This window comes from Dendrobates tinctorius, unplaced genomic scaffold (assembly GCF_039654945.1).
Source record: "Dendrobates tinctorius isolate UK_male_01 unplaced genomic scaffold, ASM3965494v1 ptg000060l, whole genome shotgun sequence".
NCBI classification, from domain to species: domain Eukaryota; kingdom Metazoa; phylum Chordata; class Amphibia; order Anura; family Dendrobatidae; genus Dendrobates; species Dendrobates tinctorius.
Window position 1 is genome coordinate 77,190,404 of NW_027361728.1, and position 144,179 is coordinate 77,334,582.

Here is a 144,179-nt window from a genome sequence, read left to right on the forward strand (position 1 = left end):
CCAATACTGATTCAAGCGGTTTTCCCATGAACAAAATATGTTTTCATCAATAGATCTTGGAATAATAATAACTTCCATAATTGGATGTGTTAAAAAATGTTCCTGTGCTGAGATAATCTTATAAATGTGCCCCTACTGTGTAATGGCTGTGTCTGTCCGTACAGGGATATGGCCTGATCATACCACAACTCCTGGGCAGGGGAGGAAGCAAAAGATTATACAGACATTGCAGTCAGGGGTCACAGTTGACTATTTCTGTGAGGTAAAACGTTTAAAAACAGACAGGGAAATGTTTTACCTCACGGAAAGAGTCAGCTGTGATCCCATGCTGTCCTGTATACTCTCTTTTGCTTCCCCCTGCCCAGGAACTGTGGTATGATCAGACCATGTTCCTGTATGGTCAGACACAGCCATTACACAGTAAGCAATTTTCAAGCAATGGTACAGGAAAAGATTTCATGTAGGACAATGCTCCATCGCATGCATCAAAGTATTCTACTTCTTGGCTAGCCAGTAAATGCTTCACATATAAAAGAATGATGACATGGCTACTCTTTCACCCAACCTAAACCCTATAGTGAACTTGTGGAAAATTTACAATGAAGGAAAACAGTGCACCTTTATGAACAGTGTCTGGGAGGCTGTGTTTGGACTAGCCCAAAATGTTGATGGTCAACAGATTAAGAAACTGACAGACTATGACCATTTCATCTTTAACTTGCTTAACTGTTCACAATAACAGTAATTTTGACCAGGGGTACCCAAACGTCTACATGCTGCTGTATTCAGGTTTCAGGATTGTTACCCTTTTGGATTCATGGAGAGCACTGCAGTTGGTCAATAATACAATACATCATTAAAAATACAAGTTGCCTTAGGCCGGGTTCATACTGCGTTAAAGCAGCCCTTTCAACGCATAGCGTCCGAGGCTCTGTCACTGAATGACGGCACATCGCTAGCGCATGCCGATTATGGCATGCGTTGGCGTTGCGCCCGATAATAGGGGTTAATGGCAGTGTTAACGGACTGCGTTACACCATGTTATGCCGCGGTGTAACGCAGTCCGTCTAATGGACTGCCATGACGCAGTATGAACCCAGCCTTATAATTGTACACACAGTGTATGCCTTGTACAGCAAAAAAAAAACACAACAAATTAATTAGGATAATTTTCTTATTTAATGAATGAGAAAAAGGGGATGATTTAAATCATGGAGAGGGTGAGGATTGGTGATGAAACAGGGGCCTCGCTAATGATCTTGGTATTTACAGTAATGGCCAAAAGTGTTGACACCTTTGAAATTGTTCCCGAAAATTATGTATTTCTCCCAGGAAATTAATGTTATTACACATGTTTTGTTATACACATGTTCATTTACTTTGTGTGTATTGGAAGAACCCAAAAAAACAGAGAAAAATGGCAAACTGGACATAATTTCACAAAAAATCCTAAAAATGTGCTGGACATAATTGTTGGCACCTTTCTGAAATTGTGGGTAAAAAACTTTGCTTCAAGCATGTGATGCTCATTCAAACTCACCTGTGGCAAGTAATAGGTGTGGGTTGTTTTTTTTTATTGCATCACTGAAGTGGTGCTTTAAATGTAATTCCAGTTAGCCCCTATCTCATACTCACCTGCTGCCACCTTCATCGATCTCCAGCGCCGCTGTCGTCAGTCTCCAGCGGAAAGTGACCTCCCGGAAGCTCCAGTGTTCATGTAGCCGCGCACAGGTCACTTTTCGATGAAAGTCAATGAGAGCCTCGTTCTGGCCCTCATAGACTGGCATTGAGAGCTTGTGACTCATCTTCTGACTCACGGCCAGTCAGAAACTGCGCTCACAAAATGGCACCACAGGACAGGAAAGGTGCCAATAAACGGTGAAGATGCCAGAGGGTGAGTATATGACTGGGGCAGGGGGCTTACATGTAAAGAGCCACTCCAGTGCTGAAAAAACAAAGCTGAATTCTTGTAGTTATGCCCAATTATAGTAGGTAGGAAGACTAATCTGAACCAGAGGTGTATAGAGATGATCTTCACATGAATATGGCTAATATACACTGGCTCAGGAGGAAGAAGGGAGGGATTACTGACATCAGAGCTGGGGAGACAGACAGGGAGGGAGACAGGACAAACTTCTAAAAAGGGCAAACCTGAATATACCGCAGCAAAACAACAACAAAACAATGACCATACAATATGATTCCCAAGTCGTGGGACATGACAGTAGACATCTCCTTCAGCAACATATCTCCCTTAAGAACAAAAGGATTGGATATTAAAACTCAATATGCCTTATCCTTTCTAATCCAATATCATTCATCAGGGAAGTGTCAGAAGACCACCATACAAGTGGGGTAATTGACACCTCTTGCCAAAATTGGCAGGCTTGGCTGACTTTTCTGTTGTGTATAGGAACCCTAAGTCTCTGGTTTCTATACCATCATTCCAGGCAGTATTTTATGACAGGTAATTTCTAATAATCTTGCATGTAATAATGAAATTATAAGAAACCAATTAGAGTTTAAACAAATTAAAATCATTTCTTTGCATTAGCATGATTGATATCATTTCATTATGAACCACCATTGTCATATGTGACCTCAAAGAATTGCAGATCAAGGCATGCTTCCCTGCCAAATAGGCAGTATGTGGTTGCTATATTTAGCTATATCAAGTTCTGGGCTTGACAAAAGCACAGCCGGGCGGTTTTGTACCAAATGGTACATTTTCCTTCATTGCATTTAGGTGGTTTAATGATGACTTTATTTAGTCTTTTTGGAAATTGACTTTTTATTTTCTTTTGCTTTTCCAAATATAGATTTTAGGCACCACCGATATTCCTTGTATGCAAAATGTACAGTACAGGCAGGAAAGGAAGGCTAAATATAACAAGTTGTTCCAAAATTAATGAATCTGCTTGTCAGGTTATTACTTGTAAGTTTTCAGCGTGTTGGGAAAATTATCTGTTGGATAATCATTTCTGATTATTGTAAGGGGCATATTTAGAAATATAAGTGTCCAAGATTACAGACCACAATATTTGCCAAGCCCTTTTTCACACAAGATTAGAGAGATTAGCAAATTGTCTTAAAAAGGATATAATAATAATAATCTTTATTTTTATATAGCGCTAACAAATTCCGCAGCGCTTTACAGTTTGCACACATTATCATCACTGTCCCCAATGGGGCTCACAATCTAGATTCCCTATCAGTATGTCTTTGGAATGTGGGAGGAAACCGGAGTACCCGGAGGAAACCCACACAAACACAGGGAGAACATACAAACTCCTTGCAGATGTTGTCCTTGGTGTGATTTGAACCCAGGACCCCAGCGCTGCAACGCACAGCGCTAACCTCTAAGCCACCGTGCCGCCCGTAATGTGACTTTGTAGTTATGTTCGACGCTAATTATTTACTAGAAAATACACACACTGCTCCTATGAATATGTATCAGTGATCATTACTAAGCTGTGGGTTTGCTGTCACTGGACAATACAAATGTGACACCCACCATACATATATAAACTCCACTTGCCACCGCCACAGGGTAAGTGGGAAAAGCTGGGCAAAGCACCAGAATTGGAGCATCTAATAGCTGCACCCTTTGTGGGTGGCTGAGGGCTGCTATTTTTAGGCTGGAGGGCTATATCCATGGTCCCTTACCAGCCCGAGAATACCTTCCCCCAACTGTTTGCTTTAGATTGGCTGGTTGTCAAAAACAAAAAATAATTTAAAAAAAAACGTTGTGGGGACTCCTCAATTCTTGATAACCAACCTTGCTAAAGCTGGCAGCTGAGGCTTGCAGCCAGCAGCTGTCAGTTTTGCCTGGCTGGTTACAATACAGGGGAAACCACTCTGTTTTTTTATTATTATTTATTCAGAGTGCAAGCATCTGCCAATGAATACTCCCATCAGCGGTGCCTGTTCTTGCTGTTGTTAGCGGCAGTAGCCGTAGGCTGATGGGAGTAGTAGTCCCAACAGCTGATGCCAGTGACCAGAGGTAAACTTTTTACCTCCAATCACAGAGGTGGGCTCAAGCTGTGATTTGACAGCGTGAGAAGTGCAGCTGTCTGACCGGCGGTAATGATTTTACCGTCGATCAAAGGCAGTTTGCCACGCTGTCAAGCATATGACAGCATGAGAAACACCCGGTGTTCAGGGTGCCGAATCACGAACAGTAACACGGACTTCCTGGTGAAGTCCATGTTCTAGGTCCGTTCCCAAACAGTAGGTGTTGATGTATATTTACGTCATGTCGTGACCCTGACTTTGATGTTGTGACCCTGACATTTTTCCCATCACATGATGGCCATGCCTTTGAAGGGGATCTGTCAGCAGGTTTTTGCTTTATAATCTGAAGGCAGCAGGAGATAAAGGCTGAGACACAGAGTTGAATGATGTGTCTTTTATTACCTTGCATTGTGTTGTTTACTCATTGTGAAGGTTTTATTACCTTGTGATTGTCATTGCCCAGACTACACTAGTCTGACCATGCCCCCTCCCCATATGAAAAGCAGCTCAGTGTTAATAGCCATTGAACATCTAGAGCCTGGTGTGGGAGGGGGCAGCTTTCTCAGCTCTGCTGCCTTCTAAATCTTAGAACTCTGTCAGAGCGGCTGCGCCCAGTAAACTAAGTGATACATCGTTGAAATCAGGTTCTCTTTCACTACATCATGTTGCTTTCAGATGAGATAGCAACAACTTGCTGACAGATTCTCTTTAACAGCCATGGGTGGAGCTTTTCTCTGCCCGCGGCTGTTAACTTAAATCCCGCTGTCAATCTCTGACAGAGGGATTTAACACATGCCATCAGGCACTCGTATCATTCCATGCTCTAATCAGTATGTCCGCGATGTGATCATGGTACGCTGCTGGGTTGTCATAACAGCCCAGGGTCTGCTGATGACCTCCATGCCTGACATTACGATCTTCCTGTAAATGCCGAACAGTGTACAGTGTTCATTGTAGATCATCGTTTCTGCTATACATAGCAGGGCTGATGCGCTGCTATGTATAGCATAAGCGATCGGACAATTGCAGCTTCAAGTCCTTTAAGGGGACAAGTAAATACAGTAAAAAGTAAAAAAAAAAAAAAAAATTTAAAAACACCCACAAAAGTTCAACTCACCCCCTTTTTGCCCTACTGAAAATAAAACAAACAAAATAAATACATATATTTGGTATTGCTAAATGCTCGATTTATCAAAATCGAAAATAAATTAATCTTGACGATAAGCAGCGTAATGAGAAATAAAATCGAAATGACAGAATTATGTGTTTTTGGCCTCCACAGCATTGTAATAAAATACATTAAGAGGCAAAAAACATTGTATCTACCCAAAATGGTATTGGTAAAAACATCAACTCAGAGTGCAAAAATAATCCCTCACAGCCTAGATCATGAAAAATAAAAACGCTACGAGTTTTGGTGACAAAAGCAAACATTTTTGTTCTTACAAACTTCCACAATTTTTTTCCTGTAGATTTACTGTTTCTACATAGATCTTAGAAGGACTCACTCAGCTAGTCAGTTTTTAATCATGTAATGTCATAGACCTAATGGAAAAGAGAAAAATTACATGTGTAGAAAGGCAAAATGAGCAATTGTAAGTACACAGTGCTGTGTAAAATGATGATTGCAATATATTAAGAAAATACTTTGGAGTGCTTCGGTAAATGCATGTATTTTTAGCCAAAAATTATTTTAGTATTTAGGTTTTATTAAAAGTTGACCTTGTCTATTATTTCTGGTTTCAGAATGAATTAACTGAGAATTTATCAGTGAGCTGTTTCTGACGGTCTGATGGGAGTGTTTCTAAGGCTGAATTCCCACAATGAACTTTTTGTGCATTTTTGATGCTGCAGAATTTCTGCACTTACTATTTAAATGAGCTACCATACTTACTTTACGGTTTTTTGATTTCACTGAACTTTATTGCCAGATGTAGGTGCAGATAATATGTGTTTGCACTAATTTCACCTGTGGATTCTCTGCATTTAATGCAAGTCTTTGGGGAAAATCTGCACAGAAAACTCGGTTCCCCCGCAAGAAAAATTGACATGCTGCGGATCTGAAAAACGCACCACAAGTCAGTTTACGCAACGAAAATAAGACGCACAGTGTGCAGCAGATTTCTATAAATCCCATCCACTTTTCTTGATCTGTAAGACACTGCGTTTTTGAAGCAAGGAGAACAAGCAGCATCTAAAAACGCAAGAAAAGCTCATCATGGGAGCGTAGCCTAAGTTTTTTTTTTAATCAGCTGATTTATGACCATATTGACAATACCAAACTTAAATATGAAGAGAAACAAAGAGCCTGTAGAAGGAAACTTGTGCAAAATTTTTTTTAATAAAACCAAATTGCAGAAATCATTTTTTCGTCCAAAATACATGCATTTGAGATTAAAAAAAATCCCTAGACGTGTAGACGTGGATAACCCCTTTAATTCATGCATCATTTCAGATAAAAAGACAAAATATAGTTGCATAAATAGAAAGAGGACGTTCTAAGGTGAATGGGCATCTTAAAGGGAACGTTTCGGCCACTTCACACTACCTGGCAGCATTCAGTTTCAGTCATGGGGCGGCATCCGCGAGGATTCAGCTTTGAGTATACAGAGTGGTAGGTGGCTGTAACTGTACACCTGGCCCAACTGAGACTGGCTCTGCATTGGGGCCGGCTGTCACTCAGGAGCGGTGGTGCAGTTACAGCCGTTACACTGTATTCTCGGTGACCGACACCAAATGCTGCTGGGGAGAATATACGGTAGTTCATTTTCTCCCTGCAACATTTGGCTACATGCAGGCACCGAGCAGGTTAGTAACGCTATTGACCTGTAGCTTAAGCCCATATTTGCAGGGTAATTGCGTTTTTGCTGGTGACAGGTCCCCTGTAGTGTTCTTAGGGAAGCTCATTTCACGATCTTTCACTATAAACAGGCCGCTGATCACTCAGCGAAAGAGAAAAACGGTGAAATCATTTTTGTGCTACAAAAGTTGATTGTTCTCGACAGCTCGCCATTCTATGTAACCCAAGACTCACACAGGTGAGAATAGAAGCATGCGAGCACTGAGCGATGAATTACACATCGCTCAGTGCACATAGTCTACCGCGGGCCTGTGTAAACAGGCTATTAAACGGCTGCCAATCAGTAAAAGTGTAACAATAGGCAGTCGTTTAGTTCCGCCAGTCGGTCCATTTTACTCAGACCCTAAGGCCTCTTTCACACTTCAGTTTTTTGTGTCAGTTACAATCCGCCAAAAAGGTGGAGATGCGGATCCGTTCTCAACTGATGTGAACGGATGCCACAGGATCTGTTTCTTGACGGATCCGCAAAATGAGGAAATTCAAAGGAACCGCTGGCCGGGAAGGAGAGAGAGAGAGAGAGAAGAAAGAGAGAGAAAGAGAGAGAAAGAGAGAGAAAAAGAGAGAGAAAGAGAGAGAAAAAGAGAGAGAAAGAGAGAGAAAGAGAGAGAAAGAGAGAGAAAGAGAGAATTTTTTTTTTGTCCGGCACCCAGACAGAATTTCGGGTTAAATCAGTGTCTGGAGGATCAGCCGGCCAAAAAAACGTTGCAAGCTCCGTTTGGAAATCTTTGAGGATGGTAATGGACAGCAACATTATGGCGGATCCTCACAAAAACGGATGCAACGGACGGCAATCCGTCACAATCTGCCAATAATGGAAGTCAATGGGGAAAAAACGAATCCGCAAAAAAAAATTGCGGATCCGTTTTTTTCAAAACCTGGCGGATTGTGACTGATTGTAAAAAACGGAAGTGTGAAAGAGGCCTAAGACTAGAAGAGAGATTTTTGAAAAATAATTTATGTAGACAACATCAGTCAGCTGCATCTAAGGCCAGGAAGTGGCGATGGTCTATTTGAAGGGGCATAAAGACAGGACAGGGAGAGGTTTGGATTTGTGTTTGTTACATTCTCTGTCCTCAAATCATTACAAATGTTGGAGGCAAATTCACCCATCATCTCAATATTTACTCATCTTAAAACTGCTCACTGTTCGTAAATGTTATGGTAACTTTCAGTCTACGAGGGGACAGGGCTGTTCCATATCAGCACTTCTTCCTAGACCTTCCTACTATAAAGTCCATACACAATGTAGGAAGAGAATTGTTATTTTTACTAACTGAGCGAAAGCTTTGTAACCATGATTTAATGGGTTGTCCCACATACAATGTACATTTTAATCAATGGATCTTGGAATAATAAGTTTCACTCTAGAATGTTATAAAATTATCTCCGCGCAGGAACATTTTTTATAAAACTGTGCCACTGTTGTGCACTGCTATTTAGTGTCCAGCCACGCAGAGCTGCTCCATTTCAAGGTCGGTGCATACCACAGCTCCTGACCAGGGGAGATAGCATAAGTCACTTATCAGAAGTGGGGGAACAGACAAAACAGCAGAGGCTCACAGCTGCTACTTCTTGAATAAACACATGTGCCCACCTGTTTTATCACAGGAGTATATCTGCTGCATCTCCAGCAGCTTTTCATAAATCAAGTGATGCCATTGACTTGATTTTTGAGCTCACTGGACTGCCGGCACATCAGAAACTCTTACTCCTGTGATAAAGCAGGACAGGGAAATGTGTTACCTAAGGAAGCAGCAACTGTGAACCTCTGCTGTTTCACCTCTATACTCCTTTATCATAAGTTACTTCATCCCCCACCCTGACCAGGGCTCTTTGTACAGATGATAAACTGGAGCAGCTCTGCATGGTTGGACACAGCCATTACACAGTACATAGGAAGGTCACATTTATAAGATTATCTCCGCACAGCAACATTTCTTTTTAGCACATCCAGTTGTGTAACTTATTAATTCAAGATTTATTAATTAAAATGTACTTTGCTCATTGAACTACTCCCTTAAAGATTTTACTTTAAATGATTTGTACACTGGAGCTAAACCATTATTACATACCCACACTGAGAACCAGCCATGGTCTATACCAGTACAAAAGAGAAAAGGTAAATAATGGTTGGAACATATTTTTTTTTTATGCAACTTATCTCCAGCCTGGTACATTGTAGTCATTGTACTGTGACTTTTGGAAGTTACTTTTACACATATGGCCATGTTGAATACAAAATCTGATTTATCCATAGTTTTTGCCCAGAGTTTCTCTTTAAGGCTGGGATCATACTACCGTGTGTGATGATGCGAGAGATTCGTGCGAGTCTCTCGCATCAACACCTAGCGCTACCGTCGGCACTCAGGACCGGAGCTGCGGCTGCATAGAAATACATGTATACATGATGCGAGAGACTCGTGCGAGTTTCTCGTATCACACACAGTAGTATGATCCCGGCCTAAGGGTAATGTTCTTGTGTGCCATATCTGCTGTGGATTTCGTTGCAGAAAGTTCTGCAGTTATTGCGTATAACAACCCCATTCAGGCCAGTAGTATATTTGTGCAATATAACAAAAACCCAGATTCCAGCAATGTATCAATTACTGACCGGCTTGCTTGGATTTTGATTAAATCCTTGTTTTATCTGAATGCAGAGTTCTGTGTAACCTGCCCATTGATTGCAAGCTTTCTGTGTATACTGTGCATAAACAGAAAGCTGTTAATCAGTAGTTAGGGCAGGGTTAGGGGGAGCTCATGAATATGGAGGACTACCTAGCAGCAGGTTTACTAGTCCTCGAGTGAAAATGACTTATCAGATTATTAAAACTACAGCAATCAGCTCAGTAAGTGATATATCGCTGGAATCAGAGCTTCTCTATCTACATTATGCTGCTGCTCTCAAATTAGGAAGCAAAAAGGTGGTGACATTCTTTTTCAAGGGATTATACAGCATTTTAGGCTCCATTGGTAGTTAAGGCATAGTGTCTACAGTCTCCTGTGTGCACCCTATTCTCATAGGACAAGTGCACAATACCAGGTAAGCTGCAGTCGGTCAGATGAGTAGAGACTCAATGCGTGATACGAAATGAGGGAGACAGATAACTTCTTTGAACAATCTACCTTATAAGATTAAATTATTTAATATTCTTGCAGTATTTTCATAGAATAAAAGGGGAACAAAACCAATAGTTGTACCGGGGTATCAGTGGTTGTATAGTCACATAATAGAGTCCTTTTGCTATGAAAAGCACCATAGTGCTAAAACATGTAGGGGTACAATACAACAGCAGATGCCACTGCATTAACAAGCTAGTTTATTTCGCAAGTGTGTGCAAGCACTCAGCAGCTCTTTTATTCATTTTCTAATCACAGCAAAAGTCTTTATTAAATTCTAAAATTATACTGCCACATACAAAACACACAGAGCAGGCTTGCTTTGTTTCTATATCCTGTTAAATCTTCTGATGGTTAGCAGCTTCACATAATGCATGTAAGGGAAACCGTGTGCCCCTCCTGTGGCTCTCTGGATCAGTCAACAGGAGCGCGAATATTGGGGGAGGATTTTTTCCCTTCCTTTTTGTAGCTTTTTTTGTAAATTTTAAGGGGATATCCATCATAAACACAGTTTTTTAACACCCCCAAGTGTAGTTTTATCCTCGGCTTTTGAGGAGTATTCTAGAATTTGACCGTAGCTTTTAGTAAATATAATTCCTTAAGAATTCCTATTTTGGCTTTATTGCTAACTAAAAAAGAGGAAATGAAAATATATAGGAAGGGTGGGTAGTTTGGCAAAAAAAAAAAAAGAACATGGGACCTGTAATTGCTTCTTTGAATGCGGTGGATATGTTGCGGGTCTTGTGTGAAAGTCACAACTAAAAGCACTGTCAAGTGCAAACCAACAAAATGATTAAAAACAAATTAGATTGCGGAGGAAAAACAAAAACACGAATTGTGAAGAAATCCGTTAAACATTGAATTGAAAGCATACTTTGTCTATTGTGTATTCCATTCAGATTTCGCCTGTAACATTGTATGGGATGAAATGTAACTAATACATGCCAATTTAATTCATAACAACCGTATATTGTATTTTGCTTCTTTAGTAAAATACCACCGCAAAAATATTCAGTAACAAGGCTTAACTTATGAAAAAAAAAAAATTACTCCTCGGGTATATTCACACGTGGCAAAAACACAAAATCCTAAAGCATTTGATGTGAATTCAGGGCAGGTTTTATTCTATGCACTGCAATGGGTGAAATCTTGAGGGAAGCACCTGGTCGTGGCTGATTAATGAGAGATGAGGTTCTTTCTGATTTCGGATTATGGTCCCAACAGTGCTCACTTTAACCCTTCAGTAGTTTAGAAATTCTTCTGTAACCAATGCCTTCAGAATGTTTTGCAACAACAATAAAGGGGGGCTTCACACATAGCGATATCGCTAAAGTGTCACCGATTTTGTGACGCAGCAGCGATATCGCTACATGTGACACTTACCTCCGACCGGCTCCCCCGCTGGCTATCGCTGATCGCGTGAGAACGTTCTGGGTCGTTTCTCGGCGGCGGCTTCCTGCTGGCGCCGACGAGCGACGCGGGCGGAGGACGTCATCATCGCCGCGTCTGACAGGTAACGACCGCTGCTGCGTCGCTGGTGAGATCTGCCTGTTTGGCAGCTCACTAGCGACCATTTAGTGATGCACCAGCGATCCTGATCGGGTCATATCGTTGTCGGGATCGCTGGTGCATCGCTAAATGTAAGGCTATGTGCACATGTTGCAGATTCTGCTGCGTTTCCGCAGTGTTTTTGGCCCTGCAGAAACGCAGCAGTTCCGCAGACATGGTACAGTACCATGTTAGCCTATGGCATTTCAAATCCGCTGTGCTCATGTAGGGAACGTGACCGGACGGACTGACTGGTCAGGTTTCAAAGGGGTTTGCACTTGTCGGGCAGGATGTCAGTTATGACAGAAGGGAAGAAAGCTAGGAAAGAGTAGGTGACGTGCAGATGTGCAGTACCTGGAATTGACATTAGAGGGCAGGGAGGAGTGTGAGCATAGGACTTGACATCAGCTTAGGGCTAAGAAACCGTTGGTCATGGGGGGCGGAGTCACAGGGAACCGGGAAAGCTATAAATTTGACAGGAGGTTTCCAGAAAGTTCCAGTCCCCAGGGGGAGCTCAAGTGACGAGGAGACTGTGACAGTTGGTGCACTGTGAGGAGAACCTAACCAGGGGACTGAGGAGAAAGGAAGTCAGGGGGGTGGTCCTGACACGAAGTACTGCAGTATAGACAAGGCTCCGGGCGAAGGATATCGTATAGGGAACGACGTTTGACCAGTAAAATTACTGTTGGTGTTCAGGCCTAAGGCAGCCACAGTGACGGAGCTGTCAGAGCGCGACCAAGTGCAAAGGGACGGTGCGTATATATACGTCCCAGGTGAAAAGTACGATACGTCGATGTGTTCTGTAACCGGAGAGCCTTGAAGAGTATTGTGGTGTGCTGTGAGGCCGTCGTGTGGACGGCAAGTGAATAAACTTGGACCTGTTGCACACGAAACTTGCCTCCATATTATGTCTGTACGTCACTGCGCGGTATACAGAGGAACCACCCTACACTCACGCTGCGGTTTACAAACCGCAGCATGTCAATTGTGCGGATTCCACAGCGGTTTCACACCTTTAACATAGTAGAGGTGTGAAACTGCAGGCTAATCCGCAGGAAAACCACAGGTCACTTTACCTGCGGTTTTACCTGCGGATCCGCGCGGAAAAACCCGCAGGCGAATCCGCAGCGTGTGCACATAACCTTACGGGGCCCTAAGATTGTGAAGGTCTTGAGACACCTCCCTGGTCTCAGCCATCATGCTGCTTGTGAGACATCTTATCATAGGCAGTTGAACCAGCTGATATTTTTCACTAAGTGGCAGAATTGATTAACAATTACTGATAGATTTCAGCTGGTGTCAGGACTTTCCATGGCTTTTTGCACCTCTTCATTTATTCGATTACTTCATTTCTCATTATTACACATTTTATGGACATGTATGGTTTCATTTCTGTTCCTTTGTTGACTGGATAGGATGTTAGAGACATCTAGTGAGAATTTCATGTCGATAGCACCCTTAGGCTATGTGCCCACATATGCAGAAAATTTCTGCATGAAAACCGGACTCCTTCCCAGACAATGCGTGTTTTTTTGCGCAAAAACACGCGTTTATGCGTTTTTTTCTGCACGTCCCCAGTCTCATAGAAAATAGCTAAAAACGCACACTTTTCCGCAAAATTAATGAGCATGCTGAGTTTACCGCAATGCGTTTTCACAGAAAAAAACGCATCAATATGCACAAAATGTGCAGAATGCATTAAAATGAATGGGATGCTTCTTTTCAGTGATTTTTAAGTGTTTTTGCCGGTAAAAACGCTTACGTGGGCACAGCCTCAGAAAGGTATTTACTTAGAGAAATTAGAGTTTGTCAAAACACAAGTAAACACAAAATGCAGTTTTTAAATGAAGGTCTATTATTAAGGGAAAAAGAAATCCAAACCTATAGGGCCCTGTGTGAAAAAGTTATTGCCGGCCCCCCCGATGTGGTTTATCACATCTTTGTGAAGCGGAGTTCAAATTCCCTAGCCACATGCAGGCCTGATTACTGCCACACCTGTTCTCAAAGTGACTGCCAAACTGACATAGACCAAAAGTTTGTCAAAAGATACACATCATGCTGCGATCCAAAGAAATTCTGGAACAAATGAGAAAAAGTAATTGGAGATCTACCAGTCTGGAAAAGATTATAAAGTCATTTAGCAAGCTTTGGGACTCCAGCAAACTACTGTACAAATGGCGAACACATGGAACAGTGGTAAACCTTCCCCAGGAGTGTCCGGGCCACCCAAAATTACCCCAAGAGCACAGCAACAACTCATCCAAGGGGTCACAAAAGACTTCACAACAACATCCAAAGAATTTCAGGCCTCACTTGCCTCAATTAAGGTCAGTGTTCATGAATCCACCATAAGAATGCAATGCAGGCCTTTTTGCCCAGTCTGAGTTCCAAGAAGAAAACTACTGCTGAGAAATAAGAATATGAAGACTAGTCTCAGTTTTGCCAGAAAACATCTTGATTATCCCCAAGACTTGTGAAAATACTGTGTGGACTGATGAGATAAAAGTTGAATTTTTTGAACACTATATGGCCCATTGCATTTGGGGTAGAAGTAACAGCATTTCAGAAAAGGAACCTCATACCAACAGTAATATATGGTTGTGGTAGTGTGATGGTCTAAGACTGTTTTGCTGCAGCAGGACCTGGAAGACTTGCTGCAGTTAAAAGAACCAAGAATTTTGCTGTCTACCAAAAAAATCCCAAAGGAGAATGTCCAACTATTCGGGACTTCAAAATGAAGCGCACTTGGATAATGCAGCAGGACAACGATCCAAAACACACCAGCAAGTAAACCTCTGAATGGCTTAAACAAAATTAAGACTTTGGAGTATTCTATTCTAAGTCCTGACCTTAATCCGATTGAGATGCTTTGGCAAGACCTTAGAAAGGCGGTTCATGCTGGGAAACCCTCCAATGTGGATGAATTACATAAATTTTTCAAAGATGAGTGGGCTCAAAATCCTCCAGAGTGTTGTAAAAGACTAATTGCCAGTTATCGCAAATGCATGATTTCAGTTGTTGCTGCCAAGAATTGCCCAGTTATTAGGTTTAGTGGACATTCACTTTTCACACAGGACCCTCTAGGTTTGGATTTCTTTTCCCTTAATAATGACCTTCATTAAAAAAAACTGCATTTTGTGTTTACTTGAGTTAGCTTTGTCTAATATTTACATTTGTTTGGTGATCTGAAACATGCAAAAGAATAAGATATCAGGATGAGGCAAATACTTTCAAACCACTGTATGTATGCATGCATACACAAATACATACACAAGTGCTGGCACCCTTCAAATTGTTCCAGAGAATGAAGTATTTCAAAATTATCGCAAAAACACATTTTGTTCTACGTTTATTTCCTCTGTGTATTGGAACACAAAAAAAAAAAAAAGTGAAGTGAAAAAGTGAATTGGACATCATATCACACAAAACCCCAAAAATGTGCCAGATCATTTGTTGGCACCCTCAAGGTAATTTTTGGCTGAACACCCTTTGGAAAACTGCAATTAATAGCCTTCTATAACCACCAAGTTTCTTACACCTCGCAACTGGAATTTTGGACCATTCTTCTTTTGCAAACTGCTTCAGGTCATTCATATTTGAATGGTACCTTTTCCCAACAGCAATTTTAAGATCTCTCCACGTGTTCAACGGGATTCAGATCCGGATTCATTGATGGCCACTTCACAACTCTCCAGCACTTTGTTTCCATCTATTTTAAGTTACATATTAATAAAACAGAAGTCTACCTGTGCGCAATCTAAGTGTCACATCATGGTCTGTCAGTATATACACACCTTTTCTGAAAGGCCACAGAGGCTGCAACACCATTAAGCAGGAGGCACCACTAACCAAACATAATGAATACCAAGGAGAGCTCCAAACAAATCAGGAACAAAGTTGTTGAGACGTTCCAAGTCAGGGTTGGGTTAAAAAAAAAAAAAAAAAATTATCCCAATCTCTGATGACCAACTGGAGGACTTTCAAATCCATTATCATCAAATGGAAAGAACATGGTACCACAACAAATCTGCCATGAGAGGGCAGCCCACCAAAACGCTCATCCCTGGCAAGGAGGGTAGCAGAGAGGCCAAAAGTTAACCCTGAAGGAGCTGCAGAAATCGCAAGCAGAGACTAAAGTATCTGTCCATACGACCACAATAATCTGTGAACTCCAAAGAGGTGGCCTTATGGAAGAGTGTAGAATAAAACAACAACACATGACCATAGTCCTATCACTAAAAATATTTTATTTAATAATACCATAAAAACAAGGTTTAATTGGTAAAAAGGCAAAGCATCAAGTATACATAATCATATAAATAGAAATTAAAGGGTCAACTAACCATATTATTGAAAAGAGGTTACATATGTATGTAGGGTCCCATACCACAGAAAATTATTGAAAAAATATATTATGTGACCGCTGGAAGCAGTGTACCAAAATCATGATATGCTCATGATACAATAGTGTTGCATAAAAATGTATATAATAGTGCCATAGAAATATGTGATTATAAACATGTGTTAACACAACAACATACCAATGAAATAAAGTGCAACATATGTGCAACCAAAAACACAATTTGTGTAATAAATGAACAATAAAGTGCAAAGTGCAATAATGTCCAGCAGGGGTTGCTACACAGAGATAAAATTATGATCTTGTGACCATGAACGTATACCTCTTAACAAGTGAAAGCATATAGGGGCGCAATTCGGAGATAAAAAACCACCACAAATAGTACTAGAACAATCAGAAATCGGAATGGTTGCTGCCAACAACCAGACTATACTGTTAAATAGTTATACCTGTGGATTTATAAATGCTCCTACACGCCAGAGGTAGCTGCCCTTCCCCAACGCGCGTTTCGGCCAATTGCCTTTGTCAGGCAATTGGCCGAAACGCGCGTTGGGGAAGGGCAGCTACCTCTGGCGTGTAGGAGCATTTATAAATCCACAGGTATAACTATTTAACAGTATAGTCTGGTTGTTGGCAGCAACCATTCCGATTTCTGATTGTTCTAGTACTATTTGTGGTGGTTTTTTATCTCCGAATTGCGCCCCTATATGCTTTCACTTGTTAAGAGGTATACGTTCATGGTCACAAGATCATAATTTTATCTCTGTGTAGCAACCCCTGCTGGACATTATTGCACTTTGCACTTTATTGTTCATTTATTACACAAATTGTGTTTTTGGTTGCACATATGTTGCACTTTATTTCATTGGTATGTTGTTGTGTTAACACATGTTTATAATCACATATTTCTATGGCACTATTATATACATTTTTATGCAACACTATTGTATCATGAGCATATCATGATTTTGGTACACTGCTTCCAGCGGTCACATAATATATTTTTTCAATAATTTTCTGTGGTATGGGACCCTACATACATATGTAACCTCTTTTCAATAATATGGTTAGTTGACCCTTTAATTTCTATTTATATGATTATGTATACTTGATGCTTTGCCTTTTTACCAATTAAACCTTGCTTTTATGGTATTATTAAATAAAATATTTTTATTGATAAGACTATGGTCATGTGTTGTTGTTTTATTCTAGATTTGGTTTATGACTGTCCTTTTGTTGCTACAATATAGTCTGGGGTGGTGTATGTACCAACTATACCAAAATTGATTGGTCTCCCACTATATCCCCTTTTATTTGCTTATGGAAGAGTGGACAGATAAAAGCCTTTACTTACATGCAAAAATTGTAAGGCTTGTTTTGAGTTTGCCAAAAGACATGTGGGAGACTCCACAAATGTATGGAGGAAGGTACTGTGGTCAGAAGAGACCAAAATTGAACTTTTTTGCCAGAAAAGTAAAACATTATGTCTGGTGCCAAACAAACACAGCTCATCACCCAAGATCATCATCCATGGATGGTGCAAAATATGGGGATATTCTTGAGCAAAACTTGTTTCAGTCTGAAAATTATTTGAGACTGGGATGGAGGTTCATTTTCCAACAAGACAATGACCTAAAGCAGACTGCTAAAGCAACATTCAAGTGGTTTAAGGGGTAAAGTGAAAAAGTTTTGGAGTGGCCAAAACCTTAGTCCAATTGAAAAGTGGTCAAACTTGAAGATTGCTGTTCACCAGAAGAAATCATTAGTGATGCGTGAGAATGCTCGGATACGGTGTTATCACAGCATGCGCGTGTGCTAATAGAGTATCTCTGGCGTGCTCAAATACTATCTTCGAGTTGCTACACAGCCGCAACACACACAGGGATTGCCTCACAAACAGGCAATCCCTGCATGTGTTGCGGCTGTTGAACAGCTGCAATACATGCAGCTGTGGCAATGCAACTTATAGGATCTTCAGCATGCAGTAATACTACTAGCACACGAGCGTGCTGGGATAACACCTTAATCAGAGAACGCTAGCTCATCACGAGAAACCATCTACCGTACATACTCGTGTATAAGCAGAGATTTACAGCCCATTTTTTGGGGCTGAAAGTCCCCCTCTCGGCGTATACACGAGTCATATACCTGGGGGTCAGCGGGGGAGGGAGGGCGGGGGTGTCACAGATCATACTCATCCGTCCTGGCACACTCTGCAACCCCCTCGCTTCTCCACTGTCTCCCTTCCTGCCTTCAGCGGTCACGTGGTACCGTTTATTAAACTCATGAATATGCGCATATTCATGAGTGGTAATGAGCGGTATCACGTGACCGCTGAAGGCAGGAAGGGAGACAGTGGAGAAGCGAGGCTGCAGAGACGTTTCAGGACAGGTGAGTATAGCGATATTCACCTGTCCTCGTTCCCATGCTGCTCACCGCCGTCTGCTGCTTCGTGTGTCCGTGATGTTTGGCCAGCAGGGGTCACGGTGACGTGGTTCGTGCGCGCCGCGCCCTCTGCTGGCTGAACAGTCACTGACAGAGGACGTGCAGACAGTGGTGAGCAGCGATGGACCCCGGACAGGTGAATATCTCAGGTGCCGGGTCCTGAGCAGGAGAGGAGAGCATGGCTTTTTTTTGCAGCAGCAGCATATGGGGGCATAATCTATGGAGCAGCAAATAGGGGCATAGTCTATGGGGCAGCATATGGGGGCATAGTCTATGGGGCAGCATATGGGGGCATATTATTGTATGGAGCATCTTATGGGGCTATTAACCTTTGTGCAGCATTATATGGGGTGTATTTTGTATGGAGCATTATATGGGGCTCCTGATTCAATATGGATATTCAAAAACATTTAACCTACTGATGTCTCAATTAATTTTACTTTTATTGGTATCTATTTTTATTTTTGAAATTTACCAGTAGCTGCTGCATTTTCCACCCTAGGCTTATACACAAGTCAATAAGTTTTCCCAGTTCTTTTGTGGCAAAATTAGGGGGGGGTTCGGCTTATACATGAGTATATACGGTAACTTGAAGGAGCAGTTTTGCCTTGAGGAATAGACAAAAATCCCAGTAGCAAGATGTGGAAAGCTCATAGACACTTATTCAAAGCGACCTACAGCTGTAATTCCCACAAAAGGAGGCTCTACAAAGTACTGACTTTAGGGGGGAGTGGCTATGTATATACATACACCAAAATATATATTTATTCCCAGGAGGGGGAAAGTGAACCAGAACTGATCAGGTGGGAAATCAAGCTTTTATTTTGAGACTTTACATCATGTGATATAAAAATGTATAACTTTACACAAGTATATTGACCTTCTACATTAATATAATCTTGAGTCAGTGGATAAGGTAATGAATATAAGCTTCTGCCCAGAGTGCATAAATCCAGAGAAATTATACAAAGTTGAAAACCATAAAATATACTCTCTTCCGGAGAGAGATTTTTTTTATCTAACAGATTGAAGATTTTTTTACAGATTTTTATAAGCACTAATTTCTATGTTTTGCTGTAGCAGCACATAACTAGGCTGCATTATAAATAATTAAAACAAGTCTGACCTATTTATTGTATTGGTAACAATCTGCATTGAAAACCCGCAATTTACTTAGGAAATGACTTCACTTTGTGCCACATGCAGCGCAGAGCTGTGCTTGCCACATACCAGCTTCTGCATACCTAGCTTACAGCAGTGTTTGGGTATGTCCATTGTGCATAGCAAAGCGTTTACATTGAATTACTGCACCTCTATCTGTGCTTAGGAGCCCATGAGTAGTTCCAGTGCAGCGAAGAAAAATAAAAAAATCCACATGCAGAGAGTTTGGTCGTGTCCATGTCTTGTCACTAGTGTCCAGTATGAGCACTAAAGCATAGATTACCTAGCAGCTTCTCTTAAATATTCTGTACATTTCTTTTTAAATTTGCCTGTAGCCTCAAGACCTAACAATAGGCAGCAATGCTTGTGGGTGGAAAAAAAAATTACAGGAGCAAACACAGCAAGCACTTTTCCCAAGTGATGCCATTTATTAATCAGACAGTATTTCTCTCTCGAGAATCCAGGTTTTGCTGCAGCTGCACCACGACGGTTCCAGTATTGTGCTCCTCATCACTGCTGTCGCTGTCATCTGCATCGTCATCAACTGCATCATCGTCGTCATCTTCTTCAGATGACTCTACTATGCTCTGCTGAGAGTGCGATTCCGATATTGCCCCAAATGACTGGGTGCTGGCAGATGGCACAGGTCGCAGTAGCGGGGTGTTTTCTGATACATCATTATCTTCTTGGCTGCTGTCCGAGTCGGACTCAGAATCTCCTTGGGACGGCACAACCTTTTGCTTGCAGACAGGGCAGGTTTTCTTGGTTTTTGTTAACCATGGATCAACACACTTGCAGTGATAGGCTGAAAAAAGAAACATTGTTAGATATCCAAATAAAGGAGATTTTTAATCACAAATTTATAGTTAGCAAAAAAAGTATACAAAATGAAACTAAAAAACAACAGTTCTACTAAAAGAGAAGTTTTGGAATAAATCAGAGGAAAAAACAACCAACCAATACCCTGACCTGAAGCTGCAATTACACTTTAAAATTTGTCTTGGGCAAAAACATATCAGCTATCACATTCATTGCGGTTATTTTTTAACTAGATGTGGGTCCGATGCCATCGCACCGGGAGGGCAGTGTGTGTGTGTGTCCCGCCGCTGCCTGCCCACCCACCTCTGTGCAGTCACAGCTGGCAGGAAAGACGGTGGTTTGCAGCCTGTGCTGCATCTCCAGCACAGGCCGCAAGCTGCGGTCTTTCCTGCTGTGACTGCACGGAGGTGGGTGGGCAGACAGCGGCGGGATCCGGCGCATGTAGTCAGACTGAAATGAAGACAACGGATTAAAAAACAAAATAATGTCTTTAAAGACGTTACGCTTTATTAGGTGCCTTATGTTATCATAAGCGTTTCACAAGTACCTTATCCATTTTCATCTAATTCTCAATTTACTTACAATTTGTCACCCAATTTTATTGCACAGTTCTTTAATAGCTTAAAATTGGATTAGGTTGATTTTTTTTTTCCTACCGCTTCATATATTTACATTCTTTTTGCTACATTGTGTTATTGCACATTTGCATCAGTTTTCTGCCCCTCTGTAAAATCTAAGTTGGAAATGTACACAGATGCAAGTCTATGTTTCACTGTAAGGAACAGCCAAAAACCCACTGAATTGTAGACACAACAGGTTCTCTTGTTATCAGAATCTCAATAACCCCTACCCTCAGCAGTCATTTCCTAATTTTGTCATTCATTTTCCCAAGAGGAAAACTTTGTGGGGTGGAATTAAAAACAAACAACCACCAGCAATTCCACTGCTGCCTTTGGGTTTTGCTTTTACTGCAGTAATTTAAACTTCAGACTTTTCTGTAAGTATCTCTACCAATTATGTTCGATCACTGTTAAATACACGGTCAGGTTAATATACAGCAGTTTTACGGGGTGCCTCAACTTATCCCTGCTAGTGGTTAAACTACCAGAGTCAGAACTAGATTCGGTCACAGCAGTTGTAGGTGGGAGACAGCTGTATACTGGTAGACACCCCCTAGGTATAGCGTTGGCTCAGCTCTCGTGCTTGTCTCATACACCTACATCAAATGGGACATATACACATACAATACATCCATTTGTGAGGAGTCACCATTTAGTGCCAGAGGTTTCACCAGCCACTAGCTAATCCTATACCACTTTCTGCTTAAATTAAAAAAAAGAAAATCTGTATTAAAAAGGGAACCTGTCACCTCAAAAATTCTATTAACCTGCAAATACAGGACTAATCTACAAGTTACAATTGTGCATGGCCGCCATACTGAAAATACAGTTACCGGGAGAAAATGAACATCCCTCCTGCCAGGACCTGCCGGATGCCAGTATTAAGGTTTGCTGGAGCGGTTACAGTCATCGCTCACTATACTGCGAGTGGTGGATGTAAGTGCGCCCTAGAATCTGTGCAGTGATGGCTGTCATGGTGCTGGGGTAACAATATAGTGAGCGGTAGTTGTAGGCACTCCGTGCATGTCCCCATATCTGAAAGCCAGCAGCTCCTGGGAGCAATCCAAGTTCATTCTCTCCTGGTAGCCGCACTTTCAGTAAGGAAGCCATGCAGCATTGTAATGCCATTTACCTACAGATTATCCCAATATCTGGAGGTAAATAGCATTTTCCAAGGTGACAAATTCCCTATAAGTCTGTACGAACGCTCAAACAAGCACATTTGTAATCCAGCCATAGACATCCACCTTCCCCCCCACACAGTATGCATCATTACTATTGGAAGAATAGCTGTAACTTTGCATTTTATACCTGAATGAAGGAGGATACATTAAGATTTAAGTCTGTTTATATAAACATACAATACATAAACTATATACACCTACGTATTGAGACATCTCGTAATCCAATAATGCAGTCCCATTAGCCACAGGTGTATGAAATCCAGCCCCCCCCCCCCATGCAATCAGGCTTTACTGACATTTGTAAAAGACTCATTGTAAAGAGCTCTCGGAATGTGAGTGGTTCTGTAATAGGATGCCACAATTGTAAAAACTCCAGTCAGAATGTTTCTTGCCTCCTATATATTTCCCAACCAACTAGATGGTATTATTTTAGAATGGAAGCGCCTAGGAGTGACGTCCACTCATATCAGCCATGTAGTGGAGACCACGTAAAGTCACAGATTGGGGTCACTGAGTGTTAAGGTGCATAGTGCATACAAGTCAGCAACTCTCTGCTGACTCAGTGACTGCAGAGTCCAAAGCTTCTCTGGAAAGGACATCAGCACAAAATCTGTGCACCCCAGATTCATGGTATGGGTGTCTATGGCCAAGCAGTTGCATGGAAGCCTTATATCACTAAGCACAATGCCAAGCATCGGAGGGAGCAATGTAAAGAGTAGGAGAAGGATACCTGCCTGGCTGCTTTGTACCAATTGTAAAGTTTTGTTGAGGAGGGATAGTGCAATGAGGTTGTTTTTCAGAGGTTTTCAAGGCCCCTTAGTCCCAGTGAAGAGAAATCTTAATGCTTCAGCATATCAAAACATTTTGGATAATTGCATGCTTCCACATTTGTAGGAACAGTTTAGGGAAGGTGGTTTTCTGTCCCAGAATGGCTGTTCCCCAAGTGCATAAAGCAAGGTCCAGAAAAGGCATGATTATTTTTGTTTGGTGGAAAGAACTTAACTGAGCCCTGACCTCAACCCCATCCAACCCCTTTGGGGTGTACAAGAATGGAGATTTCGAGTGAGGCTTGCTAATCCAACATACGTGGAACTCACAAATGCTCTCCTAGATGAACGAGCAAAATCTGTCAAATACTCAAAAATCTTGTACAAAGCCTTCCCAGAAGGCCAGAAGCCATTTTACCTACAATAGAAGGACCAATACAATGTAATACATATCTTATAGGTGTAATGTGTGGTGTCCCAATACAATGTAATACAGATCTTATAGGTGTAATGTGTGGTGTCCCAATACAATGTAATACAGATCTTATAGGTGTAATGTGTGGTGTCCCAATACAATGTAATACAGATCTTATAGGTGTAATGTGTGGTGTCCCAATACAATGTAATACAGATCTTATAGGTGTAATGTGTGGTGTCCCAATACAATGTAATACAGATCTTATAGGTGTAATGTGTGGTGTCCCAATACAATGTAATACAGATCTTATAGGTGTAATGTGTGGTGTCCCAATACAATGTAATACAGATCTTATAGGTGTAATGTGTGGTGTCCCAATACAATGTAATATAGATCTTATAGGTGTAATGTGTGGTGTCCCAATACAATGTAATACAGATCTTATAGGTGTAATGTGTGGTGTCCCAATACAATGTAAGGCTGGTTTCACATTAGCGCTTTTTAAGCGCACGCACTGCCGGGGGTAGCTCCGCCCCCGAGCCGGCTCTCTGCCCGGCGTGCCCGCCCCTTGCTTGTAGCGCCGCCTCCTATCGCACAGCGGTGCCTGCGATCGGCGCACCCTATCTTTAGCATAGGGTGCGCAGATCGTGCGCAGGCTGTGCGCTAGTTGCGCTTTGACCTGCGCTGCGCACTTTTGACGGTGCGCCGTGCGCGCCAAAATCAAACTTTTCGGATTTTGGCGCGCACGGCGCACCGTCAAAAGTGCGCAGCGCAGGTCAAAGCGCAACTAGCGCACGGCCTGCGCACGATCTGCGCACCCTATGCTAAAGATGGGGTGCGCCGATCGCAGGCGCCGCTGTGCGATAGGAGGTGGCGCTACAAGCAAGGGGCGGGCACGCCGGGCAGAGAGCCGGCTCGGGGGCGGAGCTACCCCCGGCCGTGCGTGCGCTTAAAAAGCGCTAATGTGAAACCAGCCTAATACATATCTTATAGGTGTAATGTGTGGTGTCCCAATACAATGTAATACAGATCTTATAGGTGTAATGTGTGGTGTCCCAATACAATGTAATACATATCTTATAGGTGTAATGTATGGTGTCCCAATACAATGTAATACAGATCTTATAGGTGTAATGTGTGGTGTCCCAATACAATGTAATACAGATCTTATAGGTGTAATGTGTGGTGTCCCAATACAATGTAATACAGATCTTATAGGTGTAATGTGTGGTGTCCCAATACAATGTAATACAGATCTTATAGGTGTAATGTGTGGTGTCCCAATACAATGTAATACAGATCTTATAGGTGTAATGTGTGGTGTCCCAATACAATGTAATACATATCTTATAGGTGTAATGTATGGTGTCCCAATACAATGTAATACAGATCTTATAGGTGTAATGTGTGGTGTCCCAATACAATGTAATACAGATCTTATAGGTGTAATGTGTGGTGTCCCAATACAATGTAATACATATCTTATAGTTGTAATGTATGGTGTCCCAATACTTTGACTATATAGTGAAGCTCCTCTTCTCTGCTCATCAGGATATTTAGCGTCACGTTCTAATTTTCTTACCATGTGAACATGGCAATACTCGCAGCTTATCTCCTTCCTCATACTCATCCAGGCAGACTGCGCACACATCATATTCATCACCTGGAAGAGAAAGCAGAATCATACAGCATTACACAAAAGATGAACAAAATGTGAAGTAAGCGCATAATGCCATAAAATACCTGTAATGTTATCCCTGGTGAAAGTCATAGGGCTAAATATAGACCCCTGCACAGGACGCCGTCCGCTCTCCTCCATTCCCCCCTGATTTATTACAGATGTTGAAACAAATTCTTTCAGCATCTAAATATTTACACATCTTTAAGCTGCTCAGCATTTGGAAATCTTACAGCAACTTTACCGTACAAGGAGACACGGCTGTTCCTTTGCACATCTCCCTAGACTACAAGGATATATCGAATCTACACAATGAAGAGATCAATGCAACCTTATGGTCACCAGTCATTTTAGACTGAGACTCCTTGTGTAGACGATAGGCTATTGAACAAATAGGATTAAATAGGAGATAGATAATTTTTTAATCGGATTTTTCTCTCCAATTCAGACGCATCATGCACAAGTTATCACTGCTGATGTGGATGTAGAGAGGTGAGCAATGTGGATCACTGGCTACAGATCATGTTTGACAAAATCTACTTTACAGAGCGACTGATGGCAAATCAAATCAAATGCTTAAAAAAAGAAATAAATAAAAAAAAAAATTGAATTTCTCCGTTGACCCGAAATGCTTTTTCGCTGCCCGATTCCCATCATCTTACCTTTCTTAAATTTATGAATGGGTAGTTTCTTCAGCTGGTCTTTGCGCAGTCTGTTCCGTCTTGCTCGGTGTCGATCTTGCACAAACTTTGTGATCTGTGTTTGTAGAAAGTCATGCAGATACATAAGATGTAGGATGTGCTACTGTCTAATATACTCATTCTCGACATCATATTAATAACCTCTAATAGCCAACTATAAGATTATCAACATTTTCTAATCTGAAATGATATTTTTTTTTGCTTTTTTTTTAGTCTCATCTGTTTTCACTTGCGCGGTGGAGAGTTTATTTTATATAGTAACCATTTCCAATATCTGGTCTCTTTCCGTATGTTCGTACTTTATATATCTATAAACTAATCAACATGTACGTAATATATACATTTTTGCAAAATCTTTATCTTTTGTACATGGCAGTGCATTTTTACTGTTTGTACGCTTCTTGGTGTGTATTGTATACCACTTACAATTTACATATAATGTCAACGCAGTTCATGATCTATTTTATTTCTAATTGTCTAAATAAGTATACATTTGGTCGACTAGGATAACAGCCAGAAAACATGCTTAAAATAAAATAATGAACATGTTCAATCATATGTAAAAAGGACTTGCTCTTCTTATGTCCAGGCTTTTGAGAGTCTTAACAGGTTCAGGTTTCCAGAAGTGTCAAGCAAGAAGACAATTCTTCAGGTGTCTTTCCACTTGGAAGTCCCAGAATACTTAAAATACAAGTCAGTGGGAAAGCTATAAAGATGTATGGAAGACCTGGGTGCCTTTTAGAATGTTTTCACCTAAAGGAAACACTTGCATTGTACTCATTGCTTAGAAAACAAAAAAAAAGGTTTAAAAGAATCCCCTACCCCCAAAGTAAAGAAGCTTATAAAAATCCCCCAAAAAGGTTTGGATATAATGTGGAACATTGGTGTGATGAGAGTTTCACACTCCAATGTAGCTTTATTAGGAGTTTTTGGTTCGAAATGAACCAGTTTATTATTAAAACAGAGGAAGAGGAGGATCAAGGAGTCCAGCGATGCCCCCTTGGGCATGATGAGCAACCACCATGGGAATCAAATAAAGATTTGCACACTGATGACATAATGTAGAAGAACAGAAAAAATTAATAAAATGCGAGCCAATAAAATACTTGTGGGATAGATCAAAGAGCATTAGATTTAATAGGTTTGTTAAAAAATAAATAAACCTTGACGTTTTCAGGAACTGTTTCTGCTGGAAAACCTCATTCTTTACACCCGCCTAGAAAAACAGTCAAGTGCACATAGCCTTTAAAGAAAATGTTGGTGTGGCTTGCTGCTGCATCAGGACGTTCCACAAAATGAGGCATGGAGGATGAATATTTAGAAGCTGCAATACAGAACTGTGAAAGTAGCCTACTTGCACAATAAAAAGCAGTAATAATTGTTCTACATACCATAAAAATTACAATTAGCACCAAACAAATCCCAACAATGATTAGAAATGGTATCAGGTAGTATTCCAGAGGCAGGTTTCCGTCAGGCATTAGCTCAATGTAAGCACTATGCAAAAGAAAAGTCAATAAAACAAAGTATGAATAAGATCAGGAATGCAAGAGACACGAATAGGAATTGTGAGTACATTGGGCTGAGGTCACACTAGGGTTAGGAGCTTCACCTTTCTTCTCCATTACAGGAAAAGCACAAGGGAACTCCTGCAACAAACGGGTCTGTCTAATGATGCACAATGGAGGCTCGGATACGAGTGTGAGCCTGGGCTTACACACATTCACTTTCCTCAGGATTACATCTCCTTATGTAATACTACAGTCAAAGTGCTTTTTGGATAGATATAAAATTCTATAAGTTAAAAAAAAAACCCCACAGTGATTGGGGCTAAACTGTAGAAAATAGGTTCCCGCTACCAACTGGATGCCACCAAAGTACTAAACCGGCCTTACCCTTTATCCCAAGTAAATTGTTCTTGCATGATCTTTGCAGACTCCTCTCCAATAAAGACTGATGGAATGTCAATTTTCTTGAGAATGTCAACTGAAAAAAAAAAACAAAAACAAAAAAAAAAAACTGATGTATTTTTACGGAGCAAGGCTTCTCCTTGTGGAGAGTTACATACTAGCTCTGGCATGCCAAGATGAGGAGATTATTCGCTGCACAATGCTCCGTTAAAAAATTTAATTATCAAATTGCCTCTTTAGAGAGGAATTGTACTCTATAGCGCCACCTGTTGGAAGGAGCAATCCTACAAGTCACTACTGACTTCACCCAGCCTTCAAACGTGACAAAAGCCAAAACAGAATCTCAATTCACGGTGTTTTGGGGTATTGCCCTTTATCAGTGCAAAATATGGCAACCGATTTGGCTAGGTGAGGGGTACTGAACTGAGGTCTAAGGGCCAAGTATTCTCCTTGTGGAGAGTGACATACTGACACTGACATGCCAAGGTGAGGAGGCTAATTCGCCGTGCAATGCTCCTCTGGGAAATTTATTAAAACGAAAAAAGTGGTTTGGTACTTTCTGGGAAATTTAACATGCAAAATGTCTCTCATGTAGCCAATTCATCTGTCATACTTTGCACTGACGAGGGGAAATACTCCCAAAACTCTGTGTCTTCAAATTGAGATTCTGATTTGGGGAGTTTAATCAAGAACACTATTGATCCTCATGAGGCTCCGAAAAAGGTTTAAAAAAAATTGATGTGTACGAGTCTGCCCCCCCAGTGGTAGAAACAGAAACTTACCAAGTAACTACATGAAACTGTCAAAAATTGCACTTTACCTATAATCTAGTATAAAAAAAAAAAAGTACTTAAAAGATGATTTTTGCCAGTCCAGCTTATTCTACCTTCACTGAACACCCTTAATAAACTGCAAGCAAAAAGACTTGGCCGCAGTGTATGACGAGACCTTAAACATACAAGACCCCCCTGTCTAGACCATGGGTAGGTTAACAAAACATGTCTACAGAAAAGTCCTATCCAATGTCACATTCACATTTCCATCACTCCACTTTAGCTGTACTTTGCAGGAATGCATTAGCAACAATGCCTTAAAGTGACCTGCATGGTGACAGGATAGCCATACATACCGTCATTGGATCCCATGCTGATAAGGTCATCAGAATCCACATTGTAAACAATTGCAGCCTTGTATCCGGCCTTCTGTGCATTCAACACCTAGGAAGAAGCACAGCCCATTACCTCCCACTTCTCACATTCTCAGAAGTGAAAATAAGTTTGCCAGGATGTACATTGGGTTTTGTCACACAATTTTCAGTTTCTTTCTTTCTTTTTTTTAATGAAATGTTCATAAGCTCTTCTCTAAATAAAAATGAAATGCAATTTCACACTCAAACAAGCAAATAAATGATAACCTTATGTGAATATAAATACTGAAAACCAGAAGAGAGAATGCCGAATCTGTGGTCACAGAAGAAAACATGGGACATGTAATATAAATAAAACACCTTTATTAAACAAAGGGTGTGCGCATATATACACATACATTTATATAATTGCCTTGCAATGTTTTCATTTCCTGTTCTGCCCAGATGTCACCGTATCTCAGAATTCCAAGCGGAGGAAGTTCACCGACCGCCATATTGGTACACCCAAGTGATGGGTGTCTCAATATGGAAACTGCTGCTGGTACCAACCTATTACGCGGTACCACCAGCGGAACACCGTTGCACCGCACCACACACACACTATACGTACCACACTCACGCAGTCTCTTGCGCGGTACCACCACTGCGCCTGCGCAAATTTAAAGGGGCTTTCCCACGAACGAAAGTTCATTTTAAAAATGGTCTGTGTCTGACTGTGTACGGCGCATACCACATCTCCTGGGCAGGGGAGGAAGTAAAAGACAACACTGACATTACAGCAGGGGATCACAGAGGATTCATTTTGTGAGGTAAAATATTTCACTGACTGTTTTTAAACAATATTTTAGCTCACAAAATGTATCCCCTGTGATCTCCTGCTGTAATGTCAGTATTGTCTTTTGCTTCCTCCCCTGCCCAGGAGATGTGGTATGTTCTGTACATGGTCAGACACAGACAATTTTTAAAATGAACTTTCGTTCGTGGGGAAACCCCTTTAACCCCTTAATGTCCAATGACGGACACAGTCCGTCATCAGACATTTCCCCTGCTTTGATGAGGGCTCCGGCGCTGAGCCTGCATCAAAGCCGGGACATGTCAGCTGTTATGAACAGCTGACATGTGCCCGCAATAGGCGCGAGCGGAATCGCCGTCCGCCCGCGCCTATTAACTAGTTAAATGCCGCTGTCAAAGCTGACAGCGGGCATTTAAATAGAATTTCCGGCCGCCGGGCCGGAAATGACGTCATCGCCGACCCCCGTCACGTGATCGGGGGTCGGCGTCACGTTGCCTGGACAACCAGAGGTCTCTATGAGACTTCTATGGTTGTTCCAGGCATAAGGCTTTCAGCGCCACCCGGTGGTCAGCGCTGAAAGCACAGCAGTAAATCTGCTACATATGGGCGATCTGCTCATCGCCCATATGTAGCAGAGCCAATCGGGTTGCGCATGCTTCTAGCCTCCTATGGAGGCTATTGAAGCATGCCAAAAGTACAAAAAAAAAAAAAAAATGTTTAAAAATAAAAAAAAATTAAAAAAAACCTAAAAAGTTCAAATCACCCCCCTTTCGCCCCAATCAAAATAAAACAGTAAAAAAAAAATCCCACATACACATTAGGTATCGCCGCGTTCAGAATCGCCCTATCAATAAAAAAAAAAGCATTAACCCGATCGCTAAACGGCGTAGCGAGAAAAAAAATTCAAAACGCCAGAATTACGTTTTTTTGGTCACCAAGACATTGCATTAAAATGCAATAACGGGCGATCAAAAGAACGTATCTGCACAAAAGTGGTATCATTAAAAACGTCAGTCCGGCTCGGAAAAAATAAGCCCTCACCCGACCCCAGATCATGAAAAATGGAGACGCTACGGGTCTCGGAAAATTGCGCAAATTTTTTTTTTTTTTTAGCAAACTTTGGAATTTTTTTCCACCACTTAGATAAAAGAGGACATAGACATGTTTGGTGTCTATGAACTCGTAATGACCTGGAGAATCATAATGGTAGGTCAGATTTAGCATCTAGTGAACCTAACAAAAAAGCCAAGCAAAAAACAAGTGTGGGATTGCACTTTTTTTGCAATTTCACCGCACTTGGAATTTTTTTCCCGTTTTCGAGTACACGATATGGTAAAACCAATGATGTCATTTAAAAGTACAACTCGTCCCGCAAAAAATAAGCCCTCACATGGCCATATAAACGGAAAATTAAAAAAGTTATGGCTCTGGAAAGAAGGGGAGGGAAAAATGAAAATGTAAAACCAAAAATACCCCTGGTCGTTAAGGGGTTAAATAGACATTCCTCCTGACATGCTGTGCACTGACTGTTCAGTGATGGGGTACACAGGTCAAACAAGAGATGACATGAGAGGAGAAGACAGCAGATGGGGGAGAGAGAAAGCGCACAGGGGTGAGACAGGCAGAGCACAGGAAGGAGACAGCACGAGGGGAGAACACAGCACAGGAAGGAGAGAGACAGCAGACAAGGGGGATAGCACATGGGGTAGACCGGTCAAAGAGAGCACAGACGGGAGAAGTCAGCACATGGGGAAAGAGAGTGGATAGGTGGGTGATCACATGGGGGGAGAGATTCTCAATGCTGCAAAGCCTGCCCCCATCATGACATTACCACCCTCCTGATGCGATAGCATCGGGCCTCCATCTAGTGTGTGTTACATTACACAAGCCCAAATGTACCGGCTGGAGTCATATGAGGGGTTATAGTTGCACATCCTGAATGACATGCTCATGTCTATAATAACATGAAAGGTCAGTGGAGCAGTCGATATATTAGAACAACATAAGAAGAAATAGTCCAAATTGTCCAACATTAACCTATATAAATCATAAATGTAACCTGCCTCCACATTATTGTACATGAATCATAAATATGGCCGACCTCAAGATGGTATCACAGCAGTAAAGGCATTGTGGTGACTTCTGTGAGAAACAAAAGTGCTCCAGAAAAAATTCCCAACACAAACAATTGCATCAAAATGGCTAGTAAAAGTGGTGTACCAACTATTACCAGTTAAATAGAGACTGGTATGCAATGTTAGAAAGTGCTTATGCAGATATTACCTGGTCCAAGTTCTTAGTCAGGGAACTTGTTCCGAAACACGCGTCAGGGTTTGCGCTGCACACCAGTCTAGTTAACTCTGACTAGAGCATAATTCGTACACCGCTTTTCCTATCCTGTTTGATCCAACCTAAACAATTGTGAGTTTTCTATGGAGCACTTTGGTTTCTCACTGAAGTCACCACAATGCCTTCATTCCGGCGCCATCTTGCTAAAGGAAAAAAAAAAGTTCATCCTCCAAGATGGTGCTGCCAGCGCCTGCACAATAGCAGCTCTCAGCGATCGCCAATAGCTACTACTGCGCCGGCATCTTAGATAATTTTTTTTCTCTCTAGCAAGATGGCGCCGCCAGCACCTGCACAATAGCAGCTATCTGATCACCGATAGCTGCTACTGTGCTGCTGCTGACACCAATTTTCAAAACAGATTTTTTTTTTTTTGGAATATGAGGAGAACAACAAAATTATAAATAACTACATATCAGATTATGCTGCAGCGCAGCTGCCACCTCCAGCCCCTGCCTGCAAATGTGTTATATTTTTTCCCCTCAAATATATATAAGATCTCTTGAACCACTGGTCTGTTTGTTTGGGGTATGGGATGAGGAAACTTGGTGTCACTATGTTGGGATTTTTCTGCGAGAGACGCCGTTTATGGCACGAAAGGTACTGGCATTGCGATGGATGGGGGAGGGGTGGTTCACATCCCTCCCTCAGAGCCTGGATTGAATTGGTGAACTTGGTTATTCCATATGAGCGTACACTATCAGAACAGGGGGTGTCCGGGTAAATTTGATAAAATTTCGGATAGGTGGAACTCTTCTCATCTCATCTTACTCTACAAATGTATAATGACTCAACATCAAATGTAGGGGGTCGGGTTTTTTTCCTTTTTTGGGGGAATCACAGAGGATAATATAATGTAAAGTATTAGGCTGCAAAATTGTAGTTTCTGTAGTTGTAGTTTAGAAAATTAGTATGAGTCATAGATCTCCAAATAAGAGCAAACGATACTTATTGTTCCATGTTCATTTGTTAATAGGTGTATTACCTGTGTAATATAAGGGCTTGTATAATTTAAATGACAAATATTTCAGTGTACAGCCTATTGTCCTTTCCAAATATTCTGTAGATTACGTACGTATCACCTTGAATATAAGAGTGCACATTTTGTTTTATGTACAATAATATATGTGAGTATGTGTGCTCAGTACTAGTAGTAGACGACGCAGAGGGAATTAAACTCTGCACTCAAGATATTTTGCAAAACAAGGTGAATACCCCTATGAGCATTGACTACTAATCTTCCACTTCAACAACACAGCATTTATCTGATTAAGGTCCATGCGACCAAAACGTTATTCCCTAGCTTTTGATCCACGTGCTGTTAATAAATTCACCTTGCTTTGCAACATCTCCTTTTGAGTGCAGAGTTTCATTACTACTACTGGTATGGATTGGAAGCCTACTCAGAGAGCAGTTTAGGATTTTTCTACTGATTTTAAGAAGCAGCCACAAAATGTCCTGGCTGACAACGCGTTTTGAGGAAATCATAACTCTCCACCAGGACATACCACAATGATTGTAGTTTGTGCTGATGAAGAGGGATTACCTCAAAACGCGTTGACATAAAACCGCATCTGGTCTCTTATCGTATATTGGATCCCCGGTAGCGCGGGTTAACATCCACTATCATCTCAAAGTTTGTACTCCATCTTCTTCATAAATGATGGCGTTCGGGAAAAATCAACAGGGAGCCATCACTGACACCAATGCAAGTGATGTCAAAAACAAACTATAGTCAATACGTTAATTGCAAAATTATTTTTACATGTTCCTTTAACAGAACAGTTTGCATGGGATAACTTATTTTGCACACACTCGGAGAACACAAAGCTCTGGAGGGTCCACTTTCATTAGGACACAATGCTAATAAACAGCTTTCTAACTCCTGTTTTTGCTTCAGATATTGAAACCCATCACATTCATGTACTGATGCAAATAAGGAGCAATCTCCACGGCAAACTCAACATATAACAAGAATTTTTCTTAAAGCAGCCGTTTGCTTTTTTCGGTTCTGTGAAACAGTCTCCTTTGTCTACTTTTCCTGGCTACACATCGGAATCCGATGTTGTCACTATCAATAAAGAGATATTATTGCATAACAATAGCTTAGAGTTTTATACCTAAATCTTAGAAACTGTTAAACTTTTCCAGGATGGTGGAGAAAGGCCTGCATTCCTCAAATTCCATGGCCAGCCCCAAGGACACAGTCCCACCTTAAGACAGCCCACCCAAAGAACTTTTAAAACAACATTCCGCACAAAAACCAAGTCAGGAGCTGCACACGAAAGTCTTACTCTTCCCTATTAAAATTTTAGGTTTTTGTCATAAAATCATATGACCTAACTTTTCATAACTTGTTAAACCTTTAATGTCACCTATAATCTACACAATTCAATTGAAAAACAAAATTGGGAGAGAAATAAATGAACTGAAATAATGTGTTTTCATAAATATGCACACTTATATAGGAGTCTATCAGTATGACACATCTAGAATCGGCAATGTTTGCCCTTTCTTCATAGCAATAACGCTCCAAATGAGACATATAGAACAGGAGAACAGACTCAGTCCTTACATGTCTCACACTGGTAACGCCCCTTTCAAGTAAAATAATCTCTGGAGACAGATTCTCAGGGAGATCTAGATCCGGCCAATAGATCTTAACAGCTCATTTAGATATTGAGAAATCATTGATTTCTTTGAAATAAGACATCGGATCACAGATACCAGGGTATCACTTTATACTGAAGAGCATAATTAACAGCTGTGGGGAACCTCCATGGGGACCAGGTTCACGCCTAGTTATGTCAACCTGTACATGGGGTAAGGGAACAACTTACAATCTATCCGTGGGGTGGGGGGGGGGGGCACGTTATGGGGACACCTGGCCCTATGGCAGCATTTTATTGATGACATCTTTATTTAGACGTAATCGGGAGATTCCCTCACAAGATTTTTGGTAGAGATCGGTAGTATGCTTCTGTTCATTGTCCATTTGGAAGACCCATTTCCGTCCAAGCTTTAACCTCCTGGCTGATGTTTTGAGATGTTGCTTCAGTATTGCAACAAACTTCTTTTCTCATGATGCCATCTATTCTGTGAAGTGCACCAGACCCTCCTGCAGCAAAACAACCTAACATGATGCTGCCAACCCCCCCCCCCATGTCGGACTAAAGCACGTTCGTCTCTGGGACACAGGACCCGTCTCGTTCCTGAGCGGTATGATGGCTGAACATTCCCATCTGGTTTGTACTTGCATATAATTATTTCTACAGATGAACGAGGCACCTTCAGGTATCTTGAAATTGTACCCAAGGATGAGCCAAACTTGTGCAAGTAAACCATTCTCTTCCAGATATCTTGACTGATTTCTTGAGAGGCTTTCCCATGATGCTACACAAAGAAGCAGGTGTGTTTCAGGTGTGCATTAAAATACATCCACAGGTGTGTCTCTAACTCAGATGTTGCCAAAAAACCAGAAGCTTCCAAATCATGACATCACTATATGGGTAGTCCAGAATTGTTTAAGGCATAGTAATTTTAGTGTATGTAAACTTTTGACTTTGCATTAAGTAATAAAAATGCCTTAAAACATTCTCTCTCTCATTCTGGCATATGGCAAATATTAATAACTAGCTGAAGAGCCCGGCGCTGCCCAGGCATAGTAACTAAAAAGGATAGTTATAACAAATTATAATGATTACTATATATATATATATATATATATATATATATATATATATATATATATATATAATCTCTCTCTATCTGAGGGTAGAGCCCCGCCCATTCCACATTCACTATAATATCCCACATCATCCCGTCAGCCAGAGCTACCGGACTACTACTCCTAATATCCCACATCATCCCGTCAGTCAGGAGTCAGAACCAAAGCGCTGAGTGGAACGGTCCTAACTTCCATACTGGGGATCCCTTTAAGAGAGGCCTGGCGTCAGAACCAGAGCGCTGAGTGGATTTGCCCTGACTTCCATACCAGTGATCCCTTTAATAGAAGCCTGGGGTGAGAATCAGAGTGCTGAGGGATTTACCCTAACTTCCGTAACGGAGATCCCTTTAAGAGTGGCCTGGGGTCAGTACCAAAGCGCAGAGTGGATTTTTCCTCACTTCCGTACCGAGGATCTCTTTAAGAGGGGACTTTGATCAGAACCAGAGCGCTGAGTGGATTTGCCCTGACTTGCATACCGATGATCCCTTTAATAGAACCCTGGGGTCAGAATCAGAGCACCGACGGATTTGTCCTAACTTCCATACAGGAGATCCCTTTAAGAGCCTGGGGTCAGTACCAGAACATTTGAAGGCAATTGCCCTGACTTCCATACCGGGGATCCCATTAAGAAGAGTGGATTTGCCCTAAATTCCATACAAGTGATCCCTTTAAGAGACCTTGGGGTCAGAACCACAGAGTTGAGTGGAACTGTCCTAACTTCCATACCGGGGATCCCTTTAAGAGAGGCCTGGGGTCAAAACCAAAAGCGCTGGATGGATTTGCTCTGACTTCCATACCAAGGATCCCTTTAAAGGGAATCTGTCACCCTTTTTTGAGATATCATATGATATCATTCAATTGTGTGTCAGATAAGGATTCTCTTAGTACTTTTGCTTCCCCCTGACCCCGCACCTTTCATGCATAAATACCTTTTTTATATCGATTCAGATGTATGTAAACTGCCACGGTCCAGTCCGATGGGCGGGGCTTATTCACCTGCTCCCCCCTCCCTGTCTTGCTCTACACAAGAAGAAATGTGTAGAGAAAGACAGGGAGGGGAGGAGCAGATGAATAAGCCCCACCCAGCGGACCGGACTGCGGCAGTTTACATACATCTGAATCGATATAAAATTGTGACACACAGCTGAATGATATCATTATATGATATCTCAAAAAAAGGGGTGACAGATTCCCTTTAAGAGGGAAGATGTGCCTACGGGATGGAGGGTGTGTGATGGGTATATAGGCCTGGGAGGGGGGGGATTCATTTCTGTCATGTGCTCTCTGCTCCTTTCAGGGGGCAGACAATGTCTGGGAGCTTATGTTCCCAGGGATGCTATATTTCTCCCACCATGTCAATGTCTGCTGAGGTATTGTCAAGTGGGAAAACTGTTGATCATAGCAACCAATCACAGCTCAGCTTCTTTTAACCAGCTATTGTGAAATGAGAGATGCTTCGCGATTGGTTGGTGACACACACACACATTGATTTTTATATAGAGAGATTATGGTAATCCTAATTGACTAAAAATGGGGAAAGGTTTATTCTGATTTCATGTCAGATATTGAGAAAAGCATACACAAGTGTCTTTTTATATAGCGTATGTAAACTTCTGCTTTCAACTGTATATTATACATCCAGTATAAATAGCTAGGGCATAATTGCTAAATCCCTTATACCATGTAAGCGAATAGACCAAGACAAGTCAATTATAGATTCAGACACAAAGGTGTCTCAAGGTACAGAGTATAGGGTATTATCATAATTAAGTAATTTGCCAATTCTTTGGAATGCACTTCCGAGGTCAATACAATCAGACGGAACCCCGGCGGAAGATTCCCTATGAGGCAGATGGAGTCACAGTGGATGCAGTCTGGCCTTTGATCTGGTCCATCCTTTTAGGTGTGCATAAAAGTGTCATTGGCCACAGTTTTGTACAGTTCTGAAAAGAAGGACACCACTGAACAGAGGCCAGATGGAGTTCAGAGTAACTCTGCTGCCTCAACATAGTGAATGGATCACTCGTCGGTTTCATCTGAATCACGTCATTTGGAGATTTAGATGGAAACCCCAAAAGTGTTAGTGTAGAGAGCCACATAAATATGATCCCAAATGTTATGTAAAATGTTCCCAAAAAGAGTTTCAACTCAAAAAAAAAAAAAAAAAAAAAATCCCTCACTCGGCTCCATCATCTGTTAACAGAAATATAGGGGGCCTTCCACATTACTGGTAGTACAAAGGCTCTGGAAAAGTGAAATGACTCCTCGTCACCCCAAAAAGAAATTCAGCACATTTGGATTTCGGAGTGCAGAATATCTCCCTCCCTTCGGAGACCCAGTGTGTACCTAAAACACATTTAGCATCCACATGTTTGGAATTTCTGTAGCGATGAGAGCCCGCCGAATTTACGGGTGCGTGTCTCTAGAAGCACGAGCTGGGCACTTCAACGTGACTATAACGGTAGTTTTCAATTTTCACTCCACAACATCCACTGCTGCTTGTTTCTTGAAAACACCCATGGAGCCAAAATTGTCACTACACCTGTAGATAAATTCCCAAAGGGGTATAATTTCCAAAATGGGGTCACTTGAGGAGGTATTCTGCTCTTCTAGCATTTTGGGGCTCTGTATAATGAGTCCAGAATCTATTTTGGTGTCATTTTAATCCACTTCCCTGTGTGAAAATGTAATATGTAAAGTCTGGGGCTAAAACAATTTTGTTGCTAAAAATGTAATTTTTTTCTTCACTGCCCGATGTTTTAAAATTCTGTGACAGACCTGTGGAGTCAATATGATCACTGCACCTGAATTCATTGAGAGGCACAGTTTGTAAAGTGGGCTCACTTATGGGGGGGTTCTGCCGGTCTGGCACTTCAGGGCTCTACCAGTGTGACATGGTACTCTAAAAACAGTCCAGGAAAATATGAACTCAGGGGGCCCAGTCATTAACCCCTTAGGCTATGTGCACACGCTGCAGATTCACCTGCGGATTTTTCCGAGCGGATCCGCAGGTAAAGTGACCTGCGGTTTTCCTGCGGTTTTCCACCTCTGCTATGTTAAAGGTGTGAAACCGCTGCGGAATCCGCCCAAACATTTGACATGCTGCGGTTTGTAAACCGCAGCAAAACCACGCGGAAAAAAACGCAGCGTGAGCACAGCGGTTTTGAAATGCCATTGGATAACATGGTACTGTACCATGTCTGCGGAACTGCTGCGTTTCCGCAGGGCCAAAACCGCTGCGGAAACGCAGCAGAATCCGCAACGTGCACATAGCCTCAAGGACTGAGCCACTTTTCAATAGAAAGGTGGATATAGATTATGGGCGATATTAAAAATGGAAAAAAGTGCTGAAATTATAATTCTTGTAAGAGTTTTTTACATTATAAACACCTGGCATTTGAACAGGGGTGCGCACACTTGTTACATCCTCTGTTTTTCTGAAGGCGGCTTCTAAAAAGCCCATACATGTACCAGTTTGGATCTATAGAACGTATGTTAAGTGCTATGCTGACTTTACTGGAGGTGTCCACCTTTGAGGCAGATATGTACTGTATTTTTCGGACTATAAGACTTTTTCGTACAAAAATGTGGAGGAAAATGGGTGGTGTGTCTTATGGTGGGTCACAGAAGGCAGGAGCCGGCTGCTGCGGCCAACTCCTGAGCCCGCTGCTAAAGAGAAATGAATATAAACTGGGCGTGGAATGGAGTGAATATTCATTTCTCTTTAATGGCGAGCACACAGTTATCCCCCGCAGCTAGCTCCTTGCAACTGCATACCAGGATGGGGGATATTAAGTATAGAACTGAACACATTTTTTTGCTTCAATTTTTTTTTTTTTTTTTTTTTATAATTTCCTCCTCTAAAACCTAGGTGCGTCTTATGGTCCGAAAAATAAGATCTAAATTTATTTTTATCGTAAAATATATGTATTGGGACTTAAAATCATTTTTACAATTGGGTTTCATTAGAAATGTTGCATTACCCGGCCTGCTGCAGAATGAGTTAACGGACAACCTCTCAGTCAGCCTGCTATATTAGTCTAATGGGAAGTTTTCATTTTGCCCATCTTTTTCGGAGATCCTTACAGCAAATTTATGAAAACCTGACCGTAGAATGTGCAGGGAAACAAAGAGCCTGTAAACGAGAAATGCTGCACAACTTTTAATGAAAAAGGATTTTTAGCCCTAAATACATACATTTAACTAAAAGAGGGAAAAAGTGGACAACCCCTTTAAATCTAGTCCAATAATCCAGAAAATCTGATTCACTATTCTCAGCTGCCATATGTTGAACTCTGTAGTGGCCCCTGCTTTCCAGATACCTCAACAATCTATGCAACAATACGATAAATACAGGAATAAGTACAATATTCAGTGCTGCTTAAAAAAATGCATATAAATAGCATAAAAACTGCAGTGGACAAACCTGCAGGGGTATAGTTATCATCCAAGTGACCATAGAAACAGACTACCGGTGTCTTGTACCAACAGAGATCTGCGGTATTACACATCCTGTCCCTGTGCAGCCCACTCAGATCCCTAGAATAGTAACATTTCCCGGAAAGAGCAATGGATGCACGGAGCCAGGCCTGATAACACAGCAGATTGGATGTAGAGTGCTCCCTGCAATGTGAATGCAAGATGTCCCCAGGCGTCAGCAACACTGTCATGTGTGATGCAAAACACCTCCAAGGAGAAAACATGTCTGTTAGTATCTCCCAAGGCCATAGTCTAATGCAAGATCTCAATGGGAGAGAAACGTTCCAATACAACTGAAAGAGGAAAGAAAACCTATAGAGATGAACTGGAATATAAAGCTGGTGTGCATGCAGCGTGTAAGCGCATGTTCACACTGGCCACTAAATAGACAAAACACAAGACAAAAACAGGATAAGCAAACAACCTGCTGCAATAGTGTTTAGTTAACATACTTTTGATTAAAACAAAATGCAAAAAGCTGCCCCACTATGTCATGGTGACCATATTTGGGCTGATTCTAATCTCAAATATTAAAACCTTACCATTTATCAAGTGACGTGTGTGTGGATAAGAGCAGAGACAGACTGAAAACGGCTCGTAGACACGCAGCCATGGGAAACTACATGAAAATATAGTGTCCAGATAAAAAAAAAAAAGCCACACCTTTATATGCACTGACTGTAAACAGACTAAAATGGGAAACCTAAGGCCACGTTCACACGTTGGAGTATTTGTAAGCCAAAACTAGGAGTGGGTGATAAATACAGAAATGGTGAATGTGTTTCTATTATACTTTTCTTCTGACTGTTCCACTCCTGGATTTGGCTTACAAATACTGGGGTTTCAAAATACTGACCAAATAATGAGTGTGCAAATGTGGTCTTAAAGAAATTAACTGGAATATAAGTTGTTGTGCATACAGCATGTAAGCACATGTTCACGCTGGCTACCAAACAGACAAAAACACATGATTTTTTTTCCAGGTGGACATTACATTCACGTAGCTCCAAAATAGGGTCACCGTGACGTGGTGAGACTCTTTGCATTTTGATCGAAAGGAATCTCCAATAATAAGGTCATACAGTGACCTGTTGGCAGGGTACAAGGATGGAAAGTTCTGTGAAATCAGTAGATCAGGTGACAAAACACACGATTCTCACCCAAACCTTATGTTAAGTGACTTCATCACCGAGGATTGATGACAAAATGGCCACTTGTAGGTGTGTAGGTCAACTGAGGGCACTGCACTAAGAAGTCATGCATATCCAGACCCATCCGCTCAGAAGCGGTCGTCGGACAGGGATATAAAATGTGAAGACGACCATCCATAAATTACTTTTACAGATACATGGCCTGGAGCCACCGGATTTACAGTACAAACTAACCAGGGTGATTGCGTTCACGTAGAGTGAGATAATGTAAAACAGAGGCTGAAGTTGTCTGCTGAAAGCCATCCCTCCAGCTCCAAGCGACTGAATGCTATTGACCACAAGCCTCTACGGGGAACGATCTCCACATGCAGGTAATGGAATCTTACATTAAGCAATGCAAACGTGATTACCTAAAAAGGCCTGATGTCTGGCTCCAGCGCTGCGGCCTCCGCGCTCAGCTTAACTCTTCCCTGCCCCTAAGGCAAATGCTAGATATTGGTAGATGAATACCTTTAGGATGTCCTCAGTCTATAGACACTTTATTTAGTGCAACACATAATGGATGTTTGCACCAAGACTGCATTTAACGCCTAAATCCCAATACACAGCCTACATTCCCACACGTCTAGGAAGAAGAAATGAGGATCATCACACCAGATTTTCTCTAGGCTTCTTGTAAAGCATTACTTAGTAACATTGATTGCCATGGTTATTAAATCTGCTCCTACAATAGTACATGGAGAGCCGGGTGCATCATGTTATCGGCAAGGTTATCCGGCTAACCAACAAATGCCACAAGAGGGTGGATTCGGGACCAGCGCCATCTCTTTACATTGACCGAGTATACAATGGGCTACAGGATCAAAATGTCAAAGCTAAAGCTTTAAGATTTGTTCTGCATGGATTGGTTTTTTAAAAAAACTAAATACGGTAATTGTATTGCGACTACTAATAAATCCAAAATAAAAAACTTGCTAAATTTTTTTCCCCATGAGTACTTTTTTTTTTTTTTTTTTAAAACAAGAATATTTTGTTACTTCACGTTTCCTCGTCTCTTTCATTATTCACCAGACAAAATAGTGGTGGCGCTTATAACATCCCGACTACAAGTCACCTGAGACACAGCACAGCAGCATCCAGAACAGGCTACAAAATGCGCCAAATCAAGGGCCAAAATCCTCTAGAAGTAAAAAACAAAAAAAAAAAAAAGTCTAAAAGCAGACTTGTGATTTTTGCAACAATGTCATTTTTTCGGTGCAATGTTTTAAAAGGAAACCAGTCACCAGGTTTGTCCATAAGAGATGCGGCGACCACCTTTCAGCCCTCATATACAGTATTCCAAAATGCTGTATATCTGCCCCCGATTTGGCCTGCAACAAAAGAAAAATACCTTTTATTATACTCCTCAATGGGGGGGGGTCCTCTCTGAGGGGTCGCTGGCCTTGATCTGGCGCATCTCTTCTTTCGATGCAGCCACCTTCTGCGCTGTGTGTGGATGATGCGTCCCAAGTCAGTCACATAGTCTCTCCGGCATCGCGCTCCTGCACTGGCGCATTTCTCTGCCCTGACTAGGGGGCAAAGCTTGTACTGCAGTGCGCAGGTGCCGGGAAAGAGCCCTGGCGCTTGCCCACTGCAGTATGTCTGCGCAGGAGTGCGATGACGGGAAACACTGTGGATGATGTAGGACACGTCATGCACACGAAGCACAAAAGGAGAATGGCATGAAAACAAGGGACGTGCCAGACAAAGACCGGCGACAGCCCTTGGAACCCCCGCCCCGTAAAAGGAGCATAATACAAGGTGTTCACCCTGTGCTGCAGGCCGGATTGGGGGCATATCTACAGTATATCAGAATGCTGAATATGAGACTTATAGGTACTGGCCTTACCTTGGATGGGACAAACCTGGCGACAGGCTCCCTTTAATGATTCTGAAACACAATACAGTAAAAGTAAAGTTACCTGCTAATTAAAGTCTTACAGATCAGAAAGCGACAACTGGTCCTACCTTAATGTCAAAGTTACAATCCAGTCTACGGATGAGGACGATATAAATGCTGGAAGTGTTGTCCTTGTGCACTGGAGGGGGAGCGATGGGTTCACAAGCATTCTCAGGCTTGGAGGTGATCAAAAAACCCTAAAGAAAATAAAAGCAAGTGAAAATTATTGTATTTTCCAACACAGACATCAGGAAATTCTACCACAAAGATTTCCCAATCAGTAAAGCAGAGCTTCGCTACTACACTTTCTATTCGTTAATATCAAGAATCCGGTTTGTGGTCAATGAGTGCGAACCTTCACTTCAAGATGATCGAAAACCTGCTCTAGTCAATGGGGTGAACCCACAGGCTCATGGCTCCCTAAGAAGGCCCCGATACCTGCAGTGAGACTAGTAAGGTCCCACTCCACGACAACAATGGCTTCAAGAATTACAGCCATAATACAACCCTCAGCATAGCGGGAAGTGTCCGACTAAGGGAAGTGTCCAACGGGTTATACCAAAGTCACAGCTTAGGGGAACAAGGATGCACATTATCTATGGGGGAAGTTCTACCGGCTCACATTTTAAAGGCATCCAAATATACTTTGGATTCTCAGACTTTCTGCTGCAGCCCGACCATGGAGATTTCTGAGCACCACCACCTATGGCTATAAATTATAGTATGTATATACACAAAGTAATTGACAACTTCTGCAATTATTTTAAAGTTAAATCAAAGATTCCGTCAGCAAAAGAAAAGCTTGTGCAGCTTATGACATTAGTGAAAACTAACTCACCAGATGAGGCTTCACAAAAAACAGGGGGCACCTCACAGTTCAAGAAACACGGATTACAAATATGTAATTTTATAGCATTCTTACATATATTTAATACATATACATTAGTACAGCTGGTTTATCATGAAAAAGTAGACAGCACAGTGACTTGCACTGAAGAAAAAAAAAAAAAAAAAAAATCAAACTGTAGTCATCACATGTACTGTATTTACTCATTCCATTAGAACCTGTTAGAGAAATCTGTTAGCACAGCACCATCTAGTGGACAAATGCACTAACATCTGCACTGTTGCCGGTGAAGGTTTACGCCAGCAGAACTACGACTCGCATCTCTGTTCCATACTAACACATGGGAGCAACATGTGCTAAACCACTTTTATTATTTACATGTTCCCCTTTGGCTACTAGTATTTGTCTAGGATCACAGCCGAAGGGGGAGGGGGGGAAAGGATTGCACAGATCCCAATGTTGGCACCGGATTAGAGACAACTCCGCTGGGTAAAATAGTCAGGACAATTATACAATTGACTGACGAGTGATAGGCCGCGACTGCTTCCACAGCTAGGCCGGTTATTGGGAAACTCACAGTGAGCGTATGGTGTATACACCTCAGATTCCAGCTGACTGAAAATCTATATCACACACACACACGTAAGGCACCGTCAGCCTTACAAAAAAACCACTAACTTCCACCACCAATAGTTTATAAAAGCTGATTGGACCCCCATTACAGGTAGTGTATGTCTTCAGTGGTGCCGTTTACAGAGTAGGAGGAACAGAGCCATTACATTTTATATATTTAATCCAGAAAGGTAGACAGAGTTTATAAAAAAAATATACAAACATGATACAAAATGGGAACAAAATACGCTCTGATCAGTAAAGTGGAACACTCTCCCAGAGAACTAGGTCTTCCAGAATGAATGATGACAGACTCCCACACTCATTTTTACTAAGTGAAGGTTACGCCCACACACCTCCCCTTGGTGAGCTCATGTGGGGGCTGGTTGTGGGATGTGCCAAGTCTGTTAGAATTGTATGAAATCCCCAAATTTCAGGATATATATGCCCCTATAGGTCCTAGGTGGTAGATATTGTCATGTTTCTTGTGGTGATTTTACTTGTCTATAGAGATGAAACAGCATGGAAAGCATCATCCATTGGTCCAATATTAAATTGGAGGGGTTCTGCCGGCCTTAGGGTGATGTGAGAGAATGTATTTATTTTATTCATTTATATAGCGCCATTAATTCTACAGCGCTTTACAGACATTATTGGCACTGTCCCCGATGGGGCTCACAATATAAATTCTCCATCAGTATGTCTTTGGAATGTGGGAGGAAACCGGAGTACCCATAGGAAACCCACACAAACACGGGGAGAACACACAAACCCCTTGCAGATGTTGTCGTTGTTTGTACCTCGGCTACGACCCCAGATATATAACTCCCATACATATCTGATTGATGTAATCCCAATATTCACTGACCACTGGCTCCAAAACCTCTAAAAAAAAAATCCTTTGAGCAGAGGAAGCTCCTGTACTTCACCAACTCTGAATAAGCTAATCGCAGCTTTGGTGTATAGCTCCCAGACTAGATCGCTCCATCACACAGCATTAGAAGGTACATGACCCGCCCGCTGTGGCTGCACCCCGGAACCCATGATCACCCTGCTGCAGCCACTGCCACTCCACAAGTGCAGATTACACGCTGACAAACCGACTGAGCCCCTAATGGGAAGACACGCGACAATCATTACACCAGATTGGAAGACTCTTCCAGACACATCGGAGTTTAAGTATTTTTTAGAGCAGCGCAAGAGAAGTCTCAGGTGTAGTAATACGATGGAGAGTTTTAGCAAAAGTGTAAAATAGTCTGCGCAAGGACTAGTGTGACGTCTGCCAGGAACTGTACACAGTCACATGCTCTCCATCTTGCCAGCCACTCTGGTCTGACAAGGACATTTCTATTAAATCAACATTCTAACAGCACTATAGGGCCCGTACACCCACTCCCAGCATGCATTTCTCCAGCCATTAACCAGTTTAACAGATGAAAGCAGGCATTCACAAGAAAAGACCAAAAAGAAAAAATTGTGTACATCATATGGATCTTTGGGACTAACAGAGAAGGCAAAGTGCAGCGCTCAGCTACCCCCTGACAGACCCACAGACAATGAATGAAGTAAGTGTGGTGTCCCAGTACCAGTTCTACTGCTGCTGAATGAGACCGTGGTCGTGTGTCAGAATTAGTCTACAATGTACTACATCTCCTAACTCACAGTGCCCAGTGTATACCAACAATTCATAAATGTGCTTTGCTGCCATCTACTGGCCACTGTGTATGTGAAGGAAGTGATTATTCTCCTCACAACAAGTTCCCATAGAAAGGGCAGGGAGGAGTCCCCCAGCTCAGCTGCACACTTCCTGAGGTAACTTCCAGTTCTGGGCAATTCAAGCTGCCGGAGGAAGGTAGGGGAAGCAGGCGCTGCTGCTCCCAGCTTGGTTTCCATGCTAGTCCATGCTGGGGGGACATTTTTCTCCACATAATCTCTTCCACAAAGGAGTGAAGCCTCATCTGGTCAGGAGAGCTATAGCTGCACATGTGCTCTCTTGCTGGATATGCGTCTAGCCAGGACCAGATCCGCATAGCTGCCACGCCACTGACTTTGTTCAACCTACCCCCTGTGAAAGGGAATGGTAGGCCCAAAACGGTGAGCACTTCCACACTTTAGTGTGTTTCCACAGAGCCAATCTGTGAAGGCTCCTCCAGCAGTGTAATAGTTCTGGGACCGCACATAGCATTTCCTCCAATAGCAAGTGAAGAGACCTCGACTCCAGCCGCCCTGAGGGGCCATAGCCGCTTGTCTCATGAGGAGAGAACCATGACTTCCATATGCACAGAGTACTGTGAACTGCCTTTAAGAGAGACGGTACCCTGTTACATCTTTAAGTAAAATTGCTCTGTTTACAAGTTCACCTGCATATCTGGCTGTGTGAGACTGCACACACACCACGGGCGCTCCAAACCCTGCACCCAGACACCATCGCTACAGGAGGGGGGTCCTATACCATCCGATACAAGTGCCACCTCCCGCTATTGACAATTGTGGACATGAGGGAAGTGTCGAGGGGTTCAGCACCCACTTCAGCTACCCTGACATCATTATCTGCTGACAGTGGGACTACATGCCCCAGCTAGCCCTTCTGCAACATCTGGCACCTCCCCAGTGGCCCACCACAGACGCGTAGGCAGAAAATGTGCACCTCCTCTTCATTTAGGATGGGGCTGCAAAAATAAACGTAATGTGCATATGGACAACGAGAGCATATAGTAAATATGAATATACAATTCAATGCCAAACTGCATTTAAGACACCACATAGAGCCAATGTAAGCGAGGGTCCCTGTAATGGAGGAGACACCACATGCATCATAGCTTCATCAGTGGTGAAATACAGCATGCACAAGTTGTCTTATACCTGCCCTAAAAGCACCACTCCACCATTTTGTTTTATTTTCCTCCTGAAGTAGAGTCACTACTCCAAGTTCCTTGCCCCTAGAATTACACTTACTAGCCAACGTCTTAGGGTATGTGCCCATGATCAATGGATGCTGCGTACATGTGCAGCTTCCAACCTGCAGCATCCAGATGTTACAGCTTAGTGAATGGGATTTCAAGAAATCCCATGCCCACGCGGATCATGTGCGGAGACGGACATGCGGCGCATCTTTCCAGACCGCAGGATGTCTATTTATCTTGGAGACGCTCAGTCTCCGCAAGATAGATCTCACCTGTACAATGTATTGGACGCGGTGATTCCGCACTGTTCAGTTAACACATGCAGAATCATCTGCATTCAAAAACAGTCAGCACTTTGCACACAGTGGACATGTGCTGTGTACAAAGCGCCGATTCCTGAATGTGTGCACATACCCTTAGGGTATGTGCACACGCTGCAGATTCCGCAGCGGTTTTGGCCACTGCGGACCTGCAGCAGTTTTAGCTGCGGTGTACAGTACCATTCAAATGAATGGTAAAAAAAAAAAACCGCTGTGTAGACGTTGCGGAAAAATCCGCACGGATTTGCTGCGGTTTTGAAACCGCAGAAAGAATTGACATGTCAATTCTTTCTGCAGAATCCGCAGCGGGTTCCTATCTCCACCATTGTGGAGATGGTGAATCCGCAGGACCAAACCGCAGGCAAAACCGCAGATAATCCGCAGGTCTTTTGACCTGCGGTTTATCTGCGTTTTTTGCAAAATCCATGCGGATTAATCCGCAGCGGATTCCGCAGCATCTCACACCCTTAGACTTCGAGTTCATTCACATGTCAATGATTTTCCTTGTAAGAAAAAATATTTACCTACAGCAGGGTGTTTTTTCATTTTGATTCTGTCTTGGGTTTTGTGTATTTGATGACCAGTGTGAACACGCTCCTATTTTGCATACATACCAACTTATTCTTTAGTTCATATTTTTCCGTTTAGTTACGGAGTATAAGGAGGCCCGTATCTCTGGAATCGTTTGGAGGATTTATAAAAAAAATAAATAAAAAAACAATACTATATTGCTGCTGCTCCCCCCCTGAGTACCCTAAATACTCGTGTATAAGCGGAGTTTTTCAGCACATTTTTTTGTGCTGAAAATGTGCCCCCCTCGGCTTATATACAAGTCATTGTCCCAGAAGACAGTGAGGGAGGGGAAGCGGCTGAGCAGTGGGTGACAGGAGGCAGAACCCGGCTGCTGCGGCTAAAGCCTGTCCCCGCTGCTAAAAAGAAAATATTCACTGCACTTGCAATGAACATTCATTTATCTTATAACTCGAGCGCAGTGTCAGCAGCAGTCACCGGCTGCAAAGCAGCTGCCGAGCGATCACGGGTGCCCGCTCATAGCTGCCGAGCTATCACGGGTGCCCGCTCATTAAGGTAATGAATATTCACCTCTCTCCACGCCTATGGGTGTGGAGAGAGGTGAATATTCATTACCTTAATTAGCGGGGACACATGATCGCTCGGGTGCAGGACCTGATGACACCAGAATGAAAAGCTGCGAGGGCGTGCAGGGAGGCAGGATTATTTTGTTAATGCTGTTCTCATGGAGGGGATACATACAAGAATGGGGATGAGGAACTGAGAAACCATGCAGACAAGGATGGGAATAAGGAGCTGTAAGGAAAAACGAGAGCCGGGGAGGATACGGATATCCCACCGCCACCAATCTGTAACGGAACTTACAGTCACAGCTCTCTGGCGCCCCCCTTACCCTCAGGTCAGCAGCTATGGGTGCAGGATTTAATCAGGGATACTGTGGCAATTATTTATTAGTGGAATTTTATGCTATTATGCCTAATGCCATGGTCATCTGTGTATTCAGATAGATGACGCTTTATTAGTGCTATATATCCCTTTGCATGATTATTATGGCAGTTTAGGTATTCATATATTTGATCAATTGATATATACTTTTGCATTTATCCGTATCCGTTGTGGGTATATCCCCTGTGTGCTTCTTAGATTATTGGTCCTCACCACTTTGGTATTCTTATTGTGTTATGTGTAGTTTTATATGAAATAATATAATTTGGAATTTTATATATTTTTTCAAACATTTGATCTTTGTCCTTTTTTGCTCTTTTTGGTATTTGCACCTAGGATAAGTAGTCGCCAGAGAGGCTGCCCTGTCATGTACTGAACCCTATGTAGCGTATGAGTACTAGCCGGAGTCACAGACGTAAGAAATCAGGTTTCCAGATAAAAGAGCAGCCCAAAATTGATATTTTAATTGCAGAAAGGTACAGGTATGGGATTGCAGTTAGCTGTATCTGTCACGTTACGCTTTCTTATAGTTTGTGGATGAAGGGAAGCTCTCGTTTCCATAGGTACCTTCTTAGTTTCTAGTCCGTCTTCACGCATGACGTGACACTGCTTCCGTGGCAGAACAGTGAAAATGGCTAAATGTGTGTAGCCAGCTTTTGACCCTTAGTGCGCCCCCTCCCATATTTGCTCCCACCTCTCTGGATTGGACTGAAATCTCCTTCCTTGACCTCCTAGCTGAAATGATTCCCAATATCTAGAATGGGTTATACTTCCTAGGGGGAGGTCCAAACAGGATGACTGACATCTCAACGGGTTCACAGGGGCTGGACCGATATGGAGAGTCCAAACTTGGGTCGGCTAAGTGGTTCTGGAGAGCAAGTCTCGATAGCTTGGCATATGGAACAGCTAGAGAAAGATAAGACAGGAGTGTGTGAGGAGGGCTCCCTGGATTCTGGTGGTATATTGGACTTAACCCTGAGGTGCATGGTACTCTCATAATTCATCTCTAGGTGTCGGTGTCCAAGTGTCTACGCTTCCATTGATAGCAGGGGGTCCCAGCTCTCTTCCTTCTCACCAGGGCTGTGGAGTCGGTAAGCCAAACCTGCGACTCCGACTCCTCAATTTCCCTTACACCGACTCCGACATATATTGCTTATATTTAAGTGAAAAATTTATTCTAGTACAATGTGAACATCAGACATTAAATCATTTTTATGATATAATAATCAAGATATTTAGATAGAACATATTTATTGGAATACAACTTTAGAACACAAAAAACTAATAAATTGTAAACATGTAATACACTATGTAATATCGAATATATAATATATACACACACACACAACACTATGTAATAAACTATAAGCGGCAAAAAACAGTTCAACAAAAACATACTAAATAACATTTGTGCAGTCTATGAATTTGTTCTAAGAAATAAAATTGCCTCCATCAGATCCTCCTTCATAATGACCTCAAATCTGACCTAATAATTTTAAGGCTAGAGAACAACCTCTCTACAGTAACTTGGGTTGGAGGCAAAGCCGTAACCACATGGGCAACATCTCTAACAATTTCCGGGTATAAAGGAATTGCCTCATGCACAGTCAGTTTTGCTGAACGGTTGAATTTTTCTATTTCTTTGAGAACAAGTGAAACATTTTGCTGAAATATGGTCAATCTGCTTGCTATAGGAGACAGAGTGAAATCTTTTTCCTTGCGGCAACGCTTTGCCTGCTCCATGCCATACAAATACTTGTCAAAGTCAAACTCCTCATCTGATGAGGATAAAGATACGGCAGCAGTAGCACTGTCAGGACCCGAGTCCTCTTGCGCCTGGCAGTCCTCCTGTAGGCCACTCTTCCTAACTGCTACCTCAGTCAGAGCTTCTTTTCCTTTAGTAAGCTGTTGATCATCAAGCAATATACGAAGACTTGGGTCCACATAAACAGCTGCCAGAAAAAATTTATTTTCCAATAGCTGTGTCTCTCTCCGTTTCACTGAAGCAGAAATGCCATCTGCGATTAAACAGCAAAATAGCAAGTTCTTCCGCTCCCTCATGAAAATGCCAGGAGTTAAATCCTCAGCTTGTAATTTTTTAGTCACAGTAAATGGGTGATTAAGCAATTCCTTCAGTTCAGCCACCTGTGTCCATCGACCTTCATTTAGGGTTACCTGAGGGTTCGCCATATCTATAAGAAACGGTTTTAGTTCAAGCAATCGCTCAATCATTAATTAAGTGCTGCCCCACCCAGTGGCTTGATCAACAATTGCCCTTTTCCAGCACGTCTCTTCAAGATGGAATTAATTTTAGAGGTTCTGGTGGCAATAACCAATTTCATCACTTTTGCGGTCAGATTTCCAGCATGTCCCTCTTGCAGACTCTCTCTTATTGCCAGCTGCAGCGTGTGCACAACACAGCACATGTGATGAATAGGAAAGTGTTTGGAAGCAGCTTCAACAAGATCATCTATTTCTACAGTATAATTTTGCTGTTCTTCTGTAGTAATATCTGTTTGTTCCTCAGTTACATGAACAGCACTGTGGCCTTCCATCTCAAACATACTGAATCCTAAATGTTCCTCTAGCTGTTGTTCATTACTCTCATTCATCAGTGTAATTCTACTTACGCTTGAAGCATTGTCCGTTACAATAGCAAGAACCTGTTCTTTTTGGAGTTCGTAATCTTGCAGAACTTTTTCCACTAAGGCCTGGAGAAACTGGCTGCTGTGACGAGCTTTAGTATCTTTTACTGCCAGCGTGTTGGTAACAATTTTTGTTGTCACAAACATATCGAACATTGATGGCAAAATAGTTCACTCTGTGACGTGTGCAGGCATCCATTTTAAGAAACATGAAGCGTCTATTGGGAGTCTTTTTAAGATCTTCCTTTTGTTTAAGGGCTTCTTCAATCACTAATTTTCTAATACTTTCTCTTTCCAGAGAAACACCAAGTTTGCGGGCCATTTCTCCATTAAGAGCTGTAAAAGCTGGTCGTGCAAATAATGTTAATGGTACACCGTCCTTCACAACAAGCTGGATGAGCTGTCTTTTAGACATATCTGCTGTCATTGTTACAGTAACTTTGTCACTTACAAAATATCTTGTTAATGATGTTTGAGACGCTCTTTCCTCCTCCTTTGCCTGGCAGGAAGTGTTAGTCTGTGTGCTACCCAGCTTTCATTCTTTTTGGTACAGATAAGATATGGAGACAGATATGGATAGATAGAGCAGATTTCTAATCTGCTTTTGATATTGAAAACATTATCTATGAGCTCAAAAACCTTTCAGTTGATGCGGTTTTTTAAACATCTGATCGGCTTTTGCAGCTGAAAAACGTATCCACAAAAAACGCAGCAAAAATGCTGTGTGTGAATGTAGCCTTAGATCAGGAATAGAACAGCCATTTATAGGGCATTTCATAACTTTCCCAAATTCCTATGAAAAAATATTCAGCACATTCTGCATTGAACTACTGTACCCAATTTATTATATATTTTAGGAGTCGGAGTCGGTCCATTTTATACAGACTCCAACTCCACCAAAATGAGCACAGACTCCGACTCCACAGCCCTGCTTCTCACATTAGTTAATACATTTCCTCTAATTGGTTGGATATATGGCAAAGTCCTGTTCTTTTGGAAATCTGTGTACTTTTCACAAGGGTAGGGCCACAATTCCAGGGGCAGAAGGAGATCTCGGGATAATATATTGGGCCTGAAATAATAAACCTAAAATGGAGTCTCCCTCGCCCTTCACAGGAGCTGTGCAGACAAGGATGGGGCTAAGGAGCCACGCAGACAAGGATGGGGCTAAGGAGCCACGCAGACAAGGATGGGGCTAAGGAGCCACGCAGACAAGGATGGGGCTAAGGAGCCACGCAGGCAAGGATGGGGCTAAGGAGCCACGCAGGCAAGGATGGGGCTAAGGAGCCACGCAGGCAAGGATGGGGCTAAGGAGCCATACAGACAAGGATGGGGATTAGGGGACAATGCATACCCGGCTTATACTTGAGTCAATACCCTTTCCTAGTTTTTCCAAGGCAAAATTAGGTGTCTCGGCTTATATATGATTACGGTATATACGGTAAGTGTAAAAACTGACAACCTTTGACCATGTTATAGGTCCTCTTTAGTTAGTAATTTTATTAACTACAGATACAATAATGAATAAAAAATTTTGGTACCATTTGGATAGTTCATGCAGATTTCAAAGATAAGAAAAAAAGTTACCGTATACACTCGTGCATAAGCCGAGATTTTCAGCCCATTTTTTTAGGCTGAAAGTCCCCCTCTCTGCTTATACACAAGTCATATACCTGGTGGTCGGCGGGGGAGGGAGAGCAGGGGTGTCACAGATCATACTTACCCCCCCTGCTGCGGTTTCTGCAGCTCCCCCCTTCTCCATGGACTCCCTTCCTGCCTTCAGCAGTCATGTGGCACCGCTCATTAAACTCATGAATATGCGCATATTCATGAGTGTAATGAGCAGTATCACATGACTGCTGAAGGCAGGAAGGGAGACCGTGGAGAAACAGGGCTGCAGAGACAGCGCCAGAAGGGGGTAGGGGGTAAGTATAGCGATATTCACCTGTCCCCCGGTCCATTGCTGTTCACCGCTCTGCTGCGACCCCTGTCTGTGACATTTAGCCAGCAGAGGGCGCAGTGACATGGTTAGTGTGTGCCGTGCCCTCTGCTGCCTGAACGTCACAGAGACGACGTGGCAGACAGCAGTGAGCAGCGATGGACCGGGGGACAGGTGAATATCTCAGGTGCCGGGTCCTGAGCAGGGTAGGGGAATATGGCTTTTTTTTTTTTTTCCGCAGAAGCAGCATATGGGGGCAGCATATTCTATGGAGCAGCATATTCTATGGAGCAGCATATGGGGGCATAGTCTATGGGGCAGCATAGTCTATGGGGCAGCATAGTCTATGGGGCAGCATATGGGGGGCATAATCTTTGGGGCATCACATTCTATGGAGTATCTTATGGGGGCATTATTAACCTTTGTGCAGCATTATATGGGGTGTATTTTGTATGGAGCATCTTATGGGGCCCATCATGAACGGTATGAAGCATTATATGGGGCTCCTGATTCAATATGGATATTCAAAATGATTTAACCTACTGATGTCTCAATTAATTTTACTTTTATTGGTATCTATTTTTATTTTTGAAATTTACCAGTAGCTGCTGCATTTTCCACCCTAGGCTTATACGCGAGTCAATAAGTTTTCCCAGTTTTTTGTGGCAAATTTTTTTTTTTTTTGGGGGGGGGGGGGGGGGGTCGCCTTATACACGAGTATATACGGTACGGTAGTCTAGTTTTCAATTAATTTAAATCCACTGTTTATTAGATTTTAATTAAAATAGTGACTGTGCACCATCTTTGCCAATGCATTATGAACAAAGCTTTTAAATTGCTGACAAATTAAATTGTAATTGCTATTACGTTTGAAAATGGTGTACAGCGTCACTGTATTTTACGAGGTGTACGGAGAGAAGCCGCGCGTGTACGAGGTGTACGGAGAGGAGCCGCGCGTGTACGAGGTGTACGGAGAGGAGCCGCGCGTGTACGAGGTGTACGGAGAGGAGCCGCGCGTGTACGAGGTGTACGGAGAGGAGCCGCGCGTGTACGAGGTGTACGGAGAGGAGCCGCGCGTGTACGAGGTGTACGGAGAGGAGCCGCGCGTGTACGAGGTGTACGGAGAGGAGCCGCGCGTGTACGAGGTGTACGGAGCGGAGCCGCGCGTGTACGAGGTGTACGGAGCGGAGCCGCGCGTGTACGAGGTGTACGGAGCGGAGCCGCGCGTGTACGAGGTGTACGGAGCGGAGCCGCGCGTGTACGAGGTGTACGGAGCGGAGCCGCGCGTGTACGAGGTGTACGGAGCGGAGCCGCGCGTGTACGAGGTGTACGGAGCGGAGCCGCGCGTGTACGAGGTGTACGGAGCGGAGCCGCGTGTACGAGGTGTACGGAGCGGAGCCGTGTGTGTACGAGGTGTACGGAGCGGAGCCGTGTGTGTACGGAGTGGAGCCATATGTGTACGGGATGTACGGAGCGGAGCCAAGTGTGTACAAAGCATACAAAGCGGGCTTTTCCCATGGACACAGGAGTACACGGCGGAGCCCCGAGGAGTGATGTGCTGGAAGCTGACCGGAAATTAGATAATTTCTTGAGGAGATTGTGACGGAACTAAGAATGCTTCAGATCCATCACCGTGTGTCCTCCTCGACAGCGCAGACAGCAGGATCGCCGATGCCTGCCATGTGAGCGGATCATGGATAGGTCCTGCATCGGGAGGCTCAGGTGGGCACTACAATGGGAGCCGGGCTGCTATAGTATCTTTGTAGAATCTTTCTTTATTTCTTTCTCTCTTTCTCTGTTCTTTCATTCTCTGTTCTGTCTTTCCCTCATTTTCTTTCTCTCTCTGTTCTGTCTTTCCCTCATTTTCTCTCTCTGTTCTTTCTTCCCCTCTTTCTTTCTCTTTCCTCTCTTTCTCTCTGTTCTTTCTTTCTTTTCTTTACTTCTTTCTTTCTCTCTGTTCTTTCTCTGTCTCTCTCTGTTCTTTGTCTCTCACTGTTCTTTCTTTCTTTCCCCTTTCTTTCTCGTTCTCTCTGTTTTCTTTTTTCTCTCTCTCTGTTTTCTCTCTTCCTTAGTGCCAGTCAGTGTGCCCATAATGCCAGCCACTGTGCCCTCAGTACCAGTCAGTGTGATCAGCAGTGCTAAATGGGTGCGATTAGGTGTGGACATGGGTGTGACTAGTTGTGAAATGGGTGTGGCCAAAATTTGCAGCGGCGCGCTGTGCGCGCCCCAGTCTTTGTCCATCTTTCCCTTCTTCAAAAGTTGGGAGTGATAGGGGCAGCTATGACCAGGGGGTCTAGTTGCCCAATGGATAGCAGTTCTGCCAGGAATTCTGTAATCATGCATACAAAAGGGGACAGAGATTTGGGAGGAGTACTGTACCTAAAAGCAATAAATAGGACTGAGCTGAAATACTGGGCACAGCTGTGACTACATGTTATATAGTCGTGTTAATCTCCTCTCACTTCTTGTAAACTACAAGTGTACAAAGATATTATATAGTCACCATGTGACTAGTGGGCCTGTGTAACTTCAAATGCCAGGGCTGAATTTTAGTCACAGTCCGGCCCTGATAGGGGATCATGTGAAAATAGTGAAAGTGACTCCTTCAGCAACAATTCAGATGAGATTCATTCTATATCTTCGTCTTCAAAATATTCGGCTTCGCGAATAAATTCTGAGCTTACTGAAAAAATTTTATTTCAAGCTGGCAAGACTGAGTTGAATCATGATATAAACCATAAGCAGTGTTTCTCTAACCCATTATCTATAGATGAAATACCAGCATCTGATAATTACCCTACAGAGGGGTTCATGGCAAAAATGTTTATAGCCCTTATAAATTCAGTTGAAAGCTCTAGAAGGAGCGATCTGGATCTATCGCATGGTCGCAAAATCCAGCTGTCTGATGTTAACCAGACGGATAAACATGAAGCTTCTGAAATTTTTATCAAAAAGCTTTTTAAAGATACTTCAACAATACTAACAGATGATACCCGTTCAGTTTATTCAACCCATTCGACTTTTTAAAATTATTCAAGGGTCTCTGGGTCTTATTCTGATGATATAAAGATAACTGATTCTGCTAAAATCGATAGTGATATATTACAATTCGGCATCTCACAAACGCTGTCCATGGTTTCAGACTCATTGAATAAAATTAAGAGGGACATTGCTTCTTTTAACTCCACTCTGGCCAACTATGAGGATTTTAAAAGGAAAAATAATGTTAAGATACGTGGGATCCCTGAATCTGTTCAGACCTCCCAGTTAAAGAGCTATATATCTTCAATGGTCACCTATTTGTTTCCCAACACTAATGAGAACTATCTGATTGAAAAAACATTTCGCATACGCAGACCACCTACACTTCCGCAAGACTTAGCAAGGGATGTTATTGTCTCGTTTTGTCCAAACTGGATAAGGAATGCGCTCCTTAGAATGTCTAAAGAATCAAAATTCGAGTCTTCCCCCTACAGTCATTTATCTTTCTTCAAGGACTTATCAAAAAACACCCTGCAAAAAAGGAAAACATTCTCCTCTACTACACGGGAACTTTTGCGCGCCGGGATACCATATTATTGGACTCAATCTTCGACTCTCCTTGTGAAATTTGCAACAAAGTTAATCCCTATTTCCTCTCCAGATGAAGGGACTGACTTCTTAGAAAGCGTCGGAATTGCACTTTCCAGGATTCCACAGGAAATCTCTTCTTTAAATACGGACTATCATCCTGATTGAAAGAATTGTATCTTTATAGTCTACTTACTTATTGTATTCCACGTTTATAACATTCTGGAATTGAACCGGACTTTCCCCCCAATCGGTCTTAGGGCCACCACTAGGTGACCCGGACGGGGCAGGTTACTATACATCTTATAATCTACCTTATATATAGAATGTTCACTAATTGACACATTGGAGGCGAACAAGAATAATTGTTTTTGTTTTCAGGTATTAATACGAAGATGTCTACATCACTACTTATTGTTGAGAAATTAAGCAACAGGTTGGCTATGTTGAATTTGTAGCATTTCTTCGCTTACACAGATAAGCGAATGTTGCTGCATATTTTTATGTACTGGTATATTTCTTACTGTTAGTTAATTCTGATGATAATTTAAAGAATCTTTGTATTTTTGAAAGGTTGATACATAAGACTATGTGGTCTCTGATGTGTAATGTATATTGCCTGTCTACTCCCCCACTCGGGGGATTTCCCTGTCTTCACAGGGTAATCTTTTCCCTTCCCTATCCCTTTTTTTTTTTTTTTTTTGTATCCCCCCCCCCCCCCTTCCCTCAAAAATTTTGAAACTTTAATAAAGATTATTGGAACATAAAAACTGCACCCGTTAAGGTGCTCAAAACCACATTCAAGAAGTTTATTAACCCTTCAGGCGCTTCACAGGAATTTTTTGAATATTAAAAAAAAAAAAAATGAACATTTAACTTTTTTTTCACAAAAAAAATACTTCAGGTTCAATTTTTTTTATTTTATCAAGGGTAACAGGAGAAATTGGACTGCAAAAGTTATTGTGCAATTTGTCCTGATATGTGGGGGGGAACCACTGTTTCGGCGCATGGCAGAGCTCAGAAGGGAAGGAGCGCCGTTTGACTTTTTCAATGCAAAATTGGCTGGAATTCAGATCGGACGCCATGTCGCGTTTGGAGAGCCCCTGATGTACCTAAACAGTGGAAACTCCCTACAAGTAACCCCATTTTGGAAACTAGACCCCCCCAAGGAACTTATCTAGATATGTGGTGAGAACTTTGAACCCACAAGGGCGTCACAGAAGTTTATAACATACAGCGGTACAATTAAAAAATTATCTTCACCCCCAATTTCTATTTTTCCAAGGGTAACAGGACCCTAAAAGTTATTGTGCAATTTGTCCTGAGTACGCTGATAGCCCATATGTGGGTGTAAATGACTATTTGGGTGCATGGCAGAGCTCGGAAGGGAAGCAGCGCCATTTGACGATTTTGGCTGGAATTGAGATCGGACACTAGAGTTGAGCGAAACGGGTCGAACAATTTCAATAGTCGCCGACTTTTGGCAAAGTCGGGTTTCATGAAACGAAACCCGACCCTAGGATGAGGTCGGCCACGAGGTCGGCGACTTACGCGCCAAAGTCGCGTTTCAAAAGTTTGTTTAGCGCTCTTTTTCAGCCAATCAGGATCCACGGACACTGTGGGCAACGTGATGACATAGGCAGGGGTCGCCACCATCTTTCAGAAGGGCATGCAAGTGATTGGCTTGCTTTGGTAGGCGTCACAGGGGTTATAAAAGGGCGTGCACGCCGACCGCCATCTTACTTCTGCCGATCTTAGCACAGGGAGAGGTTGCTGATTCTGTAGGGAGAGCGTTAGGCAGGGAAGACAAAAAAACTGCTTCTGCTGCTAGCGATTTTGCCTGTGCAACACACCAGTCACTGTGTGTGCAGTGCAAGGGGAGGCTATATTGTGGTGGATCAGCAGTGTTGGTTGTTAGGCTGCCTTCTAAGGCTTCCTGACAGCTGCATTGCTGTTTCCCCACTGCTCTGCAAACTGCTTTTTTAAAAGCAATCCCAATTTTTTTTTTGTCCTGCTAAGGTACTGAGCATGCATTTATTCACACCATACAGCGGTGTACGCTCCTCACACAGTACCGTGTAACGGCTGTTATCACAGCCACAGTGAAGCTGTGTGTCACTGTGGAAGGATAAGTGGAGGACTTGTTTCGTTCTTACAGACCTACACTCTAGGGAGATTCCTATTCTGCCCAATTCTACAGTTCACTTTTTTCACACCTGTGCCATCGAGCCTGTGACATAGCGCTCTGATATTCAGTGGGCCTCACACAATCCAAAAGTGTCCAGTGTCCACAAGTGTCAGCAGAAATTCAAAATCTCCCAGAAATTCAAAATCTCCCTTATCCTGTAGTCACTTTTTTCACACCTGTGCCATCGAGCCTGTGACATGGCGCTGTGATATTCAGAGGGCCTCACACAATCCAAGTGTCCAGTGTCCACAAGTGTCTGCAGAAAATCTAAATCTCCCCTGTCCTATAGACACCTTGTACCTTGTTTTACATTACTATATAGTTTGTAGGATTTTGTCTACATTTCTACCAAAAATGAGGAAGGCTGGTGGAAGAGGCCGTGGAATTGGGCGGGGGTTGGCAGCTGGTAATGATGGTGTTGGTGGTGGATCTGATGGTAGTGGCAAAAGCAAAATAGGACCGAATGCAGGAGGTGTTGAGCCTGCGTCATCGTCTGGCTCCATAAGGCTTCGAAGGCTTAGTTTTCTAGGAGTTGGCAAACCGCTTTTAACGCCAGAGCATCAGGAAAAAGTTTTGTCTTACATTGCTGACTCAGCCTCCAGCTCTATCGCTTCGTCTTCTGAAGTTGTAAAAAGTAAAAGCACCGAGTCGTCATTGGAGGCTTATGTTCATGAACCACACCTTTCCTTGTGTCCTTCACCACAACCAAGATTGAAGGATGACGCAGGCCATACTACTGATTACTCCATGGAGCTATTTTCACATACCATGCCTGGATTATCAAGTGAAATGGTGAATTACCCAGGCCAAGATGAATCTGACATGGAGTGCACTGATGCACAGCCGCTGATAGATGATTCTGCTGGTACATTCACTCAAAGCACTACATTGTCCTCGCAGTGTACAGAGCCAGATTCTGACCCTGATGAGACTCAGGTGCCCCTTCCCGCACACTATACCACCATACACGGTGACACAGAGGAAGGTGCACATGACATTGAAGAGGAGGTGATGGATGACCCAGTTGTTGACCCAGATTGGCATACATTGGGGGAAGAGGGTGCTGCTTCCAATAGCTCAGATGAGGAGCATCCACAGCAGACATCAAGATCGCAACAGCTGTTATCTGGCAGGCCCGGAGCACTCCAAAAACAGGTTCCAAAAATCAAAAGAGTTGCTGGACAGCTTGTCCAGAGGGTCAAAACATCACAGCGTTCTAGGCTGCAAAATGTCTGCCAAAGTAGGAAGAGTGCAGTGTGGCACTTTTTTGAACAAAATCCTCATGATCAGGCCAAGGTTATCTGTAAGAAGTGCGCAAAGACCTTTAGCCGAGGGAAAAATCTGAAAAATTTGAATACCAGTTGCATGCTTAGACATTTAACCAGCATGCACTTGAAAGCGTGGACACAACACCAAACCTCAAGTGCCACATGTGCAACTGATCACAAAGAAGGTAGTCAGCAACGCTACATTGTTTCCCCCACTGTAAGCCCACCGGTTAGCACAGCAGCAAATGTTGAGGTGTCGTTGCAAGGCCACAGCAGTCAGGGAATCCCACTGTTATATCAACGAAATACTGAATCTAGGCCATCAGAAAGAACACCAACTCCATCACCATCATCAACCCTCTCTCAGTCCGCCCTGTCCACCGCTACTTCCACCATATGCAGCTCTCAAGTCCAGCTCACCCTCCCAGACACTATGAGTAGGTCAAGAAAGTACTCAGTCTCTCATCCGCGTACACTGGGTTTGAACGCCCACATTGCCAAACTAATCTCGTTTGAGATGATGCCCTATCGGTTGGTGGAAAGCGCAGCTTTCCGCGAACTCATGGCCTATGCAGTACCACGCTATGACCTACCCAGTCGCCACTTCTTCTCTCGCAAAGCCATCCCAGCCCTCCACCATCATGTGAAAGACCGTATTGTCCATGCACTCAAGCAGTCAGTGAGTGGAAAGGTGCACCTCACAACTGATGCATGGTCCAGTCGGCATGGCCAGGGCCGTTACGTGTCCATCACTGCGCACTGGGTTAATGTGGTGGATGCAGGGTCCACAGGGGACAGCGGTGGTGGGACAGTGCTGCCTAGCCCACGGTATAGGAAACAGTTGGCTGTAGGCGTTCCACCCTCCTCCTCCTCCTCCAGAAGCGAAAGCTCGTCCACAGAGCGCAGTCGTACGAGCACTCCATCTGCAGCTGCCACTGTTGCACACGAGGTGTCCCCCTATCGAGCAGCTAGTGGAAAGCGTCAGCAGGCTGTGTTGCAGATGATGTGTTTGGGCGACAGACACACCGCCGAGGTGCTGGCCGAGTACTTGAAGCGACAAACTGAGTCATGGCTGGGCAGTGTACATCTTGAGGCAGGCAAGGTAGTTAGTGATAACGGGCGTAATTTTGTGGCAGCCATAGCCCTTTAAAAACTCAGCCACATACCTTGCTTGGCTCACACCTTGAACCTGGTGGTGCAGTGCTTCCTCAAAAATTATCCGGAGTTAACAGCCCTGCTCCATAAGGTGCGAAGACTGTGCGCGCACATCCGCCGGTCGCCTGTACACTCCGTTTGTATGCAGAAGCTGCAGCGATTGCTCCACCTTCCCAACCACCGCCTCATTATCGACATTGCAACAAGGTGGAACTCCACCCTGCACATGGTGGAGCGGCTGTGCGAGCAGAGGCAGGCCATAATGCATTTGTGGGAGGATACACGGCCAGGCACTTTGAGAGCAGACATGGAGTTGACAGGTGTGCAGTGGTCGAAGCTGAAAGACCTCTGTAAAGTCCTTCAGTGTTTTGAGGAATGCACACGGCTGGTAAGCGCAGACGACACCATCCTAAGCATGAGCATCCCACTTATGCGTCTGCTCATGCAAACTTTGACGCACCTTAAGGAGCAGGCGTCTGCAGCCAATGTTGACGAGGAGGAAGAGGTGGAGGGAATCCTTGATGACATTCAGCCATTGTCTGCTCAGGGACCTCTCCTGGACGAGTTGGAGGAAGAAGAGGAGGAGGAGGATGATGATGGGGATGATTACTTAGGGGAGGAGGATGCATCTCGTGGGGCAAGTGAAAATGTTGGCGTGGCAAGGTCTGGTACAGGGTTTGTGCGTGACTGGAGGGATGTGGATTTGCCAGAAAGAGCTCCTCCAACCAGCACTCGCAGTGCATCATTGACACCGGGAACATTGGCCCACATGTCAGATTATGCCTTGCGGATCCTAAAAAGGGACCCCCGCATTGCCAAAATGATGAACGATGACGACTACTGGTTGGCCAGCATCCTGGATCCACGCTATAAAGGCAAATTACAAAACATCATGCCACAGGAGAACCTTGACCTAATATTGGCTAATAAACAAGCAACTCTGGTAAATCGGTTGCTTGAGGCAATCCCAGCACACAGCAGCGGTGATGGTTCTCACACGAGCTGTACGGGCCGGGGGCAGCTTGGCAGAGGTGTTCATGGTGCACACAGCAGAAGTGGCGTTGGAGACAGGGGTTTCATGACAATGTTGTGGACTGATTTTTCAAGTACCGCTCACACAACTGGTAATACTGCATCGATGGAAAGTGACAGGAGACAGCAGTTGTCAACTATGGTTACAAACTACTTTTCCTCCCATATCGATGTTCTCCCACACAGGTCATTCCCCTTTGACTATTGGGCTGCTAAACTGGACACCTGGCCTGAATTGGCACAATATGCCTTACAGGAGCTCGCTTGCCCAGCTGCAAGTGTGCTATCGGAAAGAGTCTTCATTGCAGCTGGATCAATCCTGACAGAAAAAAGGACCCGTCTGTCAACCCAAAATGTGGATGATCTAACCTTCATTAAAATGAACCATGCATGGGTTTCCAAGGATTTTGTCCCACCTTCCCCTGATGACACATAGGGTGACAGAAAAATGGCTTGCTTTGGTCCACCTCTTCCTGGGACTTGACCTATTTTGCCTTTTGCATCAGGTGAATGTCCAACATCAGCATGTGCCACTTTCAAAAACTCCCTAACTGTGCTACCTCCCCCCCCCCCCATGGCCGGGGTCACCACCTAGCGCACGACACCGTGCGAGTGCCGTTGCCCTGGACAGGTGGGTAGGTCGACTCTTGGGCGCGGGCACTGGCACAGGGTCCTTCATAGTGCAATCAAGTGTCTCTGACGGTGGTGGTGCACACCCGCCGTCAGACACACCGCCGTACTATGAGGGGCCCAGTGCCAGTACCGTCGCCCACGAGTGGGCCCCCCTTGCTTGGCAGGGCCCCAGCATTTGCAATCTTTACCTCTCCCTGCTCCTCCGCTGTGTAGTCTGGGCCGTCAAATCCATACTGTGCCTGACACCGTCTGAGCCTGCCTCCTGATGTATAGACATATCTTTTGAATGTGTACGCTATCCATACATGTTATCCGGGGATACGGCACCCTTTCTCACCTTTGTGCAATCACTTGCAAGCCATACTGGGCCTTACACCGTCTGAGCCTGCCTCCTGATGTATAGACATATCTTTTGAATGTGTACACTATACGTTATCCGGGGATACGGTACCCTTTCTCACCTTTGTGCAATCACGTGTAACCCATACTGGGCGTCAGAACGGCTGGCGAGCTGTTATGCAAGCTACAGCACCTGTGGTTTGCACACGTAACTTTTTCATTTTTTTCAGGAATGACGGATAGGCCTAATTCCGGAACTGCGGTTAACCTGCACTTACTGGGAAATCATCGTTCGCGAGTAATAATTGTAATCAGTGATCCCCATCACTAACGTTGTTCAGCGGGTTATCTGCACCTGTAAGCGACAAACGCTGGCCTTTTCAGTGTAGCGCACATGCAGCCACGGACATGTAAGGGCATGACACACCAGTTATTGGCCAATCTCATGTGCCAGAGCCTCACGTGTCCCTCTAGTAAGCCGGACTCAGACCGCGGGGCATGACGGAGTCTCGTTCGTTAACGGAATTAAGCTTGCAATGTGTGCATCTGTTCTGTAGCTGGCATGGTTGAGGTTGCCCGTGTTGAGTCAAATTACGCCGTAGGCTCCACTCCTGGTGGTGCCCTTCTGGACATTCCTTTAAGGTTCAGCTTTGCAACCATACTGCCCACGTAAAACAAACACTTTGCCTTCATGGACGCTGTTTGGAGGGTCATGACTCATGGGAATAACGCCGCCCGATCAGTTAACCTGCTAGAGATCCTTCGTTGCTCCCAAGCATGACATCACACTCCCTAGGAGGAAGGTAATGCCACTGTGGCGACCGTACTCCTGGGGGCGACACAAGTGCACTGATGCCCAGCCACTGCTCGATGAATCTGCTGGTACATTGACCCAGACCACTACATTCCCCTCGCACGCTACCCGGCCTGAATCTGACCCTGATGAAACTCAGGTTACCCTTCCCATATACAGTTCCATCTTACACGGTGACAAAGAGGAAGCTGCAGATGAAAGTGCAGGTTCGGCCCACCCGCCATCAGACACACCACCGTACTATCAGGGGCCCTGTGCCAGTGCCGTCGCCAACGAGTGGGCCCCCCCTGCTTGCTCAGGATCACAGCACTTGCAAGGTTGAAATACTGTGCAGTGAGATGGAAGATGGGGACGACGAGGAGTCCAGACAAGTACAGGGATTCCCTAGCGAGGAGACTTATTTCATTGTTTTCAATGTTGGGACAGCAATTTTTGGGGAGCACTATACTCTGGAGAATGATAGATGGGGCCCACCATACACTGGAACATTCCAAAGGTGGACATCAGACACTGGAGCAGCATTTACAGGGCCCATTATACACTAGAGCATTAGAAATGGGGCCCATTATGTTTGGAGCATTATTTGGGCCCATAAGACAGTGGAGCTTCATCCATGGGGACCAACATATACTGTAGCATTATGTGGAGCTCATCATATACTGTTTCAAACATTATATGGGACCAATGATTCTCTATGGAGAAATAGATGGGCCTCGTCATGAGATGTAAAAAGTGAAGTATTTTTCATTGTACTATACCGCTATTTCTCTGCCGTATCGGAGCATGATGAGTTGTGGTATGTGTTAAAGGGGCGCTCTTTCGCCCAGGGCACATGAAAACCTGGAGCCAGCCCTACCCCCCCACAACTGTAGCCAAATAACCCCCATTTTTCAGTGCGTAACTTGTATTATGAAGTTAATTAAGGTTGACCAGCTTAAGTAAGAAGAATTGATGCTTTTGGCATTCAAATGAGCACTGTAGGTGTGTTTCCTGTCCTCCTCTCACTGCCGACTTTTATTCCCCATTGACTTACATTGGGTTTCGTGTTTCGGGACGACCCCGACTTTTCCCTATAATCGGCCGATCTTGCTCGACCCGACTTTTGGAAAAGTCGGGTTTCACGAAACGAAACTCGACCATAAAAAAACAAAAGTCGCTCAACTCTATCGGACACCATGTCGCGATTGGAAAACCCCTGATGTACCAAAACAGTGGAAACCCCCCACAATTGACACTATTTTGGAAACTAGACCCCCAAGGAACTTATCTAGATGTGTGGTGAGCACTTTGAGCCCCCCAGTGCTTCACAGAAGTTTATAAGGACCGGGCATGAAAATAAAAATATCGTATTTTTTCAACAATCGTCATCTTTAGTCCCCAATTTCTTTTATTTTCCCAAGGGTAACAGGAGAAATTGGACCCCAAACGTTGTTGTCCAATTTGTCCTAAGTACGCTGACACCCCATATGTGGGAGAAAACTACTGTATGGGCACACGTCGGGGCTCGGAAGGGAAGTAGTGACGTTTTGGAATGCAGACTTTGATGGAATGGTCTGCAGGTGTCATGTTGCCTTTGGAGAGCTCCTAATGTACCTAAACAGTGGAAACCCCCCCACAAATGACCCCATTTTGGAAACTAGACCCCCCAAGGAACATATCTAGATGTGTGGTGAGCACTTTGAACCCCCAAGGGCTTCACAGAAGTTTATAACGCCCGGGCGTGAAAATACAAAAATCATTTTTTCCACAAAAATGATATTTTTGCCCCCAATTTTTTATTTTCCTAAGGGTAACGGGAGAAATTGGACCCCAAAAGTAGTTTTGCAATTTGTCCTGAGTATGCTGATACCCTATATGTGGGGGTAAAACACTGTTTGGGCGCATGGCAGAGCTTGGAGGGGAAGGAGCACCATTTGACTTTTTCAACGCAGAATTGGCTGGAATTGAGATCAGACGCCATGTTGCATTTGGAGAGCACCTGATGTGCCCAAACAGTGGAAACCCCCCAATTATAACTCCAACCCTAACCCCAACACACCCCCTAACCCTAATATCAGCCCTAACCCTAATGGGAAAATGGAAATAAATACTTTTTTTTATTTTATTATTTTTCCCTAACTAAGGGGGTGATAACGGGGGGTTTGATTTACCATTTATGGCGGTTTTTATGTTTGGCAGCTGTCACACGCTAAAAGACGCTTTTTATTGTAAAAATAGTTTTTGCTTCACCACATATTGAGAGCTATACTTTTTATGTATTTTGACCCACCGAGTCATGTGAGGTCTTATTTTTTGCGCGACAAGTTGACGTTTTTATTGGTATCATTTTCAGGCACGTGACATTTTTTGATCGCTTTTTATTCCGATTTTTGGGACACAGAATGAACAAAAACCAGCGTTTCATGAATTTCTTTTGGGGGTGTGCGTTTACACCGTTCCGCGTGCGGTAAAATTGATAAAACGGTTTTATTCTTCGGGTCAGTACGGTTAGGCTGAGTGCAGACGTACTTTTTGGCCCTGCGGATTTTTCCGCGCAGAATGGAAGAAATCCACAGGTGAAATGACCTGCATTTTTCCTGCGGATTTCTTCCATTTTTCATTCGGTTTTCCACTGCGGTTTTGGTGACAGGAAAGATGGAAAACCGCACAAAAGTATTAACATGCTGCGGACTTTGTACCGCAGGAAAACCGCGCGGAAAAATCCGCAGCGTCTGCACAGCGGTTTTTTTTTTTTTCATTGATTTTAAGGCTACTGGACATCACAATGCGGCTATGCAACGTTTCTGCGAGGTAAAATCCGCTGCAAATCTGCATCGTGTGCACACAGCCTTACAGCGATACCTCATTTAGGTCGTTTTTTTATGTTTTGTCGGTTTTATGCAATGAAAACTATTTTATATAAAAAATAATTATTTTTGCATCGCTTTATTCTGTGAGCTATAACTTATTTTTTTGCGGATGACGCTGTATGGCGGCTCGTTTTTTGAGGGACAAGCTGACGTTTTCAGCGGTACCATGGATATTTATATGCGTCTTTTTGATCGCGCGTTATTGCACTTTTTGTTCGGTGGTATGATAAATCATTTTTTGCTTAGTTTTTTATTTTTTAAGGGGTTCGTTTTATAGGGCGGGTCGTTACGGACGCAGCGATACCAAATGTGTACTTTTATTGTTTTTTTTTATTTTCAAAAAATGAATTTATTGGGGAATATTTTTTTTTCTTTTTACTAATTTATTTAGGGATTTTTTTAAAATTATTTTTACACTTTTTTTTTTTTTTTTTACTTTATTATATTGTCCCAGGTGGGACATCTCTGTCACATCACAGATCACTGTGACAGATCAGCGATCTGTCACAGGCACTGCTGCAGACTTCCTCATGCCTGCGCTTTGCAGGCAGTGAGGAAGTCAGCTACCTACAGGCCCCCGTCGCCATCTAGGATCTGGGGGCCTGTAGGGAAAGAGCCCCCCGCAGCAGAGCTGCACATTGCGCTGCTGTGGGGGGCTCAGGGAAGCACGGAGGGAGCCTCCTCCCTGCCGATGCCTCCCTTTAACCCCCGGTACACCGCGATCGTGTTTGATCACAGTGTACAAGGGGATCACGTGTCGGGGGCGGTCCGTGACCGCCCCTGACACATTGTGCCGGGTGTCAGCTGTGATAATCAGCTGACATCCAGCCATGATCAGCGGTGCTCACCACGTTTGCTTTTTTTTTTTTTTTTATGTTCCTCATCGTGGGCGAAGTTTGTCATTTGCAAATGTTTCACATTTAAAAGTTTCTGCTTGAGCGAATATTCTCCAGCCTCCCCCACCCAAGAGTAATTTTATGTACACCTGAGGTTTTTACAAAAATTTTATAAACACTTTAGGGGAACATGCAACTTTGTTGGCTAAAAAGTGACAAACAAGTTAAGAGACACAATAAAGTGTATTTTGCGCAAAATTCAGGTATCATGTGCTAAAACTGTGTGAAGAATTTGGCAGGAAAAGAAAAATGGAAAACCATCGACAAATGACGAATTACACCCCAACATTTTTTTTTCTTTAGTATGTTTAGTTGCTATTATTTGATCTTTTGATCTCCACGTACCTTTAGGCCATCACTGGGAAGTCTATAGCCAAACCGTGCAGGAAGGTCTTCAAAAGACTTTGATACATTGTCTGCAGAGTGCTAAAGAGAAACATTTATTTGTAGACATTGTACTCGATATCAGATTTCAAGAAATATTAGAAAAAAGAATAAATATTTCAATGTAACTTTTTTCGGTGGGAGGGGACGGATGGGCTTTGTAGCCTGTCAAGTGAGTTTATGTGCCTTTCATTATACATTGGGGTAGATCATGCTGGATGCACCAGAACAAAAAAAAAAAACAAAAAAAACAAAAAAAAAACACCCCGTTCATGACCTACACCAGATTTATGATGTGTTTTACACATTACACCACCCTGATCGGACAAGGCGTAGAGGCTACCTGGAAAGGGATGTCAGACAAGGGGCGCATTTTAATGTGCAGTGTAGTATGCCAAAAAAAATGAGCCAAAGTTTGGAACAAAGTAGGACAACTAATAGATGGTGTAAATTCAGACTAATAACAAAAGACTGACCGTCACTTCCAAACAGAAAACTGGTGTGTACAGGTGCAAACTAAGAGTAGTCATCAATCTACAAATAAAGTTGCACTCTGTAGCGCTATAGCATGAAAACATGTAATATTATTTGTTTTTTTTTGGTATGTGCCTCTGCGCCTCATGTACATACACCTGAAAAAACAAGAAATTGATGGTCTGCAATGGTTGTGATTGTGTGAACAATGTGCTATTCAATAGTGAGTACTATTTCAGTGTGTCCCATGCAGTGTACCAACAGATTACAGTCAGACAAGGGCTTAGAAATACAAACACAATCCTAAAAGACAAATCAGGTTATGTGTTTATTATTGCTGCAAAATTATTATTTTCATAAAATAGAAAATATTGAATTTAATAAATGAAAAATAAAGATTAGTAAAAAAGTTAACTTGTTGGGTGTAGCCGCCCTTTTTAGAGTAGATATACTGTTAGTACTCAGTGTGGTGGAGCGCACCAGCTGATCTTATATGCTGATAAGTGGCACATGAACCGTGCACTTACACAAGAACACATATACATTCATTGACAGTAACAGTGCACTGCACATAAACGAAAGGAAAAAGGTCAGCGGAGTACCTCGATGCACATATAGTGATCCTGTGCTGAAGTGGATAGAACAGTCCAAGTGTCGATTGCAGTAAAAGCGCTCAGGGAGTCCTGGACAGCGACTCAGCTGAAGCTATGCAGGACCGGAGTGGGATCAGACGGCGTGTGACGTCATTACTGCTCTAGAAAATATGAAAAATTGAGACTACTTCAAGCATAAATTGGCCAATTCATGTGTACCTGGCAGCCGCAGCAGCACATGGGCTCTCAGCAACGAGAATCAACTTATCGTGGCTGACGGGTATACATGAATTGACCAATTTATGTGCAAAGTATTCTCAATTTTTCATATTTTTTTAGAGCAGTAATGCAATTATTATATTTTTTCTTGCTATAGCGCTACAGAGTGCAACTTTGTTGGTTATGTATAGTGATGGCCACTCAGTTTGCACCTGTTCACACCTTATTTCTGTTTGGAAGGGACAGTTAGGGTGTGTGCACACTTTGCGGATTCTGCTGCGGATCCGCAGCAGATTCTGCTGCGTTGTACAATACCTTTTAAGTCAATGGAAAACGCAGTGCACACGCTGTGGATGTTTCCGCACGGAATAGCTGCGGATTGAAATCCGCAGCATGTCAATTCTTTGTGCAGCTTCCGCAGCATTTTGACACCTGCTCCATTATAGAAATCCGCAGGTGTCAAAACGAAGGGGAAATCCGCAGGTAAAACGCAGGTCGCTTTTCCTGCAGATTTAGCCAAATCCGCGCGGAAAAATCCGCAGGACAATCTGCACCGCGTGCACATACCGTTAGACTTTTGTTATTTGTATACATAGGCCCTCTGGCTGCACACTCCACCCATCAGCCTCAGGTGGTTTTAATCATAGCGGCATCATATCTACCCACATAAATCCAGTCTTCAGCCTAGGAGAGGATTCACATTAGGCAGGTTCCAAGCAACGGGAATCACCTTATCGCAGCTGCCGGGTACACATGAATTGTCCAATTCATGTGTTAAGCATTCTCAAGTTTTCCTATTTTCAGAGTACTATTTTATTTGCTGATAAACTATACGGTCATAAAAGCTAGTGGATTTAAGAATTACACAGTACTGGTAGCTATGCTGCAGTATGTTACTATGTATACTCACACAGTTATGGAAAGAAAAAAAACAAAAAAAAAAAACAAAAAAAAAAAAAAAACAGGTCCTCTCACTTACAGCGATGATGTCAGCATTTACAGGCAGAATGTAAGCGATGGCGAAGACGTGGACTGCCCACAGACTGACTCTTCTCACAGACCACATGCACATTTTTAAGATCTCCATTTTGAAGTTAACCTGAAAGCAAAAATAAGTCAGCATCTTATCATTCGTTTCTGTGGAACATGTAACTGTGTTTTGCGTTTTTAGAGCAGTACTTGTACTCGGTTTCTTAGCCTTCATTAAAATATCTCATTCCAATGTAAATCTGAAAAACCTCGAGAACAATTCATTGTTATTGGTATTTGGTAACATTAGCCGAGTTCACGCTGAGGTCTCAAAAGGAGAACAGAGATTGGGTACTTGGGTAAGACTTCCTGCTCCACGTCAGCGATCAGCAGACTTGTCATGTATGGGTGCAGTCCTCGACACTCAGCTTTAGGTTTTATGCACACTGCAGAACAGTGTCAGAGCGTTTATAAATTTTGCATAAATGGGACAAAAAAAAAAATAAATACAATTTTTTTCATAAATGAAATGCACAGAGTAGAGACCGGTAAACGTCCAAGTGACCTACGACAGCTCTGTTCTGCTATATATCCTACAATAAACAGGATTGATCTGAATGAAGCCATACATGTGCTGTGGAATTATCTGCCACATCAGTGGGGGTTTTGAAAAAGCTATTCCTTAAACATGTGAAAATAACCCTAGTGACTGTTCCTATGGGAGAAGCAGCAGAACTCATGTGTAGCATCTGTTCCACCCCCCCAGCACAAAACGGTTGCATTTTGCATAATGATAGCCAAAATCTGCTTTTGGTGTGCATGACACACACTAACTATATATCGTCAACATTTTCCACAACACCAGACTTCCTAACGTTTCAATGGTTAAAGAGGATATAGAAAAAGAGAGTTGATCTAGCTTCCAATCTACAATCCAAGAGCGTACAAATTGTAAGTGCTCTATTAGGGTATGTGCACACGGTGCGGATTTGGCCCTGCGGATCTGCAGCAGTTTTCCATGCAGTGTACAGTACCATGTAAACCTATGGAAAACCAAATCCGCTGTACACATACTGCGTAGAATTCCGCACAGAATCGCAGCGGTTTATTTTCCGCAGCATGTCACTTCTTTGTGCGGAATCCGCAGCGTTTTTACACCTATTCCATTATAGGAATCCGCAGGTGTAAAAGCGCAGGCCAAATCTGCACGTAAAACGCAGGTCATTATACCTGCGGGTTCTGCAAAATACGCACGTAAAAATCCGCAATGGAATCCGCACCGTGTGCACATACCCTTATTATGATTAAAATATGGCGACAAGAAAAAAAAAAAAAATGCACATATGAAAAAGTAACCTCATCGGTGTGGGGTGTATTGGGGAAACCTAATACCAGATGCCTTTCGAACGCAGGCTGTGTTCTTAAACTTGGCTTGAATACGTTTTCAGTGTGGAATTTGCCACTGACAACAATGGGATTAGGGGGTGTACTGCAGCAGTAATGGGACCACACATCATGCGACATGGAAATCGTGATGTTGTGTTGTAACACCGCATCTAAGGATTTCCTATGAAGTTGCATTAGGTGTTCTATTTTCTTTCACTTGTCCTAGACTTCAATGCAAGTAGCTTTTTATTTTTTTATAATTTCAGCAAAATTACAACGCTAATAGTTTTCCAACACCATCTTGCAAGTTTAACAAATTTTTAATGGGCCACGCGACAAGTGTATGTTCTCCTCATGTTTGCGTGGGTTTCGTCCGGGTTCTCTGGTTTCCTACCACACTCCATAGACATACGGGGCTCACGATCTACATTACCAAATAGAGGACATTTGACTGTGTGGGTTAAAGTGCTGTGGGATTAATGGCGCTATACAAGTAAATTAATCAGACTTGCAATAACTCTAGACTTAAGAGGCCATATAAATGCCCAACCTTTGTGAATAAATCCAGAGAAGCCAAGTATCAGCACCTGTGCAAATGTAATGAAGAGCAACCATCTGACCATATGTTCAAAGGCCAGCACTCATTAGGAACAGCTCCATGTTTCCGAAAATTAATGAATCCAACACATTGCATCCAAGGGAAAAGATGCTGCAAAGTAAAATCAATTTCTATTATTGAACCAGAGTGCAGTCAGGACTATTAATATGAATCAGAGCTCTGCTATGTGCCTTAATGGGGTGCTCCAATAACAAAGCAATGACATATCACTAGGATATACAGAGTACTAGGACCAGGATTGGTGGGGGCCCATTTACTTTCATGATACAGGCTGGATGGGTGCAATAATGGTGGGTAGTAAGATAAAGTAAAAAGTGAAGGCAGCGCTATGTCAGCCTTATTTTTCTATGGGTGGTTGGGGGTCTCAGAGGTCATTGTTTTTTTCTTATGAGCGAACCTTATTCATTCATTTATATTTCTCCTTAAAACATAGCGGGTCAGTAGTCCGGACTAAGAGACTACCTGTGTAAGCTGGAGAGATGGAGCGAGTCCCCGCCAGCTGTGCCAGCATTACATCACACGGAGCTCAAAGCCAAACGGGCAGGATTTCTGATTCATTGAGGTGAAGGAATCATGTAACTGCTTAATCAGCTGTTCTGTTCCCCTCCAAAATGAAGTCCGCATTACTAAGAAGACATGAATTTCAGCCCTAAACATTAAAAGGGGCGGCTGACTTGTGTGCACTACTAGCTGCAGAGCATTACACTTTCTGGCTTCTACATTTGCATGGCAGAACATCTCGGTGTGAGCCCCCTAATCTCTGTACACCCAGCTACCGACCTCAGCCCTCTAAGGCTGTGTGCACACGCTGCGGATTAGGTGCGGATTCATCCGTGCGGATTTTGTAAAATCCGCAGGTGAAACCGCAGGTCAAAATACCTGCGGTTTTACCTGCGGATTGCTCTGCGGTTTTGCCCTGCGGTTTTTCATCTCCTCAATGGAGGAGATGGCAAACCGCAGGAGAATCCGCAGAAAGAATTGACATGTCAATTCTTTCAGCGGATTGAAAACCGCAGATAATCTGCGTGGAAAATTCCGCACCGTCTGCATTGCAGTTTTTGATTCCCATAGGGAATCATGGTACTGTACACCGCAGCAGAAACTGCTGCGGGTCCGCAGCGGCCGGAACCGCAGCAAAATCCGCAGCGTGTGCACACAGCCTAATAAGCAGAAGGAGGATCATAGGAATGCCCCATCATTTACTTAGATTTGTTCAGTCAGACAAGAAGATGTAAAGAAAGATCCCAGCGCCCAAGCCTCCTAATACAGGTCACATTTTACTCCAGTGCTCTTTGCATTTAGTATAATAGCTGGTCTTAAAGGGGTTGTTCCAGTATATTATTAAAGGGAATCTGTCACCCCATTTTTCGAGTATCAGCTGCGGCCACCGCCATCAGGGGCTTATCTACAGCATTATGTAATGCTGTAGATAAGCCCCCGATGTAACCTGAAAGAGAAGAAAAGCCGGATTACTTACCGGTAATGCTCTTTTAATGAGTCCACGACAGCACCCACTGGAGGTATCGGATCCGCCCCATTTGGAACAGGAAACCCTACAGGAAAGATAAAAGGGGCGGTCCGCCTTTCCTCCTCAGTTGCATTTCAGAGTACCAGGAGGACCGCCAAGGATTAGGCAATGTCTTGTACTTATATCTTTACTTATCCAACTTTAGCAGATATACTTTTAACATTGATATTTGTAGCAGGGAGGGAAGTGAGCGGGTGCTGTCGTGGACTCATTAAAAGAGCATTACCGGTAAGTAATCCGGCTTTTTACCCTTCGCCACGACAGCACCCACTGGAGAGATTCCAGAGACCATCACCTGGGTGGGACCACCGTGCCAAGGACAGTCCTGCCAAAGCTTAGGTCAGAGGTAGACGAAAGATCAAGTCTATAGTGTCTATAGAAGGTAGAAGGGGATGACCAAATTGCCGCCTTACATATGGTTTCAATTGGAACGTCTCCCCTCTCCGCCCAGGAAGCCGCCATTGCTCTGGTGGAATGTGCTCTGATGTTTCCCGGAGGTTCTTAATTTTTTGCAGAGTAGGCTAAACGAATGGCATCCCTGATCCATCGGGAAATGGTGCTCTTTGTGACTCCATACCTTTTTTACGGCCCTGAAAAGAAATGAAGAGAGCCCTACACTGCCTCCAGCTCTCGGACCTTTCAATATACTTTAGGACAGTTCTTCTGACGTCCAAAGTGTGGAATTTCTGCTCTTCCGGAGTGGAGGGATCTTCAAAGAAGGTTGGGAGGAGTATCTCCTGAGACCTATGGTACCTTGTTGATACCTTAGGCAGGTATGAGGGGTCTGGCTTCAATATTAATCTATCCCGATACACCTGCAAAAAGGGTGGATCTATGGACAGGGCCTGGATATCACCCACTCTCCTAGCGGATGTCAGTGCTACCAAGAGGGCCGTCTTAAATGATAAATATTTAAGGGTTATCGTATCTATCGGTTCAAAAGGTTCTTCTGTAAGGGCGTCTAACACCAAGTTTAAGTCCCATGTAGGGATTGTGGGTATGTGAACCGGAGTTATTCTTTCACATGCCGTAATGAATCGTGATATCCACTTATTCCCTGCTATATTATGGCCATACAGCGCCCCCAACGCAGACACCTGTACTTTCAGTGTGTTTACTGACAAGCCCAATTCCTTTCCCTTTTGTAGGAACTCTAAGATAGGGACTATCGGGACTTCTGCTGTATGAAACTCTAGGAATTTCTTCCATATTCTTTTATAAATTTGGGTTGTGGACTGCTTCCTGCTCTGCAGGAGCGTAGTAATTAATGATTGCGAAAACCCTCTTGATCTTAATAGGTGCCTTTCAAGTTCCACGCCGTCAAGTGTAAGTTGTCCACTTGAGGGTGGAAAAAAGGGCCTTGGGAGAGTAGGTTGGGGTTTGATGGGAGAACCCAAGGATCTGTCACTGACATAATTCGTAGCCACGAGAACCACGGTCTCTTGGGCCAGAATGGTGCTATCAGGATTACTCTCGCCTTTTCCTCTCTGATTTTCTGAATCACTTGTGGCAGGAGAATCAATGGAGGGAAGGCGTATGCCAACTTGAATCTCCATGGGGCCTGGAGGGCATCCAGTATGTCTGGGTGATCTGCTGGAGACAGGGAAGCAAAGGTCTTTGTTTGTCTGTTTTCCCTTGTGGCAAAGAGGTCCACTTGCGGATGCCCCCATAGAGCCACTATGTTCTGGAAGATTTGGTGATTGAGGCACCACTCCCCTTGCCGAAGTGTGTGTCGGCTTAAGAAATCTGCTTCTTGATTGTCCTCTCCTCTGATATGAAGAGCTGAGAGGGACAACAAATTGCTTTCGGCTAAGTCTAAGATTCTTGCCGCAGAAGACATCAGAGTCTCTGATCGAGTACCTCCTTGTCTGTTTATGTAGGCCACTGTGGTGGTGTTGTCCGACAGGATCCTGACATGTTTCTGTTGGAGCTGTGGAAGGAAATAATGTAGAGCATAGTATACTGCTGTCAGTTCTTTTAAATTAGACGAGTATTCTCTTTCCTCTCTATTCCATCTTCCTTGACAAAAGCTATTCCCTATATGGGCTCCCCAGCCTTGGGGGCTAGCGTCGGTGGTTAGGATACTAGATGGTACTATGACCCATGGGACTCCCGAGGATAGATGGTCATCCTCTAACCACCATTCCAGAGAAGTCAAGACCTCCTGCGTTAGAGTTATCTTGCTCTCGAGGTGACCACCATGTTGCCTCTCCTCCTGGAGGATCTGATGCTGGAGTGTGCGGACATGATAATGGGCCCACCGGACTGCAGGGGCACAGGAATCTAGCGACCCCAATAGCGACATTGCCCCTCTCAGAGACATGCGTGGTCTATCTATGGCTGCCTCTACTTTCTCTTTTGTTTAGTGTAATCTTTACCTGCGGAAGTAGACATTTCTGGGTTATGGAATTCAATTGGAACCCCAAAAACATCTGGAGGGATTGCGGAACGAGCCTGGACTTCTGTATATTGATGATCCAGCCTAGGTCCTGTAAAGACGAGATTGCATCAGCCACTCTTTTGGTACATTGGGTATCTGAGTTCCCGATTATTAGGAAGTCGTCTAAGTAAGGTACGATTAAAGTATCTTTTTGACGAACATAGGCCATCACCTTGGTGAAGATTCTTGGTGCTGTTGAGAGGCCGAAAGGCATGGCTGTGTATTGAAAATGACGGACCTTGCCATCGAATACCACTGCGATCCTTAGATATTTTTGGTATCTATTATGGATAGGAAGATGATAATAAGCATCTTTTAAGTCAATCCCCGCCATCACACAATTTGGAAAGAGAAGCTTTATGGTGGATCTGATTGATTCCATCTTAAACTTATAATTTTTAATAAACGTATTAAGCTTCCTTAAATTAATAATTGTTCTAAATGTACCATCTGGTTTGGAAATTAAAAATAAGGGAGAGTAGAAGCCTCTACCTTCCTGTCCCTCTGGGACCTCTACTAAAACCCCTTTGCATAGTAGGCTCCGAATCTCTTCTTCGAGGGCCTTTTGTTGGGCCATAGAGTTAAGGCGGGTTAGGACAAAGAAATCATAAGGATTTTGAAGGAATTCTATTTTCATTCCTTCTTTAATAATACTCAAGATCCATGGGTTTGAGGATATTTGTTCCCATTTTGGATAAAAGAACCGTAATCTACCCCCTACAGGTGGGTCTGATTCTTTAATTTCTATTTTCCCTTCGGAACGTTGGACCCCTGAACATGGTACCCTTTTGTTTCTCTTCTTTTGTGGCCCATCTATTTGGTCTTTCCGTTTGCCTCCTTCTTCCAAACGGTCGCCTCTTAAAGGTTCTCCTATAGAAAGGGATAGAAGAGTCAGGGAACGCCTTCTTCCTTTCCTTTGGCGAGTATCTCGTCTAGGGCTTTCCCGAAGAGAAACTCACCCTCACACGGGGTTGCACAGATCTTAGCCTTTGATTGCACGTCCCCCTACCAGCTCTTCATCCACAACGTCCTTCTGGCGTTGTTCACTAGAGCTGCTGATCTTGCTGCCAGCCGTAGAGTGTCTGCCGACGCATCAGCCATAAAGGCAGCTGCCCCCCTTATCAATGGGATAGCGGCCCTTAATTTTTCTCTGGACACCTTTTGCTCGATTTGTTGATCCAGCCGGTCCAACCACACGATCATGGATCTAGTGGTGCATGTGCTGGCTACCGCTGGCTTAAATATACCCGTGGTAGACTCCCAAGACGTCTTCAATGATGATTCCGCCTTGCGGTCTAACGGGTCTGCCAACAAGCCTGCGTCCTCTACTGGAATAGCCGATTGTCTCGAAGTAGAGGATATAACGGCATCCACTTTTGGCACTTTGGTCCATTTTAATAGCTCCTCATCGCTGAAAGGATACTTTCTTTTTGAGGCTGATGGGAGAAAACTTCCTTGGTCATTTTTTTCCCATTCCCTCTTTATTAGGGCCTTAATTGCCGGTATTACCGGGAACGCTCTCCTTTTCTTTTCAGCCAATCCCGCAAACATTATGTCCTGTGCGGTTTGGGCACCCCTTGGTTCCTCACACCCCATAGTGCTTCTCACCGACTTGACTAGGTTGTCCACACTATCTAGGGGGAAACATGACTGTCCCTCCATGTCTGATGATGACGAGGATGTTAGTGAGGAGTCAGAGATTAACCCCCCTTTTTCTTCTGACTCTGAGCGGAGGGTTAACTGCTTCTTGCTGCCAGTCTCTGAGGGAGTTTTGGCGCGGTTAATAGCCTGTATCTCCTCCCTGATTATAGCTCTAATGTCCTTTGTCGACAATGCGGTCCCTTGCTTTGTCTCTTTGGTGCACTGTTTACAGAGCTTCTTAGGGTAGGAGTCAGGGAGAGGTTCCGAGCATAGCGCACATTCTTTATGCTTGGATTTATCCTTTTTCTTGGTCTAGAAGGGGACACCAAGGCGGGGGGGGGGGGTAGGAGAGGTCAGCTTAGTAGGCAGAGTATATACTTTGCACACTCACCCAGTGAAGCCTTATATTACCGGATCAGATGGCTGAGACGTCCTAGGCCTTGATTCTCCTGCTTCATTCCTGCGGCCGGTGTTGCGGTCACTGGTGGAGCTACCTCCTGCAGAATCCCCCGCTGGAGCGTGTGCTTCCGTTGGGGACGACATTGCTGCATCGCCGCTCAGCTGCGCCGCTTTTTAAATAACCTGCTTTTTTTTTTTTTTTTCTTCTGCTGTCCCCCCGGAAGTTGCTCCTCCTCCCAGGGATCACCGCGCGCGTGCCCGACGCTCTTTCAGCCATCCCGCCCCGGAAGTTCAACCATTACTTCCGGGGGGGGTCAGGAGACTGTGCGCCGGCGGGCTACCGCGCCGCTTTACCGCACGGCCCCGCTCTCCACGCGGTCCCCTTCTCCATGCACCGCCACCGCCGCTGGCGCCTCCATTCAAAAGGAGACCTCCATACTCCTTTTTTCTCTGCGCCACTGGCGCTCTTACCGCTCCCAGCAGCGGTGCGTCCCAGTGCCTGCCGGCGCTCTCCTGGGTGAGACGGGGCGGCCATCCCCGGACCCCGTCATCACCCTTCGCTTCATCAGACGAGGAGGGAGCCGTCTAACGGAATCTCCCCCGACGCTGACTCTGGACCGCAGCCCCTGCCGTTCCCAAGGAGACTGCACAGGCGGCATGCCTGGCCCAGGTATTCTTTTCCTGAAGGATATCGTGGCTCCGTTTGGAACAGGAAACCAAAACTGAGGAGGAAAGGCGGACCGCCCCTTTTATCTTTCCTGTAGGGTTTCCTGTTCCAAATGGGGCGGATCCGATACCTCCAGTGGGTGCTGTCGTGGCGAAGGGTAAAAAATGAGTTATATTATACTCACCCAGGGGTGGTCCGGTCCGGTTTTGGTCCAATTGAGGGCAGAGCAGTGCGCCTGCACAGGAGTCACGACAGGCAGCAAAGAACAGGACGTCACCGTTAGAAGAAGGGAGGCACCGGACCGCAACACCCATGGGACCAAGACCGGACCGCCCCCGGTGAGTATAATATAACTAATCTTTCAGGTTACATCGGGGGCTTATCTACAGCATTACAGAATGCTGTAGATAAGCCCCTGATGGCGGTGGCCGCAGCCGATACTCTAAAAATGAGGTGACAAATTCCCTTTAAAGAAAAGCATTGTTATAAAGATAATTTTGAGGCATCATAAGGCTGGTTCTCCATGGAATTGGTAATAATACCTGCAAAGTGGCTGTGCATGTTCCTGCTCTCAGGTGGCTGAGCATGCAAAGCCAATCATTATTCTCCTCTAGCTGTGCTCAGCTGTAAAAGTAGGTGTATGTTCACACAATGCATTTTTGCAACATTTTCTATGCATTTAAAAAGAGCAGTGTGTTAGGAGAAAAAAAAAACGCTGTGTAGGTTATGCATGTTTTTGATGCGTTTTCCAAGCGACTTTTTGATGCATTCAATTATGCAGAAAAAAATACTGAAAGAGCAGACATGCTGCAGCTTTAAAAACCTGCATTTCAGTTAGAGAAAAAAAAGCAAGAAAAAAAACAAAAACAAAACAAATGAGAAATCTTACTTTCCTGCCACTACAAGACTGCATCCCCCACCGGGAATAGCGTAGCAAAAACACTCAGTCTGCTGTCTTACAATGCAATGCAAAATTTTTGTTGTAGTGCAGAAAAAACAAACAAACAAAAAAAAAACAAAAACCCGAAGTAGTATATACAGAGCCGGCCAGGATGGTGACATTTACTATCAAGCCGGGGTCAGACTTGCGAGAAACTCGCACATCAATATCCGGCACTGCCGCCGGCACTCGGGACCGGAGAGTTCAGCTGTATAGAAATACATGGAGCTGAACCCAATGGGCATGTCTCATTTCCCGGACATGATTATGTGAAAAACGCATGCATTTCAAAGCATGCGTTTCCATAGACAGTCATGCGTTGTTTTTTTTTTGTTTTTTTACGCACTCATCTGCATGCGCGTATTTGATGGATTTTTGACGCCTCAAAAAAATGCAATATGATGCATTCACCAGTCACAGCCGCACACTGCGAAACTACTCATGCGTACGCGTATCCCTGCGTACACCAAGTTAAAGATATGTATGCATGACGCATGCAGATCTATGCGGAGCAAATGCTGCGCGCACAGACGCTAATGTGAATCCAGCCTATGTCCATGTGCACAAAGAGCTGTCAGTCACTGATTGGACCCAAAATCTTAGAAATAAAAGGATTACAGTGGCATTTAAAAGTTTGGGTACCCCTGGTCAAAAAGATTAACAGTTAAGCAAGTTAAAGAGCTCTAAAAAGGCCTAAAGTTAAAACAATTATATATATATATATATATATATATATATATATATATATATATATATATATATATATATACACACACACATACATTTACCCATACCCGGGCATAGTAACCAACTGTGGTTAGTTACAACAAATTATAATTATCCTCCATCCCATAGTCCCGTGCCCATATACCCATCATACATATTCTCCATCCCATTGTCCCGTGCCCATATACCCATCATACATATCCGCCATCCCATAGTCCCTTGTCCATATACCCGTCATACATATCCTCCATCCCATAGTCCAGTGCCCATTTACCCATCACACATGCTCCATCCCATAGTCCCATGCCCATATACCCATCACACATCCTCCATCCCATAGTCAACCATTATGACATAATGAGCGGCGGGGCTTGATGACATCAGCGTCGCCATGGCAACCATTGTGACATCATAATGAGGGGCGGGGCTTGACGCGCACACACTTTTTCCCCCCCATTATGTAGATAGGGGCAAAATTGTTTGGGGCAAAATTGTTTGGTGAATTGGAACGTGCGGGGTTAAAATTTCGCCTCACAACATAGCCTAGGACGCTCTCGGGGTCCAGACGTGTGACTGTGCCAAATTTTGTGGCTGTAGCTGCGACGGTGCGGATGCCTATCCCGGACATACACACACACTTTGAGCTTTATATATTAGATATATACACACCCACACACACTAGCTATGAACCCGTTCTACGCCCGGATGGCGAGCATTTTTATTGGTATATGGTTTCCCATCCTGGTATGTGCTGCCCCCCTCCTATTCTGGTATGCATGCTACCCCCCCTCACCCACCTTTCGTGGTATGCATGCTACCCCCCCTCACCCCTTTCGTGGTATGCATGCTACCCCCCCTCACCCCTTTCGTGGTATGCATGCTACCCCCCCTCACCCCTTTCGTGGTATGCATGCTACCCCCCCTCACCCCTTTGGTGGTATGCATGCTACCCCCCTCACCCCTTTCGTGGTATGCATGCTACCCCCCCCTCGCCCCCCAATTCTAGTATGCATGGTCCCCTCACCCCCCTTTCGTGGTATGCATGCTACCCTTCACCCCCCAATACTGGTTTGTATGGTCCCCCTCACCCCTATTAAACTACAGACATACGGAAGAAAAAAAAAAAAAAAAACAACACATTTATACTCACCCTTCTTTCCTGTGCTTCAGCGCTGTCACGTTCTGCTGGAGGCCGGGGGAGGAGTGTGGCGCCGGAGTACGCGAATGCTCATAGCGCTGTCCGGCGCCATATTGCTGAAGACACACTCCACTTTTATGTGCCACTGTAAATGATTACGGTAATCATCGGTTACATTGGTATATAGTTTTGTGAGTAGAGTCTCAATCTACTCAGCTCCCCCTGCTATATAACACGGTGCCTGCAGATTGGACAACATTTTCGTGGTGACAGGTTCCAATTTATGCTGTATTTACACAGAAAGAGGATCATGAATGAACATTCCATAATCCTTATTCTGTGTAAACTGGCTGCTGATCACCTGACGAATGGGCAAAGCTCTTGTTCATGGGGTGAAGTGATCTTTTGCAAAGTGCAAAAGATCATTGTTTTCGGCGGACAACCGTCCTGTGTAAACAGGTATCATACTGCCGAGAACAATGGCAGCCTGTGTGGATTGCTCAGTGTGCATCGTTTACTTTGGTCTGCTGGTGTAAATAGAGGATTAAATGACCGCCAAATCACTAAATATTTACAAAACGGTAGTATAGTATTATGCCGCCAGTCATCTCCTTTCCCCGAAAATAATTTATATGTAGATCGCATGAAAGACACAGTAGTATGCAACCTACATTTGATAGTAATGCGGCCTTTAACAATGTATCACAAACGCAGAAGAGACAGTCATGTTGTTCTTGTGTCATTTCATGCACCATAACAGGACCACAATAACTATCATTATATGGTGATCTTCAGGGTCAATGCCAAAAGTTACCTTGTAGCCCTAATCCAACACGTCACTATATTAGCACAGTCTGCACCAGATATTAATCTTTCTTCCAAAAAGTCAAAAACTTTGAGTAAGTTGTAATGGTGACTTCGAAATCCGAAGACCCAGAACTTTGGAAACGGTTCTGTAAAGTTCATGCGATGCACCCTCCAGCTTTTCTCCTTTCATCTAAACCCGGGGTGTGTCATGAATCCAAGGCATCCCATAGTCAGAAAAAGACGAGATCCAAGGCCTGACTGACACACCCAGGGATGCACAAAATACTTTTAAGATTTTGAAGGCAGTCATCCATCTGTAGAGATTAATATCAAACCTGTAACTTGAACAAAAAATTAGTTCACGTATATTAATTTCTGAACTTGCATTGTGAAACGCAAGAAAAAGAAAACTCACTCCTTAAAACTAACGTACCGTCCATAAACTGTGGCGGCACAACATATACAGTAGCTGCCTTCATAATGGAGCAAGCGTTATAGGCATGCACATAGAAAAGCCGGATTACTTACCGGTAATGCTCTTTTAATGAGTCCACGACAGCACCCACTGGAGGTATCGGATCCGCCCCATTTGGAACAGGAAACCCTACAGAAAGATAAAAGGGGCGGTCCACCTTTCCTCCTCAGTTTTGCATTTCAGAGTACCAGGAGGACCGCCGAGGATTAGGCAATGTTTTTGCATTTCTAAACTTCACTTATCCATTTTTAGCAGATACACTTTATTATCGATATCTTTAGCAGGGAGGGAAGTGAGCAGGTGCTGTCGTGGACTCATTAAAAGAGCATTACCGGTAAGTAATCCGGCTTTTTACCCTTCGCCACGATAGCACCCACTGGAGAGATTCCAGAGACCATCACCTGGGTGGGACCACCGTGCCAAGGACAGTCCTGCCAAAGCTTAGGGCAGAAGTTGATGAAAGGTCAAATCTATAGTGATTATAGAAGGTAGAAGGAGATGACCAAATTGCCGCCTTACATATGGAACGTCTCCCCTCTCGGCCCAGGAGGTTGCCATTGCTCTAATGGAATGTGCTCTGATGCTCTCCGGAGGATCTTCATTTTTCAAGGAGTAGGCTAAGCGAATGGCATCCCTGATCCATCGGGAAATGGTGCTCTTCGTGACTCCGTACCCTTTTTTTACAGCCCTGAAAAGATATGAACAGAGTACTACACTGCCTCCAGCTCCTGGACCTCTCAATATATTTTAGGACAGTTCTTCTAACATCCAAGGTGTGGAATTTCCGCTCCTCTGGAGAGGAGGGATCTCCAAAGAAGGTCGGGAGAAGTATCTCTTGAGGGGTCTGGTTTTAATATCAACCTATCTTTATCTGAAAAAAGGGTGGGTCTATGGATAGGGCCTGGACATCACCCACTCTCCTAGCAGATGTCAGTGCTACTAAGAGGGCCGTCTTGAGTGACAAGTATTTGAGGGATATCGTGTCTATCGGCTCAAAGGGTTCTTCCGTCAGGGCGTCTAAGACCAGATGTAAGTCACATGCAGGGATTGCAGGTATGTGAACTGGAGTTATCCGTTCGCAAGCTGTAATAAATCGTGAAATCCACTTATTCCCCGCTATATTATGGCCGTACAGTGCCCCTAATGCGGACACCAGGACTTTCAGTGTGTTTACTGCCAGGCCCAAGTCCTTCCCTCTCTGTAGAAATTCTAAGATAGGAACTATTGGGACTTCTGTGGTATGAGGCGCTGTATGAAACTGCAGGAATTTTTTCCATATCCTTGTATAAATCTAGGTAGTGGACTGCTTCCTGCTCTGTAGGAGCGTAGCAATTAGTGTTTCAGAAAAGCCTCTTGATCTTAGTAGCTGCCTTTCAAATTCCACGCCGTCAAGTGTAAGCTGTCCACTTGGGGGTAGAAAAAAGGGCCTTGGGAGAGTAGGTTGGGAATCGAAGGGAGGACCCAAGGATCTGTCACCGACATAATTCATAGCCATGAGAACCACGATCTCTTGGGCCAGAATGGTGCTATCAAAATCACTCTCGCCTTGTCCTCTCTGATCTTCCGAATGACCTGTGGCAGGAGAATTATCGGAGGGAAGGCATATGCCAGGTTGAACTTCCATGAGGCCTGGAGGGCATCCAGTATGTCTGGGTGATCTGACGGAGACAGGGAAGCAAACACCTTTATCTGTCTGTTCTCTTTCGTGGCAAAGAGGTCCACCTGAGGTTGCCCCCATAAAGCTACTATGTCCTTGAAGACTCTGCGATTGAGGCACCACTCCCCTTGCCGAAGTGTGTGTCGGCTAAAGAAGTCCACCTCTTGGTTGTTCTTTCCCCTGATATGAAGAGCCGAGAGGGACAACATAACTTTCGGCTAAGTTTAAGATTCTTGCCGCGGAAGACATCAGAGTCTCTGAGTACCTCCCTGTGTTTATGTAGGCCACTGTAGTGGTGTTGTCCGACAAGATCCTGACATGTTTCTGTTGGAGCTGTGGAAGAAAATGGTGTAGAGCATAATATACCGCTGTCAGCTCTTTTAAATTAGACGAGTATCCCCATTCATCTCTATTCCACCTTCCTTGACAAACGCTACACCCCATATGGGCTCCCCAGCAGTGGGGCCTAGCATCGGTGGTTAGGATACAAGATGGTACTATAACCCATGGGACTCCTAAGGATAGATGGTTATCATCTAGCCACCATTCTAGAGAAGTCAAGACCTCCTGTGATAAGGTTATCTTGCTCTCGAGGTAACCACCATGTCACCTGTCCACTTGGAGGATCTGATGCTGAAGTGTGCGGATATGATAATGAGCCCACCGAACTGCCGGGGCACAAGAATTGAGCGACCCCAATAGCGACATTGCCCCTCTCAGAGACATGCGTGGTCTACTTATGGCTGCCTCCACTTTCTCTTTTGTGAGTGCAATCTTTACCTGAGGGAGTAGACATCTCTGGATTGTGGAGTCTAACTGGAACCCTAAGAACATCAGAAGGGAATGCGGAACGAGTCTGGACTTCTGTACATTGATGATCCAGCCTAGATCCTGCAAAGATGAGATTGCGTCAGCCACACGTCTGGTACACTGGGTGACCGAGTTCCCGATAATTAGGAAGTCATCTAGGTAAGGCAAGATTAGAGGGTCTCTTTGACGAAGATAGGCCATCACCTCGGCCATCACCTTGGTGAAGATTCTTGGCGCTGTAGAGAGGCCGAAAGGCATGGCTGTATACTGAAAATGACGGATCTTGCCTTCGAATACCACCGCGACCCTTAGGTACTTTTGGTATCTATCATGAATAGGAAGATGATAGTAAGCATCCTTCAAGTCAATCCCCACCATTACACAGTTTGGAAAGAGAAGCTTTATGGTGGATCTGATTGATTCCATATTAAACGTATAATTTTTTATAAACGTGTTAAGCTTCCTTGAATTTATAACTGTCCTAAACATACCATCTGGTTTGGAAATTAAAAATAAAAGGAGAGTAGAATCCTCTACCTTCCTGTCCCTCTGGGACCGCTTCTAAAACCCCCTTGGATAGTAGGCTCCGAATTTCTTCTTCGAGGGCCTTTTGTTGAACTATAGAGTTAAGGCGGGTTATAATAAAGAAATCATAAGGAATTTGAAGGAATTCTATTTTCATTCCTTCTTTAATTACACTTAGAATCCATGGGCTCGAAGTTATTTGTTCCCATTTTGAATAAAAAATTTTAATCTACCCCCTACTGGTGGGTCTAATTTTTTAATATTTATTTTCCTTCCGGAATGCTGAACCCCTGAACATGCTACCCTTTTGCTTTTCCTCCTTCGTGGGGCATCTATTTGGTCTATCCGCTTGTCTCCTTCTTCCAAACGGTCACCTTTTAAAGGTTCTCCTGTAGAAAGGGATACAAGAATCAGGGAAGGCCTTCTTCCTTTCTTTTGCTTTGGCGAGTATGTCGTCTAGGGCTTTCCCAAAGAGAAACTCACCTTCGCACTGGGTTGCGCAAATCTTAGATTTTGATTGCACGTCCCCCTTCCAGCTCTTCATCCACAGTGCCCGCCTGGCGTTGTTTACAAGAGCCGCCGATCTTGCTGCCAGCCACAGAGTGTCTGCCGATGCATCGGCCGTGAAGGCTGCTGCCCCTCTGATTAATGGAATAGCGGCCCGTAGTTTTTCTCTTGACACTTTCTGCTCGATTTGTTGATCCAATTGGTCCAACCATACGAGCATAGATCTGGTGGTGCATGTGCTGGCTACTGCTGGCTTAAAAATTCCCGTGGTAGACTCCCAAGACCTTTTTAATAACAACTCCGCCTTACGGTCTAGCTGGTCTGCGAACAAGCCTGCGTCCTCTACCGGAATAATAGACTGTTTCGAGGTAGAGGCTACAACGGCATCAACTTTTGGCACTTTGGTCCATTTTAATAGCTCGTCATCGCTAAATGGTTATTTTCTCTTTGAGGCCGATGGGAGAAAACTTCTTTGATCATGTTTTTCCCTCTCTCTTTTTTAGGGCCTTAACTGCCGGCATCACTGGAAACGCTCTCCTTTTCTTTTCCGCCAACCCCGCAAACATAATTTCTTGTGCGGTTTGGGCACCCCTTGCTTCCTCACACCCCTTAGTGTTCCTCGCGGATTTGACCAGGTTATCCACACTATCCAGGGGAAAATATGACCGTCCCTCCATGTCTGATGATGACAAGGATGTGAGTGAGGAATCTGAGATTAACCCCTGTTCTTCCTCTGACTGAGCTGAGGGTCACCTGTTTTATGGCTCGAATGTCCTTTGATGACACTGCCGACCCTTGCCTAGTCTCTCTGGTGCACTGTTTACAGAGCTTTTTGGGGTAGGAGTCAGGGAGAGGTTCAGCGCATAAAGCGCATTCTTTATGCTTACATTTTTCTTTTTTCTTCGCCTGGAGAGAGGAGACATGGCGAAAGGAGAGGGGGGGGGGGTGGAGGAGAGGTCAGCTTAGTAGGCAGAGTATATACATTGCACACTCACCCAGTGAAGCCTTGTATTACCGGATCAGATGGCTGAGATCCTGTCCTAGGTCTTGACTCTCCCACCTCGCTCCTGCGGGCGGTGTCTGTCCTGGTGGTGCGGTCCCTGGAGGAGCTGCACCCCCGCAGAGTCTCCTGCTGGAGCGTGCGCTTCTGTTGGGGACGACATGGCTCCTGCCGCTCAGCTGCGGCGCTTGTTTAAATAGATTGCTTTTTTTTTTTTTTTTTTTTTCTTCCTCTGCCCCCGGAAGTCGCTCCTCCTCCCCGGGTTCCCGCACATGCGCCGTTGCGCTTCTCAGCCATCTGCCCCGGAAGTTTACTCATTACTTCCAGGGCTCAGGAGCCTCTGCTCCAGCCGGCTACCGCGCCACCGCTTCTGTATGCGGCCCGTGCTTCTCCCCACGCTACCGCTGCTCTCTTTTTTTTTTTCTTCCTTTTTCTTTCTTACCGCGCCCTGCAGCGGCGGCTCCTGTGCGTTTGGTGCCCCCTGGCGCGCTCCTAGGTGAGATCGGGCGGCCCCTCCTGGACCCGGTCATCACCTCTCAGCCATCAGATGAGGGGGTAGCCGTCTAACGGAGTCTCCCCCGACGCTGCTTCCGGATCGCAGCCCCTGCCGTTCTCATGGACACTGCGCAGGCGGCGTGCAAACCTAGGTACATCTTCCTGAAGGATTAGTCCTGAGGTTCCCTGGGAACAGGAAACCAAAACTGAGGCGGAAAGGCGGACCTCCCCTTTTATCTTTCTGTAGGGTTTCCTGTTCCAAATGGGGCGGATGCGATACCTCCAGTGGGTGCTGTCGTGGCGAAGGGTAAAATAAGAACATTTCAGGGACGTAGGAGAGTCTTTTGGGTCCATTATGTTAGTTGGTAACTACTCATCTGCAGAACTAGCTTGACATGAGGATTGCAGAAAATGTATGCAAGGCTAAGTGCAGACATACTTTTTAGCCCTGCGGATTTTTCCGCACAGAATTGAAGAAATCCGCAGGTCAAATGACCTGCATTTTTCCTACGGATTTCTTCCGGTTTTCCCCTGCGGATTTGGAGAATGGAGCAGGTGGAAAACTGCACAAAAGAAGTGACATGCTGAATATTTTGAACCACAAGAAAACCGCGCGGAAAAATCTGCAGCGTCTGCACAGCGTTTTTTTTTTCTTTTTTCACTTGACTAACATGCTACTGTACATCACAATGCGGATATGCAACGTTTCTGCACGGTAAAATCCACTGCGGATCCGCTGGATATCTGCATCGTGTGCACATGGCCTAACAATGTGATGATTTCCGCCCATATTATAGGGCACAGAATCCAGACCACTCAGCTCTTGTGTCTCCAGGGAAAGAATAGTATTCCTCTGCAAGTAGACCTTCTGACAGTAAACCAATGAATGCAGACCCATCGGACATTACAATGAACCACTCGCATCATATGTTCTGTTTTAGTGCTGCATATGCAAGCTGGCAAGACTTCAAGCCTAGTATAATGGATTGTGACACTCACTGCAGATCAGGCAGCCTCAGCCATCCTCCATCATAGAACAGAAATAGCAGGTCCAGGGGTCAGGGCTTCTAAGAGCAAGGAAGCCAATAACCACCCATCTATGCTAGCTATAAGCCACCACCAGTCACTACAAAGGTTTCACCTGTATTGTACCTCTGGGACCTTCTAAGATGTTAAAGAAATACACCCTTTTTAAATAAACTGGGCTGAAGTGTTTTTTGGAGGAAGGGGCGTATTACATTAATTACCTATCTTGAGGATAGAAAGTGTGATTGAATCTAACCCACATCCAAAAACGGAATGTAGGGACACTGGCACAGTACAGACAGAGCAGATCCCGTCTATGCCGCTGTGTCTGGTCCTGTTCACAAGGCGCCAGAAGATGCCAGTGTATGGACATCACTGTCACATACAGTAAGGTAGGGGGATGAGGTCACTCCAAAGGTCGACTGTTCTCTCAAATTCCCAGTCCTGGGCCATGCCTATGAGCTGCAACATATTTGCAAAAACCAAAGGAGATCTGCAAAACTGTTGATCAGTGGTTTAAACAGAACCTGTCAGCACGATTCTAATGTAAAGACATGGCTGTAATGCTGATTACATGGATTCATCTGGTGATTAAATCCGCTTTGTGGTCTTCTTTAAAGGGAATCTGTCACCCCATTTTTGCTATATGAGCTGCCAGCACCGCCATCAGGGGCTTATCTACAGCATTCTGTAATGCTCTAGAAGATAAGCCCCCGATGTAACCTGAAAACTAAGTTACGTTATACTCACCGGGGGGCGGGGGCGGTGGGTGTCACGGTTCGGTCTGGTGCCTCCCATCTTCTAGCAATGACGTCCTCCTTCTTACTTCTGCCACGGCTCCTGCGCAGGCGTACTTTATCTGTAAAGTAAAGTACTGTAGCGCGCAGGGAAAGGTCAGAGAGGTCCGGCGCCTGCGCACTGCAGTACTTTACTCTGCCCTCAACAGGGCAGATATAATACGCCTGCGCAGGAGCCGAGGGAGAAGCAAGGAGGAGGACGGCATTGTATGAAGATGGGAGGCACCGGACCGCTGCCCCCCCTCTGGTGAGTATAATCTAACTTGTTTTTCTTATCTTTCAGGTTACATTGGGGGCTTATCTACAGCGTTACAGAATGCTGTAGATAAGCCCCTGATGGCGGTGGCCGCAGCTCATACAGCAAAAATGAGGTGACAGATTCCCTTTAAAAGGGGTTTTCCATGAGTAAAGTTCATTTGAACCAATGGATCTTGGTATAATAAGTTTCCACAATTGGATGTGTTTAAAAGAAGCTCCTGTCCTGATACTAAATGTGTGTACTATGCTGTGTACTGTATAATGGCCGTGCCTGTCAGTGCAGGGACATCGTCTGATCATACCACCGCTCCTGGGCCGCCATCCCACTGCTTTTTGCAATGTCCAATTGTGCTCGAAGTAAAATTATCTATAAGCTCCCACTCATCTGATGACAGCTAAAAAAAAAAAAAAAAAAAATTGTCTTGGCATCCGCCAGGCCCGAATAAAGTGTACGGACTAGAGCCGCAGACTCCCCAAGTATACACACACACCCTGCATGGCATTTTACAGTGGGAGCCCAACACCTGTTACACAGCAGCACCAGTGTGGGGTAAGGCTAGTTTCACACTAGCGTTTATGAGCGCAGCGACGGCCTGCGCACGGCCGCCGCTAAGCCCCGAGTCATGCGCCGGTGGACGGAGCTACCGGCGGAGGCGCGGCAGGGGGCGGGGCTTAGCGGCGGCCGTGCGCAGGCCGTCGCTGCGCTCATAAACGTTAGTGTGAAACTAGCCTAACAGGCATCAGCATAAACCTCCACAAAGACAGATAAGGGAGCATGCCCAGAGGGGAGACCAGCGGCACGGCTGACACATGCTTATCTCCTAGAGCAGGGCTCCCCAGCCTGTAGCTCAGGAGCCACATGTGGCTCGCGTCCCATGAATTGTGGCTCGCGACTGTCTGCCAGCTTGGTGCATTAGCTCCAGGTCTAGTGAACTGGTGTGAAGAGCAAATCTCAAAATGGTGAATTTTGTGAGTAGCCCTGCACAGAAGAGCAGATCTGGATGCACATATTCTGGTCTTAGGGGTTTAGAGATGTTTTAGGTATGGTACGCTGGAGGATGGTACTACCTGTTAGAGGAGGTGCTCAAAGCTGGATGTGACAGTGTGTTGGGAGAATACTGAATGGAGGCATTGTGGGAATCCTTGGATCTCAGTCGGCACAACGGTCATGTGATCACACACACACACACAGTGTCGGCACAACGGTCATGTGATCACACACACACACACAGTGTCGGCACAACGGTCATGTGATCACACACACACACACAGTGTCGGCACAACGGTCATGTGATCACACACACACACACACAGTGTCGGCACAACGGTCATGTGATCACACACACACACACACACAGTGTCTGTACAACGGTCATGTGATCACACACACACAGTGTCTGTACAACGGTCATGTGATCACACACACACAGTGTCTGTACAACGGTCATGTGATCACACACACACACACAGTGTCTGTACAACGGTCATGTGATCACACACACACACACATACAGTGTCGGCACAACGGTCATGTGATCACACACACACAGTGTCGGCACAACGGTCATGTGATCACACACACACACACACAGTGTCGGCACAACGGTCATGTGATCACACACACACACAGTGTCGGCACAAAGGTCATGTGATCACACACACACACAGTGTCGGCACAAAGGTCATGTGATCACACACACACACAGTGTCGGCACAAAGGTCATGTGATCACACACACACACAGTGTCGGCACAAAGGTCATGTGATCACACACACACACAGTGTCGGCACAAAGGTCATGTGATCACACACACACAGTGTCGGCACAATGGTCATGTGATCACACACACACAGTGTCGGCACAACGGTCATGTGACCCCCCCCCATACACAGTGTCACCATGGGGTATAGTAGCACAGTGCCGAGAACACAATTCTCAGTAATGCACAGAGGACACCCAGGTTACGGCGCAGTGTCACACCGGCTCCTGGCGTCAAGGACTACACACAGGAAATGGAAAGTCCACTTACATGAGGACAGTTACCTTCTAGCTCTACGGCCGCCTCTCCCTACACAGCGGAGACATGCAGCTTGCGGACACCCCCACTGCAGCCCACCGCTCATTCCTCGCAGCCACCACTGCTCGGCCCACAGCAAGCCAAGATGTGGGAGAGCTCGCAATTCGGCCTCTCCGATTGGCTGGCTAGAGACACGTCAAAGCGCCGATTTGTCGTTGTATCTGTCAGTTAACATTTGCTCTAAGGAACAGCCTGTTGTGCACGTGACTGAGCGGCGTGGATTGCAGAGGGGCGGGGTCAGCAGAGGGGAGGCTGGAAATACTGTGCCAGACCGGTAGGGGGCAGAGGTAGAAGTGCGTGTACTGGCGAAGTCGTACTACAGGCAGAGAGGAGGGGGAGGGCGGCTGCTAGTTGTCAGGTCGCACAACCGACCCTGATTATTAGGCGGTCGGAGGGGAACTCAGGAGAATAACTGTGGAAAATAAAAGCTGGTTTATTGATTTTATTTTCTGGAAAAGCTAATAATGTGCACAGATTAGTTATACACACGTAATCCTCACGTCGCTGGCGGTATGTAGCGCCAGTGCTGCAGACATTGTCCTGTGTATGGTGGGGTGTGTGCAACAATCCGCCTCTTCCACGGGTGCGTTTGCTGCAGATTTTTCCGTGGTTTCTACGCTGTGGGAGTAGAGGGTCGTCACCGCGTGCGTGGTTTTTTCCTTAAATCACTTTTCCTTGTGGCAGCTTTTGTGCAAAACTTGAGTTATTGAGGTTTCTGCATTTCTTGGCAGCAAAAACCCTGCGTCAAAAACGAGCATTTTGCTGCTATTTTTGGTGTGTTTTGCCGCGGTTTTTGTATGCGTTTTGGTACAGCAATGAAGTTTTTTTTATAGCTAAATAAAGATATTACAAAAAAAAAAATCTGTGATGTAATTTCTTGGTTCGACGCCACTTTTTTCAGTCTGGTGCAGTAGCATCAGGGTAATGGGATTAGGGTTTGGTGTCAGCAGCTGTCATTGACACCTAGCTCTAGGCTTAGCAATGAAAAGGTAAACACATTGTCACCAGCCTATGTAGGAGCGTTATCAGAATTAACCTACATAGGCTGTAACCAAACAGCAACTTTTTTTTGGGAAATTGAAATATGAAAAAATTGCATGGGCTCTGGCGTAATTTTCATAAACTGCAGAAGAAGAGCCAACAGCTGAGGGCTGATCTTAATATTCTGGGAAGGAGCCAATAGCCATGAAGGTTCCTAGTCTATTAATATCACCTCACAGCTTTCTGCTTAGACTTTACTGGATAGTTTACATGGGGACCCCAGAAAAAAATTGACATAGGGTCCCCCTATAAAATCTAACTAGCAAAGGCTATGCAGACAGCTGTGGGCTGATATTAATAGCCTAGTAAGGGACCATGGATATTGGCCTCCCTTCCCAGACTATAAACCTCAACTCTGAGCTGCCCCAGAAAGGTGCATCTATAAGATGCGCCAATTCTAGCACTTAGCCTCACTCTTCCCCCTTGCCCTGTAGCGGTGGCAAATGGGGTCATTGCTGGGGGGGTTGATATGTTTGTATTGTCAGGTGACATCAAGCCCACAGGTTAGTAATGGAGAGGCATCTATAAGATGCCCCCATTACTAACTCCATAGTGATATTATAAAAACACACACCCAAAATAAAGTCCTTTATTTGAAAAAATGACACAGACTCCTTTTTTGAATCTAAATTAAACCATACTTACCAAACACCTAATCCACCAATGCCAACGTCTCCTGCAACTAAAATAAAATAATAAACCACAATATTCCTCACCTGCCTGCAGAGAAGATAATATTCCACAATGTCCCACCACGATTCTCATGACTTTGAGAGCAGTCACTGATGTGACTGCTCTCAAAGACAGCTGGCGACTGTCACGTGGATCCATCCTGTGTGACGCGACCAGCAGGCTGGTAACTGAAACAACAAGACACGGCACGTGAAACTGTCCTGTGTGATGCGGCCCGCAGGCCGGTAACTAAAACAACAAGACACGGGGAAGGGGAAAACGGTTACAACGGTGGGCCCTGCGATAGGGAGCGGGGACGTGGAGACCTGCACTCCCCTGAGTCAGTGTCCCTCACACTACTAACGTTCCCTAGGCCTGTTCCGCAGCGGGCGCCGATCAGGATACCTGTCACCCTAGCACACCCTACACCTATCCCTTGCTAGGGAGCTGGGTGATGCAGGCACTGACCCCACCGCTGTACTAATACACACCAGGGAAAAATACAGACAGGGAAACACCACTTAGCTTTGCTCTGTTGCTCTTGCTCCCAGCAACAGAGTCCACTACCAGCATGCAGCTTTCCTCCTGAATAGCTGCCACCAAGCTCTGTCAGAGCTGCAAGGAAATCCCCTCTGACTCCTTCCACAACAGGGCTTTGACTGAGCTGCCAGGACCTCTCTCTAGATCCTTCCTCCACCAAGGAAGATTGAATTGAACACTATCACCAACAGTGATTGCAACACCTGACACTCTTTTATAGGTAAGAGCCAGCAATCACACCTGCTTTACATCACATGCACTAAACTAAAGAAACCAGAGTGCAATGACACTCACCACCACCAGGGGCAAACAAGAACAAAAAACAACAGTGCAATGACCATAATGGCCACTGGGGGGCAAAAACCAAACTTAAGCACACAGCTTAAGGAAAAAATAAAGGTTACATGTGCTTTTATCTGTCATGATCCAGCATGGATCATGACAGCGACGCACTGACAGGAGGTAATCACTCCCACAGTATATCACTGAGCTGTCTTGAGAGATGTCATGGCAGCTCGGTGATATACTGCGGGAACGATTACCTCCTGTCAGTTTATCGCCGGCGGCTGGGTAGAGCAGTCACATCTCCTGCGGCGGACAGGAGAGTATATGGTGGTTTATTATTTTTTATTTTTTTTTCTAGGAGACATGGGCATCGGGGATTGGGTGTTAGGTTAGTATATGTTGTTATTTTTATTTTACATTTTTTTTTATAGGAGAGGAGGGCATTTGGGGACTGGGGGTTAGGTGAGTATAATGTTTTTTATTTTTATTTAAATATGTAATTATTTTACATGTTGTGTTTTTTTGTTTTTTTAAGCATGAGCACAGGCGCCGGCTGATGACAGACTACTTCTCCCATCAGCGGCTCCTGCTATCACTGTTATCAGTGACAGCAGACGTAGGCTGATGGGAGGAGTAGTCTCATCAGCCCATGCCTGCTGACCTGCGGTAAGCGTTTTACCACGGTTCACAGCTGCAGGTCACAGCTGTGGGGTCACACTGATATCTCACAGCATGACCCCGCAGCTCTGACCGACAGTCTTATACGATACGATACGATACACTTTATTGATCCCCTGGGAAATTATGGTATCACAGCAGTGTTACAACAGCATTACAAACAAAACATTACGAACAGCATTAATACATTACATTACAAACAGCATTACATAGAGTAATTACCAGACACAGATCTTGCACATGACTAACCACAATACGTAACAAACAAAAGGTACACAAGTCTCTGATCCTTTACATTAGTGCGCCAGCCCTAGGTCATAGCCATCTTTCACCCTTAGTGAATTGTTATACATCCCCATAGCAGTAGGCACAAACGATTTCCTGAATTTGTCCTTCTTGCACCTTAGTAGGATTAGACGGCTGCTGAATGTGCTATTCTGATTCAAGAACAGCCCGTATAGTGGGTGTGTATTATTGTTCATTATAGCCCTGCTCTTCTTTTGAATCCTATCTTCCACTACCTCCTCAAAAGAGTCAAGATGGAGGCCAACAGCCGCGCATGCCTTCTTGATAAGTTTGTTGAGCTTATTGGCATCAGCTACTCACACACTACTACCCCAGCAAATAATAGCAAAAAAGATGTATTTGGAAGCCGCCTTGCTACACCTGTAAGGAGAGCTTTAAACTAGAACAACATGGGAAGGGAAGCAAAAGACCAGAAAAAGCCATACACCTGACAAATGTTATTGAGAACTCTGCTATTAGAAGTGGAAAGGAAGAACAAAGACGAAAGAAACTAATTAATACAAATATTGGAGAAAGAGAAACCAATCACAAACTAAAATGTTTCTATACTAATGCACAAAGCATGGGCAACAAACAAGGAGAATTGGAACTACTAACACAGGAGAAGAAATATGATGTCATTGGAATCACTGAAACTTGGTGGGACAATACACACGATTGGAATACAAGACTAGAAGGATACAACTTATTTGCAAGAAACAGACTTGATAAACGAGGGGGAGGTGTCGCATTGTATGTTAGAAACGCGTATATCTGCACAGAGATTGAAGCTTCAGAGACTGGGAGTTCTGTGGAAACTGTTTGAGTAAGAATAAAAGGACAGAACAATGGAAAGGACACCATTGTAGGCATTTACTACAGGCCGCCTGTGCAAGCTGAAGACATGGATGAACTCTTCATGCATCAATTGGTCAAGTTCTCCAAAAAATATGACATAGTTGTCATGGGAGATTTCAACTATCCTGACATTTGTTGGGAATCTCTCTCAGGCAAAACTAACAGGTCAAGGAAATTCTTATCGTCTCTTGCTGACAACTTTATCTTCCAAAAGGTAGGGGAGAAAACAAGGGGAACTGCTACCTTGGATCTAATCCTTATAAACAGGGAGGAAATGGTTGAGGAGGTAAAAGTGGCTGGGACCCTAGGAGGTAGCGACCATGCTATTTTAGAATTTTGGATAACTAGAGGAGGAAGACCTGTGAAGACTCAGACATCAAGGTTAGATTTCAGAAAGGCAGATTTTAAGGGATTCAGAAAGAGAATTGGAGGGATCCAATGGCTGGATATCCTTAAAGACAAAAATGTCCAGGAAGGATGGGAAATATTGAAAAATTAAATTCTCAAAGCACAATTGTTAATAATTCCGAAAAGAGTGGAAGAATAGGAAGCATTTAAGGAAACCAGGATGGATGAACACAGAACTTAAGCACATGCTAAAAGGAAGAAAAAAATGTTTATAAAATGGAAAGAGGGAGGCATATACAGTATAAAGAAGAATATAATGCTGTCTACAGAACCTACAGGGCACAAATCAGATTATCTAAAGCTGACAATGAATTGAGGCTTGCAAGAGATGTCAAAAGCAATAATAAAGGATTTTGGGGATATGTCAAAAGTAAAAGAAAAGTCAAAGATGCTATAGGATTTTTACAGGATGAAAATGATGAAATGGTAAAACAGGGTGTTGAGAAGGCCGAACTTTTAAATTCCTATTTTGCATCTGTTTTCTCTCAGAAAGGAAATGTAGCATCAACTGTTCTTCACTGTCCTATTAAGGGAGTAGAAGAATCCAGGATATCTATAAACAGAAAGATAGTGAGGAAACACTTAGGTAACCTAAATGAATTCAAGTCTCCAGGTCCAGATGAATTACACCCCAGAGTACTGAAGGAGATACTGTAGCAGAAGAAATTTTTGAACCCCTCTCCATAATCTTTGAAAATTCTTGGAGAACAGGAGAAGTCCCAGAAGACTGGAGAAGAGCAAATGTTGTTCCTATCTTCAAAAAGGGGAAGAAGGTGGACCCAGGCAACTATTGGCCGGTGAGCATGACTTCTATACCAGGAAATATCTTTGAACAAATTATTAAACAACATGTATGTCAGTACCTGGATAAGAATGAAGTGATTAAACAGAGTCAGCATGGGTTTGTAACTAATAAGTCATGTCAGACAAACTTAATTTCCTTCTATGACAGAATCATTGATTGGGTGGATCAAGGAAATGCTGTAGATTTAGTATATCTTGACTTCAGCAAAGCATTTGACAAAGTATCTCATACAATCCTTATTGAAAAAATGACTAAGTATGGAATGGACAAGGCAACTGTTAGGTGGATTCATAACTCGCTTAGTGATCGGACCCAAAGAGTGGTCGTAAATGGCTGCACATCCAGTTGGAAGAATGTCTCAAGTGGGGTACCACAGGGCTCGGTCCTGGGCCCTATATTGTTCAACATCTTTATCAACGATTAAGATGAAGGAATTGAGGGTAAACTGATTAAATTTGCTGATGACACAAAGCTAGGAGGGATAGCTATTACTAGAGAAGAGAGAGAGAGGATTCAAAAAGATATAAATAAACTGAAGCAGTGGGCAGCAACTAGCAGAATGGTTTTTAACAGGGAAAAATGCAAAGTACTACATCTGGGCAATAAAAATGAAAAAAGCATATACAGAATGGGAGGAATAGGGCTAAGTGACAGCACATGTGAAAAAGACTTGGGTATACTAATAGATCACAGACTGAATATGAGTCAACAGTGTGATGCAGCAGCAAAAAAGGCAAATGCAATTCTAGGATGTATTAACAGAAGCATACAGTCTAGATCACGTGAAGTCATTATTTCCCTCTACTCCTCTTTGGTCAGACCTCATCTGGAATATTGTGTCCAGTTTTGGGCGCCACATTTTAAAAAAGACATCAACAAACTGGAGCAAGTTCAGAAAAGAGCGACCAGAATGGTGACCGGTCTGCAAACCGTGTCTTATGAGGAAAGGTTGCAGGATTTGGGAATGTTTAGTTTGCAAAAGAGAAGACTGAGAGGAGACTTAATAGCTGTCTACAAATATCTAAAGGGCTGTCACATTGTAGAAGGATCATCTTTATTCTTCTTTGCACAAGGAAAGACTAGAAGCAATGGGATGAAACTGAATGGGAGGAGACACAGATTAGATATTAGAAAAAACTTTTTGACAGTTAGAGTGATCAATGAGTGGAACAGGCTGCCATGAGAAGTGGTGAGTTCTCCTTCAATGGAAGTCTTCAAACAGAGGCTGGACAGACATCTGACTGGGATGATTTAGCGAATCCTGCTTTGAGCAGGGGGTTGGACCAGATGGCCCAGGAGGTCCCTTCCAACTATATGATTCTATGGTGCTTGCTACAACGGACTGGTAGAACATTTCCAGCATTTTACTGCACACATTGAACGACTTGAGCTTCCGCAGAAAGTACAGTCTGCTCATTCCCTTCTTCTGAATCTTCTCTGCATGACACCTCCAATCAAGTTTGGTGTCAAGGTGAACCCCCAAATATTTGTAGGTCTCAACCCTCTCCACCTCCTGGCCAACAATAGTGATCGGTAAGTAGTCATCTTTTTTCCTTCTATAACTCACCACCATCTCCTTGGTTTTCTTTACATTTAGTTCTAGGCAGTTAGGCTAGTTTCACACTAGCGTATCTTACATGCAGCGCACAGCGCCGCTAAGCCCCGCCCCCTGCCCTCCCCATCCGGTCATCTCCTCCTACTATCGCACACGGTTGCATGCGATCTGTGCACCCTATCTTTAGCATAAGGTGCGCAGACCGTGCGCTGGCCGTGTGCTAGTAGGATTTTTGCGTGTGCTGCGCACTTTTGAAGGTGCGCCGGTGTGCGCCGAACGCACCATGTTGCATTTTGGTGCGCTCGGCGCACCTTCAAAAGTGCGCAGCGCACGCAAAAATCCTACTAGCGCACGGCCAGCGCACGGTCTACGCACCCTATGCTAAAGATAGGGTGCGCAGATCACATGCGGCCGTGTGCTATAATAGGAGGAGATGACCAGACGGGGAGGGCAGGGGGCGGGGCTTAGCGCCGCCGGGCGCTGCATGTAAAATACGCTAGTGTGAAACTAGCCTTAGTCTGGCACCAATCCACAAAGTCAGAAACCACCCTTCTATATTCCTCCTCACCCCGGTCCCCCACAAAGCCCCCTACAATTACTGAGTCATATGAGAATTTTTGGAGGTAACAGAAATCGGATTTATACTGAAAGTCAGCTGTATACAATGTGAAGAAGAAGGGTGACAGCACTGTACCCTGAGGGGCTCCCACACTGCTCTGTACACTGCCAGATACCACCTCCCCCGTCCTTACAAACTGTGGCCTGTCCGTCAGGTAGTCGCTTATCCAGTTCACCATCCCCTCATCCACTGCCATATCAGTCAACTTATTTCATAATAAGAGCGGCTGTAAGGTATTGAAAGCACTAGAGAAGTCAAAGAACATGGCGCGCACTGCAGTTCCAACATTGTCCAAGAATGAATGTATCGTATGTAGCAGAGACACTAAAGCATCATCCACCCCCAGTCTCTGCTGGTACCAGGGCCGCCATCAGGGCATGACAGCCCTTACTGCTGTATGGGGCCCGGTGAACAGCAGTACAGAAGGGGGGCCCGCATGTCAGGGGCCCCACTCCTGTGCTTCTAGTCATTGGGCCCCAAGTAATGTGTGCTGCGGCCGGGCCCTAAGAGCTGTGCGCTGTGGCCACACCTGCGGTGCGGCGCGCATACATCAGAAGAGCAGCAACAGCGGCCGACGTCAGATTAGAGCTGCGCAGAAATGAAAGAGGTGAAGGACCTGTGGTGACGTCTTCAGCTCCGCCCCCTGATCACATGACGATGACGTCACCACAGGTCCTTCAGCTCACAGCAGCAGCTGCATCTTCACTGCAGGAGCGCGGTCAGGTAAGTAGAAAGTTTTTTTTTTTTAATTTAAATACTGAAAGCGTCCAATATGTTTCCCTGGCAGGATGGAGACACATGGATCATGTGTCTCCATCCTGCCAGGGCAGATTGAAGGCACACGGGCAGATTGGAGTGTGACACTGGGGGCAGGATGGAGACGGGGCAGGATTGGAGATTCAGGGGGCAGAATGGAGACGCGAGGCATGATTGGAGAGGCGGGGCAGAATGGAGACACGGGGGCAGAATGGAGATGCGGGGCATGATTGGAGACACGGGGCACAATGGAGACGCGAGGCATGATTGGAGACACGGGGCAGAATGGAGATGCGAGGCATGATTGGAGATACAGGGCACAATGGAGACGCGAGGCATGATTGGAGACGCGGGGCAGAATGGAGACACGGGGGCAGAATGAATATGTGGGGCATGATTGGAGACACGGGGCAGAATGGAGACACGGGGCAGAATGGAGATGGGGGGCATGATTGGAGACACGGGGCAGAATGGAGATGCGGGGTATGATTGGAGACACGGGGCAAAATGGAGATACAGGGCAGAATGGATATGCGGGGCATGATTGGAGACACGGGGCAGAATGGAGATGCGGGGCATGATTGGAGACACGGGGCAGAATGGAGACACGGGGCAGAATGGAGATGCGTGGCGTGATTGGAGACACGGGGCAGAATGGAGACGCGGGGCAAAATGGAGACACGGGGCAGAATGGAGACACGGGGCAGAATGGAGATGCGTGGCATGATTGGAGACACGGGGCAGAATGAAGACACGGGGCATGATTGGAGATGCGTGGCATGATTGGAGACACGGGGCAGAATGGAGATGCGGGACAGAATGGAGACACGGGGCAGAATGGAGACACGGGGCAGAATGGAGATGCGTAGCATGATTGGAGACACGGGGCAGAATGGAGACACGGGGCAGAATGGAGATGCGTGGCATGATTGGAGACACGGGGCAGAATGGAGATGCGGGGCAGAATGGAGACACGGGGCAGAATGGAGACACGGGGCAGAATGGAGACATGGGGCAGAATGGAGATGCGTGGCATGATTGGAGACACGGGGCAGAATGGAGACACGGGGCATGATTGGAGACACGGGGCAGAATGGAGACACGGGGCAGAATGGATATGCGGGGCATGATTGGAGACACGGGGCAGAATGGAGATGCGGGGCATGATTGGAGACACGGGGCAGAATGGAGACACGGGGCAGAATGGATATGCGGGGCATGATTGGAGACACGTGGCAGAATGGAGATGCGGGGCATGATTGGAGACACGGGGCATAATGGAGACACGGGGCAGAATGGAGATGCGTGGCATGATTGGAGACACGGGGCAGAATGGAGACGCGGGGCAAAATGGAGACAAAGGGCAGAATGGAGACACGGGGCAGAATGGAGACACGGGGCAGAATGGAGACACGGGGCAGAATGGAGATGCGTGGCATGATTGGAGACGGGGCAGAATGAAGACACGGGGCATGATTGGAGATGCGTGGCATGATTGGAGACACGGGGCAGAATGGAGATGCGGGGCAGAATGGAGACATGGGGCAGAATGGAGATGCGTGGCATGATTGGAGACACGGGGCAGAATGAAGACACGGGGCAGAATGGAGATGCGTGGCATGATTGGAGACACGGGGCAGAATGGAGATGCGGGGCAGAATGGAGACATGGGGCAGAATGGAGATGCGTGGCATGATTGGAGACACGGGGCAGAATGGAGACACGGGGCATGATTGGAGACACGGGGCAAAATGGAGACACGGGGCAGAATGGAGATGCGTGGCATGATTGGAGACACGGGGCAGAATGGAGATGCGGGACAGAATGGAGACACAGGGCAGAGTGGAGACACGGGGCAGAATGGAGACACGGGGCAGAATGGAGATGCGGGGCATGATTGGAGACATGGGGCAGAATGGAGATGCGGGGCATGATTGGAGACACAGGGCAAAATGGAGATATGGGGCAGAATGGATATGTGGGGCACGATTGGAGACACGGGCCAGAATGGAGACATGGGCAGAATGGAGATGCGGGACATGATTGGAGACACGGGGCAAAATGGAGACACGGGGCAGAATGGAGACACGTGGCAGAATGGAGATGCGGGGCAGAAAGGAGACACAGGGCAGAATGGAGACGTGGGGCATAATTGGAGACACGGGGCAGAATGGAGATGCGGGGCATGATTGGAGACGTGGGGCAGAATGGAGACACGGGGCAGAATTGGAGACACAGGGTAGAATGGAGATGCGGGGCATGATTAGAGACATGGGGCAGAAAGGAGATGCGGGGCATGATTGGAGACACGGGGCAAAATGGAGATACGGGGCATGATTGGAGACATGGGGCAAAATGGAGACATAGGGCAGAATGGAGATACAGGGCATGATTGGAGACACGGGGCAAAATGGAGACACGGGGCAAAATGGAGATGCAGGGCAGAATGGAGATACGGGGCATGATTGGACACACGGGGCAGAATGGAGACACGGGGCAGAATAGAGATGCGGGGCATGATTAGAGACATGGGGCAGAAAGGAGATGTGGGGCATGATTGGAGACACGGGGCAAAATGGAGATACGGGGCATGATTGGAGACACGGGGCAAAATGGAGACATAGGGCAGAATGGACATACAGGGAATGATTGGAGACACGGGGCAAAATGGAGACATGGGGCAAAATGGAGATGCAGGGCAGAATGGAGATACGGGGCATGATTGGACACACAGGGCAGAATGGAGGTACGGGGCAGAATGGAGATACGGAGCATGACTGGAGATACGGGGCAGAAGAATGGAGATACGGGGCATGATTGGAGACACGGGGTATGATTGGAGACACGCGGCAGAAGAATGGAGATACGGGGCAGGATTGAATACACTGGGGGCAGGATTGGAGACAGATGGGGCAGGACTGGAGACAGATGGGGCAGGGTTGGAGACAGATGGGGCAGGATCATGGGGCAGGATGGATACGATGGAGACAGATGGGGCAAGATGGGGAGATCATATGGGACAGAATGGATACTCATGAGGGCAGGATGAGAGAACATATGGCTGAAGCCAGGAATGAGACACACGGGGGTCAGGATGGGGGATATTATTACCATAGGGGCTAATTAAAGAATATTATTACTGCAGTGATGTATTTATTTTATTTTTGAGTATACTGTTTTAAATGGGGGGGCTTTCCTGTTACTGTGCAGAGTGATACTATGTCACCTTTTTTTCTTCATGTGGTGTAATGTAGAAGTTGGGAAAAAAATAAGTAATGTGTTCTGCAAGCGGAGTTCTAGATAACTGTGTTATTTCCTGCAGAGACGAGCCCTGGCTGGAAGACATGATGGCGATCTGTGCTGGATTAAAGATGGAAAGCGAAGATGAAGGACTTCAGCTAGAGATGTCACTGGTGAGTTAGTGTGTTACCTATATACTGTATACTATATACAGAGCTCCTGTGTATAATGTCATGGATCACTGCATTACCTGTATGCAAATTGCCTCTTCAGAGAAAAAGAGGACTTGAACTCTATAGCGCCACCAGTTGGTAGTAGCGATCCTACAAGTCACAATCAACCCTTTAACGAGTCTTGTAATATCCTAAGTCATATTACAAGACTCGTTAAAGGGTTGATTGTGACTTGTAGGATCGCTACTACTAACGGGTGGCGCTATAGAGTTCAAGTCCTCTTTTTTGCTGAAGAGGCAATTTGCATATTATTTTCCCAGAGGAGCACTGCACGGCGAATAAGCCTCCTTACCTTGACAAGCCAGAGCTGGCATGTCACTCTCCACAAGGAGAAACCTTGCCCCTAAGACCTGTATTACCTGTACACAGACACTGCATACTAAGTACAGGTCTCCTGTGTATAATGGCACTTATGGTGAAAGTATTGTGTTATTTTATTACTGATCAGTATTGTAGTATTCAGTCACCATGTGGTGGTAATATGTGGTCTGGACATGGTGTAGCGGTATTTGTTCCTTGTATGTGGTATTATTCGGTCACTGTGGTGGTAAAATGTGGTCTGGTCATGGTGTGGCGGTATTTGTTCCTTGTATGTGGTATTATTCGGTCACTGTGGTGGTAAAATGTGGTCTGGTCATGGTGTGGCGGTATTTTTTCCTTGTATGTGATATTATTTTGTCACTGTGGTGGTAATATGTGGTCTGGACATGGTGTAGCGGTATTTGTTCCTTGTATGTGATATTATTGGTCATTTAAATATTGAAAAATAAATAAAAATATATCTAAATTGTATTGCATATTTTAACAAATATTTAATACAGTAGAGTAGAGCTCGGCCAAAAGTGTCTACCCTGTTATGGTGGTGGCTTAAAAAATCTTTTGGCCAAAACAAAAGCTGCCGGCTATATGTGTGATCTGGTGATGGGAACTGTTAATGTGTGATAGGTGAGAAGTGGAGTTTTTCCAAGAGAGATCAGTGGGACTGTGGACAGTTCGAGGGGTAGAGGGCAGGGCTGGGGTGGAGCCTGGGTGGAGTCTCAAGGGGGCCCCGAAAATGTTGCCAGTATGGGGCCCCGAAATTCCTAGTGGCAGCCCTGGCTGGTACGCAAACTGCAGGGGGTCAGTGTAGGCCCTCACCCTCAGGCACAAGTAGGCAAGTACTATTCTCTCCAACGACTTCATAGCATGTGATGTTAAGGACGATAGTCATGTAGGGAAGTTGGAAAGGTGATCTTGGGAACCGGCACCAGGCAGGTGGTCTTCCACAGCACTGGTATTCTCTGAGATTGTAGGCTCCTGTTAAACAGGAGCTGAAAGACATTACACAGTTGGTTTGCACACACTTTTAGGACACGTGGACTGAAGCCATCAGGCCCAGCTGCTTTGTCAATGACTAGTTTACAAAACTGATTCCTCACATAACTTGGGAGACAGTGAAAGCAGACAGTTCATCACCCAAAGTCAATGCTGCCGATTGTTCCTCAGCTCCATCCCTTATTCCTGATGACACAGCACATGTGTTGGTAAATCTGTTGAAGAACTCGTTCATTTCATTAGCCATGGGCAGATCCACATTCCCACGCTCCGGCCTAGCCTTAAACCCAGTTAACTGCTTCATGCTCGACCACACCTCCTTGGAATTGTTGTGTGACAGTTTATTTTCTAATTTAATTTGGAACGCCTCACGGGCATTCTTAATTTTCCCCTTTAAGTCCCTTTGTATCAATTTCAGTTTCTTAGTATCCTTCATTTTAAATGCCAGTTTTTTCTTATGTAGTAATTATTTCAGCGTTACCGCTGATAAGAACCACCGCGCCGGTGTTTCCCACGCTGTCACACAGATGACAACACCATAGGAAACCGGTAAAAATGCAAAATCTCAGCAAATCCGCAAACATTTTTATACCTGTGTTTTTGCTGTGGATTTGACGGACTCAATTGAAGTCAGAGTGGAAAAAAGCGCACTGCAAATACTCAAAGGAAATTTACTGATCCTGTGCACAACACTTCAGGATTGTCATTGAATTAGCTTGCACAAGGTTTCCATTGCGTTTTTGAAAGGAGTGAAACGCATCAAAAACACACTGTGTACACATAGCCTAAAATCTGACTCCATCACGATGGATTGGCCACTAACTTCTGGGAGAAAAACCCTCCAGACCCTCAACAGGCAAAAAAAAAAGAGGTGCATATCAAAGGGAGAATGTGTCACCAATTGAAAACAGGAATAAAACACCAAAAATTATACAAAAACAGGCCATAGTCTTAAAGGAAATGTGTCATCAAAAGATGGCGTCTTGTTAAAATCAGGTGTTTGTGTTACTCGTATTTTAGGTTTTTTTCCAGTTTTCATTACAATTTATATTAAATCTTTTAACCCTATACTAAAGGGAATATATCAGCAGGTTTTTGCTATGTAACCTGAGAATAGTGTGATATAGGGACAGGGACCCAGGTTCCAGTGATCTGTCACTTACTAGGTTATTTGTTGCAGTTTCAATAAAATCAGCATTTTATCAGCTGGAGAGTATCACTACAGGACTAGGAGTCCCCTAGTCAACTGCTCTGTATACCCACCCAATCCCACCACTGATTAGCAGCCCTCTGTCAATGTACAGTGCACACAGAAATCTGCCAATCAGTGATGTGGGCGGGGTTATACAGGGCTCAGCATTCTGAGACCTGCTAGGTCTGCCGCTCGGAAAACAGAGATTGTCTCAAAATGACATGCAGACCAGTAAGTGACACATTACTGGAATTAGGGTCTCTGCCTCTGCATCATGCTGCTCTCAGATTACATAGCAATAACCCGTGAACAGATTTCCTTTAACCCCTGTATGGAGCAGGCTCAGGAGCTGTGGCCACATCATACACAGCAGATACCGGATGTGTTACACAGCCTTTATCAGCAGCTGCCGGAGCCGGGAAACGTGTCATCATAAAACATCTGAAGACACGCTGCTCAGGTCACATGATCATTCAAGCGGCAAGGCATATGTGGCGCCCCTGAGGCTCAGTCGCCACAGAGGTACTGCACCTTCTCCTAAGGTGTAGGGCCCTACCAACAAGGTAAGTTGGGAACTCCTTTCCGCACTCCAACACCTGCATCCCACGCACAGGATAGTTCAGCACTGATCACATTGCGGCTCATGCTTAGAGGGTAGCAGAGCATCTCTGGTGATTCCTTGCTTCGTAACACGAGATGTGCTGGGAGGTGGGTGGTGTTGAGATCCATATAAAAGAGTGGGAAGGTTTAGAATTGCAGGTCAGTCTGACGGGAGGTCAGGCGAGAGGAGTTCAGTTCTGAAATTAGTTTTGAGTTCAGTTTGAGTTCAGTTTAGAAAGAGTGCTGCAGCTGTCTCAGTGATCTGAGTCAGCTGGCACAGGAAAGAGAAGAGAAGGAGAAAGACATAGAACTGCAACCTAAGCTTCCATAAGAGAGAGAAGGAACAGTGCGGAACGAAGGAGTAGGAGAACAGAGAGGAGTTGTGGGTTGGAAGAGGAACCCTGCCTATAGGTTCTCAGCGCAAGGCCGGGGCCCGGTCCCCGAGGTTGTATGGACACTTATGGTTCTGCAGCAGACACCGGTGGAGTAGTTGGCTGTAAATGCACTACACCCATCTAAGACTTGGGACACAACAGCAACACGGATAGAGAGCCGGGATCCAGGAGGTCCCTGATCAGGCTACAGCTGTCTGTCATACAAGTAATGTTCTAGGAACATCTGACAGGAGGAACTTCAGAGTAACCACGGTACTGGAGTTCTTCACACTACAAGGCGCAATAGAGGAGTCGTTCAAGAAAGGCACATGTTGGCGGAGTGTTGGAGACGAGAACCCTGACTTTCCCGGGAGGTTGATTGAGTCTCTACCCTGGAGGACACGGCACGTAGGCGGGCACCAGTGGGTACCACGAACTGTGAGTAAAGCTTTGAAACTGCAAGCCCTGGTGTCCTCCATTCATTCGTCGCTAGCACCTCCAGCACTGCTACATCTGGGTAACAACATCTATACCATTCTGCGCCTCTCCTCGTCCATTGCACCTACACTGCCCTGGGACTACAGCTCCACCTGTGGGGAGCTACACCATCTTTGCTGCACCACACCATCAGTCTCAGTGGATCTGCATGCAGCGTTGGCCCAACATCTTACTTGCCAAACACCACGGGTGGCGTCACGAACTATCCATATAAACTATACTATTAACATCACCGCCATTGATATTGGGCGCCCAGGGCCACGGACTGGGTCACTGCTGCTGTGACACATCCCCCTGACACCGGCCCGGTACTGGGTACCCCGCTGCCCTGGGTGTGAGGGCGACCCACATATCTCCCCATATGCCCCTATCCCGACTCCTAAAGGTTACTCCCATGTCAGAGGTAAGACAGTAATAACTCCTGCTATTTCCATCCGCTGGGGTAAAGCAGCGGAATGACAACTCCTGTAACGTAGGAGTCATGACAATGGCGTCTCCTGCCATGACAATACCCACTTTTAGGCTGGGGTTCCATACTGTGTATGTATCAAAGTAGAATTATGATGTTGAAAAGAAAAACCACTGACGCTTCAGCCTCTTACCTACTTCCATTTGAGGAAGGAATAAGAAGCGGAAGAGATTACAACATTCTAGTTTTACTGCAGATTCTGGGCAACCTGGGAATTTCAAAGAGTGATTTTACATTTTTATTTTACATTTACGTCAAGTTTCCATAGTTTTCAATGTGGTCTTTATGTCACTGACTGTTACCACCCAATGTAGATGTAACCCTATGGGTGTAGGGGGTGTATTGCGGCAGTAAGCTTCGGCTAGTACATGTCTCACATCATAGAGGTCACAGAGTCAGCACTATTAGCTGATGTGTGTCTTTGTTTAATTTCCAGCAACTGTCTTTTATTTTAGACACACGGATTAATAAATCTACCCCAATGTCTTCTATGTGGACCGGAAGTCACATTTTTAGTACGTTCTCATGAGAGCGTCAATGCTAGACTCATAAGTGACTAATCATAGTGCGGGTCACGTGATGCAGATGAGGACCGGAACAAAGCTATTAACCCCTTTAATCTCAAGGGTGGTTTGCATGTTAATGCCCGGGCCAATTTTTACAATTCTGACCACTGTCCCTTTATGAGGTCCTTTATGAGGTAATAACTCTGGAACGCTTCCATGGATCCCGGTGATTCTGACATTGTTTTCTCGTGACATATTGTACTTCATGTTAGTGGTAAAATTTAATTCATATAACTTGCGTTTATTTGTGAAAAAAATGGAAATTTGGCAAAAATTTTGAAAATTCCGCAATTTTCCAACTTTGAATTTTTATGCTCTTAAATCACAGAGGTATGTGGGTCGCCCCCTTCCAGGGCTGTGGGGTACTCGGTACCAGGCCGGAGTCGGGGGAATGTGTCACAGCAGCGGCGACCTGGTCCGTGGCCCTGGGCGCCCAAATCAATGGTTGTTTGTGATATAGTTTATGTGAACAGTTCGTGACGCCACCTGTGGTCTTTGGCAAGTAAGATGTTAAGCCAACGCTGCATGCAGTTCCACTGGGACTGATGAGATGGTGCAGCAAAGATGGTGTAGCTCCCCACAGGTGGAGATGTAGTCCCAGGGCAGTGTGGATATAAGACTAGAGGAGAGGCACAAGCGGTGAGCGGATTGGTACCCAGGTGTAGCGGTGCTGAAGATGTTAGTGCACAAATGAATGCAGGAAACCAGGGCTTGCAGTTTCAATGCTTTACTCACAGTTCGTGGTACACACTGGTGCCCGCTTCCATGCCGTGTCCTCTGGGGCAGAGACTCAGTCAACCTCCCAGGCAAGTCAGGGCTCTCCTCTCCAACACTCTGCCACCATGTACCTTTCCTGAACGACTCCACCAATGCGCCTTTTAGTGTGAAGCTCTCCAGTACCGTGGTACTCTGGAGTTCCTCCTGTCAGATGTTCCTAACAATTCTACTCGTATGGCAGACTGCTGTAGCCTCTGTCGGGGACCCCTTTCTCCGGAGTCCTGGCTCTCTATTCAGTTGCTGTTGTGCCCCGAGTCTAAGTTGGGAGTAGTGCATTTACAGCCAACTACCCCACCGGTGTCTGCTGCAGAACCATAAGCGTCCATACAACCTCGGGAACCGGGCCCCAGCTTTGCGCTGAGAACCTATAGGCAGGGTTCCTCTTCCGACCCACAACTCCTCTCTGTTCTCTCTATTCCTTCATTCCGTACTTGTCTCTCTTTCCTATGGAAGCTTAGGTTGCAGTTCTACGTCTTTCTCTCTCTTGTTCCTTTCCCGTGCCTGCTGGCTCATATCACTGAGGCAGCTGCAGCACTCCTTCTTCTCTCCCTCTTCTAGGGTTCTCTTTCCTCTCGGACCCATCCTCAGACTCTCCTGACTGACTGTCCAGACTCCCCACAGACTGACTTCAGACTGACCTCCTCTCGCCTGACCTCCCGTCAGACTGACCTGTAATTCTAAACCTTCCCCATCTTTTATATGGATCTCAACTCCACCCACCTCCCAGCACATCCAGTGTTCCATGCAGGGAACCACCGGAGGTCCTCCTAATGTCTAGGAGGAGAGCGAGTCCTCCATGTGGTTGTGCAGAACTAGCCTGTTGTGTGGGATGCGAGTGTTGGAGTGTGGAAAGGAGCTCCCAACTTACCCAGGCGGTGGGGCACTACACCTTAGGAGAAGGTGCAGTACCTCTGTGGCGACTGAGCCTCAGGGGCGCCACATATGGCACTCAAAAAACTTAATAAGCAACATTTCCCACATGTTTACTTTACATCACCACAATTTGGGAACCAAAATTTTTTTTTGTTAGGAAGTTATAAGGGTTAAAAGTTGACCAGCGATTTCTCATTTTACAACACCATTTTATTTTTAGGGACCACATCACATTTGAAGTCACTTTGAGGGGTCTATATGATAGAAAATACCCAAAAGTGACACCATTCTAAAAACTGCACCCCTCTATGTGCTCAAAAAAAGATTCAAGAAGTTTATTAACCCTTCTTTTTAACATATTTATTAATGACCTTGTAAGGGGCATAGAGAGTAGAATTTCAATATTTGCAGATGACACTAAACTCTGCAGGGTAATCAATACAGAGGAGGACAATTTTATATTACAGGAGGATTTATGTAAACTAGAAGCTTGGGATGATAAATGGCAAATGAGCTTTAATGGGGATAAATGTAAGGTCATGCACTTGGGTAGAACGAACAAGATGTATAATTATGTGCTTAATTGTAAAACACTGGGCAAAACAGTCACTGAAAAAGACCTGGGTGTATGGGTGGACGACAAACTCACATTTAGTGGCCAGTGTCAGGCAGCTGCTGCAAAGGCAAATAAAATAATGGGATGCATTAAAAGAGGCATAGATGCTCATGAGGAGAACATAATTTTACCTCTATATAAGTCACTAGTGCGACCACACTTAGAATACTGTGTACAGTTCTGGTCTCCGGTGTATAAGAAAGACATAGCTGAACTGGAGCGGGTGCAGAGAAGAGCGACCAAGGTTATTAGGGAACTGGGGGGTCTGCAATACCAAGACAGGTTATTACACTTGGGGTTATTTAGTTTGGAGAATCGAAGGCTTAGGGGTGATCTTATTACAATGTATAAATATATGCGGGGACAATACCAAGACCTTTCTAATGATCTTTTTACTCTTAGACCTGTGACGAGGACAAGGGGGCATCCTCTACGTCTGGAGGAAAGAAGGTTTAAGCATAATCACAGACGCGGATTCTTTACTGTACGAGCAGTGAGACTATGGAACTCTCTGCCATATGATGTTGTAATGAGTGATTCCCTACTAAAATTTAAGAGGGGACTGGATGCCTTTCTTGAAAAGTATAATATTACAGGGTATATACACTAGTTTCCTTAGTGCTGCGTTGATCCAGGGAGCTAGTCTGATTGCCGTATGTGGAGTCGGGAAGGAATTTTTTTCCCCAATGTGAAGCTTACTGTTTGCCACATGGGTTTTTTTTGCCTTCCTCTGGATCAACATGTTAGGGCAAGTTAGGATAGGATATGGGTTGAACTAGATGGACTTAAAGTCTCCCTTCAACCTTAATTACTATGTTACTATGTTACTATGTTACTATGTTCAGGTGCTTCACAGGAATTTTTTGAATGTTTAAAAAAATCAAAAATGAACATTTAACTTTTTTTCACAAAAAAAATTATTTCAGGTTCAATTTTTTTATTTTACCAAGGGTAACAGGAGAAATTGGACGGCAAAAGTTATTGTGCAATTTGTTCTGAGTATACCGATACCTGATATGTGGGGGGGAACCACTGTTTCGGTACATGGCAGAGCTCGGAAGGGAAGGAGTGCCGTTTGACTTTTTCACTGCAAAATTGGCTGGAATTCAGATCGGATGCCATGTCATGTTTGGAGAGCCCCTGATGTACCTAAACAGTGGAAACCCTCCACAAGTAACCCCATTTTGGAAACTAGACCCCCCAAGGAACTTATCTAGATATGTGGTGAGCACTTTGAACCCCCAAGGGCTTTACAGAAGTTTATAACGTACAGTCGTACAATTAAAAAATCATATTTTTTCCACAAAAATGATCTTTTCACCCCCAATTGTTATTTTCCCAAGAGTAACAGGACAAAAAAAGTTATTGTGCAATTTGTCCTGAGTATGCTGATACCCCATATGTGGGGGTAAACCATTATTTGGGCGCATGGCAGAGCTCGGAAGGGAAGCAGTGCCATTTGACTTTTTTGGCTGGAATTGAGATCGGATGCCATGTCGCGTTTCGAAAGCCCCTGATGTTCCAAAACAGTGGAAACCCCCCCAATTCTAACTCCAACCCTAACCCTAACACACCCCTAACCCTAGCCCTAACCCTAGCCCTAATGGGAAAATGGAAATAAATACTTTTTTTTATTTTATTATATTTCCCTAACTAAGGGGGTGATAACGGGGGTTTGATTTACTATTTATAGCGGGTTTTTATTGTTGGCAGCTGTCGCACGCTAAGAGACTTTTTATTGTAAAAATAGTTTATGCATCACCACATTTTGAGGGCTATAATTTTTCCATATTTTGACCCACTGAGCCATGTGAGGTCTTATTTTTTGCGGGACAAGTTGACATTTTTATTGGTACCATTTTCGGGCACATGACATTTTTTAATCGCTTTTTATTCTGATTTTTGGGACGCAGAATGAACAAAAATCAGCGTTTCATGAATTTCTTTTGGGAGATGCGTTTACACCATTCCTTGTGCGGTAACATTGATAAAGCAGTTTTATTCTTCGGGTCACCACGATTACAGCGATACCTCATTTATGTCTTTATGTTTTGGCGCTTTTATGCAATGAAAACAATTTTATATAAAAAATAATTATTTTTGCATTGCTTTATTCTGCGAGCTATAACTTTTTTATTTTTTCGCTAATGACACTGTGTGGCGGCTCGGTTTTTGCAGGACAAGATGACTTTTCAGCGGTACCATGGATATTTATATCCGTCTTTTTGATTGCGCATTATTGCACTATTTGTTCGGTGGTATGATGATAAAGCTTTATTTTTTGCTTCGTTTTTTATTTTTTAAGGGGTTCGCTAAAGGGGTTAACTAGTAGGACAGTTTTATAGGGTGGGTCGTTTCGGACGTGGCGATACCAAATATGTGGACTTTTATTGTTCTTTTTTTCAAAAAATGAATTTATTAGGGAATTTTTATTTATTTATTTATTTATTTATTTATTTAGCGATTTTTTTATAAATTATTTTTACACCTTTTTTTTTTTTTTATACTTTCTTACATTGTCCCAGGGGGAACATCACTGTCATGTGACAGATCGCTGCAAGCCCCCGAAGGTCCCCGCCGCCATATTGGATCCGGGGACCTGCAGGGAAGGAGGACCCCGCAGTAGCGCTGCACATTGCGCTGCTTCGGGGGTCTCTTCCCTAAACCCCCCGGTATACTGCAATCGTGTTTGATCGCAGTGTGCCAGGGGTTAACGTGTCGGGGGCAGTCCGTGACCGCCACCTGACACATAGTGCCAGGTGTCAGCTGTGATAGTCATCTGGACATTCTGGCTTTGGGATTAAATTATGCACCTGATGAAAATTTTGACCTTTTTTGACAATTTTAGATTTCTTTTTTCTTTTCAATGTTCTTTTTATTGAATTTTAAGGCGTAACATCACATGCAATGGGACAGTATTACATATTAGGGTTTTATTACGCAACTAACATATAGTAATCTGATCAAAACCCTTAATGCACAAACCATATACTTATAGCATGCGTTATGCTACTGTGCTGAAGAAAATGGTTTAATATCTGAAGAATTCAAAATACAATAATGATAAGTATCAAATCAAATCAAGTGTCTCAGGTTCAATTCCAACGCTCGGCGTTTCCAAAGTAGCTGCCTGAGACAGCAACATAAAGAGTGAGAGATAGTGAGAATGAAAGAAGGGAAAGCAAGACAGACAAAGAGTGGGGAGGGAAGTGGGGGGAGGGGGATAGGTGAGCCATCACTGGGTGGCATCCTGCGCCGAATCTGAGCGAATGTTTGATCTGAAAAGAGTCCAAGGTCTCCAGGAGTCCTGAAATAGCGCTAATGAAAGATTTACATGTGCCACCAACTCAGCCGTGTAATACAGTTGATCTAATTTATAGAGCAATTGCTGTTGAGTGGGGCTGTTCTCAGTTTTCCAATAAGTGGGTATTAGGAGTTTGGCTGGCGCTATTATGTTATGAACTAATATGGATAGTTTCTTGCTACCCGGTCATACCGGAAGATTCAGTAAGGTGGTTTCGGGTATTAGGATAGCTTTTTTTCCAGTTATCTCTTGAATGACTGTTTCTGTGAGTGGCCAGAAGCGTTTTATAACTGGGCAGGACCACCATAAATGTAGATAGTCGCCTTCTCCCATGCCACATCTCCAGCAGTTTGTGCGATGATTGACCCGCCAGGCCTGATATTGTGTTTGTGAGATATGCCATCTGGACACTATCTTAAAGGAGTTTTCTTGGGTTTTAACCCCTTCACGACCTATGACGCCTACGTAGACGTCATGAAAAGCAGTGCCCAAATGACCTATGACGCCTATGTAGGCGTCATGCTATAAATAGCCCCCCTGCGGGTCGGGTGACCGGGGTCACTGAAAGGTCACCCGACCCGCACACAAAGGACCCTTCAGAGTTAACACCTGGGGGTGTGGTTTAGCCCCCACGTGCCTACGATCGCTCTGATTGGCTGTTAAAAGTGAAACTGCCAATCAGAGCGATTGTAATATTTCACCAATGAAAAATGGTGAAATATTACAATCCAGCCATGGCCGATGCTGAAATAGCATCGGACATGGCTGGACACCGAGACCCGACCCCCCCCACACCGACTGACGGCACCGATCGGCTGACGCCACCGTCTGACGGCACCGATCGGCAGCCGCCGTCATAATCTGCCCCCCGCCTTCCCTCCGCCCCCCCCAGCACTCCGATCACCCCTCCGATCACCCACTCTCACCCTCCTTTGTGCCTCCAACCTCCCGCTATCCGTCCCGGTGTCCAGCCGTCCAGCGTCATGGGCGCCACCATCTTGCAAGATGGCGGGCGCATGCGCAGTGCTCCGAATCGAATCTGCAACGCTGCAGATTCATTCATTTATTTTGATCACTACGATAAACTTTCATAGTGATCAAAATAAAAAAAAAGTAAATCACCGCCCCCCTTATCACCCCCAAAGGTAGGGACAAATAATAAAATACATTTTTTTTTTTTCCATTAGGGTTAGGTCCAGGGCTAGGGTTAGGGCTAGGGTTAGGGTTAGGGCTAGGGTTATGGCTAGGGTTGGAATTAGGGTTAGGGTTGGACTAAGGGTTAGGGTTGGACTAAGGGCTAGGGTTGGACTAAGGGCTAGGGTTGGACTAAGGGCTAGGGTTGGACTAAGGGTTAGGGTTGGACTAAGGGTTAGGGTTGGACTTAGGGTTAGGGTTGGACTTAGGGTTAGGGTTGGAATTGGGATTAGGGTTGGGTTGGGGTTGGGATTACGGTTAGGCTTGTGGTTAGGGTTAGAGTTGGGATTTCATTAGGGGTGTGTTGGGATTAGGGTTGTGGTTAGGGTTATGATTAGGGTTGGGACTAGGGTTAGGGGTGTGTTGGGGTTAGGGTTGGAGATAGAATTGAGGGGTTTCCACTGTTTAGGCATGTCAGGGGGTATCCAAACGCGACATGGAGCCACCATTTATTCCAGCCAATTTTGCGTTCAAAAAGTCAAACGGTGCTCCCTCCATTTCGAGCCCCGACGTGTGCCCAAACAGTGGTGTACCCCCACTTATGGGGTATCAGCGTACTCAGGAAAAATTGCACAACAACTTTGGGGGTCTAATTTCTCCTGTTACCCTTGGGAAAATAAAAAAATGGGGGCTAAAATAATTATTTTTGTGGAAAAAAAAGATTTTTTATTTTCACGGTTCTGCGTTATAAACTTCTGTGAAGCACTTGGGGGTTCAACGTGCTCACCACACATCTAGATAAGTTCCTTGGGGGGTCTAGTTTCCAAAATGGGGTCACTTGTGGGGGGTTTCCACTGTTTAGGTACATCAGGGGCTCTGCAAATGTAACATGACGCCCACAGACCATTCCATCAAGTCGTCATTTCAAAGCGTCACTACTTCCCTTCCGAGCCCCAACGTGTGCCCAAACAGTGGTCCCCCCCCATATATGGGGTACCAGCGTACTCAGGACAAACTGGACAACAACTTTTGGGGTCCAATTTATCCTGTTACCCTTGTGAAAATAAAAAATAGTGGGCTAAAAATCACTTTTTGAGGAAAAAAAATTTTTTTTTATTTTCACAGCTCTGCGTTATAAACTTCTGTGAAGCACTTGGGGGTTCAAAGTGCTCACCTCACATCTAGATTAGTTCCTTAGGTGATCTAGTTTCCAAAATGGGGTCATTTGTGGGGGGTTTGCACTGTTTTGGTACATCAGGAGCTCTGCAAATGTAACATGACGCCCACAGACCATTCCATCAAGTCTTCATTTCAAAGCGTCACTACTTCCCTTCCGAGCCCCAACGTGTGCCCAAACAGTGGTCCCCCCCACATATGTGGTACCAGCGTACTCAGGACAAGCTGGACAACAACTTTTGGGGTCCAATTTATCCTGTTACCTTTGTGAAAATAAAAAATTGCAGGCTAAAAATTTATTTTTTGAGGGAAAAATAATATTTTTATTTTAATGGCTCTGCGTTATAAACTTCTGTGTAGCACCTGGGGGTTCAAAGTGCTCACTATGCATCTAGATAAGTTCCTTAGGGGGTCTAGTTTCCAAAATGGGGTCAATTGTGGGGGAGCTCCAAAGTTTACGCACACAGGGGCTCTGCAAACACGACATGGTGTCCGCTAAGAATTGGAGCTAATTTTCCATTCAAAAAGTCAAATGACGCTCCTTCCCTTGTAAGCCATGCCATGCGCTCAGACAGTGGTTTCCCCCCACATATGGGGTACCAGTGTACTCAGGACAAACTGGACAACAACTTTTGGGGTCCAATTTATCCTGTTACCCTTGGGAAAATAAAAAATAGTGGGCTACAAAATCATTTTTGAGGAAAAAAAATATTTTTTTATTTTCATGGCTCTACATTTATAAACTTCTGTGAAGCACTTGGGGATTCAGAGTGCTCACTACACATCTAGATAAGCTCCTTGGGGGTTCTAGTTTCCAAAATGGGGTCACTTGTGGGGGTTTCTACTGTTTAGACACACAGGGGCTCTGCAAACGCAACATGACGCCCGCAGAACATTCCATCAAAGTCTGCATTCCAAAATGGCGCTCCTTGCCTTCTGAGCTCTCCTGTGCTCCCAAACAGTGGTTCCCCCCCACATATGGGGTATCAGTGTACTCAAGACAAATTGCACAACAACTTTTGTGGTTCAATTTCTCCTGTTAGCCTTGTGAAAATAAAAAATAGCAGGCTAAAAAATCATTTTTGAGCAAAAAAAAATTATTTTTTATTTTCACTGCTCTGCGTTATAAACTTCTGTGAAGCACTTGGGGGTTCAAAGTGCTCACCACACATCTAGATAAGTTCCTTCGGGGGTCTAGTTTCCAAAATGGGGTCACTTGTGGGGGAGCTCCAATGTTTAGGCACACAGGGGCTCTCCAAACGCGACATGGTGTCCGATAACGATTGGAGCTAATTTTCCATTCAAAAAGTCAAATAGCGCTCCTTCACTTACGGACCCTGTCGTGCGCCCAAACAGTGGTTTATGACGATATATGAGGTATCGATGTATTCAGGAGAAATTGCCCAACAAATTTTAGGATCCATTTTATCCTGTTGCCCATGTGAAAATGAAAAAACTGAGGCTAAATTAAATTTTTGTGAAAAAAAAAGTCCTTTTTTTTTACAGATCAATTTGTGAAGCACCTGGGGGTTCAAAGTGCATACCATGCATCTAGATAAGTTCCTTGGAGGGTCTAATTTCCAAAATGGGGTCATTTGTGGGGGAGCTCCAATGTTTAGGCACACAGCGACTCTCCAAACGCGACATGGCAACCGCTAAATATTCCAGCATGTTTTACATTCAAAAAGTAAAATGGCGCTCCTTGCCTTCTGAGCCCTGCCGTGCGCCCAAACAGTGGTTTATGACCACATATGAGGTATCGGTGTACTCAGGAGAAATTGCCCAACAAATTTTAGGATACATTTTATCCTGTTACCCATGTGAAAATGAAAAAACTGATGCTAAAAGAAAATTTTGGTTGGAAAAATTAAAATGTACATTTTTTCATTCCATGTTGCTTTAGTTCCTGTGAAGCACCTGAAGGGTTAATAATCTTCTTGAATGTAGTTTTGAGTAGCTTGAGGGGTGCAGTTTTTAGAATGGTGACACTTTTGGGTATTTTCTGCCATATAGACCCCTCAAAATGACTTCAAATGTGAGGTGGTCCCTAAAAAAAATGGTTTTGTAAATTTTGTTGTAAAAATGAGAAATTGCTGGTCAACTTTTAACCCTTATAACTTCCTAACGAAAAAAAATGTTGTTTCCAAAATTGTGCTGATGTAAAGTAGACATGTGGGAAATGTTATTTATTAACTATTTTGTGTCACATAACTCTCTGGTTTAACAGAATAAAAATTCAAAACTTGAAAATTGCAAAATTTTCAAAATTTTTGCCAAATTTCCATTTTTTTCACAAATAAACGCAAAAATTATCGACCTAAATTTACCACTATCATGAAGCCCAATATGTCACGAAAAAACAATCGGGCCATGGGAGTATTTGTATATATGACGTTCTTGTTCTTGCGAGAAAGTGTATCCTAGATCTTTTTCCCACTTTAGTATATAGGCACGCTTAAGTGTTGTGAGTTCATTTTCCCCTTCACCATTGAGGTCTGATGAACTCCCTCTTCTGGTGAAGGAAGGTAGTGAGGCTGATTACAAAGCACCTGAGCAGAATGATGATGACTGGGTGACTGGAATTGCTGACTGGATATAAGGCAGCCGACACCCTTCTGCCTTGCGGGTGATTTCTCTGAGGGATTCTAGGAGACCAGTCTGATTCCTGCTCCTCAAAAGCTAAGTTTTCTGCTCTGTTTTTTGCATTTGTGTTTTGGTTTTGTTTTGCCTTGTTTTTCTGGATTTCTGCCTTCCCCTGCTGGGTGAGCTGAATTCCTTTTTGCTCTGTCTTCAGAAAATACCTGAGTACTGATATAGTCTTTTTGAAGCCTAGCGTCTTCAGGGCTTTTTTCCCTATCAGTCTGTTGGCTCTTGTTTTTGAGAGGGTTTTGGCGGATTGCAGACAGCAGCTTTTCTATTCTGTCCTATTTAGTTAGCTTGGGCCCCATCATTTGCTCAGCCTATCTTTCTATCTGTGTGAGTGTTTTTTCATCTTGCTTCACCGTCATTATATGTTGGGGGCTGCCTATTGCTTTGGAGTCTGCTCTGGGGCAGTTTAGATTTCCCTTTCTGTCTTTAGGCTATGTAGTTCTCCGGCTGTGATCGAGGGGTCTAGGGCACCGTAGGAACCCCCCACGGCTACTGCTATTTGTTATTGTTAGGTTCAGGGGTCTGCAATCCGATAGCTGCCAACTTCTCTGGTTTTCTGGACTTAGCTAGTATTTCTGTTTTTGCCTCCTACGGTGACTCATTCATAACACTTAAGGCATTGTTCTACAAGAAGTAGCTCATGGTATATAGTGGATAGTATTTTTGTGGGTTTATTTAATTTGGAGCATAGAGTCTCAAAAGATGTGAGTTTGCGCGTGAGATCTGCACTGTAGTGTATTCTTTTCAATGTCTTTTTTAATGTAGAATATTGTATAAAATTGATATTTGCTAGTCCGGGCAATTTGCATAATTCTGGGAGTGACGGAAGCGCTCCATCCATTAACAATTGGTCTATTGAGATTTCTAACCCTGGTGGCACTTCTTCAGTCAAAGTGTCAAGAGAGTGAGCTAAAATATCTGATAGTGTTAATATTGTTGATGAAGGGGGTATCAGAATGCTGTGTGTTTTTGCCCACACTTTCAGTAATGAGCGAATAAGTAGATTTGGAAAGGAAGGAAGGGGACTCCCTTTAGAATAGGTCAATAAGAACTGTCTAATGGGTAGAGGCGAGATCTCTTTTTCTATTGTCACCCATTGCTTGTCTTGCGAACCTCGGATCAGATGTACTGAGCGTGTTAGCACCGAGGCGTAATAGTTCTTTCTTATGTCGGGAGCTCCCATTCCCCCCCTTGCCTTAGGCAGGGTTAGTCTATGAAAAGCTATACGTGGTCTCGTCTTGTTCCACATATATTTAGAAAAAAGGGAATTAACTCTAGCCAAATAGGAATCTGGTATTTGGATAGGTAGCATTTGGAACATATAGGTGAATTTTGGTAGTATCAGGCTCTTTAGAAGATTCTTTCTCCCTGTCCATGATAGGTACGAGTCTCTCCACGATCCAATTGTAGTTACTGCGTGTTCTATCAGTGGGTCATAATTATACTTTATTAGATCTTTTTATGTTCTGCCTATTTTGACTCCCAGATACATAATTTAATTTTTAGGCCAGGTGAATGGGTATTCCCTTTTCAGTTTGCTGAGGATGTGCGCTGGGACTTTTAAGTCTAATGCCTCCGATTTAGACACGTTCACCTTAAAATTTGAGACACTGACATACTCATCTAGTATCCTCTGTAAGGCTGGAAAGATTCTAAGTGGTTTCGTCATTGTGATAAGTAAATCGTCAGCAAAGGCTGCAGTCTTATAATTTTGCTTTCCAATTTTTACACCTTCTATTTCTGGGCATTGCTGTATTGCATTCAGGAGAGGCTCCATTGTCAACACGAAAAGCAGTGGCGACAGCGGACACCCCTGGCGTGTGCCATTTCCTATAGTGAATGTGTCTGTAAGTGAACCATTAATGTCAATGTGGGCCTTTGGGTTTTTGTATAATTTCATTATGGTTAGAACTATCTGGTGCGGGAATCCGAACCCCAACAGCGTTTCTTCTAGATAAGTCCAGTCCACCCTATCGAAGGCCTTTTCAGCATCCGTACCTAGTAAGACCAGAGGGAGTTTACTCCTTTTCGCATGTTGCATATGGTGTATAACCTTGTATGCGTTGTCTCTCCCCCCCACAAAACCTGTTTGATTTAGTGAAATTACCGTCGGCAAAGTCTTTTTTAATCTACAGGCCAGCATGCTTGCAAATAGCTTCAGATCGACATTAAGTAGCGATATTGGCCTGTAGCTACTGCACTGTTCCTGATCTTTGCCTTCTTTATATATTAATGATATTTTAGCTTCCAAAGCTTGGGCAGGAAACTGATCCCTGCCCATTATGGAGTTACCCATTCCCAACAGGTGCAAGTTGAGGATTAGGGAGAAGGTCTTATAGTAAGTTATTGGTAGGCCATCTGATCCGGGTGTTTTCCCTTTTGGGCTCTTCGACAGGGCAGACCGAAGCTCGTCCATCTGAAACGGCCTACTTAGTTGAGACCGCTGTGTTTCAGACAATTGATGTAACTTCAGTCGGGCTAAAAATCTCCCAATTGCCTCATTCCTTTTCTGTTGTTCTACACTTGATTCTATCGAGCGTATGTTATATAGTTGCTTGTAATATTTTAGGAACTCTAACTCTATTTGCGCATAATTTTGAGTGCTTAGTCCTCCTGACTTTTTGATTGAGTGTATATATGTGCGGTTTTGGCGCTTTCTTATGCTTGAGAGCATAAATTTAGTAGCTTTGTCTCCATGCACAAACATTTTGTTTTGCCATGAGGCGTACCATTTTGCTGATTTTTTGTTTAAAAAATCTTTCATCTGTTGTCTCTTTTTGGCTAGCGCGTTCAGCCATTTTGTATCTGGTTGTTTCTTATGTAGGGTCTCTAATTCGAATATCTCCTCGTATAGAGTGTTTATTTCGTGTTGCCGCTTCTTATTTAGGTACGAAGTGATTGAGATTAGATCTCCTCTTATTACTGATTTATGCGCTTCCCATAAAATAGGGACTGAAACCTCTTCTGTGTTATTTTGTGCAAAGTATTGTTCAAGTTTTTTGGATATGCGGGTACGCATTTCTGGATCAGTCAGGATTGACTCATTGAGTCGCCATATTCTTGTATGGGAAAAAGGCTTGGGCAGCGTCATTTGGAGTGTAACTATAGAGTGGTCCGAGTGAACATTTGGGAGTATTTTTGAGGCCTGGGCGTTAGGGAGTAATCTCCTCGGAATTAGTATATACAGTAGTCCAGTCTATGATAAGTCTTGTGGGGATGGGAGTAGAAGGTGAAGTCCTTGTCGCTAGGCTGTAAGTACCTCCAAACATCTATCATCTGCATTGACCTAATTTTTGTTTTAATCCTAATCAGATCTCGTAGAGATATCGAGCTTTTCTTTTTTGTGGCAATTATTTAGGGGTCTAGTGATACATTTAGGTCTCCCCCTATAACCAGTGTCCCTTCCCTAAATTCTTCTATTTTTCTAAAGGTTGCCAATAGCCACTTCAAGTGTTTCTTATTTGGGGCATAAAGGCTACAGATAGTGTACTTGTTCCCTGCCAAAAGTCCCTTAACAAATACATATCTCCCATTTGAATCTGCTTTTATATCATGTATTTGAAACGAAATTCCTTTCGCTTTCGCAACCGAAGTGCCCCTAGAGCCCGTTTGTGTAGTTGTAGCGTGGTACCATGAGTTGTAATGCGACCATTCAAAGTTAGGGAGTTGCTCTGATTTAAAGTGTGTTGCCTGGACCATCAAAATATCTACTTTTTGGCTTTTGAGCATGTCTAATGTTTGTCATCTAGTAATCGGCGAATTTAGGCCATTTGCATTGAGGGAGGCGAAAGTAAATACCTTGTTATGGATAGCCATAGGGTTGAAAGGTTTGGTGGGTGAATATTCTCTGGATCAGTAACGGCTTATGACTCAGGTGCTTCTTGATGCCGGATCTTGGGTAGAGGGTGGGGAGGGGAGAGAGACAGGAAATACAGAATAGGTAGGAAGAAAGAAGAAGATAAAATATGGTGAGATTCATGTATATCACATCAAATAAAAAATTACATTTAACAGTTCTACTGAACTCGATCATTGTTCTTATAGGCTTTTGAGAGAAATTTTCTCCAAGGCTCAGAGCCCAATGGGGCGAACCTAATTTAGCGTAACATTGATGCTGTAATGACAGTCATCGCAACTAGGCAATGGCAATGGTCACAGATCCAAAAATGTCGGTCATAGAGTATCATAAACACAGGGAAAGTCCACAGTGAAACAGCGGATCAACAAGGGGCCCGATTGTTCAAGTCGCCCCCTCATCTCCCTTTGAGCTTGGGGACTTTGCAAGTTTCTTCTTTTGTTTTAGAAGTTTTGGAGTCCCCACCAGTTGCCACGGCGCTGGGTTTGGCAGGTGTTGATAATTTGAGGCGGAATGAAACGTCTCTAGGTCCGGATACAGCTCCAGGGAGATGTCCAGGGTCTTGCAGATTTCTTTAATGTCTGGGGATGATCTGGCTTGAAGTTTTTTGTCTCCCGCTGTTATATAGATTTCAAATGGGAACAGCCAGCGATAGCCTTTTTGTGTTAGGGCTTCTGTGAATGGTTTTAGGATCTTGTGTTTTTTGAGTGTCGTGGCTGACAAGTCTTGGAAAAGTCTTATCTGCGAGCCTTCATATAAAATTTCCTGTGTTTCACAGGCTCTGCGAAGAATCAAATCCTTCACCCGGTAGTCAAGGAAACGGCACAGCACATCTCTTGGGGGTTGTCCTTGTTTGGGTCTGGGACGCAAAGATCTGTGCACTCTTATAAGTTCAATTTCTTTGGGGTCGTCATCCAATAGAAGATCAGAAAAGATCTCTGTTGAAGCCTTGGATAGCGCCTCATTAGCCACGGATTCCGAGAGCCCTTTTATGCGAATGTTGTTCCTTCGCTCGCGGTTCTCATGGTCTTCTAGCGTTGTTTGGATCGTATGAATCTGGCTTTCATGCTCGCTAAGGCAGTCATAAAGGGCGTTGGTATGCTGTGTCAGGGTTGTCTGATAATTTTCAACCACTTCAAGCCTGTGGCCTTGTTGTGAGATGTCTTGCTTTATTTCAGCCAGTTCTCTTCCGATAGGTTCCAAAGTTTTTGAGAGGATCCTTTTAATAAATGAGCGGGTCACCACGGTGTCTTTCATGGTTCCCCCTCTATCTGAATCACTCTCCAGATCTGTTTCTGAGTCATCTTCCATTTGAGAGTCTGTTAGCCGTGAAGGTTTAATAGGGTCCGGGAAAGAGGCTTGGTGCCGGATTGTAAGTGCACGGGAGGGAAGACAATAGGTATGTCGCTGTCTCTCTGGGGTAGAAAGGAGGGGGGTACAGTCGTAGCCTCTTTCACTTAACTCAGCAAAGTCCCCTCTCAGGCTCTATCTCCTCTGGTTCCTCCTTCAACACTGTGGTATCCGGGGGAATATGGCGTCCACCCGGGCTCAGAAAAGGGAGCAAAGTTTTCCCGCCAGCACCCTCTGACCGGCCTCCCCGTCCCGGGTCCAACGGAACAGTCCATCCAGAGAAGGCCTCAGCCGCACAGAGACAGGCGCTCACCGTCCAGCTCCAGCAGTCACGGTCTCCGCTCAGAGCATGTGAGCAGGGAGGAAGAGAGAGGCGCCCGCAGCTAGGCAGGCAGGCCCGTCGCGCCCCGTGTGCTCCCGTCTGGCATCTAGGGAGGGGGGGGGGCAATGGGCAGCAGGGGATCTTACTCGCCCGAATGCAGGCGGCTGGTGAGAGAAGGCCCGGGGGCTCGGTACCTCTGTAGGAAAGGCTGCTCCCGCTCCAGATCTCCGGGCTTGTTGACAAGGTGCCCTCCAGCTCCCCCTGTTCGGGTCTCCACCGGCTGCTCCACACCGCTTCTCAAAGCAGCAGAAAAGGCACTCGATTTTTCCTCCCTTCGCCTTGTAACTGTGCCAGATAGTATTGTGAGCGATCAGCCCCGACAATTTTAGATTTCAATAAATTCATTAGAAATCTGACAATTAAAAAAACATTGATAAACAGACTGATAAAGAAGAAATAAAAGAATGTGAAATTTCACAGGAAACAAATATTTATCAGAAACTAGATTATAGAGAACAGTTATTTATACTAAATTTACAGTGTTTAGAATCTGAAAATGGTGTAGGTGATATAGACAAAGTTAATCAGTCTCAACACTTAAATGTTAAAAATCCTTATTTTTATCCAATACAAAGTAGAGGGGAGTGTATGGATAAATTTCAGGAAGTTCTAGAAAGAGAACTAAAACAACTGAAAAATGACATTTTTATTGACTCGTGTCAAAAAAATCTTCAGCAAAAAACAAAAAGCTGCATTGATAGACCTGAAAAACATGACAGATATAGTAATTAAAAACCGTTATAAGGGAGGTATGGTGGTAGTCCTTGACGCTGAAGATTATAAAAATCAAATGTTAAAACTTTTATCTGACAATGAGGTTTATGAGAAATTAATTTCTAATCCAACAAAAACCTAAAATAAAATAGCTGAAGATATAGTCATGGAAGGTTTTAATATAGGCATATTAAACAAAAAACAAGCTGAATATCTGATAGTTCAAAATCCGATTTTGCCAATCATATATGGCTTGCCCAAAATTCACAAAATTGCAGATATCCCTCCTATGAGACCAATTGTATCGGGTATTTGGTCTTCAAATGAGCATCTTTGTGAATGGGCTGATTCTCTTGTTCAGCCAATGGTACGGAGCCTACCAGGCTACCTTAAAGATTCCAGGGATGTTTTAGCCACTTTTTCTGATAAAATATGGAGAGAAAACTTTGTATGGCCGAGTTGGGATGTTATATCGCTATACACATGCATCCCGCATAATCTGGCTATGGAAGATCTGGAGTATTTCTTACAGAGTTATAATGAATATTCAGAAGATCTGATCAATTTTTTGTTGCAGGTTGTGTTTTTTCTTAAACATAATTTCTTTGCATTTGATGGTACTATTTATTTACAGAAGTCTGGAGTCCCAATGGGAGCTAAGTACTCCTCATCCTTGACTAATTTGACAATGGCATTTTGGGAAAAACAATTCATTTATTCAGTGAATAACCCCTATGTGCAGTGTAACCACTGGTATGGTAGATACATCGATGATACCCTCATTATTTGGGAGGGTGATGTATCTACCATTCCAGCATTTATGGATTACATTAACTCTAATACTTATAATATCAGATTTACTCACAAATTCAATAAAACCCAAATATCATTTCTAGATCTAGAACTACGGGGAAATGTAGGACAGGAAATTATGTCTAATACTCACTGTAAACCTATTACAGGGAACACCATATTGCATGCCCGAAGTGGACACCCTAGGCATGTAATTAAATCTATTCCCGTTGGAGAACATATAAGGTTAAAAAGAAATTGCACGGAGGAACAGGTGAAAAACAAAGAATTTGATGCGCTGCACAAAAAATTGAAAAAGCGAGGCTATGCAAATTGGATGTTTGAAAGAGCTAAAATCAGGACAGACAATAGGGATAGAAAAGATTTATTGGAACTAAAAACTAATGTGAATCTTAAAAAAAGGAAAGCTGTGAATAAAAAAATATTTGTCAGTCTTGAATATAGTCTGCAATTTGACAAAATAAAGAGCATTTTTTTTAAATTCCTACCAATCCTCTATGAGGATAAAACATTAGCAAAAATATTAGATGCTAGTACTAATGTTGTTGCTAGACGAGCTCCCACTATTGGATATATTGCATCCCGTAGTTTCTTTACATCTGTAGCATCTTCGGAAAATTGGCTAAAAACCATTGGTTTTTATAAATGCGGCTCTAATAAATGCAAAATGTGCAGATATGCACAAAAAACAAAAACATTTAATGACTCAGGTAATATTCAGAGGTATTACATCAAACAATTTATTAATTGCAATACAGAAAATGTGGTCTATAAGATACATTGTAAAATATGCAATTTATCTTATGTAGGCTGCACAACAAGGAAACTAAAACTCGCATCCTGGAGCATATTAGGGATGTAGAGAATAATAGTAGTAATACACGCAATATTTCTATGGCATCCAAACATTTTCTAATGCAGCATAATGAGGATTTGGAGGCGATGTCAGTTGCAGGAATTGAATGGGTTAAAAATTCAAAGCGTGGTGGGGATGGAAAAAGACGCCTTCTTCAAGAGAGGCTTTTTGGATATTCTGTCTGGGGTCTAGATATCCAAATGGGTTAAATAAGAGAACAGAGATCATGTATCACTATTGATGGTTATTGCTATATTTTAAATATTTGTATATATGTATATCAATTTGTTTTTATGTGGTATTATTTTGCAAACCTAGAGAATGTGAAGTTTCGTACGCAGGACCTTTCTATTAGAACATGTGATAGAAGGTGATAGCGTCATTGGTCTCTATGGAACATAGGCATTGTAGTAATGCTCACAGGACCTTTGGCTTGCTCATGTGATCTACAGTGCAGTTCTCATTGGTCAGCATGAAGTATAAGGTTTGCATTATGTCAGTAATTTACAGCTGTGATAAAGACCCATGTAGGGTTGAAACGCGTAGCTGTTATTCCAGTGCCTCATAGCATATCCATCCATTCTTGAGGAGTAAGCCACTGTACTATTTTAATTTTTTCAATAAAGCAAGAAATTTTATCAGCTGGAACGCCCCTCATGTTTTTGGCTACTATCAACTATCGTTTGGTCCAGACGAGGTTCCGTGCTGTGGCTGTGGTTGGTGAGCTGGCTAGGGCTTCTTTTAGCCCTTTTTTTTTTCTATTTATTCAGTTTTATGAAGTACCTGGATTTTGTTAATAAACAAGATAATAATCTTAGGTTATTGGTTGAACCTTCTGTAATATCTCCTTGGATCTTTAATAAATCTTGCTTTTCATTTTCTAAGTCTCATTATATCCTCTGTCTTTGGCCGAATGTTCTAATGTCTGCTTTTAGGGTTTATTTATTAACTAGCTGAAGAGCCCGGCGCTGCCCGGGCATAGTAACTAACTGTGGTTAGTTATAGCAAATGATAATTATCCTTCATCCCATAGTCCCGTGCCCATATACCCATCATACATATCCTCCATCCCATAGTCGAGTGTTGATATACCCATCACACATCCTCCATCCCATAGTCCCGTGCCCATATACCCATCATATATATCCTCCATCCCATAGTCCAGTGGCCATATACCCATCACACATCCTCCATCCCATAGTCAACCATTATGACATCATAATGAGCGGCGGCGGGGCTTGCAACCTATGATGACATCAGCGTCGCCATGGCAACCATTGTGAAATCATAATGAGGGGCGGGGCTTGATACGCACACACTGCTTCCCCAGTATGCAAATAGAGGCATTATGACATCATAATGAGGGGCGGGGCTTGACACACACACAATTTTTCCCCAGTATGTAGATAGGGGCAAAATTGTTTGGTGAATTGGAACGCGCGGGTTTAAAATTTCGCCTCACAACATAGCCTAGGACGCTCTCGGGGTCCAGACGTGTGACTGTGCCAAATTTTTTGGCTGTAGCTGCAACGGTGCGGATGCCAATCCCGGACATACACATATACACACACACATACATACATACACACATACATACACACTTTGAGCTTTATATATTAGATTACCACAAATGTGGCATCTTCAGGGCATAGGAACCTGCAGTCGGTGTCTGACCCAATCTACTATACTGTGGCTGTATCAGCCCCCTGGTGTGCCCGAATCAGTGCTGTAGGTGGAGCCTGGCACCACTTTATTGTAGCCAGTCCTCTGTGATGATTTACAATTTCCTAATTGTTACCTGTAATTACTGCGATATGAGTGGAGCCGTCATGTCATTGTGACTGTCAGATCACAATATTCAGTTGTGAACAGTAACCAGGTCCAGGCACCAGCGGTGCAATGGTGATGTGTGCTCAATGATGGATTCAGTCACCGTCACAGTCCCGGTGCCCGATCATGGTGAACACTTACTGCCAAAAACTGTGATCTGAGCTTAGTAGTCATGTAATTGCAGTGCAGAGATCACAGAGTGAGCCCTCATCATATCCAAACACCAGAGCTGCAACAGTGACTTAATCCAGCAGTGAGTACATGTTACTGATTGAAGTCAACGCCACAGGCCTGGTGTTTGAACACATTGAGGTCTCACCAGTAATTACTTTGACCTTAGTGTAGCAGCCCCAATGACATGATGGCTCCGCCCAGATCACAATATATGTCCATTATGATGTGTATCTAATCCCATAATGTGTTATACAGTCCGCAGAGCCATGTATATAATACTGTCATGTGTTACACAGTCCACATAATAATGTATCTAATCCTATCATATGTAGTACAGTCCACATAGGATGATATATCTACATCTATTTGCTAGATCCTTGATTTTTAAGAGACATTTTTTTGACCCTTGTCTGCAAAATCTTTTTCCCACAGAAGAGGAGCAATTAGCCCTGCAGAATCTTGAAGATCTCTCCACTGAACATGAAACTGGAGAGGGAGGTAAGATTCCTCAATCCATTAGAATAAAATCTAAGAAATTCCCTCCAAAATCGACGTGTGCAGCTGTCAACCTCTTTGTTCAGGTTGTTACTAAGGATTTTATGAACATCCCTGGAGGTCTAGGCAGGGATAATCTCAGTCGAGATGAGCGCAGGAGATTGGACGTCCTGAGGGGGCTTCCAGACGTTGTGTTTAAGCCAGCTGACAAAGGGGGTAACGTTGTAATATGGCCTAGGTCCCTCTATGAGAAGGAGGCACTTAGACAACTAAACAATCAGACATGTTACAAACGTTTGACGTTTAACCCCCTGGTGTCATTTGTGACTCAGTTGAATAAAATCCTCAATAGAGCAGTACAAAATGAGGTTATTACTAAGGAACTGGCTCTTGCAATGCTGGTACAAGAGCCTGCTATTGCAACGTTCTATCTATTGCCCAAAATACACAAGTGTCTGGTGGCCCCCCCAGTCGTCCAATTATTTCTGGCTCGGGTAACTATTTAGAAAGAGTCAATCGGTGGATTGACTCTAAACTGCAACCCCTGGTGGAAAGTTTGCCTTCTTTCTTACTTGATACGGGTGAATTTCTCAAGAGGGTGGATGGGCTTCATGTTGGGAGTGATACTATGCTGGTGACAGGAGACGTTGAGTCCCTGTATACCAGCATAAGACATGTAGATGGGTTGGCAGCCACTAGATATTTTCTGAACATGTCCAATCTACCTGCAGAGATTACCTCCTTGGTTATCGAGTTGCTTGAGTTTTCTTTGACCCACAATTTCTTTACTTTTATGGGGTACTTCTACCTACAGCTCCAGGGGACAGCAATGGGGGCTTCCTTTGCCCCATCTTACGCCAACCTGTTCCTGGGGCTGTGGGAGAGGGACCTCCCCCTGTCTGACCAATGTCAGTCGATGGACCGCATCCTCTTTTGGGTGCGGTACATCGACGACATATTCATGGTCTGGCAGGGGAATGAGAATCAACTATCTAAATTTATGGTGGGAATTAACTCGAATGATATGAATATTCATATCACATATCAATATGATGTGACCAAGGTGAGCTTTTTGGATGTCAATGTCTGAAGAGATTCTGATAATATACTCCAGACAGCAATATTTAGGAAAGAAACCTCCTCCAACATGTTGCTACATGCCTCCCCTGCTCACCCCAAATCCTTGATTGACTCTATTCCTGTAGGGCAGTTCCTGCGATTACGCAGGATCTGCTCTAATGATCAGGATTTTACATCTCAAGCTCAGGATCTCTCTGATAGGTTTCTCGAGAGAGGCTACAGTAGGAGATCCATTAAGAGAGCCTACAACCGTGCAAGATGGTCTACACGTCAGTCACTGTTATATAAAAAGAGGGAGACCAAGAATAACAATAATATTAGATTTATTACAAATTATCATGCTCAATTCGCAAGAATGAGAGGTTGCCTCCAAAGAGCCTGGCCAATACTCCAGACTGACCCTGTTCTTAATCAACTTATTCCGTCAAAACCAAGTGTTACCATTCGTCGTTCAATGAACCTTAAGGATTATTTAGTTCGCAGCCACTATCAACCCGAATCTAAACAAAGTTTTCTGAGTATGGGTTATCCTAGGTGTGGCTGTGCTCCTTGTGGTCGCTGTGTCGCCTGTCCCAACATGGAGCGAACGGACACGTTCTTTAATTCTTCAGGAACTAGGACATTTAATATTCGTAATCGTATATTATGTACCTCACGGTATGTTATATATTTTGCGTTATGTCCGTGCAACCTGATATATATAGGTATGACCACACGGCAATTGAAGACACGTGTTCGTGAGCACGTGTTGGGCATACAGGCGGCAGCCGGCCATGAGGACCCGGCCACACTTAGGACAATACCTCAACACTTTAAACTAAAACATGGTTGTGATGGATCGTTACTTCGAATTCGCGGTATTGATAGTCTCAACCCGGGAGTACGTGGTGGCAACCTAACTCAGAGACTATTGCAACGGGAGACAAGATGGATTTGGCTGCTAGATACTGTGCATCCGAAGGGATTGAACGAGGCTATCAGCTTTGCTCCATTTCTATAAATCATTTTTTTCTTGGCTATTTTTATATTTTTTTATTTTTTTGATCATGGGTAGCTTGCGGCGTATTTGTTTTTATGGTTCTAGTTCTAATGTTTTTGTTTTTAAATTCTAGAGTCTTCCTTTGTCTATTTTGTGTACTAAAGTTTCCTTGGCTGGATATTCCGGATGATTTATCTTCCTGTGCGATCTGATTTTTTCACCGGCAAATCAACATGTGAAGAGGATGAATGCGGCAATCTTCGGTTATGAAGTGTCTTTAATACAATGATTTGTACTTGTACTTCATCATGTTGGTCCTTTAATGTATTTGTATTAAGATGCATACTTTTACAATATATTATATGCTTTGTTGTGTTTTGCTATCCGACATGTATCATGAGGTGATATCTATATATTAATTTCTCCCACTGTAGTATATAAGAGGTTTAAGCACTAATACCTACCTGTATTGTTTATTGTGGAATATGCTGTACTGCATGTAAAAGTATTACCAGTTTTAGCCCATTATTCAATTTTTTGTATTGATATGGTTGTTGTTATCTATCCAGGTTAATTTGTGCGCATTGCTCACTGTTTTTCCACGGTCACTTATTTTATACATAAATCTATTTGATCTGCCTCTGGTTTAGGTGAACAACCGGCGCCTGCTCTGCACGCACGCGCGCCGCGGTCTCCCTCACGCCGGGCGTTATTTGGCATCTCTTTGATGCCGATGCCGCCCGTTGTCATGGTTACCGGGGCGACGTGCGCGTCATCATGAGCGGACACGCCGTTGTTGTTGACGTGGGTAGGGGAGGAGTTTTAGATCTGAGATGGCGGTCATGTGACCGAGCTGTCGGTGGAGGTTTTCAGTGAGCGGCGCGCAATTGATGTGTCAGCATGAATCAGGTGATCTTATTGCAAGCACGTCACTTTAGTTTGACGGTGCGCAGTGTGTGACACGTTAATAATACAGGTTTACTATAGCAGCATTTCTGCTTTTAAGATAGTGATTTTTTCTAAGGAAAGCTTTGTTCCTCTGCTACCTTTTGGAGGTGTTTTCATGGTGGGTCGCCATGACAACGGACGCCATTACTGGGAGGAACCTCTATATGCATGTTTGATTGGTGAATGATCATATGGTCTTGATTCTTTAATTTGACTGGTCGACTCTATCTTAAATATCCCTCACTTCCCTTTTCCTGTTACCCCTTGAGAAAGGCCATTGCCGAAACGTGCGTTGGGGGGGGTTGCATTGGTGTGGACCGCCATATACTATCCAAACAGGTAATGAGATTTTTACTGAACATCTTATTATAATGCTTACAATGCTTATATTTATATATCTATCCTGCTTGGCCATATTTATTTGGAATCGGTACATTATGTTTTTGTAATTATGTCATCTTAGGAACTGTTTGGTACCTGTATTTCTATTTGGTCCCTGCACCTCTTGCATGCCCCACTTGGTCGCCTGCGTGCTGCCATGGTCAATTTTCTGACTCCATTTCCTTGTCCCATTTTCCTGTTTTTATTACAATAAAGATTTGTTTATACGTTTCATATATAATTAGTCTCCTTGGATTTGTTTGATCGCTTTTTTTCTCTCTGTAATTATTATAGGATGATATATGCCTTGTCGTACAATACAGGGACAACCACCAGAGGGTGAGGAAGGGAGGTAACCAGAGCTCACCTCAAGCGAAGATCTGTAGAGCTGAGCAAACACCACTAGAGGGCAGTAGAGAGGTTGTACAAGCCAAGTCAGCAACAGCCGGGAACACAGTATCAGAGGGGAAGGCAGGAGCAAGGGTTGAAGAAAGCCAGAGGTAAAAAAGCTGGTCGGGAGCACGGTAACAAGAGGACGAGACAAAAGCACAGCCAGAAACACGCCAAAGGTCAGAACCAGACAAAACAATCCAAAACAGGAACAGAAGACGGATGGCCAGGTCAGAAGTCAAGCTGGGTCATACATTGCGGGGAACAGTCACACAGAGAAGGTTAACTCCCACCTGACCAGGCTGAGAAACAGGAAGCAACCCTGACCTGGATCAATACAGTACCTTCCTCTCAATGGTGGGCCACCGAACCCCCAGGTTTCCCAGGATATCTGTCATGAAAGGCCCGGACCAACCACATGGACCGATCGCGCCGGAACCCATGACCGGTCCTCAGTACCGTAACCCTTCCAATGAACAAGATATTGAAGAGAGTGACGGACCATCCGAGAGTCCACAATCTGTTCCACCTCATAGTCATTTTGGCCATCCACCAAGACCAGTTTGCGGGGAAGATGGAGACCCCCTCAAAGGAAGACCCCAATGGCTTCAAAAGGGCTTCATGGAATACATTGGGGATCCATAGAGACGGTGGAAGATGCACACGGAAAGCCATCGGATTGACCACTTCCATAATCTCATAAGGACCAATGAACTTAGGCCCCAATTTAGCAGAAGGAACCTTAAGTCTAATATTACTGGTAGATAGCCAAACCTTATCCCCTACCCGGAATGCAGGCCCCGCAGACCATCTTTTGTCAGCAAAAACATGGTTAATAAAGTTCTAGAAAACTGCCAGCACAGTAGTCAGACCAAAAGGCATAACTAAATTCTCAAAGTGCCCCTCAGATGTGAGAAATGCAGTTTTACACTCATCACCTTCCGGATAAGGCTATATGCCCCCTCAGAGATCCAACTTGGAAAACTATTTGGCCCCAGACAATTGGTTGTATAAATTATGAATAAGTGGGAGAGGGTATGTATTCCTCACAGTTATCTTATTTCACTCTCGAAAATTGAGGCATGGGCGTACAAAAAAGAACCCCGCCGCCATGGGAGAAACAGAAGGGCTAATGTGTCCTTTACGAAGACTCTCGGAGACATATTCTTTCATGGCAACTCGCGCAGGACCAGAGAGATTGTATAAGTGGGCCTTGGGCAATTTAGCATTAGGAACAAGGTCAATACTACAATCAAATGGGCGGTGTGGTGGTAAAACCTCAGCCTCTTTTTTTTGAGAAGACAACCCCAAAGTCCTTCTGATACTCCGGAATACCCTCCAGACTGACGGATAACACAGATACAGAAACAAAGCAATCAGTGGAACAGTTAGGTCTCCATTTCACAATATCCCGGGACTCCCAATCAATAACCGGGTTGTGTAGTTGCAACCAGGGAAACCCCAACCCCAGCCCTGCAGGAAGATTGTCCAAAATAAAACATGAAATGCACTCCTGGTGAACAGCTCCCACCTTGAGAATAAATACTTCAGAGACAAAATGGATACCATCCTTAGTGAAGGGTGTAGAATCATTGGCCACAAGATTCATGGGAGTTTCCAAACTAACTGTCCCTAACTTGCAATTGGCCACCAATTTAGAATCAATCGGGATCACCAACGACCCACAGTCCGCAAAAGCTGAAGTGGGCGTAAAACAGTTCCTAACACCAAGTTCTACTTTAAGCAGTACTTTAAGAAATGAGGAAAAATGTACCTGAGAATCTGGGAAACCTCCTCAACAGTTACCCAGACTTAGGTGTTTCCCGACACCTTGGAGATCGAAGGACAGGAGGGACAGTCCTTCTTCCAATGTCCTGGAGCACCACATTAAAAGCAGAGCTTGCCTTCCCTTCGCCATCTCCTCTCCCTCTCCTTGAAGGTGGTGGCCCCCACCACCATGGGTTCAGCTTGAGGCATCAACTCTGGCTTGACCAGAAGCAAAAGGGCATCCCGTTGCAAGACTCCTCTCTACCATAGTCTCCGATCCATACAGACAGCCTGCGTCATTGCCTCCTCCAGGGAACTGGTCAGTGGATGAAGGGCCAGAGCATCCTTTAGATAATCAGATAGTCCCCTCCGAAATTGGCACCTGAGCGCGGAGTCGTTCCAGGACACCTCGGGAGACCATCGCTTAAATTCTGCGCAGTACCACTCGGCAGAGAGCTTTCCCTGAGAGAGACCCATGATCGTGTTCTCTGCCAATCTCACCCCATCAGGTTCATCACAAATTAGTCCTAGGACCTCAAAAAACCTATCCACAGACACTCTCTCTGGGGCGGTCGGGGGTAAAGAAAAGGCCCAAGACTGTGGACCTTCCTTGAGTAAAGATATGATAATTCCCACCCGCTGACTCTCATCCCCCGAAGATCGGGGTCTAAGGGAAAACAACAACTTACAACTTTCCCTGAACACATGAAACTTTTCCTTCTCACTGGAGAAGGTGTCAGGGAGTTTAACAGAAGGTTCAGGGGAATCTATAGAAACATCAGTAACATCACCATCCTTACTGACAGACAAATTCTGCATTATTTGTGTAAGACTGGCTACTTGATCCTTCAAGGCGCCGAGTGGATCTATACCACAGAAAAAAATAGACCTCCCCTAAGTTAAATATGGGTCAGTGATAATGTCGTTCAATACAGCGACAATCACCAGAGGGCGAGGAAGGAAGGCAAGTGGAGCTCACCTCAAGCGAAGATCTGTAGAGCTGAGCAAACACTGCTAGGTGGCAGTAGAGAGGTCGTACAAGCCAAGTCAGCAACAGCCGGGAACGCAGTAGCACAGGGGAAGGCAGGAGCAAGGTCTAAAGCAACCCAGAGGTCAAAAAGCCGGTTTGGAGCGCGGTAACAAGAGGACAAGACAAAAGCACAGCCAGAAACACGCCAAAGGTCAGAGCCAGACAGAACAATCCAAAACAGGAATGGAAGATGGATGGGCAGGTCAGAAGTCAAGCTGGGTCATACACTGCGGGGAACAGTCACACAGAAAACACTAAGTCAGAGGTAGGGAATGGGGAAAATACAAATACGGGCAGACAGGTAGCAAAGGACACACTCAGGGTACGCTAGGTCAGCTGCTCTCGCTGAAGACATGAACTATCACTGACATCAGTTGCCAGCCACAGCGCAGGGAAGTAGCCACCCACACACCAGAGAGAGGCAGAGAAAGTTAACCCTCACCTGACCAGGCAGGGAAGCAGAAAGAAAACCCCAACCTGGATCATGACATGACTATCATGTGATGCAGTACGCTGAGCCAAGTATCTAATTTTATTTTGTGTGATGCAGTCTGCTAAGCTGTGTATATAATCCTTTCATGTGTGATACAGTCCACATTGCCACGTGTTTAATCGTATCATGTGTGATATAGTTAACAAAGCTATGAATCTAATTATATCATGTGTGACATGGTCCACTGAGCCATGTATCTTACCCTATTGTATAATGCAGTCTGCTGAGCTGTGTATCTAATCCTATCACGTGTGATACAGTCTGCTGAGCTGTGTATCTAATCCTATCCTGTGTGATACTGTCTGCTGAGCTGTGTATCTAATGCTATCATGTGTGATAGTTTGCTGAGCTGAGCATCTAATCCTTTCATGTGTGATACAGTCTGCTGAGCTGTGTATCTAATCCTTTCATGTGTGATACAGTCTGCTGAGCTGTGTATCTAATCCTATCAAGTGTGATATAGTCCACATGGCCATTCCTAAGCCTCCTGTGCAGCGGCCACAGAGCACTGACTTGACAGATGGACCAGAGTTTCGCGAATTGATCCACCCAGCTCATCTCCAATCAAAACGTTTCAGCCATAATACCTGAAGAGAAAAGGAAATACAAAAACCCCACTGAAACTGTAATCCTCAGGGAGTGAATTGGAAGTGGATTGCTCTTTGACCACTGGACGGGAGCCTCGTGAATCTCTTACCTCCCGGGATCCACAGCGCAGCTTTTGATTGGCCGGGCTGTCGCGATATCATCTCTGTGTCACACTAAAATGATGATGTCACGTTAGCCTGGCTAATCAAGAGCTGTGCTGGGGATCCCGGGAGGTAAGAGATTTGTGAGCCTCCCATCAAGTGGCCAGAGAATACTGACCTGGCCGATGGAGTAAAGTCATGCCATTCTATCCGCCCATCTCAAATTATGAAGATATTGATTTCTGTTTTGGAGTATAGTTATGTGGACGGTAACTATGCTCTAATCCACTAAAGAAAGAATTAGTGTTATATTCTCATTTTCTCTGGGTTTCCTGTCCAGCTATAGGGGCCCTCCCTCATTGGGCCAACATCAATTCTGAAAAATCAAATTACCGGAAAGTAAGTACCCCTTTTGTGGGAGGTCTAGTGTGTATCAAAAGGCTGAGCTGCCCTGTGTGAGGCATAAGACCAATATCTTTGTTGCTAGTCCTTCACGAAAGTTGGCAAGTATGACAGTACCCCTATACCAGTGACACCAGTACACAAATCCCCCTCCTCGTCACTCCTATCAGCTTTTTTAAGGAAGTAACAAGCGCCTGCTCACGTGTACAACTTCCTCTTCTTGCTCTGATCAGCATGACGGAATATTATTTAGTGATATTGTAAGACCTGGCTGCGGGTACCTGTACAGAGCCGGGTCCGAAACTGTTGAGGCTGCCTCCCATGTTGCCTGGTGGAAGAAATGAGGGATCGGACCAACCTTATGACCCAGGTAGGAGGGGCCAGATAAAAGCAAATGCGCATGCGGTGGTCGAGAGTTTGGCACGAACCAGCAGCGTGCAGCAGGGTGAGCAGTGTGCTCCATCCCCTGAGCACTGGCACTGTGACAGGCTGTGTTTTGTTGGCTCCTGCCGTCTACAGAGGGTTCGTTGGAGAGAGAGGTGCTGTGCACTCAGTGACTGTGAGTACCACGCACATGTGGAAGGGAGAAACCCTACCACTTTTTGTATGCTAGTCCACGTTGGACTATGGAAGTGCTGCGGCCCTGTTTCCTTTGGTTGCATGTTCTATTGGACTAGGGGCTCAGCGGAAGGTACCGGAGACAACCGCTGCCACTAGAAGACGGACCATCGTTTAAAGGACCCCATCTATTGACATCTTCCCGGTCGTTGTCGGCGCTACATTCACTGTGGGATCATCTGTGGAGGAGGAACCTAAAGGACATGATAAGTTTGACAATTGGACTGCTGCTATTCTGCATTTTGTCCCCTTGTTTTTGTTTCTTGCATTAACTCTTTAACCATTAATCTCCCTTCGAGGAGCTTATACTCTGTTAAATTAAATTGTTAAATTTGTTAATCCTGGCTCTGTCTCCTGTCCGTCACTGCAACTCGCAACCTGCTTACAATATCATGCTGCACTTGAGACTACCAAATCTCTTCTTTTTAAATTACATTAAGTACATTTTCACATAATATGGCATTTTCTTACAGTTGGGTTTGTATTACTGGGCAGCAACCAGTGTGGCTTATCACTGTGTGTGACACCCCAGAGTCCGGTTGTCACAGTGACATTGCCTCTCTCTAATGGGTAAAGTCATGCCTGGAGGCAGGAGGGGGGCCCCCATGCCAGGTAACAGATTACATCACAATTTCTGCTGCAGGTCAGAAAAGGGAGCTGCCTTATAAATTCTGGCCAGCAGAGGGGGTTGGTGAGTCAGCTAGAAGTGAGCTGAGGGGGTTGTCATGGAAACGAGAGGAGCGGTGAGCTGTGAGGAAAAAAGACAAGACAGTTAAAAGTCAGGTAAAAAGATCTTTCTGGAAGATCCAGTCAGTTGGGGATGGAGAGCTGATCTGACAGGAGGGGAAGGACGATAGGAGAGACCAGAGGCTCTGGGGAAGCTAGAAAACTGCGTATAGCAGCCCCCCAGAGCGAAGCGCTAATAGAGAGAAAGGGGATGTCAGAGTCCTTGGTGGTCAGGAGCTGTATGTCCTGACCGCTGAATCTGAAAGAACAGGGGATTGTAAATTCCTGTGCAACATTGCACACCTGAAAAGGTGAAATGGACGGTACCCGTGGAATAGGCTCATGCTGACAGCCGTACAGGTTAGTGAAATCAGCATGCAATTGAGGGTCACAGCATAGTTATATACAGCGGAGACCCACACACAAAGCGCAGAAGGAAGGTCCAAAATCCCCACCTGGCAAGGTGGATCCCCTGAATGCCTCCAGGCGAGCCGGACTCATTCCATCACCTGTATGTGGTACTCCGGACTGCAACCAATTACCAGTAAAAGGTAAAGAAACTTCACCTCTCTGTGTCCTCCTCTCATTTGTCTGCACCCCAACGTTCACAGCCATTTTGACTATTAATCTAACATCTTTGCCCTGGGACTATTGCTCTACCTGTGGGGAGCCATTTTCACCTCAGCTGTGCCACATCAACAGTCTCAGGGGAACAACACCGCAGCGCTGGTCACCCCTGACCAGAATACCACAGGTGGCGTCACGTATTTAATCATCTACAAACTTTATCTTCATTTTTACCACATCTAACAACATCACAAATAACTTTTCCCCATCCCCTTTCATCATTTTATTTAATGGACGCCACAGGGCCATGGTCCGGGTCGCCGCCGCCGTGACACCGTCCCCCGTTGAAGTCAACGGGCCCGGTACCGAGTACCCCAAGGCCCTGCACTCCGCGCATGCTCTCACGCTCCCTCACGCCCCAAGGTGCGCGCTCGGGCGCTCCATGTGCTACTGCAATTGCACAGTTGACTAGTCTCTAAATAATCATAGTGCTCAGGGTCCTTCTCTGTCCCCATCTATTTTGATGCTTTGATGGCACATAGCTGGTGAGTTACTAGAGTTAGGGATCATCGTCATTGGGTCACCTTGTTTCAGTGGGATGCCTTTACAATTGTTAAAGGGATTACCCAGGACTGTTTAATTTCTTTTACTATGCTACATGTTCACAGACTTACCATTGGAAAAGCCAAACTTCACATGCCACAAATGCAAGCTTGTGTCCCTGTTGGAGGAAAAGTTGCAAAATCTCGAAGAGAGGTTAGCTACGTTGAAGATCATTAAGGAAGGTGAAGAGTTCTTGGACAGAGGAGAATTATCTCTTCATGTTACAGAAAGAGAAGAAATTCGAAGTGCACCTGAAGAAACAGAGGAATGGAGACATGTGACCCAGAGAAGCAGGAGGATCAGGAGGCAGTCAGCACCCATACTGCTCAGAAACCAGTACCAGGCTCTCACGCAGGAAAACAATGAAGAAATACATCAGGATAAGACTTTGCCAACAAGCAGCAACCTTGTACGCCTTCAGAGTCCTCCTGGATGGAGAAAGAAAAATGTTGTGAAGAAGAAACGGAGAGTGGTGGTCATGGGGGATTCCCTGTTGAGAGGAACTGAGGCCGCTATCTGCAGACCGGATATAACTTCAAGAGAAATGTGTTGTCTTCCAGGTGCAAAAATTAAAGATGTGTCTGACAGGATATCAGGACTCTTCAGACCTACAGATGACTACCCATTCCTGCTACTACATGTGGGGACAAATGACACTGCAAGAAACGACCTGGAAACCATCTGCAGAGACTTTGAAGACTTAGGCAAGAAAGTGAAAGAACTGGGAGCGCAGGTGGTCTTCTCTTCCATCCTCCCAGTGGATGGCCATGGAACAAGGAGGTGGAATAAGATTCTGCAGGTGAACAACTGGCTACGTCGATGGTGCCGTCAGCAACGATTTGGATTTCTGGATCACGGAGTGAACTACTTATACGATGGACTACTTGCTAGAGATGGGGTGCACCTTACGAAGACTGGTAAGCATGTATTTGGAAGTCGCCTTGCTACACTTGTAAGGAGAGCTTTAAACTAGAACAACATGGGAAGGGAAGCAAAAGACCAGAAAAAGCCATACACCTGACAAATGCTATTGAGAACTCTGCTATTAGAAGTGGAAAGGAAGAACAAAGACGAAAGAATCTAATTAATAAAAATATTGGAGAAAGAGAAACCAATCACAAACTAAAATGTTTCTATACTAATGCACAAAGCATGGGCAACAAACAAGGAGAATTGGAACTACTAACACAGGAAAAGAAATATGATGTCATTGGAATCACTGAAACTTGGTGGGACAAAACACATGATTGGAATACAAGACTAGAAGGATACAACTTATTTGCAAGAAACAGACTTGATAAACGAGGAGGGGGTGTCGCATTGTATGTTAGAAATGCGTATATCTGCACAGAGATTGAAGCTTCAGAGACTGGGAGTTCTGTGGAAACTGTTTGGGTAAGAATACAAGGACAGAACAATGGAAAGGACACCATTGTAGGCATTTACTACAGGCCGCCTGTGCAAGCTGAAGCTATGGATGAACTCTTTATGCATCAAATGGCCAAGTTCTCAAAAAAATATGACATAGTTGTCATGGGAGATTTCAACTATCCAGACATTTGTTGGGAATCTCTCTCAGGCAAAACTAACAGATCAAGGAAATTCTTATCCTCTCTTGCTGACAACTTTATCTTCCAAAAGGTAAGGGAGAAAACAAGGGGAACTGCTACCTTGGATCTAATCCTTATAAACAGGGAGGAAATGGTTGAGGAGGTAAAAGTGGCTGGGACCCTAGGAGGTAGCGACCATGCTATTTTAGAATTTTGGATAACTAGAGGCGGAAGACCTGTGAAGACTCAGACGTCAAGGTTAGATTTCAGAAAGGCAGATTTTAAGGGATTCAGAAAGAGAATTGGAGGGATCCAATGGCTGGATATCCTTAAAGACAAAAATGTCCAGGAAGGATGGGAAATCTTGAAAAATGAAATTCTCAAAGCACAGTTGTTAACAATTCCGAAAAGAGGGAAGAATAGGAAGCAGTTAAGGAAACCAGGATGGATGAACACAGAACTTAAGCACATGCTAAAAAGGAAGAAAAAAATGTTTATAAAATGGAAAGAGGGAGGCATATCTAAAGAAGAATATAATGCTGTCTGCAGAACCTGCAGGGCACAAATCAGATTATCTAAAGCTGAAAATGAATTGAGGCTTGCAAGAGATGTCAAAAGCAATAATAAAGGATTTTGGGGATATGTCAAAAGTAAAAGAAAAGTCAAAGATGCTATAGGATTTTTACAGGATGAAAATGATGAAATGGTAAGACAGGATGTTGAGAAGGCTGAACTTTTAAA

The 144,179-nt window shown here is 44.3% G+C and overlaps 1 protein-coding gene across 4 annotated transcripts; it reads right to left on the minus strand.

Moving 5' to 3' along the window:
- Window positions 1–19,143: 19,143 nt before the first annotated feature.
- On the minus strand, window positions 19,144–93,367 carry RNF13 (ring finger protein 13). Of its 4 annotated transcripts, none has more exons than XM_073579078.1 (11): window positions 93,195–93,367; window positions 71,320–71,439; window positions 69,016–69,096; window positions 43,253–43,381; window positions 42,360–42,425; window positions 28,732–28,819; window positions 27,588–27,678; window positions 27,084–27,189; window positions 25,654–25,747; window positions 24,896–24,976; window positions 19,144–20,310 (listed from the first exon to the last, which is right to left on the minus strand). In XM_073579078.1, the coding sequence occupies exons 2-11, from the start codon at window positions 71,425–71,427 to the stop codon at window positions 19,940–19,942; spliced, it is 1,215 nt and encodes a 404-aa protein (XP_073435179.1). In that variant the 5' UTR covers window positions 71,428–71,439; window positions 93,195–93,367; the 3' UTR covers window positions 19,144–19,939. The 4 variants fall into 4 exon arrangements, with proteins under 4 accessions (XP_073435179.1, XP_073435180.1, XP_073435181.1 ...); XM_073579079.1 differs by having other exon boundaries at window positions 93,181–93,367; XM_073579080.1 differs by lacking the exon at window positions 93,195–93,367 and adding an exon at window positions 74,792–74,812.
- Window positions 93,368–144,179: the final 50,812 nt, after the last annotated feature.

Excerpts from the sequence above, each read along its gene's own strand:
- RNF13 (XM_073579078.1), bottom strand. The coding sequence starts at position 71,427 with ATGGAGATCTTAAAAATGTGCATGTGGTCTGTGAGAAGAGTCAGTCTG. Across the intron at positions 43,382-69,015 it reads TTCCCAGTGATGGCCTAAAG|GGTTTTTTGATCACCTCCAA; the intron begins GTACGTGGAGAT and ends TATTTTCTTTAG. Across the intron at positions 24,977-25,653 it reads CATTCATAAATTTAAGAAAG|GTGATGAATATGATGTGTGC; the intron begins GTAAGATGATGG and ends TTTCTCTTCCAG.